We start from the raw sequence: 139,881 nt of genomic DNA on the forward strand, positions 1-139,881 counted from the left end.
CCAGTGAGGGACTGGGGGCGTGGCCTAGTGGTAGAGCCCCTGCCTAGAATCCCCCAGTGAGGGACTGGGGGCGTGGCCTAGTGGTAGAGCCCCTGCCTAGAATCCCCCAGTGAGGGGCTGGGGGTGTGGCTCAGTGGTAGAGCCCCTGCCTAGAATCCCCCAGTGAGGGGCTGGGGTGTGGCTCAGTGGTAGAGCCCCTGCCTAGAATCCCCAGTGAGGGGCTGGGGTGTGGCTCAGTGGTAGAACCCCTGCCTAGAATCCCCCAGTGAGGGGCTGGGGTGTGGCTCAGTGGTAGAGCCCCTGCCCAGAATCCCCCAGTGAGGAGCTGGGGTGTGGCTCAGTGGTAGAGCCCCTGCCTAGAATCCCCCAGTGAGGGACTGGGGGCGTGGCCTAGTGGTAGAGCCCCTGCAGAGCACCCATGAGGCCACAATATGACCAAAAAGGAAAGGCCAGGAAGATAGTTTAGTTAGTAAGGCAGTTCCCTTTGTCCTGAGCTCTAAGTTCCCACAACTTGAGGACTATGGTCCTCTCGTTGTGCCCGATACATGTTTTTGGAGGGGAAGGGACTGACGTGAGGCCAGTAGAAAAATGCGCTGCAAGGAGGGAAAGATGTATGGGTGTGTTTGCCCGGATATGTCTCAGGGTGAGTGCATGGGAGTTTAAGAAGATAGTGGAGACGGATGATGCTTAGGTGGATGTGCAGTAGGAGAATAGGATAGCAGGATGGCCGGGTGTTTGGAAGGATGGGGAGGGGAGGGGACAGACGCTTCAAAAGTCAGATGCAGGCATAGCTCAGCTGGCAAAGTGCTTGGGAGGACCTGAGTTTGGTTCCTAGAACCCATATGAAGAGCAAGGCATGGAATCCCAGCACTGGGGAGGTGGGCACCATGGGATACCTGGGGTTCGCTAGCTGGCCAGCCTAGCCTAATTGGTGAGCTCCAGGTGAATGAGAGACCCTGTCTCAAAAAGGTAGACAGTGTGGAATGACAGCCGGAAGGAGGTCCCTTTGGAGGGATGTTTGTTTAGAGGGCTGAAGAGATGTTGGATGCTCTGAAGAAATGGGTGGCCGATTGGACGGCAGGAATGCCGTGTGGTGGGAGGCAGGTGGGAAAATGCAGACAGCGTCCATTCTTTTTGGGGCGCAGTGGGCAGCGCAGCCTCTTCCTCCTCCCCGCTGGGGGCTGACCATGCTAAACTTTGTCATGGGCTCTGACAGTGCTAGCCAGCGGTGAGCACCAGATGGCTCAAGACAAACGTTAGCCGTCCGCATCCTCATCATTCAGCTGTGGGGCTAGCCCTACGCTGCTACCTCTCTGGCCCAGCCTCATGACCCCCCCACCCCCCCACTCCCTTTCCGCTCCTCAGTCTCCACTCCCACATTTCACCCCTATCACCCACCTTTTGCTTAAGACCCACACTGCATAGGTCTTTAGGGTTCACCCAGGACACGGAGTGTGACGGCCTTCCTGTCACCTCCACCCCACCTTCCCTCCCTCGGACCATCACCTTGATGCTCAGGACAGAGCCCCGGCACACCTGTATTCTGGGCCACAAACTATTCAGAAAACAGGACAAGTGGGGTGTGAAGTGCATAGGCTCAGGGGCGTATGGAGGCCAGGCCAGTGAACTCAAACTGAAGCCTGTCTGGGGTGAGCCACAGTCATCCTGTGAGGGGGGGATCTGAGAGGATCCTGAGAGAGCAGTGGAAGTTACATTGTTTTTGAGACAGGGTCTCACCCATGCAGGCGTGGCTGGTCTCGGACTCACAGACATCCTCCCGAGTGCTGGGATCAGAGGCGTGTGCCACCTTTACAGCCAGTGGCAGGTCTGGGGTTTTGACTCTGCAACTCTTGACGGTTATAAAGTAGAGTGGCATATTTGATTTGCGCCCTGGAGGTTGGAACAGGCGTGTTCCCTGGGGTTCACACATGTGCAGCCTGCTCACTGGAAAGATGGAGAGTCGCTGTGTAGGGGCCTCCAACTTCTCACCCCTGCTGTGGGGGTGCCATGGTTTGTTCAGTTAAACCTATCTGCAGCACTTAGTATAAGGCCTGTGTGCCATCAGAGACCTCTTGGTCTTGACTGATGCCCTGTCAGATGTGGGGGTTGTTGGGCGTGAGGACCAGAGAGCCCTGCCCCGTCCCTGGTCAGGATTTCTGTGTGGGTGGCTTCCTGGGAGGTGATTCTTGTGCCCTTCCATCCAGCTCTGTGCACTCCAGGAACAGTTGCTCTGACCCTCCTCTCCAGGCGCTCCCCCACCCCCATGAAGGGGCAGCTGGGCAGACTGCCTCAATCTAATTGTGTCTCCCTCACCCTCTTCCCACACCTGCCCCATCTAGTGGAAATGGATGATGAGGATGGGAGATGCTTACTAGACGTGATTTGGTGAGTAGCGGGCTCCCCCCCTCCACCCACGCCCGTCTCCCACACCCCTCCCCTCCCTCCACTCCTCAGCCTAGCTCCTTAATGTCTCTTCTCCCTCTCTCTTGCAGTGACCCTCAGGCCCTCAATGACTTCTTGCATGGATCCGAAAAGGTAAGTGCCAGAGGCAGGGAGGGGCATTCCCTGGCATGGCGGCCAGAGGGTCGGAAGGGAAAGCCAGGTTCTTTGAGACAGTAGGCATTCTGTGAGGGGTTATGTATCATCTTCCCGGTTAACCGAATAAGTCAGCCACCAAAAAGAAAAAATGCAAACTATCTCAACACATTTTTAACACAGAAACAATGCTGTATTGAATACACTTGTTTAATTAAAATATCATGCTATATTAAAAAAATAAATGTCCAGGTACAGGCCTTTAATCCCAGCACTTGGGAAGCAGAGGTGGGCAGATCTCTGTGAGTTAGAGGCTAGCCTGGTCTATATAGTGAGCTCCAGGAGAGCCAGGGCTACACAGAGAAACCCTGTCTCTAAATAATAAATAAATAGACAAGTAAATAAATAAAAGTAAATAGAAGTTACTCACTATTCACTAGTAAAAGTTTTCTTTAAAAATATACAGAAAAATTGCCGGGCGGTGGTGGCGCACGCCTTTAATCCCAGCACTCGGGAGGCAGAGGCAGGCGGATCTCTGTGAGTTCGAGGCCAGCCTGGGCTACCAAGTGAGTTCCAGGAAAGGCGCAAAGCTACACAGAGAAACCCTGTCTCGAAAAACCAAAAAAAAAAAAAAAAAAAAAAAAAAAAAAAAAAAAAAAAAAAAAAAAAAAAAATACAGAAAATGACTAGAAAGAAATAGGAAGAGGAGCTGGAGAGATGTCTGTATGGATAAGATAGCATACGTAAGCCTGAGGACCTGAGTTCGAATCCCTGGTACCCATGTTAGAAGCCAGGCATGGCCATGTGCACCTGTAACTCTTTGGGGAGAGGGTAGAGACAGGAGGATCGCTGCGGCTTGCTGATCGCTAGTTTAGTGCCAAATTCAGTGAGAGGCCCTGTCTGAGGGAAACAGGGCAGAGTTGTGAAGAGCAAGACATCCAGCCGTGTGTGTACAACGCACGCACGCACGCACGCACGCACGCACGCACGCACCAATATTAAAGACAGTAAAGAGAAACAAAGCTTGGGATCGGAGGGGTGACTCAGCAGTGAAGAACGCTGGCTGTTAGTCAGGCGGAGGTGGCGCACGCCTTTAATCTCAGCCAGCACTCAGGAGGCAGGGCAGGTGGATCTCCAAGTTCAAGGCTAGCCTGGTCTACAGAGCTAGTTCCAGGACAGTCAGGAAAACACAGAGAATCCCTGTCTCGGCAAAACAAAAAACAAACAAAGAAGGCTAGCTGCTCTTCCAGAAGACCCAGATTCAATTCCAGGCACCCATATGGCAGCTCACAACAATCTACAACTCCAGTTCCAGGAGTTCCAACACACTCCTTTGGCCTCTGAAGGCACCAAGCACGCATGTGGTGCACAGACATACATGAAGGCAAAACACCCATATGCATAAAATGATTTTTTTTTTTTAAAGAGGAAAGAAAGCAAAAGCCTCCTTAAGCTGGTGTAGTCAGAGAGGGTCACTCTAAGGAGATGACGTTAAAGGTGACCACAGTGCTCTGTGGCAGGAATAAAATCAAAAGAGGTGGCAAATTTGAGGAATGGGAACAGACTAAGGCAGAACCACTATGGGATGGCACTGAATGGATTAGACTTGGTTAGGTGGTTTTTAATTTTATTTATTTTGAGGCAGGGTCTCTCTATGTAGTCCTGGCTGCCTAGACTTTAATATGTAGCCCAGGCTGGCCTTGAACTCACAGAGATCCCACTTGCCTATGCCTCCCCATTGTTGGGATTAAAGTCATGCACCACCACACATTTATTTATTCTGAACCTGAAAGCAGTTCTTGGGGAGTCAGATTTGATTTGTGTCCCAGAGACAGGCAGTATCTGGGAAAATGTGGCAGTCTGGGGACCTGTGTGAAAATGTATTTGTTTCCTACAGTGGTATGAGAGATTACCCACACAGAGAGACTTAGTACATATTTGTTAAGCTTTTGCAATTTGCCATGTTGGAAATCTGGGTCAGGAATCAGCTGGGTGGTCCTGGCTCAGCCCCCAGCCCCCCCCCCCCAGGTCACAGCAGTCTGTATGAAACAGGAGCTACAAGTATTTGGGGTTTGTATGGGGTCAGCAGATATACCTACCTGACTCTCCTGTGGCCGCTGCCAGAGGGGCCCTATGTTCTTTTCCCATGGGCGTCTCTCACACACTATTCAGGTGTCCTCGGGATATGGCATCTGGCTTCCCTTGTCACAAGCAACCCATGATAGAGAGCCAGGAGGAAGCCACAATACCTTTTATGACCTAGTCTCCTGAGTCACACAGGCAGGAGCTGCCAAGAGCCGTGAAGCTGAGGATGTGACTCGGTTGGTAGGGTACTTGCCGAGCTTGTAGGAAGCTCCGAGTTCAGTCCCCAGCACCACATAAAATGAGGCCTGGTGGGGTACACCTGTAATCCCAGCCCTGGGGAGCTGACAGGAGATCAGAAGCTCGAGGCCAGTTTTAACTACCGGCAAGCTTGAGGTCAGCTTGGACTGTATGAGAGTCTGCCTTGAGGAGGGGAGGAGAACGGAGCCGCTAACTCCAGCGTACACTGTGATGATGGGAGAAGTAAGTGCTGCCTCTGCAAGGAGAGGCATCCGAGTGCTGAGCCCTCCTCACGAGTACAATGGGATCGGTAGCTTGGACTGCAGTCTATACAGTAGAGGAGGCGGGCAGGCGTGGGGGTGCGTGCCTTAAACCCCAGCACTCACGAGGAGGGCAGATGGATCTCCATCGCCTATGTTAGGCTCAGTTCAGCTGCCAGGATGCCCCAGGACTCAGCAGGTCCTTCCCCCCCCCCCAAAAGGCGGGTACACAACTATCTTAGATACAGTGTCGGGGAGACGGGAGGGGTGTAGTGGAAAAGGTGCCATGAGCAGGTGGTACTGCCACAGCGCCCCCCCCCCCAAAGGATGTGCTACCAGGAGGACTGTGAGTTCCACACAGGGCACAGCTTGGGTGCAAACCAAGAGGCCAAAGTCCCAAGATCAAGGCAGGCGCGTCATGGGGGGAGGGGGTGGAGTCTTAGAGGCCAGGCTGGGGAAGTGTCTCGGGTGGTGAGTGTGTGTCTATCTCCCCCCCCCCCACACACACACACACATACCCCACCCCCGACACACACCCCTCTCCTCCTTTTGTCTCAAACCCAAATTGATTTCTGCCCTGGAGTCTGGGCCTGCCCTGTTCGCATTTGACCTTGGGTTGGGGGGGGGTCTCATTGCAGCTGGACAGCGATGACCTCCTGGATGCCCCTGTGGAGGCCCAAAGTGCCTTCTATGAAGGTTCTGGGGTAAGTGGCTGGCCAGTGATCTTCTCCTACGCTGCTGGAGTAGGAGGGAGTTGCAGAGGCTGGGCATGCCCTGGGTGTGTGTTCAGGAATCAAGCTGCCCACCACCCTGGCCATAGAGAGGGGCAGAGGCTGGCTCTGGTGCTTTTGGTAGATGCCATGTGACTCTGGGGGAGGTGTTCCTCCCCAAAATGAAGATAGGGGAGTGCAGAGAACATCGGGCCCGTACTGTGTGCTTGACTCTGCCAGCCCTTAATTGCTTCTCTGTGTGTGTGTATGCGCATGCGGAGTTCACATGTTTATACATGTGGAGGCCAGAGGCCAGCCTTGGGTACCGTCACTTGTCAGGAGCCATCAAGCTTGTTTTATAAGGTCTCCTACAGCCCTGGAACTTGCCAAGGCTGGGTGGCCAGCCGGTCCTGAAGTCTCCCTGTCTCTGCCTCCCCCCCACCACGGGGATTACTGGTGCCTCTAATATTTTTTTTTAATTATTTTATGATTTTTATGTATGTGACTGTTTTGCCTGCATGATTGTGTGTACATCATATATGCACAGTGCCTGTGGCGTCCAGGAGAGGGTGTCGGATCTCCTGGAACTGGAGTTACAGATGACCGTAAGCCACCGTGTGGGTGGTGGGGATCGAACCCTGGTCCTCTCCAAGAGCAGCCAGTGCTCTTAACTGCTCAGCCATCTCTCCATCCTCACTGGCTCTGTGTGTGTGTGTGTGTGTGTGTGTGTGTGTGTGTGTGTGTGTGTGGATTCCGGGGACTGAACTCAGATGTCAGGTTTACGAGGCAGGCCCTTCCCGGACTGAGCCATCTCCCTGGGTGCCCCTCCCTTTTCTCCTGGGTCACACTGTTGCTCCCACCCTCCTCATTTCCTTCCCTGGTCCCTGTCACTGTCATCCTTTGAGCTTGTTACTTAATGAAGAATTTTCCTTTAGTTTTACATCAACCATACCATCGTTTTCTAAATAACCTTTTATTATAATCATCAAGTTTAGAAAAATGACTTAGATTCATAGATCCAGTTACCTGGTGACCACTCTGTCTTTATTAAGACCTTTATTGAAATTTAGGTATTTTGGTTTTCTGAGACAAGGTCTCATGTGGTCCCGAACAGCGAGGAACTCACTGGGTAGCTGAGGATGGCCTTCAATTTCTAATCCTTCTGCCTCTACCCTCAGGAGTTGGAATTATGGTTGTACACCACCATACTGCGTCTGTGCTGGGAACCAAACCCAGGTTCCTGTTCTCTAGGCAGGCACTCTACCAACTGAGTCACGTGCCCAGCCCCAACCCCGAATCTTTCATGTAGTCAAAATCGGAGGAGTTGACAGGCCTCATGCCTGTGTATTCCTGTGGTACTCGGGACCATAGGCCCAGTGAGCTGTGTTTGCCGCTGGTCACAGTCACAGTGAGCTGTGTTTGCCGCTGGTCATAGGCCCAGTAAGCTGTGTTTGCCGCTGGTCACAGTCACAGTGAGGATGGCACCGGGCTACCCCCACCTCCACCCCCACCCCCCCACCCGTGTTGTGGGCTGTCTTTCCCCCAACCCCGCTGCCTCATATTGAACTTTGGAGCCAGACAAGTTTTGTATGCGTCATATATGACATCACATGCTTACCTTCCTATGGCAACCCTTGGGGAGCAGCTGGGTCATTGTACAGCCTATTTATTACCCAGAACTCCCGGCAAAGTTTGCTCTTAAACAATTAAAGCCGGGCGGTGGTGGCACACCCCTTTAATCCCAGCATTCAGGAGGCAGAGGCAGGTGGATCTCTGTGAGTTTGAGGCCAGCCTGGTCTTACAGAGTGAGTCCCAGGACAGGCTCCAAAGATACACAGAGGAACCCTGTCTTGAAAAACCAAAACAAACAAACAAACAAAAAAAAAACAAAAAACAAAAACAAAAACCAACAACAAAAAACAGAAACCAGGTGGGCCTGGTAGTCCCAGCACTTGGAAGACAGAAGCAAGAGGATGTGGAGTTCAAAGTCATCCATGGGGTCTGGCGAGATGGCTCAGTGGTTAAGAGCACTGGCTGCTCTTGTAGAGGAGTGGGGTTTGTTCCCATATGGTGGCTCACAACTGTCTGTAACTCCAGTGCCAGGGAGTTTGACTTTCTTCTGGCCTCTTTAGACACCAGGCACATATGTGTTGTCCAAACATGTACACACAAAATAAAATAATTAAAAAAAAAAGTCATCCTTAGCTATAGAGCAAGTTCAAGGCCAGCCTAGGCAACATAATGAGTTCTTAACTAGCCTGGGCAAACAAAGGTCATCCTGGGCTATATAGCAAGTTCCAAGATAGCCAGGGCTATACAGAGAGACCCTGTCTCAACCTCCCCCTCCCCCCCAAAAGAAGAAATTTATTAAATGCTCTTAGTTTATAGGGAGTATTGGACCCACAAATAAATATTGTGGGTCTCTGTGACTATAATTTCATTTTTTTTTTACTTATTTTGCATGCATCTCTGTGTGTGTTTGTGTCTGTGTGTGCTCATGTGTGCATGTGCACATGAGTTTACCACAGCATGTGTGTGGAGGTCAGAGGACAACTCTCAGGAGTCAGTTCTCCTGCCCGCCACCTTGTGGGATCCAGGGATTGATCTCAGGCTGTCAAGCCTGCATGCAGTCGTCTGTCTGCAGAGCCGTCTCATCTGCCCAATTGACTATTTAAAAAAAAATGCAGGCAGCTCTCTGTGAGTTCAAGGCTACCCCAGTGGTCTATATAGTGAGTTCCAGGTCAGCCAGGGTTACATAATGAGGCTCTTGTCTTTAAGAGAGAGAGAGAGGAAGGAAGGAAGGAAGGAAGGAAGGAAGGAAGGAAGGAAGGAAGGAAGGAAGGAAGGAAGCATTTATGTATATATATGCTTTATATACATATATATATGTATATAAAGCATTAATGTATATATGCATGCGTGGCACATGTGTGGGTAGGGATATATGGCATGCACGTAGAGGTATAGCACAATTTTAAGGAGTCACTTGCCTCTTTCTACATTGGGAACTGGAGCTGGAACTCAGGTTGTCAGAATTGTTGAGATGAGCGCTTTTACCCACTGAGCAATTTGCTCACGTCCGTCCCCAATATTCTTATTACCTTTTGCTGATAGGTGCAGATGGAGAAACTGGGGTCAGATTAGGCGAGCTGCAGGTTGCACAGTCAAGCCCGCAACCAAGCTAGGGTTTGATCTGCATCCAGCCACTTTCAGACAGAAAATTATTGGATTGTAGTGGCCTTTGACACCAAGTGTGACCCTTTGCTGACCTCAGCTCTTGTCTTCTCTTGACTGCCCTCCAGCTCCATGTGCAGGAAGCTCCCGGCAACCACCTAAACCCAGAGCCCAGCCAGCCTGCCCCTAGCGTGGACCTGGACTTCCTGGAAGATGATATCTTGGGCTCCCCTGCAGCAGGAGGAGGTGGAGGGGGCGGTGGGGGCCCCGAGCAGCCCTGTGACATTCTCCAGCAGAGTCTTCAGGAGGCCAACATCACAGAACAGACCTTGGAGGCTGAGGCTGAGCTGGACCTGGGCCCCTTCCAGCTGCCCACCCTACAGCCCGCCGACAATGGGGCCGGTGCTACTGCGGCTACGGGAGCCGCTACGGTGGCCGCGGGACCCCAGGCCCTCTTCCCCGGCAGCGCAGATCTGCTGGGGCTGCAAGCTCCGCCCACTGTACTGACCCACCAGGCCTTGGTGCCACCTCAGGATGTGGTCAACAAGGCCCTGAGCGTTCAGCCCTTCCTGCAGCCTGTGGGTCTGGGCAACGTGACCCTTCAGCCCATTCCGGGCCTCCAGGGCCTCCCCAATGGCAGCCCTGGGGGTGCCACAGCAGCCACCTTGGGTCTGGCACCTATTCAAGTGGTGGGCCAGCCCGTCATGGCCCTTAACCCGCCCACCTCCCAGCTCTTGGCAAAACAGGTGCCTGTCAGTGGCTACTTGGCCTCAGCAGCCGGGCCCTCAGAGCCAGTGACACTGGCCTCTGCCGGAGTGTCCCCCCAGGGGGCCGGCCTGGTCATCCAGAAAAATCTCCCAGCCGCAGTGACCACCACTCTCAATGGGAACTCAGTGTTTGCCGGGACAGGGGCCGCCACGGCAGCAGCCAGTGGCGCACCCTCGGGACAGCCGCTGGCGGTGGCCTCGGGCCTTGGCACGTCACCACTGGTACAAGCACCCAATGTGATTTTACACAGAACCCCCACGCCCATCCAACCCAAGCCTGCGGGGGTACTGCCCCCCAAACTCTACCAGCTGACACCCAAGCCCTTCACCCCCACGGGGGCAACCCTTACCATCCAGGGTGAGCCAGGTACCCTGCCGCAGCAGCCTAAGGCCCCCCAGAACCTGACTTTCATGGCGGCAGGCAAAGCTGGCCAGAACGTGGTGCTGTCCGGCTTCCCCGCACCGGCCTTGCAGGCGAATGTATTCAAGCAGCCACCAGTCACCACCACGGGGACAGCTCCGCCGCAGCCCCCCGCGGCCCTCAGCAAGCCCATGAGCGTCCACCTCCTCAATCAAGGCAGCAGTATCGTGATCCCAGCCCAGCACATGCTGCCTGGCCAGAACCAGTTCCTGCTGCCAGGCACCCCAGCCGTTCAGCTCCCCCAGTCACTCTCTGCCCTGCCTGCCAACGTGGGTGGCCAGATCCTCACGGCCGCAGCACCCCATGCAGGCGGACAACTCATTGCCAACCCGATCCTCACCAACCAGAACCTGGCAGGCCCACTGAGTCTAGGCCCAGTGCTGGCACCCCACTCGGGAGCGCACAGCGCCGCGCACATCCTTTCCGCAGCCCCCATCCAAGTGGGCCAGCCCGCTCTCTTCCAGATGCCTGTGTCGCTGGCCACCGGCAGCCTGCCCACCCAGAGCCAGCCGGCTCCCACTGGCTCCACCGCCACCACCGTCCTCCAGGGCGTCACCCTGCCCCCCAGTGCGGTGGCCATGCTCAACACCCCCGATGGACTGGTGCAGTCCGCCACCCCAGCTGCTACCACTGGCGAGGCCACGCCCGTTCTGGCAGTTCAGCCTGTCACCCAGGTGCCCTCCGCTGTCACCACGTCACTGCCTGTGGGTCTCCAGCAGCCACAGGCGCAGCCGCCTCCACAGGCCCCTACTCCACAGGCGGCCACCCAGCCTCAGGCCACCCCTCCTCAGGCCAGCCCAGAGAAGATAGTCCTGGGGCAGCCGCCCCCTGCGGCCACAACGGCCATCCTCACTCAGGATTCCCTCCAGATGTTCCTGCCCCAGGTATGGGGGAGCATTGAGAGAGGGAAAGGGTCGAGTGGCAAAGAGCTGAGCCAAGGCAGCTAGTAGGGGCCCTGGGGATGCCCACAAGGTTCGTAGGTTGTCTGACTGACAAGTGGTGGGATTGACAGACTGACAGGGGGCATACTTGGTGAACTGACAGACAAGGGGGCGTATCTCAGCGAGGGAGTAGTATGTAAGACATGGGTGGATGGAATGATGGACAGGTGGGCGGAACACACAGGGCGGTGGACGGAGGTTCTGGGGTCGGCCTGCCCTGCGCCTCATGTCTACAGTCCCCGTGAGATTGAGTGGGGGTGGCGAGCTCAGATGGGAGCCCACGGCCTCTCTGGGGGCTTTCTGACCCTGTGTGGGTGGCCCCTTGCAGGAGAGGAGCCAGCAGCCCCTCCCTACAGAGGGTCCCCACCTCTCGGTGCCTGCCTCGGTCATAGTCAGCGCCCCGCCTCCTGCCCAAGACCCAGCCCTGGCCACACCCGTGACCAAAGGAGCTGGCCTCGGCGGCGCTCAGACCCCCGACAGCCAGGCTTCCCCAGCTCCGGCTCCCCAGGTAGATGCACCCTGGCAGCCCGGCCTCCTCCTCCTCCTCGCGCAGCTCCCTGCTCTGCCCTGCCTGCCTCTGTCCCGCTGCCTTGGAAAACGTGCTCTTTGTTCTTCACTCTTGTGTTCCCTGAATGTCTCCTGGCCACAGTGCACATTTGAGACCAGGGCCAGCCCAGGGAGAGTCCAGCTTTAGATGGGGACACAAGTCACGGAGGGTTGGGGAATGACTTCTTCCAGTATTGGGCAACACAACTCTTTTTTTACATTTCAAAACATACTAAAGTCAGACATGATGGCGCCTTCTTGTAACCAGTACTCAGGAGGGTCAGATGTTCAGGGTCGTTCTTGGCTACATAGGGAGTCTGAGGCCAGCCTGTGCTACATGAGACCCTGTCTCAACAACAACCAGAAGAACCATGCTGAGATCCTCAGCCCCTCCTGAACAGGGCTCTTGAATTTCCTTTCAGTCTGGACATGAGCATGACCACACATGAACACTCTGTCTTCCAGCTTTATAAAATGCATGCTGTGCCTAGGTTCACACTTGTATATCTTGTTTAAACTTGACCTTGGCGGCTGAGTAGGAGACCGTTGTGTAGGTGCGTTATTCTTTAGCCAGTCCTTGGTGGCCTTCTAAAGTCACTCCTGGTTTTTACTTGTTATGAACAAGGACACAGATAATGGCTTTGTGTGGGTAGCATTTTGCAGGATAAATTATTGTTTTATGATCTGAGTTTGAACTGAGAGCTTTGTGTGTGCTGGGCAGGCATTTTCCCACTGATCCACACCCCCAGCCCCTCACTGGGGGATTCTAGGCAGGGGCTCTACCACTGAGCCACACCCCCAGCCCCTCACTGGGGGATTCTAGGCAGGGGCTCTACCACTGAGCCACACCCCCAGCCCCTCACTAGGGGATTCTAGGTAGGGGTTCTACCACTGAGCCACACCCCAGCCCCTCACTGGGGGATTCTAGGCAAGGGCTCTACCACTGAGCCACACCCCCAGCCCCTCACTGGGGGATTCTAGGCAGGGGCTCTACCACTGAGCCACACCCCCAGCTCCTCACTGGGGGGTTCTAAGCAAGCACCTACTACTGAGATACATCACAAGCCCTTTGAACATTTTTATTTTGGGACATAGTCTTGCTAAGTTGTCCAGTTTAAGCCTTTCATGTATTGTCCTGCCTCAGAATCAAGTCCCTGGGCATACAAGTCTTTGACCACACATAACTTAGAATAAGTTCTTTAAACTGAGTTTTCTGGGTCTAAAAGATGTATAGCTTCATATTGTAATAATGTCTCCAAGCTGCCTTCTGTGAACTGTCAGTTGGTAGAACTTTGTCAGCAGTATATATAGGTGGCCAGTGTGCTGTGTACTGATTTTAAAGTTGTGTTTTATATTCATTGTCAATGAAATCAGGCAAGTTTTTATACCTTTAAGAGCTATTTATTCTATGAGATTGTTTATATTCTTTGCTGTTTTCAACTGTTGGTTCCTAGTTAGTGTCTTGTTGATTTGTGGATACTCTTTACATATGAGGAAAGTGAGCCTTTGGTCTCATGTGAATTGTAAGCACATGAGAAGTTAAGGCAGGCTGCCCTTGTACTCTAGAGAAGCAGATCTTGAACTTGTTTTAAAAAAAGAAAAAGAAGGACCAGAGGAGAGGTGGAAATTGGAAAAGACCGTATATTGGCAAGGGCCTGGATGGCAAAGTCAGTGTGGACTTGGTCTTGAACAGCCATGATTTTGCATGCAGACTGCCTGCCATATAACTTGAACGTGTTTCTTCTGTCTGGATTGAAGGTGGGGAAGAGGGCTTAGGTTAAATCAGTGAGCCAGTGTGTCCTCCACACGCAGTAGGAGCTTGCTTGTGTCTGCTGTAGTCAGAACCTGCAGCTGCTGCAGGTGAGTGTATCTGCACGTGGCAATGTGTGCTCTGAGGTCAGAGGCACTGGATTCCCTGCTGCTGGAGTTACAAACTGTTGTGCCCCACCCGATATGCATGCTGGGAACAGAACCTGGATCCTGGTGGAAGAGCAGCAGGTGCTCTTAACCACTGAGCCAGCTCTCCAGCTCCGTCCTTTTATACTTTTTTAGTGCTGGCAGTGAATGTCCCTAGCAGGTGGGGCATGTAGTTGACAAGCTGTGGTCTGAGGGAACTGTGGAGGGTTGGGGAGGGGAGAGCCCTGGCATTTTCCACCACCTCTTCTGGGTCCTGCAGTCTCGGGCAAGATGCTTATTTCTTTGTACCTTAGTTTCTTTACCTCTCGAGTAAGTATAACGACAGCAGCTACTTTACAGACTTAGGACACATATGTAAACGCATGTATGCTGTGTTCTTACACCAGGCCTAACCAACACTGAGACAGCTCTTGGCAGCTGAGTGTGGTGGCTCCTACTTGCAAGCCTGCCTACTACCCCCTGAGAATCAGAGGCAGGGAGACCAGGAGGTTCAAGGTTATCCTGGGCTTCGGAGTAAGCTCCAGGCTAGCCTTCAGGACACAAGACTCATCAGACATGGCTCAAGCCTTGAATCCCAGGACCTAGAAGGCCGAGGCAGGCAGGTTTCTGAGTTCAAGCCATTCTGATCTACATAGTGAGTTCCAGGCTACCCTGGGCTACGTGAGACTCTTGTCTTAAATCAAGAAACAAGATGTCAGGTTGGGCTACAGTCATGTAAAGGCTTGCTGAGGCTGGTGAACCTGCCTCCCAGCTCAGCCTGTGTGGGCGTCCGAAGGGACAGGTCACAGCAAGTCACGGTTGGCTTCCCCACAGCAGATGAGTAGTGAGTACCAGCTGTGGGTGGGAGTTGAAGCCTGCTTCTTGGTCTAGTCTCGGAAGTGACATGATCACTTCTGGGGAATTCCTGGTCACAGGCACTAATCCTGGGGTGATGTGGGTGGGGGTTAAATATAGGGGTGTCTTAGAGACTGGTAGCAATTTTTTAAGATTTATTTTATTTATTATGTAAACAGTGTTCTTTCTGCATGTATGCCTGCAGGCCAGAAGAGGGCGCCAGATCTCACTGTAGATTGTTGTGAGCCACCATGTGGTTCCTGGGAAATGAACTCAGGACTTCTGGAAGAGCAGACAGTGCTCTTAACCTCTGAGCCATTTCTCCAGCCCCTGCAAAATTTGTTAATTATTTTTTAATGTGTACGGATATTTTGCCTGCATCCATGTATGTCCACCACTTGTATGCCTGGTACCCACAGAGGCCAGAAAAGGGTGTCAGATCCCCTGGAAATAGAGACGGTTGGGAACTGTGCTGTGGGTGCTGGGAACCAAATCCCAGCCCTCTGGAAGAGCAGCGAGCGTTCTTAGCCAGTGAACCACCTCACCTGCCACCATCAATCTTTCTTCCTACGTGTTTGCTTTCTCTTAGTACAAACTCTCTTTTTCTTTCTGGATCCTTTGAGGCTAGGCTGTACATGTCGCCCCCTGCTCTATACTCCTGAGATTTTAGTGCAGTATTACAGCTCTGGGGAACGACTTTCTCTCTAACCATCGTGTCAGTCAGATGTAATGTACATCTATCACCGAAGCATCCTGGAGGCTGAGGCAGGAGGATTGCTGGAAACTTGAGGCTAGTCCGAGTTATAAAAATCATAAACAAGCAAAGCAAACCAAACCAAAAAAAACCTGCTTGTTTTGTACCATTGTACAAACTATAGTCTTGTACCCCTGCGTGCTATTGATTAGCAAAGTTAGCAATTCGGTGTGCACACACGGCACCGCTGCTTGATTCAGTTTTGCACTCCAGTTTATGTGTTTTAAATTTCTTCTTACGTTTGTTTTGCATGTATATGTTTATGTGCGAGCGCACATGTGCCAGAGTGCACCTCTGGAGGTCAGAGTGCACCTCAAAGGAGTCTGTTCCCCCTTCCCACTGGGTGGATCTGGGGTTTGATTTTGGGTCTATAGCCTTGTCCACTGAACCAGCTCCCCAGCACTCACAAACCATCCTTGCTCAGCATCACGGTCCCGTTTCACTAGCTCTCCCGCACCCCCATGTGGCCATTCACTGGAAAGGCATTTAGGATAGTGGAAAGAACTGGCTTTTCATAGGCACCAGGACACTAATCTGCTCTCCTTACACTGGGCTATATTATGGTTTGCCTACGTAAATAAGGCCACAGTGGATATCCCTGTGAGCAAGGAGTGGAACTGTCTTTCAAGATTTATGCATTTGAGATGTGTGGTGGTGGTGGTGGTGGTGGTGGTGGTGGTGGTGGTGGTGGTGCACACCTTTAATCCTAGCGCTCGGGAGGCAGAGGCAGGTAGATCTCTGAGTTCGAGGTCAACCCGGTCTACAAAGTGAGTTCCAGGACAGCGAGGACTGTTGCACAAAGAAACCCTGTGCAAAAAAAAAAAAAAAAGAAAAAGAAAAATTACTTTGTATGCATGAATATTTGCCTACATGTATATACCTGGTGCCTGGTGCCCTGCCTGGGGGGTGAGGGGGCATGTCAGCATGTCACAAGATGCTGTTGGACCCCCTGGAACTGGAGTAAAGGGTGGTTGTGAGCCACCATATAAGTGATAGGACCTGAACCTGGGTCTTCTGGAAGAGCACCCAGTGTTCTTAACTGCTAATCCATCTCTCCAGCCCTCTTTTTATTCTTTATTTTGAGATAGTGTCTCTCAGTTGCCTGGGCTGACTGTAAGCTCACTCCCTCGCCCAGGTTGGCCTTACAATTCTCCTTCGTTATCTCTAACCCTCTTCTTGTCTGCATTTTCTTTTTTAAATTTATTTATTTTATTTTTTGATTTTTCGAGACAGGGTTTCTCTGTGTAGCTTTGCGCCTTTCCTGGAACTCACTTGGTAGCCCAGGCTGGCCTCGAACTCACAGAGATCCGCCTGGCTCTGCCTCCCAAGCGCTGGGATTAAAGTCGTGCGCCACCACCTCCCCGGCATTGTCTGCATTTTCATCCCAGTGCTGGGTTAGAACCCAGGGCCTTATGCACTCTAAGCACACGGCTTTCCACCCAGTTACAGTGTGAGTCCCTTGAACTCTTTTTATAAATAGTTCTGTTATTTTTGGTTATGTCTGTGTGGGATTGTGCTCTGGAGTGCACATGCCCAAGAGTATCAGAGATGTCCTGTGCACTGGCGCTGGAGTTACAAGTGGTTGTGAACCGCCCAGTTTGGGTGTTGAGCCAAGCTTGGGTCCGCTAGAAGAGAAGCCATTGCCCTGCCCTCCCCCTCCCCCTTTACTCTTTGAAAAACATTAAGTTGGCTGATGGTGGTGCACACCTCTAATCTCAGCACTTGTGAGGCAGAGGCAGGTGGATCTCTGAGATTGAGGCCAGCCTGGTCTACAAAGCAAGTTCTAGGACAGCCAGGGCTACACAGAGAAACTTTGTCTTGAAAAGCAAAAAAAAAAAAAAAAAAGAAAGAAAGTTAAGTGAAACATTTTATTATTTGTGGAAAGATTGGTTCAAAAATATCCCTAAAGGGAGCTTGGAGAAGTCTGTGACTCCAGTTCTAGGGGATCTGGTGCCCTCTTCTGGCCTCTATGGGCCAGACATACATGCAGGTAAAACACCTATATATATTTTTTAAAAAATCCTTAAAGGACATCAGCACAGCTCTGCCCTGCCTTGCAGGTAGATACTTCTGCCCCACCCCCATCCTGATGCCCCTTCAAATTTTTCTGTGTTGCATGTTCCTGGAGAAGAACAACCAAGTTTAAGGTTTATATGTTTTGTTTAGCTGAGGATGACCTTGAACTCCTGACCCTCCTGCCTTGAGCTCCCAAGTGCTGGGATCACAGCCCTTGAGCTGCTGCGCCAGGCTGATGTAGGGCTGGGACTCGAACCCAGGTCTTCGAGCATAGTAGACAGACATGCTGCCGACTGAGGCACATTCCCGACATAAGGAAGCGTTGAACTCACCAGAGCAAGCTGCTTTCTGCAGGGTTGCTGGAGGAAGGTCCCTTTCACTGTGTGGCAGGCCCAGAGCGGTTACCCTGCCCCGTGTTCGGAGCTGGCAGCGCTGGAGGGATGGTTGCTTGACCTAATTTGTTTCTAGGTGTATTTTACTTCCTAGTTGTCAGAGCAAAGCTTGGGAGAGTTGCTCAGAGTGTCCCAGACTTAGAGGCCAGATGCATAGGGGAGTGACACCATGCAGGGGTCCAAGCAGTAATGCTGAGCTGCGGATCACCTCAGTGTAGAGCTGTGGTTCTCAACGTGTGGGTCGAGACCCCTTTAGGGGTCGATCTTCACTTTCACGGGTCGCCTGAGACCATCAGAAAACACAGATATTTACATCACGATTCATAACAGTAGCAAAATGACAGTTACGAAGTAGCAAGGCAAAGAATGCTCCTCACAACATGAGGAACTGTATTAAAGGGTCGCAGCATTGGAAGGGTTGAGAGCCACAGGGGTGGAGAGAGGAGCCCTCAGGCTCTCTGGTCTTGAGTCCTTGTGTGTGTGCCCATGTGCGTGCAACAGACCAGGTATGGAGGGTAGAGGACAACTTGTGGGAGTCGGTTCTCTCCTCCCACCCTGTGGGTTCTGGGGATCAAAGCCAGGTCATCAGGCTTGGCGGCACGTCTTTATCTGCTGAGCCGTCTTGCCAGTCCAGTGTCCCAGGGGGTAGAGGCTTTGAGCAGGGTGGGGGCCACGTGAGGGCCTACAGCTCTAGCCCCGCCTCTTCTGGGTGGCAGACTCCCTCTGCAGCTGAAGTGAGTGAGAGCAAACCATGCTGTGAGGCCATCCTGGTGGTCAAGTCAGTGCTCTAGGTCAGTGTCAAGGTGCCGGCCAAGTCTTGGGTACACAGCTGGCACTCACTGGTTGCATAGTGCCTGCTGTGGTCATGACTTAAGGATGACAGTGGCCGAGTGTCCTTAGGTGGAAGGACAGCGCCCCGGTGGGGGATGCAGGCTGGATGGTGTGGCCGATGTCTTGGGCACTGTCTAGAGCTGCCACACACATATACCAAGGTGGACATGCAGCTGGGGTCACGGGCACACTGCGCCAGACAACAGAACCCAGGACCCAAGCATAGTGCCCAGGACACACCACCTGCACACCCATTGCCCATGGTTGGCCACTTCCTGTTGCCCTCTCTTGCTCCTGGGTCGTGAAGCCTCCCACCCTGGCCAGCAGCCACCTGTGCCGAGTGGCGCCTGTGTGTTGTCATGCAGGCACCTCCCTGTGCTCTGCTCCTGCTCCTGCCTCCTGCTCAGCAGCTTGCGGTGCTCCCCGCCAGTGTCCCTGCCGCTGCTTCCTCCGCTGCTGCCAACCCGCACGCCCTACCTGCAGAGCTTGCCTTCATCTGCCGGGTGGGGGTGCACAGGGGAGATCAGAGGGTAGAGGAGGGCGGGGGACGCGCGGCGACAGAGGTGTGGGTAGGAGAGGATGCGGTGGTGGCGGTGGGGTCCTGCCTCGGGCGGGACTGGGGTAGGCAGGGAATGGAGCTTTGGGTGGGATGGTTGAGGTCTGGGTGAAGGGTGGCTGTGGATACAGTGTCTTGGGAAGGTGGAAGCCAAGGCCGATCTGAGTCTGTCTCTGTCCCCCTTTTTCTGCACAGATCCCTGCAGCTGCTCCACTTAAAGCCCCGGGCCCCGCCTCCTCCCCATCACTACCTCACCAGGCCCCCCTGGGAGACAGTCCCCACATGCCCTCCCCACACCCTGCCAGGCCCCCTTCCCGCCCGCCCTCAAGACCCCACTCGCGCCCTCCATCCCAGCCCCAGAGCCTGACCTGCCCACCCTTGGAGTCCAACCTGCACCCCTGCCCTCAGCCCCAGGGTCCCCCAACTCTGCCTGGTATCTTTGTGATCCAGAATCAATTGGGTGCTCCACCACCAGCCGGCACCCCAGCCCCACGGCCCCAGGCCCACCCCAGACCCCTCTGCGACCCCCATCCCAGCCCCCTGAGGGCCCACTGCCCCGGCCCCCCACCTCCCTCCTGCCTCGACCCCCTCCTCCACTGTGGCCTCCTCCTCTGAGCCTTCCACCAGGGTGCCAGTCCCCACACCCCCTGACTTCCAGCTCCAGTTCCCACCGGGCCAGGGACCCCATAAGTCCCCCACTCCGCCACCAGCCCTCCACATGGTCCCTGAGCCCACAGCGCCCCCTCCTCCTCCACCACCTCGGACCTTCCAGATGGTAACTGCCCCCTTTCCAGCGCTGCCCCAGCCAAAAGCACTTCTGGAAAGATTCCACCAGGTAACGATCAGTAGGGACACCTAACTTCCCAAACTGGCCCCCTGCCCTGCCCTGCCCCGCCCCGCCCCGCCCTGCCCTGCCCTGCCCTGCCCACTATGTTTCCGGGTGCATCTGGCCACCCCCACTTCGATCCCACGCCCCACCCCTCAGCCACCTGTCCTTCCTCAGGTACCATCTGGGATTATCCTCCAGAATAAGGCTGGGGGCACCCCCGCCACCCCACAGACGTCTACTACCCTGGGGCCCCTCTCCAGTCCTCCTGCCTCTGTGCTAGGCAGCGGACAGGCGCCGCCTGGGACTCCTGCCGCCTCCAGCCATGCTCCAGCCTCCACGCCTATGGCCACCACAGGTAGGGAGAGGAGCCTGCCTCAGCAAAGGGGTCGGCGGGCGTAGCGGAGTCCAGGCTGCTGCCCCACCCTCCTGGCACCGCTGCCGCCGGGCGGAGGAAGGAAGGCAGACGACCCAGGTCTCAGGACCGAGGCATTGGTGGGAGGCCTGTGGGAGGGGAAGGGTGCTCACAGTGGAGGAAGGGCCTTCATGCTGGTGACCCCCTGGGTCCTCTCCCTTCCTTGCTCCACCCTAGGCCTCCCCCCTCTACTTCCTGCCGAAAACAAAGCTTTTGCCAGCAACCTTCCAACCCTGAGTGTGGCCAAAGCTGCTGTGTCCGGGCCCGGGAAGTCCCCAGCACTGCAGGTAAGGAACATCGGGGTAACTAGGGATCGAAGAATGAGCTGGTGAGAGAGAGATGGACATGGGACACTATGCAGGGGCAGCTAAGGTGCGAGAAGAGCTAGCTAGGGGCAGGGGTGTGTGGGCCACCAATACAGTGGTTTAGATGTGGGCTAAGGCCATGGCTCAGTGGTACAGCGCCTGCCTAGAGTCCCCCCAGTGAGGGGCTGGGGTGTGGCTCCGTGGTGGAGCCCCTGCCTAGAATCCCCCAGTGAGGGGCTGGGGTGTGGCTCCGTGGTGGAGCCCCTGCCTAGAATCCCCCAGTGAGGGGCTGGGGGTGTGGCTCAGTGGTAGAGCCCCTGCCTAGAATCCCCCAGTGAGGGGCTGGGGTGTGGCTCAGTGGTAGAGCCCCTGCCTAGAATCCCCCAGTGAGGGGCTGGGAGTGTGGCTCAGTGGTAGAGCCCCTGCCTAGAGTCTCTCAGTTGAGAGGCTGGGGGTGCGGCTTGAGGACGGAGCATTGGCTTGCACAAACCTCTGGCCTTGGTCCCTGTCGTGGTAAAGAAGTTTAGGCAGACCCATTATCTCAAACTAACTTTATGAAAACTAGATTCACTGGAGGGAGAGAGGAGACGAGGAAGGATATTAAGCATGGTGAACTCCAAAGGCCACCAGAGGAGACCTGCCCTGGGCTGGCGCGGAGGGGACACAGGTGGAGACCACCAAGGGCTTGGACCTGCTTGTTAATATAATAGTCTTCTCCCACAGCCTAGGCCACATCTCCCAGATTTGTTTCCTCCCTCCCTCCCCGTCTCCCTGTCTCCCTGCTTTTTTGTCTTCTCTCTCTGTTTTATTTGAGGCAGGGCCCTGACTGGTCTGGAATTCACTATGTAAACCAGGCTGGCCTTGAACTCATAGACACCTACCTCCTTCCCTCTTTGGTTTTTGAAATGGTCTCTATCCAAGACTGGCTGTAAACTCACAGACAACCCACCTGCCTCTTCCTCCTTGGTGGTGGGGGGTGAGGGTGTCTCTGTAGCTGAGGCTGTCCTTGAATGGGGTCCCACCTGTGCCTCCCAGCTGCTGGGTTTACAGATTGTCCAGTTTGCTATCTGTTGCTATGATAATAAGACTGTAACAAGCCGGGCGGTGCTGGTGCACACCTTTAATCCCAGCACTCAGGAGGCAGAGGCAGGTGGATCTCTGTGAGTTCAAGGCCAGCCTGGTCTACAGAGTGAGTTCCAGGACAGCCAGAGCTACACAGAGAAACCCTGTCTCCCAAAACCAAACCAAAACAAAAGATTGTAATCAAAAGCAGCTTAAGGGAGGGAAGGTTTATTTGTCTTACACTTCCAGTCACTGTCCGTCATTGAGCGAAAGTCAACTGAAGGGCAGGAACTGATGCCACTGGAGGAACGTTCCTGACTGGCTCACTCATGGGCGCGGTCATTCACTGGCTCATTTTCTCTCCAGGCTAGCTTTCTCACAGAGCTTAGGACCACCTGTCTAGGAATGCTGCTGCCCACAAAAGGCTGGGTTCTCTTGTATCAGTTAAGATAATCCCCAAAGGGCAGACGTCAGTTGAGGTTGCTTTTCTCAGGTGACTTAGGCTGTGTCAAGCATAATGAGACCTCACCTGACTTTCCTTGCCAGGTTTCTCTTGATGGGCGGGGATGCTGTAGCTGCGGGCCAGCTCCATTTACCATCTCTGTCCTTGGCTAGAGGGGGGACCATAGTCTGAGGAGACAGAGAAGGCTTCCTCCTAGTAGCACCTGTCACTCACCTTTCCTCCTTCCGCAGTATGACAGCAAGTTGTGTAGCCTGAAGAAACAGCCCCAGCTGCAACCCAGCAAAGAAGCCTGGTGAGTGACAGCCACCTGCCCCGACCACTCCACAAGTCCCAGCTCCAACTCTCCCTAGTGGTGGGCATTCCCTCTTGACCTCAGTTTCCCTTCTTCTGAGGGAATGGTGGAAGTGAGGTCAGTGGGGGACATGGGCAGGCTGTTGATGTCAGGGCTGTCAAATGTGGCGGGGAAGAGCCAGGCAGAAAGTGAATGGGTGACTAGAAGCCAGGGGTTTTCAGATGGACCACTGGGTTAAGAGTGCATGTAAGTTTGAGGGTCAGGGGGCTGGAGAGAGATGGCTCAGAGGTTAAGAGCACTGACTGCTCTTCCAGAGGTCCTGAGTTCAATTCCCAGCAACCACATGGTGGCTCACAACCATCTATGGTGAGATCTTGCGCCCTCTTCTGGTGTGAGGGCAGACATGCAGGCAGAACACTATACATAATAAATCTCTTTTTAAAGAAGTTTGAGGGTCAGGGAAGATGGGGAACAATATTTTGAGGGAGTCAGGTGAACTGAATAGGTGGTGAGATGGCTACCTGTTGGGTGAGGGCAGGCAGGCTATTTTGAGAACTTGGAGGAGTACGTGGGTCTGCCCCATGGTGCCCGAGGGCTGGTCTTCCAGACTTGTCTGGTGGGGGACATGATCATGTGATGGGGAAACCCAACCTACTGTAGTAGGAATTCTGTAAAAAAAAAAAAAAAAAAAAAAAAAAAAACCCACAACTTTGAAATAGAGCAGGCACTTAGACCCTCCTAGGCAATCTCGCTCCTACACGTTTTTCTTAGGCCAGAGGAAGTGGAGAGGTCCTGCCCCCTGGTGGCGGGAGACAGAACAGCAAGGACCTTAAAGTTCCCACCTAACTCTCAACCCCTCGCTTTCTCCTTTGGATGCCCTTCGGTCACCTGTTAACTTTGGTCCATGGCCAGGGAAGCCGTGAGACCATCAGAATGCAGGGAGCCAGGTTGGCGCCCGAGCTCTAGCCCGGGGCTGAGGTCCAGGATCAGTTTCTCTGGCCCTCACCCCCAGCTCTGTGTATGTGGTCTAACCCTTACCACCAGCTTCCTGGAGCATCTGCACAAACATCAGGGTTCCGTCCTGCACCCCGATTACAAGACAGCCTTCCCCTCCTTCGAGGACGCCCTCCATCGCCTCCTGCCCTACCACGTCTACCAGGGTGCCCTCCCCTCCCCCAACGACTACCACAAAGGTAAGGCCTCCCCTCGGCTCTCCTCCCGTGTCCCCAAATGCCCTCGGCTCAGCCGCCAGCCCTTAGCGTTCAGACCGCAGAGCATGGAGTAGGGTGAACACGTCGCACTCGGCCACGGGTGCCCTGTGCCGTCTCGTCTACTCATCCCCCAACCCACCTCCCGACCTGTGTGGCTTTTCTTCTTTCAGTGGATGAAGAATTTGAGACTGTCTCCACACAGCTCCTCAAACGCACCCAGGCCATGCTCAATAAATACCGGCTCTTGCTTCTGGAAGAGTCCAGGGTAGGATTCTGAAGCCGTTGGGGTCCCTGCCCTGCTGTGAACAGGACAGGGATGGGCGGGAGGGTGGGAGGGAGGTAGATGGTCTGAGAGGACCAATCACATCCTGCCAGTTTCATCTCTTCCCCAACTTGCTTTGTCACGTGTCCTTTATCTCATCCCACCACAGAGAGTCAGTCCTTCCGCGGAGATGGTTATGATCGACCGAATGTTCATTCAGGAGGAGAAGACCACCCTTGCCTTGGATAAGCAGCTCGCCAAGGAGAAGCCTGGTGAGAGGGGCGGGGAGGGTGGGGCCGGCATCCCGCACCTGCCATGCACCTTGCCAATCAGCCTGACGTGGAGGTGCACATGGAGGCAAAGGCAGGAGGGTCTCTGTGAATTTGAATATAGTCTGAAAACAAATCAAAATCAAAATGTAGGATTGCGTTGGGCGATGTTACCCTTCTTCGCCACCAGGGGGCTCCCCTCCTGCCTCCCTTGTAGTAGCTCTCTGAGAGTTTCCACTCTAGAAGGGAGGAGGAAGGGCTTTTCTTTTTCTTTTCTTTTTTTTTTTTTCCTCTGTAGAAAATAGTAAAAATGATAACATGTCCCAATAAGCCCTTTTAAGCCAAATGATAGCTGAATTATACTTATAAATATTGATTAGATTCTGGGATACAGAAGAGACCTATCCTCATCTGTTCAGAGAGCTATGTTTTATTAAGTTGTGGGAGTGAGATTCCTATTCCATCTTCCTCTTCACTCTTTGATTTACGGCAGACTTTTTTCTAAAGGCTAATCCATAATCTAAAAAGATTTTAGCCTCCTCTCCTGAAAGTACGGCCAGCATATTCTTTCACCAGCTTGATACGGTACAAATTCTTATCCTAATAGTGAAATGTTTCACTAAAGCTTGCCCAGTGATTGGGAAAAACCAGAGGAGGGGCTTTCCTGCCAGCCTAGCGATGCAAGCGCAGGGGAGAAGCCCAGGGGCTGAGGCGCACACGCAGGCGCAGGCGAGGCTCCGGCCACACCCACTCTGCGTCCACTCTGTGCCTGCGCCACCCTAAGAACCAGCTTCCCGCTTGCTTTTTGCACTTTAAGCATCTTACAAACCTTATCCTTTCTTCAAAAAAGCATGGCACCACACCGCAGCCCCTGCTTTTCCAAAGTCCCCCTGAAGCATTCTCTCACATTCAGATACCATTATTCTCTTGAAAAAAATGCACCGTTCTGCTTCCCCTACCCCAGCCCTGGACCTTTTTATGTACTCACAGGAGTCACTAGTGTATAATCTTTCTGAATCCCTTTGAGGTATGTTCTGGAGCTTTCTGCCTTTAGGAAGGCAATGTGATGCCTACATGTGTCTTCTGAGCGTCCCTAGTGGCCCCGGGAAGGACCCTGTGATCACACACGAGACTTTCTGTAACGATTTTGATGGGCAGCATGAGATAAACCAAAGCTATAAGCATCCAGCCAGGGACCATGGGCGTGCCTTATCTCTATAAGAAAACAAGGAGGGCTGGAGAAATGGCTCAGAAGTTAAGAGCACTGGCTGCTCTTCCAGAGGTCCCGAGTTCAGTTCCTGGCAACCGCGTGGTGGCTCACAATCATCCGTAATGAGATCTCGTGCCCTCTTCTGGCAGGCAGGGATACATGCAGACAGAACATTGTATACATAATAAATAAACAAACCTTAAAAACAAAACAAAAACTTTAAAAAAGAAAAGAAAACAAGGAAATAACTTGCAGCATTTGTTTGTTTGTTTTTGAGGTGCTAGTGTTTAAACTCAGGGCTGGGAGCATGCTAGGCTAGGGCTGTACTACTGAGCCACGCCCCCAGCCCCTCACTGGGGGATTCTAGGCAGGGGCTCTACCACTCAATCACACCCCAGCCCCTCACTGGGGGATTCTAGGCAGGGACTCTACCACTGAGTCACACCCCAGCCCTTCACTGGGGGATTCTAGGCAGGGACTCTACCACTGAGTCACACCCCAGCCCCTCACTGGGGGACTCTAGGCAGGGGCTTTACCACTGAGCCACACCCCCAGCCCCTCACTGGGGGATTCTAGGCAGGGGCTCTACCACTGAACCACACCCCAGCCCCTCACTGGGGGATTCTAGGCAGGGGCTCTACCACTGAGCCACACCCCAGCCCCTCACTGGGGGATTCTAGGCAGGGGCTCTACCACTGAGCCACACCCCAGCCCCTCACTGGGGGATTCTAGGCAGGGACTCTACCACTGAGCCACGCCCCCAGCCCCTCACTGGTGGATTCTAGGCAGGGGCTCTACCACTGAGCCACACCCCAATCCTGTTTTGTTTTGTTGTTTTTAGCTCCACTTTTTTAGAGACAGAGTCTCACTAAGTACCTAGGCTGGCCTTTGTACTCCAGATCCTCTTGCCTTAGCCTCCTGAATAGCCAAAATGACAGATATAGGCCACTACACCCTGCCTGGGAGTTTTAGGGAGGGTTTGGGAGTCCTTGATAAAGGGATCCTGCAGAATGGGATGACCCAAGAATCTGCTTGGTCTAGACCAGGACGTCTCAACCTCCCCAATGCTGTGACTCCATAATACACTTCCTCATGTGGGGGTGACCCCCAGCCATACAGTTATTTTCATTGCTACTTCATAACCTAATTTTGCTACTGATATGAGACTCCTAAAGGGGTTGTGACCCACACATTGAGAACCATTGGTTTAGACTCTCCCTGGACCAGGCCATAAGATATTCAATGCCTAAGTACCTCTCTCAGCTTAGCTACTAACCCTGAGGGTTTTCTTTGTTCCAACTCCACAGACGAGTACGTGTCTTCCTCCCGCTCCCTCGGCTTCCCTGTCCCAGTGTCTTCCGAGGGTCACCGGCTCCCCAGCCATGGCCCATCATCCTCATCTTCCACATCCGGAACCTCGGCCCAGCCCCCTCCCCACCTGCCCACCAAGCTAGTGATCCGACACGGCGGGGCTGGCGGCTCCCCTTCAGTGACCTGGGCTCGGGCATCATCTTCCTTGTCATCAACGTCCTCATCCTCATCCTCATCCTCTGCCGCCTCCTCCTTGGACGCAGATGAGGATGGCCCCATGCCCTCCCGCAACCGGCCACCCATCAAGACCTATGAGGCCCGCAGCCGCATCGGCCTCAAGCTCAAGATCAAGCAGGAGGCCGGCCTCAGCAAGGTGGTGCACAACACCGCACTGGACCCGGTGCACCAGCCCTTGCCTGCGCCTGCGCCTGCACCTGCGAAAGGGGCGGAGCCTCCGCCGCGCCCGGCCCCACCCCCACCTCCTCCTGCCACGCAGGCGCAGATGAATGGCACTCTGGACCATCCCCCGCCTGCAGCACGCAAATCCACAGTGCCTGCGCCCTGCCCACGCCTACCATTGCGCAAGACCTACCGTGAGAACGTGGGCGACCAAGGTGCTGCCGAGGGTGCGCAGGGACGGCCGCGGGGTACGAACAGCCCGACCCCACTGCCTGCCAAGGTGGACGAGGCCACCAGCGGGCTGATCCGTGAGCTGGCTGCCGTGGAGGACGAACTGTATCAGCGTGTTCTGAAGGGCGGCCCACCACCCCAAGAAACCCCAGCCTCTGCCACCAGCCAGGGCGCCACCGAACCCAGCTGGGAAGCACCCGCGCTGCCCCCGGCCAAACGACGCAAGTCTGAGTCCCCTGACGTGGACCAGGCCAGCTTCTCTAGTGACAGTCCGCAGGACGATACGCTCACTGAACATTTGCAGAGCGCCATCGACAGCATCCTTAACCTGCAGCAGGCCCCTGGCCGGACACCTTCAGCCCCATACCCCCACACAGGGCCCACACCCGGCACCCCCACATCCCCAGCGCCCCTGCACAGGCCAGACGCCTTTCCGCCCTCCAGTCACAACGGTGGCCTCGGTGCCAGGACGTTGAACAGATAACACTGGGCTGCTCCTGCGGCCCCTGTTGGGTGCCCCCAACCCCACCTCCAGGGGAGCAGCCTGGCAGCCGACTTCCACCTCTAAGGGGACACTAAACCAGTTCCCCTGACAATTCTTGCCTAAGTTATTTGAGTCACAAAGGCCTCCCCACCCTCCTGCTTCCACATTGGCTAGAGAGTTGGGATGGGGCGTGGGCTTTCTAGGGGAAGGGGGGCTGTAATGTACAATGTTCCCCCCCTGGCACAGGACAGGCCAGGGGATAAGAGTGAGTGTTTCCCAGGACTGGGCTACTGGGTTGGCACACTGGTAACATCTGAATACCAGGCCTTGTCTGATTGGCTTTATGGATCACTGTCCAGGGCGCTCAGAGCTGTGAGAGACCTTCAGACATGCTCCGCTCCCTTCGCGTTCCCCACAGAGCCTGGAAAATTAGGAAACAAGGACTCAAGCCAGTGTCCCAAAGTATCTGCGTCCCATCCATAACGTGCACACACCTGAGCCATTCTGTGTGTGTGCATGCACGAGAGAGTAAGAGAGATCCCCACCACCCCCATCCCTCCAGAGGAACAAGACACGGGGTCTTCCTTCCTCCTCCCAAGCGTCTTCCCTGTATTCTTGCCTCCAACCCACCATGCCACGTTTTGAAATCTCGGAGACAAAACTAGTACTGTAAGATAAAGTTTTTTTTTTTTTTTGTACTGTATTTATTGTGTATAACGATTTTTTTAAGGGAGAATTCTGTACATCTAGAACTCTTGTAAATTAAAAACCAATCCTTTTTTTTTTAAACTGTATTCAGGCCCCCTCCGGCCCCTGTTGCTTTTGGGTGTTTTATTTGGGGAATGGTATTGGTGGGTTGGGAACCAAGCCAACAGAGAGGAGTTTAATATGTTGGGTGAGTGTCCACTGGGTCCTAGGCCATGTTCTAAGCCCTGTGGGGTCATGAGGTAGTTCAATAGGTGCAGGACTTTCCAGGACTCGCATTTTATCGCTGGGACTTAACATGAGAAGGAAAGAACTGATTCCCACACGTTCTCTGACCACCACGTACGTACAGGGGCATACACGCCCACACACAAATAAATGTAAGGGTTTGTTTTGTTTTGTTTTTTGTTAATTAGAAGGTAATTTGGAAGTCCCTGCTTCTGAAACCAATACTGTCTGTTCTTACTCTCCCCATGTATGTAGTGTGGGCTTTACTTGAAAATGCTCTGAACCATTGCCCTGGGGAACATGTCGGATTGGGACCCTAGCAGTCTAGGGTCAGTGTTCTCAACCACCCAGGCAGCACCTTGTTTTAGACAGTTTGCCCTTCACAGACATTTATGGGGCTGCAGAGACGGCTCCGTGGTTAAGAGTGCTTACTGGAGAGATGGCTCTGGTTAAGAGCACTGGCTGCTCTTCCAGAGGACCTGGGTTCAATTCCCAGCACCCACATGGCGGCTCACAACTCTGTGTAATTCCAGTTCCAGGAGACCCGACACTCACAACAAAACACCAAAGCACATAAAATAAAAAGAAAAGAGTTTGGTTCCCAGCAGCTGTATATAGGGGCTCGTAACTGCCTGTAACTCCATGTCTAGGGATCTGGTGCCCTCTTCTGGTCTCCTTGGGTTCCTGCACACATTACACATTAAATTCACATGGGCACAGCACACACCTAAAACAAATCTTAAAGACACTTAGGGGTGTGGTGGCACATGCCTGTCATCCCTGCGTTTGGGAGGTGGAAGCTGGAGAATCAGAAGTTCAAAGCTATTCTAATTACTTGGGGAGACCAAGGTCAGCCTGGGCTATGCAAGACCCTGTCTCCAAGCACACATAAATAAGGGTTGGAGAGATGGCTCAGCAGTTAAAAGCACTGGCTGCTCTTCCAGAGGACCTGGGTTTGCTCCCCATCTCCCACTTGGTGGCTTATGGCCATATGTAACTCCAGTCCCAGGGTATCTGACATCTTCTGGCCTCTGGGGGCATTGCATGCACGTGGCACACAAACATACACATAAAATTGAAATGACTTATGAATTTAAATAAATACATAAAAATTGAAAAAACAAAACCTTGGTTATGTATGCAGGAGGCCCTGGGTTCCATCCCTGGCATCTTATAAACTGGGCATGGTGGTACATGCCTGTAATTCCAGAACTCTGGACAAAGGCAAGAGGACCCAAAGTTTAAGGTCACCCTCTGCTACATACTGGACTGTGTGAGACCCAGTCTCAAAAAAAAAAAAAAAAAAAAGCCTGCAGACATTGCAGATACAGTACCGTGGATTGTGGATGAGAGTTCATACTGTGCAAACAAAGACCTGAGTCCTGCACCCCAGAACTCACAAAAAAAAAAGCCAAGTGTTAGCTCAAAGCTCTTATTCCATCTTACTCCAGCTAGGGTAACAAGGGCACAAAGCCCGGGGATTGATAGAGAAGGACACATGCCTTCCTCTGGCTTCTGCCCATGCCACACACACTCGTGCATACAGGCATAAACCACATACAAAAATAAAAATAACCCCTGGGCACTGGACGACAACAGTGAGCCAGTTAGATGGTGCCATTCTTGTGGTCGGTGCCTGGTGGTGTGGTGGGCACCATTTTCAGAAAAGCAGCTGTTTGCTTGCTAGGTATGGGTAGACTCCCCAGCATGTGGGAGGCTGAGGCAGGAGGATCATTAGGGCTAATTTGGGCTGCTTCAGGGGACTGTATTTCATTTTATTTTGCTATTTTTGAGATAGTGTTTCTCTGTGTAGCTAGGGCTGTCCTGGGACTGGAGGCCAGGCTTGCCTTGAACTCACAGAGATTTGCCTGCTTCTGCCTACTGAGTACTGGGATTAAAGGTGTGCGCCACCACCGCCTAGCTAGGAGAACCTATTTTAGAAGGCCAAAATAAAACATGCCGTGTAATGTATAGTACCGCAGTGTGAACCGGTCTGAGAGTGCAAGCGTGCACCACGATGCTGGGTGTGTCCTGTGCTGGAGAATGGAACCCAGGGCTTCATGCATCCTGGATGGGCACTCTGCCAACTAAGCCACATGCACTCAAGTTTTTGTTTGTTTGTTTGTTTTTGACCCAGGGTCTGACTGTGCAGCTTTGGCTGGCCTGGAATTTGCTATGTACATCAGGCTGGCTTCAAATCATAGAGATCTGCCTGCCTCTGCCTCCCGAATAATGGGATTAAAGGCAGGCCCATACACTTAGATTTTTAAAATTACTGTTGTTACAATTATGGTTTTTGTTTTGCTTTTGTTTTGTTTTTCGAGACAGGGTTTCTCTGTGTAGCTTTGCACCTTATCTGGAACTCTCTTGGTAGTCCAGGCTGGCCTCGAACTCACAGAGATCCGCCTGTCTCTGCCTCCCAAGTGCTGGGACTAAAGGCGTGCACCACCACTGCCCGGCTACAATTATGTTTTTAAGACAGGATCCCACCAAATAGTCCAAGTTGGCTTCAAATGTACCATCCTCCTGCCTTGGTCTCACTAGTGTTGGAAAATATAAGAATGCACAGGATAAATGATTGGTATACCTGCTGCAGGTACTGTCTACTTGTTTACTAAGAGACAGACCGGGAGGGAGCCAAACACTGGAGGACCAGGCACAGCTCGAACCAAGGACTACACGTGCGAGCCTGTGCATGTCTTCACAGTGTCCGCCAGGGGGCGGTCGAGGTCCGACACGGGCTGGGACAGGGGCCCCCGGCCCGCCCTGCCCGGCGCTCCTCCCGCGCAGCCCCACCCGGCTCACTCTGCTGCGGACGGGACGGAGCTCAGACAGCTTGCTCTGCGCTCTCCGGGGTCCCTGGTGAGTGCTCCTTAAACCCCAGCTCTCAGCCCCCTTACCCCGCTCTCCCGTAACTGTCTATGTCCTGTCCTTCCCAGTCCCTCCCAGTCCCCACACTCTTCCTCCAGGACCCCCCAACTCCTCCATTCTCCCCGCGTTCCCCCAGCCTCCTCGGATCTCCCCAGCCTTCCCCAGCCCCTTCTAGTCCTTCCGCCTCCCGTAGCACCCCCTACCTCGCCCCCAGCTTCCCTCATTCCAGAAGACTCCCGCTTGGAGGTGGCCTTCTACCCTCCACACCCATTTCTGCCCTCCTCGGGGTTTCTTGCCACCCAAGAGCCCTCTCCCGACTCACCAAGTGCGTAGACCCTTTAGCCACTCCTAACGGTCCTTTCTGAGATGTTGCCTCCCTGCCTGCGACCCTCCCACGATCCGCTCTCCGTGTCTATGTCACGGGTTCCTGCCTCTGTTACTTCTCCAATCCATTTTCTTTCTATCTTCCCTCTCTCTTTATGGCACTATGATTTCATGGGGCGTAATGTTTTGACTTGCAGGGCTTTTTTTTTTTTTTTTAATGCTTAGATTGACCCATTTTTGAGCCAGATGTAAGACGTAGGAAGGAGGCAGAGGCAGGCAGATCTCTGGATCTAAGGCAGTCTGGTCTACATAGTTCCAGGTCAGCCAGAACTACACAGTGAGAATTTTTTTTTTTTTTTAAGAGTGGAGAGCTGGAGAGCTGGCTCATACTCAGAGGTTAAGAGCACTGGCTGCTCTTCCAGATGACCCAGGTTGCATCCCCAGTACCCACATGGCAGCTCACAACCATCTGTTACTCCGGTCTAAGGGATCCAACACTCTCTTCTGGCCTCGAAGGGCACTCCATGCACATGGTACACAGACATACATACCTAGAAAACACTCATACACATAAAATAAATGAATTTTTAAAAAGAAGAAGAAAGAAAAGAGGAAAAACGATCTCATCTTTGGCTAATGGGAGCCACTTTAGGCGGGTGCTGCATCCGTGGTATTCTTTGAGCTGATCCAGACTGGATTGCTCCCTCACAGCTGTTCCTCCAGGGAACACTCCATTCTTTCTGTGGGGAATGACATTTTGAGATTCCGATCTGACCAAAAGCTGGTTCTTTGAGGTTACTCATATAATAAGCATCTACGTATGGAGTGAGGGAATAGACTATTATTGACAGCCAGGAGAGGCATCACCCCAGACGCCACAGTGACTAAAAGGCTCTTGAGGGTATTGAGGGTATACAGAGAGCACAGTCTGGCTTCGGGGGTGCTCGCGGCTGCAGGGCTGGTGAGGATGACCTTTTCCCCTAACTGAGCTCTTGAGACCTAGGATGGGAAATAGGCTCTGAGGACCGACGGCCTGGACTCAAGTCCCAGCTGGAGGGCTTCCCAGCTCAGGGGTCCTGTGCAAACTGTCGCTCTCCTTCTGAGGCTCAGTTTCCTCCTTAGAATGGTGTGGGAAGGGGTGAGGCTGTAGGGGGGGGCTGTAGAGTGCGTCCTTAGCGTGCCAGAAGCCTTGGGTTCTAACCCCAACTCTGGATGAAACTAGGCATGCCAAGTGTGTATCTGCAACCTCGGTGCTAGGGAGTAGAGCCAGGAAGATCAGAGGTTCGAGATCACCCTCAGTGACATAGTTCAAGTCCATCATGGAATACACGAGACAGCCTCAAAAAGAAAAGACTTAAAATGGGGATAATGATAGAGCCACCTGATAGAGTCATCAAAATTAAGTGAGCTAGCACAGGGCTGAGAAGTGTGGCTCGGTGGTAGAGCCCCTGCCTGGAACCCCCCAGTGAGGGGCTGGGGGTGTGGCTCAGTAGTAGAACCCCTGCCTAGAATCCCCCAATGAGGGGCTGGGGTGTGGCTCAGTGGTAGAGCCCCTGCCTAGAATCCCCCAGTGAGGGGCTGGGGTGTGGCTCAGTGGTAGAGCCCCTGGCTAGAATCCCCCAGTGAGGGGCTGGGGTGTGGCTCAGTGGTAGAGCCCCTGCCTAGAATCCCCCAGTGAGGGGCTGGGGTGTGGTTCAGTGGTAGAGCCCCTGCCTAGAATCCCCCAGTGAGGGGCTGGGGTGTGGCTCAGTGGTAGAGCCCCTGGCTAGAATCCCCCAGTGAGGGGCTGGGGTGTGGCTCAGTGGTAGAGCCCCTGCCTAGAGTCCCCCAGTGAGGAGCTCAGGTATGGCTTGGCAGTATTGTGCTTGTCTAGCATGCTCAAGGTCCTGAGTTCCGTTCTAGTACCACACCCCAAATATGAGCTGCATAATGTCTGGCTTACGGCTCCAAGGCTCCTCCTGACCTGGGTGCACCCAGATAGCCTCCACAGCCTCACTTCTCATCCCTCTGGTTTTGTGTGCCCACCAGACAATCTCATCTCCCAGTGCCCAAAAGCCTGTCAAACCCTTGGGTCTTTGCACATGTTATCCTCTGCCTAAGACCTTTGTCCTGCCTGCCCTTCATGAAGAAGCTCAAAAGTCAGCCTTGCCCTGATCTTTGCTGCCCCTGTGATCAGTTTCCCATGCCTGCCCCGATGCCTGGAATTTTGCTAGCATTAACCGTTGGGTACCCAGGTCTTCAGCTGGAGGCTCTGGTTGGGTGGCAATTGGCCTCTGTGGCTCTTTCCTCAGGCTCCTGCAGCATGGAGCAAGCCATTCCAGTGAAAATACGTCCAGCGACGGACGTGTGCAGTGATGATGAATGGATTTGGGAATGAGTTTCTTTGGATGTGGGTCTTTGGAGATAGGGTCTTTCTTACATGTGGCCCAGGCCAGCTTGGAACTTGTGGTTTTCCTGCCTCGGCTTCCCAAGGGCCGGCTTTACAGATGTATTCGACCATATCCAGCGCAGGGATGCGTCCCCCCAACCTCCTCAGTTCCTTCCTTTCCTTTGTTCTCTCTTTGGTTTTCCGGCCCACTTCCCCTTCTTGAATCACCGCTGTTTTCATCTCCAGGCTAGCCTCTCTCCCTCTTCCCATCACTGGGTCCCCCGGCTCCTCCTCCCCTTTCTAGCCACCCCTTCCTCCTCTTCCTGCAGGTAAAGCTCTCCACGCCACAGTCTCCTTGGGTGCCCCGTAGGCATCGAAGTCGCCATGTTCAGCTGGCTGAAGAAGGGCGGGGCTCGGGGCCAGCCACCTGAGGCCATCCGCACCGTGACCTCGTCGCTCAAGGAGTTGTACCGCACAAAACTGTTGCCCCTGGAGGAACACTACCGCTTCGGGGCTTTCCATTCACCAGCCCTCGAAGATGCCGACTTCGACGGCAAACCCATGGTGCTGGTGGCTGGCCAGTACAGCACCGGCAAAACCAGCTTCATCCAGTACCTTCTGGAGCAGGAGGTCCCCGGCTCCCGCGTGGGTCCAGAGCCCACGACCGACTGCTTCGTGGCTGTCATGCATGGCGAGACAGAGGGCACCGTGCCGGGCAATGCTCTCGTTGTGGACCCGGAGAAGCCCTTCCGCAAGCTCAATCCTTTTGGAAATACTTTCCTCAACAGGTGTGGCAGCTGCCAGCCAGGAAGGGGAGAGGGCGGGCATCTTCTATCCCAGAATGCTTCTGTCCATCTCAGACTGTCATCTTTCTGCCTTCCTCTTTCCCTTCCTGTGTCTGCTACCTTTCCTATGGGAGCCTGGGTTCCAATTGTGCCTCGGCCGCTGAATGCTGGGCAGCCTCTCATATACGTCTGGAGAATGAAGGTAACCCAGGGTTGTAGTGGTGACTTGGGTTATTCCCCAGACACAGATCTGGTATTTTATAGATGCGATGATCCCTCTGAACTTCCTTCTTTCCAGGACTTCTGTCCTCTGCCTCTGCCTCTCTCTCTTCGTGGCACCCTCCGTGTCCCTTCTCTTTCTGCCCTTCTTCACATTGAGCCCTGACCTTCTGTCTCCACGCCCCCCAGGTTTATGTGTGCCCAACTCCCCAACCAGGTCCTGGAGAGCATCAGCATCATCGACACACCGGGCATCCTGTCAGGTGCCAAACAGAGAGTGAGCCGCGGTGAGTGAGCCCGAGGAAGCCCGGTGTGAGGGAGGAGGCTGGGCCTGGACCCCTGTGTCTGGGGGAGGAGGCTGGGGCCTGGGCTCTACAGTGGACATGAGGTGGGCTGGACCTGCACCTCTAGGTTTAACGAAGGAGGCTGGGGTCTCCTCTGACAGTCCCGCTACAGGCAAATGGGGCTGCAGGAGGCCGCTGCCCCTTCCATTGGCGCTGGTGGTGGGGCCGGGGAGGCACGGGGGTTAGGGGGGACGGGACGGGACGCATGTGAGCAGGCTGGAGCCACATGTCTGGGCGGGCCGGGAGGATGCAAAAGGAGAGATGAAGAGGGGCAGAGACTGGGCATGGGGGAACAGGAGGTGCTTAGAGAGTCCCAGGAAGAGACAGGGCTGGACAGGGAGGCCCTGGGCCCCGTGCTTGTTCCTCTGAGCTCCCGGCTTGGAGGCTGGGCCACAGATGGAGCTGAGCGGGAGAAGCTGGGTGGGGGCCAAGGCCGGGCCTGGAATTTATAAACAGCTGTGCAGGGGGAGCAGTGGGGGGTAAATTCCAGCAGGGCCGGCCAGTGAGCCTGTCCCCTCCCACCCTGCCCAGCCTTGTAGCCCTGCTCCTACCCCAGTCCCCTCCTCAACATCTCCCCCACCCCAGCATCTGGGCCCACAGCCTCTCCGTCTGTCCCTGCCACCACCCCCATCCCTAGGCCTCGGCCGGGGAATTGGGGCAAAGGAGGCAGCAGTGTGGGGCAGAGGGGACCCGAAGCCAGGCAGGAGGCGGGGCCGGGGCAGGGCTTTGGCTCCCAAAGCGCCAGTGCCCCTGGCCGCTGTCCAGCAGAGCAGCCCCGAGGGAGAAACACAGGAGGCAGCTGCAGAAATGGTCTCAGCGCTCTGCCAGCTGGAGGTGGGGGAGCCGGGGAGGGAGGAATTCCTGGTGTGCCTAGCCCATGGGCTGGGCCTAAATGATGGAGGGAGCCCAGGGCGCCGCCGGGCTTCCGTAGGAGATGAAGAGGGGTGGGGATGGGGATCCCCTTCCTCTGGCCCTGGAGGCATGGGAGGTGGAGCCTGTCTGTCCAGGGGGACTTGGGGTGGGGAGAACTGGGTAAATCCTGGGGAAGTACTAGGTGATGGGTATGGGGGACGTTGTGTGTCCGTCTGTGATGGGATGTGCTGGCCGGTGTGACATGGAGGCCACGACCCTGAAGTATGAATTGACAGAAATGTGTGGGTGGCTGGCTATGTGCACTGTGTACCTCTAATTGTGATTTTATGTGATTCTGAGGGAAGGTGTGGGGCAGAGGGACATGGAGGGATCTTGTAAGGCTGTTTTATTGTGGTGTTGGTGCCTTGCACATAGTAGACAAGCCTGCCATGTCCCCAGACTCTTACTGGGGGATTCTAGGCCAGTGCTCTACCAGTGAGCTACATCCTCAGCTCGTGTGTGTGTGTGTGTGTGTGTGTGTGTGTGTGTGTGTGTGATTCTGTATTTATGTCTGTGTGGGTTATATTGTCCATTTTGAAAGGTGTATAATTACCAGAAAGAGCTTGTGTGGCAGGGCACATCTGTCATCCCAGCACTGGGAGAGCTGAGACAGGAGGATTGTGACCAGTTGGAGGCCAGCCTGGGCATTTGCAGTAATGTCTCTGCCGCCACACACTGTGTGTGTTCAGACAGGCCTCCAAGCTGAAGTGTGTATGGATTCCTGCCTCTGTGATGCATCTTTGTGACCGTATGGTATGCAAATTTGTGCAGGTCCCAGCCTCCAACACACAAGTCTGTGTCTGGGAAGCCTGAGTCTGGCTGCAGGAGGCTCTGATGTATCCGGCTGTTTGGTGGTGGGTGTGTACACGTGAGTGTGCACTGGCAGAGGTGTGGCTGCCTGGAGCCGCTTGCTTGGTGTGACCGTTGCCTAGGGTGTCTCGCTGGCACACCTCCAGTCTGGACTCTGCTGATTTTCTCGTTTCTTTGTTTTATTTGACACAGAAGGGAACAGTTCCTTGAAACTGTAATGGCTTAAGCAAGCCATCTTGTATCTCCGTGCCTCAATTTCCCACCTGCAAATAGGGAGAAAACCATAGGAACTTCTGAGAAGGGTTAAGTTTGCTGCATGGAGTAAATAGGTGCCTGGGTGATGGGTAACCAGGAGTGTTTTTCTTGGGTGAACATCCCGTCTCTCTGCCACGTCTCCATTCCCACACTGACTCAACCTCCCTCCCTCCCTTCCTCTCCCCTCCCTTTCTCCCCCCCCCACCCCCGCCCCAACCCCATGAGACAGACTTTCCAAATCCAGGCCAGAGTGTATGTAGATCCTAGGGAGGGAGGAGAGGCCCAGCTGCCGCCCCAGCAGTGACCTGGCCCTGCCTTCCCCAGAACACTGTTGCTACCCCTTCCCCTCCCATCAGCAAGGAGTAGGCTGCCTCCTGGACCCGTGTTGGGGTGGGGGTAAGGGGCGGACAGGCAGCTACAGCTGCCGAGGCAAGTCCTGCCCTTCTGCCTCCTGCCTGCGTGGCTTCCGTGCCTCGGTTTCCTTAGCTGAAGGATGGCGTCATCTCTTGCCTGCCCACTGGCATTCTGGGATGAGTGAGTCTGTTATACCCCTGAGCTCAAGTCAGGACATCAGTGATGGCCCCTTATCCTGTCAGCTGCTGGCTCTTTATCTGCTCCTCCAGAAAGCCCACCGTGATCTACACTTAGGCCAGGTCAGGCACCCCCTCGGGGTCACCTCAGCCTCCCCTCCCGCTGGGAGCAGGCAGGTAGAGATGAGTCCTGAGTTGTCCTATGTGCCTGGTGGCCCATGGCTAACATTTGTTGAACACTTACTCTGGCATCTTGTGTTTTTCTCTAATAGTTTTCTAGGGGGTCTAGTTGCCGAAGCTACTCTACCCCCTCACGGGCACAATGACACACGCCCATAGATGAGCTTTTCCCATGGATGAGATCAACTGTCATCCTTTAGTGTCATGATTGTCTGTGAGATGGAACCAATCATGATTTTTGTTTTTTTAATATTAAGTTCAGAAAGGTTAAGCTACTTGCCTAATGCCACACAGTATACAGGGGTGGGGCGGGGATTCCTGATTGACAGGTCAGGGGTGGGTCTTACATTCTCAGCTCTCCTAAGCTTTGCTCATCAGTGAATGAATAAGTGAAGGGGTAAAGGTGAGAAGTATTGAATGAATGAGAAAAGGGATGAGTGGATGAGTGAATGGATGGACACAAACTATTGAACGTATAGGGTGGCAAGAACATAGTACTCCTGGAGAGATGGCTCAGTGGTTAAGAGTGCAAATTGTGGGGTGGGGGATTTAGCTCAGTGGTAGAGCGCTTGCCTAGCAAGCACAAGGCCCTGGGTTTGATCCTCAGCTCAAAAAAAAAAAAAAAAAAAAAAAAGAGTGCAAATCGCTCTTCTAGAGGAACCAAGTTCAGTCCCCAGCACCCACACTGGACTGCTCACAACCACTTGTGACTTTAGTTCTAGGGGATCTGACACTTATAGCTTCCAGGAATACCTAAACTCATGTGCACCCCTCCCCATCCCCCCCACATAAACACAAAGAGACACACATAGACACACAAGCATATAGACACACACACAGAGACACACAGACACAAAGACACACACAGACACACAGACGAACACACACACAGACATATACAGACACATAGACATACACACACAGATACACATGAACACATACAGACATACACAGACACACACACAAGAGACATACATAGATACACAGACACAGTGAGACATAGACACACAGACACACACAGAGAGACACACAGACACACAGACACACAGACGAACACACACACAGACATATACAAACATAGACGTACACACACATATACACATGAACACACACAGATATACACAATAACACAGAGAGAGACAGATACACAAACACCCAGAGACATACACACAGAGAGACCTAGACATACAAAGACACACACACAGACACACAGATACACACACGAAAATAGCCTTAGCAGTTTGATCTCTTGTCACTCAATTGATGGCACATCCAACAAGTCCCTGGGAAAAGCCTTGGTCACAGGGGCGTGTCAAGTGCTGGGAGCAGGCTCATGAGTACCAGGGGCCTCTCTGAGATCATTTTAGGATTTTTCTTTCAGACAAGGTCTCACTATGTAGCCCTGGCTGTCCTGAAACTCACTCTGTAGACCAGGCTGGCCTCAAACAGAGATCCACCTGCCTCTGCCTCCCGAGTGCTGGGATTCGGGGTGTACAGCACCATCCCTGGCCACTTTAGGATCTTTGAAAATTGTGTAGGTGCCGGAGAGGTGGCTCTGTGGTTAGGGGCACTTGCTGCTCTTGCAGAGGAACCAAGATTGTTTCTCAGCACTCATGTCAGCGATGGCTCACAACTGTCTGTAATTCCAGCTGCAGGTGGTCTGCGTGACACTCTCTTCCGGCCTCTGCGGGTACCCTTACCCACGTGCGCGCACACATATACACACACATAAATGATAAAAATGAATATTTTAGAATGTAAATAGAAATTGTGCGCGTGATGTGTGCAAGTGTGAATGTGTGCATGAATGCAGGTGCTCAAGGGGGCCAGAAGAGGACATGGGATCCCCTGGAACTGGAGCTACAGGAGGGTGTAAGCTGCCTGCTGTGGGGGCTGGGTACCAACTGAACTGGGGGGTCTTCTGGGTGAGCAGCGTGTTCCCTTAACTGCTGAGCCATCGCTCCAGCCCCCAACTTTACCATTTAAAAGTATTTTTTTTTTAGGATTTATTTATTTATTTATTATGTACACAGTGTTCTGCCTGCTTGTATGCCTGACAGAAGAGGGCACTAGATCTCATTACAGATGGTTGTGAGCCACCGTGTGGGTGCTGGGAATTGAACTCAGGACCTCTGGAAGAGCAGCCAGTGCTCTTAACCTCTGAGCCATCTCTCCAGCCCTTAAAAGTATTCTTTATTACGTTTTATTTCTCGTGTGGGTGTGTGCGTAGGTGGGTACATGCCACAGCATATGAGTGGAAGTCGGAGGAAAACTGCAAGCCTACCTCAGGTCCCACCTTTTCACTCTGAATCATCCTACAAGCCCCGCACTTGAGAATTTTAACTGCCAATGAATACATCCATGTCGAAACAAATCCCTAATATCTGCCAAAGGAATGGATGAAAAAGCCAGTGACGTGGGAACCAGGAGGGGAGAGGGGGAGGTGGTGAAAGGTGGGGGGGGGCATGGTTGGTTGCTTCATCCCAGGAAGCCAGATGGCTTGAGGTTCTGGGTCCTGAAAAGTGGCAGTTATGGGGCCCACGTAGAGGCTCTGAGATATTTGGAATACACAGGAATTACATAGTTAACAATCTGAATATTTGTACCACCCAATATCAGCTCAAAAGAATGGATGCACCAGGCAGTGGTGGCACACGCCTTTAATCCCAGCACTCGGGAGGCAGAGGCAGGCGGATCTCTGTGAGGTCGAGGCCAGCCTGGGGTACAGAGTGAGTTCCAGGACAGGCTCCAAAGCTACTCAGAGAAACCCTGTCTCGAAAAACCAAAAAAAAAAAAAAAAAAAAAAGAATGGATGCTAATGACTGGGGTGTGGGAATATGACTTCTATTCCTGTGCCCCTCTCGTCTGCCTGCTCCAGGCTACGACTTCCCAGCTGTCTTGCGCTGGTTTGCCGAGCGTGTGGACCTCATCATCCTGCTCTTTGACGCCCACAAGCTGGAGATTTCCGATGAGTTCTCAGAGGCCATCGGTGCCTTGCGTGGCCACGAGGACAAGATCCGCGTGGTGCTCAACAAGGCGGACATGGTGGAGACGCAGCAGCTGATGCGTGTCTACGGGGCGCTCATGTGGGCGCTGGGCAAGGTGGTGGGCACACCCGAGGTCCTGCGTGTCTACATCGGCTCCTTCTGGTCCCAGCCGCTCCTTGTGCCGGACAACAGGCGTCTCTTCGAGCTGGAGGAACAGGACCTCTTCCGTGATATCCAAGGTCTACCGCGCCACGCGGCTTTGCGCAAGCTCAACGACCTGGTGAAGAGGGCGCGGCTAGTGCGGGTGAGCAGGGCAGGCCGGGGGCCGGAAGGACTTGGGGAAGTTGAGGGACAATTGAAAGGGAGATCAGGAGATGGGGAAGGAATCAGGAGGCTGAAGGAGGACTGAAGGAGGCTGAAGAGGACTTGGGGGACCGAGGAAAACTTCAGGAGGCTATGAAGGATTGATGGAGTCACAAGAGACCTAAGTTGGGGAGGCCTTGAAGGCGATGGACAGACTTTTCTTCCTTCCCTGTTTGTGCAGCTAGGTAGGCACCACCTAGCTCCCAGATTAGTTGATTCTCCTGATGGGCGGGGCCTGTGCAGCGTGGAATGAAGGAGGGAGTCCTGTGCAGAAGGTCCCCTTTCCACCATTGCTCTACGTTCACATGTTTACCTCGCTGCCTCCATCCTATCTCTGACCTCCTCTCCCTCCTCCATCCCACCGAACAAAAGCTGAGTCCTCTCCGTGGCTGTCTTAGTTATTTTTCTATAGCTGCGAAAAGACACCATAAGCAAGGCAACTTACCAAAGAAACGTTATTAGTGCTCATGGTTCCAGAGGGTTCGAGTCCATGACCACCATGGTGGGGAGCATCGCAGCAGGCAGGCAGGCATGGTGCAGGAGCAATAGCTGAGAGCTTATGTCACACTGAGAGAACAAACTGGGAATGGTGTGGCCTTTTTAAACCTCAAAGCTCACCCCTAATGGCATACCTCCTCCAACAAGGCCACACCTCTTAATCCTTCCCAAAGAGTTCCATAAACTGGGGGCCAAGCATTCAAATATATCGAGCCTATGAGAGCCTTTGTGCTCACTCTTTCGCTCACTCCTTCCCCTGCCTCCTCACCTCCCATTCCCTTTCCATCAGCCACTGCACTTCACTCTGGCCACCTCAGACCTGCCTCAGGGCCTTTGTGCTCACCGTTGGCTCTTCCTGGCAGCCTTCTCTTCCCACTGACTGTCCATAGGGCTCACTCAAATGTCACCTTCTCAGGAGGTGGCCTCCCTTTTACTTTTTATTTAATTAAATTTATTTATTTATTTATTTATTGGTTTTTCGAGACAGGGTTTCTCTGTGTAGCTTTGCGCCTTTCCTGGATCTCGCTCTGTAGACCAGGCTAGCCTCGAACTCACAAAGATCTGCCTGCTTCTGCCTCCCGAGTGCTGGGATTAAAGGCATGCGCCACCACCTCCCAGCTTAGTGCCTCCTTTTTAATGAGCATGCCTACTCCAGATTTACCCCTTACCCTGTTATCGCCTCCTGTGAGCCTGTCAGGGGCTCCCTGTTTACTATCTCCTCAACTCTGTACTCAAGCTCTGCAGAACCTGGCGTCTTAGAGTTCCTTCACTGAGTGTCCCTAGCTCCTGGGTCTGAATTGCTCTGTAAATATTTATGGAATGAATGACTCTCGGCAGAACTTCAGCTTGAACAAAGTGACCTCTGTGCCTAGCCCTCTGCTGGGACATGCTGAGGATGCTCCAAGGTCTGAATGTCCCAAGGCAGTCTTAGGACTCACTCTTTGCTTGGGGAGAAGACAGACCCATCCCACCGCAGTGATAGCCAAACAAGGTCCAGGCTCGGGGGTGGAGTCAGGAAGGGCAGTCAGGAGGGCTTCTGAGAGGAGAAGGCATCAGAGGGAATATGGCGAGACTGAGGACTGTCGGTCCTATGGGCTACATCGAGGCTCCTGTGCTTTGTTTTAAGGGCACCAGGGAGACACGGGAAGGTTTGGAGCAGGATGACAGGGTTGCACTCAAGCTGCTGTCTGGAGACCGGATTCAGGTCTAGGAAGGATCGAGGGGGCTGGAGGACACAGCCTGTTTCAGGCGGGGCCTCAGAGAGGAAGAAGAGGGCAAGGGCTTTGCTTTGAGAGCCAGGGGTGGAATGGAGCATTCATAGGGGAGGCCGCCAGGGTGGAGGTGGGGCAGGAAACTGGGCCGGAGAAGAGGCCAAGAAGGTTCTAGGTGGTAGAGGCATCCAAGGTGTGGTTTAAAGGAGCTGGAGAGGAGTGAATCACCGCCTCCAACCCCACCCCAGGAATCCTCTTTGGAAGGGAGCAGTGGGTACCCAAGGCGTCTGTTGCAGGAGGCCAGGGCTGTCCTTCAGTCATTGTGTCCCCATCAGCCTCTTCCTTTCCCAATGCTTTTTTCTCTTGCTCATACCCTTTTCCTAGTCGCCTCTCTCTTCCCACTTCTCCCTCTCTCTTCCTCAGTACCCCCTGGCTCACCCTCACTCCTCCTTGGGAAGCAGAAGCCAAACCTGGGGCCCCGCGGCACAGGGACCAAGGGGCCGGGCCGGACACCTGGCGCCCTAGCCAGGCGGGAGGTGGCTCCGGAAACCCAGGACAAACCCCGGTGTCCGACCCGCTCCCCGGCCTAGCCCGCGCCTCCCTCTTATCTCTTCCTGCCACCTTCCCATGCTTCCTCTCTGGAAAAGCCATCAGCGATCCCGCCTGCCTCGGCGGGGCCCGCCCCCCGCCGCGGTCCTGGCAGACCGGGCCCCTCCCCTTTGGGCCTCCCTAGAAGACCACTCCCCTGGAGTAGCAAGCAAGCCACGCTTCTCCCATTGCCGGCCCTTGCAGGCAATACTTCCTCCCGTTAGACGGTCCTCTGTGCCACGCCCCTTTTCATTGACCCGCCCCAACAGACACAGCAAGCCACAATTGATTTGCCCAACAGTTCACACACCCCTCCCCGATAGACCATCCTCGAGCCACGCCCCTCCTTATTTGACCTTTTAGGTCGAAAGCCTCTCCATTAACCTATTCTAGGAGGCCACACCTCCTCCTCACTAGCCCATTCTCACTGACTGCGTCCTGACACTCCTTCCCCATTGGCCATCCATTTCAGCCCCTCGCCTCATTGCCTTTCCCGCTAAGCCCCGCTCTTCCATACGGGCTTTCTCAGCTCAACCACGCATCTTCTCCTTTGGGTCTCCAGTAACAAGCTGTGACTTTTCATCCTGACCACACCCCTACTCTGACTGGCCTCTCAAAACTGTAGGCTATGCTTCCCTCTGGTCCTGCAAGTTCATGCTTAGTTCCCAGTGCCTCAGTGCCCAGGATCCGAGTCTTTAGGGTTTGCTCTGACCAAACTTCATTATGGCATCCCACTTCGGGGCACATCCTCGCCCACACACCCTTCACAAATGACCCAGACACACTTGGTCCAGTCACCAGTAACAGCACACATGACTCTCCTTGAATACTCTCCTTCAGTGGCACAAGGCCGTTAAGGACTCTAAGAAAAATGTACTCGATGTTAGCCAAGGGGGCAAGAAGCTGCTCATTAAGGGTTCTCCATAACCCACCCCCATATTTGTCCAAGGCAGGGTGTGGATGATTGCTCTGGCTCTGCCCTTTGGTGGAAGTGCAAGCCACTAGGAGCATTCAGAATGCTGTAACGCTTATGGCTGAGATCTGGGAAGAGTTGATTCTTTTTATTACTGTTGAATTTTTTGTTTGTTTGTTTTATTTTATTGTGTGTGAGCATGATATATGTGTGCATGCATTCCCATGTCACATTCTATATATTGAGGCCAGAGGCCAACTTCGGTCAGTTCTCTCCTTCCACCATGTGGGTCCCAGAGACCCAACTCGGAGTTGGCAGCAAGTGCCCTTTCCCCTGCCCACCCATATCGCCGGGCCTATGTTATCTCCATCTGAACATGCGCATTCGATGATGCCTGTAAACAGCAGGCATGCCTGCAGTCATCACTCTGCCGTCCTCATTTATTTTTCAATAACTTATGAGAATGTGGTTCAAAGGTTCTCAAGTTCAGAGGTTTATCCCACAATGATTTCCTGAGTGACACTGTGCACATTGTCCCGGGACTGGGGAGGACAGAGGAAACAGACGAGGCCTGACCTTGTAGAGCCTGTAGTTTGATGGAGGGAAACAGAACAGTCAGATAAAATAATGATGACTCCAGCTCAACTGTGAAGAACCCAGAAGGGTCTGGAGATAATCCGATGGCAAGTGATAAGGGCACTTGGTTTTCATGGTCAGTGGGGAGATTGGGACAGAGCTCCTGCTGGAGAGCGTGGTCATATGCAAAGGCCCCGGGTGGGGGAAAAGGTTGGTGTGCTGGTCAGTGAAGACCAGTGCTGGTGAGCAGTATATGGAGGGGAAAGACAGGAGAGCATGTGGGTGAAGCTGCAGAGGCCTGTCAGGGAGGGCAGTGGGGCCCTTCAGGATTATTGAGGGGGTGGCTGGAGAGATGCTCAGCAGGTAAGAGCTCTGGTTGCTCTTCTAGAGGATCCAGGTTCGGTTCCCAGCGCCCACATGGCTGCTAACAACCATCTCTAACTCTAGTCCCAGCGGATCTGATGCCCTCTTCTGGCCTCTGTGGACACTGTTCAGACACAAAACATCCATACACATTTAAAAGTCTGAAAATGCTCACAACAAATTGAGGTCTTTCTAACCTCAGCATTCAGGAGGTTGAGGCAGGAGGATGGCTGGCTAGTTTGAGTCCAACTGGATCTACAATAAGGATTCTTAAGAAACCAAAATGTCCAGTTTCTGGCTTCCACTGGGTTGGGCAGAGTTTGGACATCGCTTTCCAGAGCTCGGCACAGCTAAGAGCAACTCATTCTCAGCTAAGCTCAAGTGCCTTGGAGGACATCGGGCTGTGGAGCCGGGTAGGAATGTGACAGAAGACAGGCAAGTCCCAGCTCTGGGCTGGTATTTGGGTGAGGCCGGCTTGCAGGATCTTCAAGCTGGGAGTGGCTGAGATGGTTTAACAGAGAGGGAAGCTTAAGTTGAACCCCACTGGATAAGGCAGTGGGGTTCACCTGCCTATAACACGTTAGAAAAGGAGGTTCCAGCCCGGCATGGTGGCTTACAGCTGCAATCTCAGCATTGAAGAGGCTGAGGCAGGGGGATGGCTGTAAGTTTGGATCCAGCCTGGGGTATATAGTGCAACCTTCTATCAAAACCCAAGAGAAAGTATGTGCATAGTGACTCACACTTGTCATCCCAGCACTCAGGAGGTGGAGGAGGCAGGAGGACCAGGTGTTCAGGGCCAGTCTGTGTTACACAAGACCCTGCCTCAAAGAGAAAGGAATGCAGGTTCCCAGGCCCCGTCCAGCCCCAGTCGCCTCCTGGTGACGGTGCCGCGGGCTCAGATGCGAATGCCCTTCTGCAGGTGCACGCTTACATCATCAGCTACCTGAAGAAAGAGATGCCCTCGGTGTTCGGGAAGGAGAACAAAAAGAAGCAGCTGATCCTCAAGCTGCCTGTCATCTTCGCGAAGATCCAGCTAGAGCACCACATCTCCCCTGGGGACTTCCCGGACTGCCAGAAGATGCAGGTGGGGAGCTGCTCCGGACAGGGTGGCAGGGTGCTGATGAGAGTCTCCTGTGGGTTCTGAGACGGAGCCTGGAAGGCTGGAGGGTTGGGTGACATTTTCATCCGGGGGGAACCTGGCTTTATGAGTTAGGGTAACAGAGAGGGGAGAAAGCCCATAATAATAGTTAACATGAAAGTTACATTCTTTCCCTTTAAGGCCCTAGAATATTCTCAGAATGGAAGGGCAACTTGCTGCTTAGGGAGCCAGGGACCTACTAAATTTCTCCTTTCCATGCTTGCCCATGGCATTAATGGCTGCAGGAACTCCAGTACTGTGTCTGCATTCCAACCAGCAAGAAGAGAGGTGGGGGCCTGAGCAATACCTCAGAGCTTAAGGGCACTTAGCTGCCCTTACAGGGGTCTTGGGTTCCTTTCCTTGCACCCACATGGCAGTTCACAACCATCTATAACTCCAGTTCCAGGGGATCCGGTGCCCTCTCCATGGGCACACATGTGGTACACACACTCACACACATAAAATAAAAATAAACATTTTGTCGCAAGGAGAGAGGAACTAGGCAAGGTCCTGTACATGAGTAATCCTAGCAAGGTAGAGACAGGAGGATCAGGAACTCAAGCTCCAGGAACAGAAAGAGTTCAAGGCCAGCCTGGGCTACATATGACCCTATCTTTAAAAGGGGGAAGGGGCAGATGAGTACAGCTGACTCATAGAAAAAGGACACTCTATTTTACTTTGAAGGAAATGGTCCAAGTTGTGCTGCCCAACATGGTAACCACTGACCATATTTAAACTGAGTTATAGTCAGGTATATTGACTCATGCCTTTTGATCCCAGCACTGGGGTGAGGGGCAAAGGCAGGATGATCAGAAGAAGTTCAAGGCCAGCCTAAGTTACAGAGAGAGTTCTAGGCCAGCCTGAGCTGCCTAGTCAGACCTTGTCTCAAAAAAAGGGGGAGGGACTGGAGGGATGGCTAAGTGGTTAAGAATATGCACTGCTCTTTCAGAGGTCCCAGGTTCAATTCCCAACACCCCACAAGGTGGCTCACAACCATCTGTAACTCCAGTTCCAGGGGATACAATACTCTCTCTGGGCATCTGTGGACGCCTATATGCATGTGGTGCACATGAACTCACACACACACACACACACACACACACACACACACACACACACACCCCAAAATAAAACTTTTTTTTTTTTTTGAATCAAGGTCTCTCTGTGCAGCCTTGGCTGTCCTGGAACTCACTCTGTTGACCAGGCTGGTCTTGAACTCACAAAGGTCCACCTGCCTCTGCCTCCTGAATGCTGAGACTAAAGGTGTGCACCACCACTGCCTGCCTGGCCAAAATAGATCTTAAAAAAAAAAAAAAAAAAAAAAAAAAAAGGGAAGAAGGAGCAAAGTTAGGACAATGGCTCACATCTGTAAACCCAGAAGTCCAGAGGTTGAGCCAGGGGGATTGCTGCGAGTTTAGGCTGGCATAACTACATAGTGAGTCCCAGAGTAGCCTAGACTACATTCAAGACCCTGTCTTGATAGGGAGACAGCAGCAGCCCCTTCCCATGTACAGACCTAGGATCACCAGTGGCTGAATACAGAGGCCTGGAGGTGGGCAGGGCAGGGCTGACCAAGCAAAAGTGGGTACAGGTTTTTCGAGACAGGGTTTCTCTGTGTAGCTTTGGAGCCTGTCCTGGAACTCACTCTGTAGCCCAGGCTGGCCTCGACCTCACAGAGATCCGCCTGCCTCTGCCTCCCAAGTGCTGGGATTAAAGGTGTGTGCCACCACCACCCAGCAACCCCCCCCCCCCAGGCAAGGTTTCTTTGTGTAGCCTTGGCTGTCCTGGTATTAGCTCTGTAGACCATGCTGGCCTCAAACTCACAGAGATCCAAGGCCATCCTTTCTTACGCCATGTGTTGGAGGGTAGCCTGGGTTACACAAGACCCTGGCTCAAAGTGGGAAAAATGTAAAACAGGACTGGGCTCATTAGTGATAGAGTAGCTGCCTAGAATCCCCTGGTGGAGGACTGGGGGTGTGGCTCAGTGGTAGAGCCCCTGCCTAGAATCCCCCAGTGAGGGGCTGGGGTGTGGTTCAGTGGTAGAGCTCCTGCCTAGAATCCCCCAGTGAGGGGCTGGGGTGTGGCTCAGTGGTAGAGCCCCTGCCTAGAATCCCCCAGTGAGGGGCTGGGGTGTGGCTCAGTGGTAGAGCCCCTGCCTAGAATCCCCCAGTGAGGGGCTGGGGGTGTGGCTCAGTGGTAGAGCCCCTGCCTAGAATCCCCCAGTGAGGGGCGGGGGCATAATAGCCTTGTGATGGTGCCCCCTGACTTCTGAGCTTCTCCATTCCTCCCTCCAGGAGCTGTTGATGGCACATGACTTCACCAAGTTCCACTCGCTGAAGCCGAAGCTGCTGGAGGCTCTGGATGAGATGCTGACACACGACATTGCCAAGCTTATGCCGCTGCTTCGGCAGGAGGAGCTGGAGAGTGTTGAGGCTGGCGTGCAGGGCGGTGCATTTGAGGGCACCCACATGGGCCCCTTCGTGGAGCGGGGCCCCGACGAAGCGCTGGAGGATGGCGAGGAGGGCTCAGAAGACGATGGCGAGTGGGTGGTGACCAAGGACAAGTCCAAATACGACGAAATCTTCTACAACTTGGCGCCTGCCGACGGCAAGCTGAGCGGTTCCAAGGCCAAAACCTGGATGGTGGGCACCAAGCTTCCCAACTCCGTGCTGGGGCGGATCTGGAAGCTGAGCGACGTCGACCGTGACGGCATGCTGGATGATGAGGAGTTCGCCCTGGCCAGCCACCTCATCGAGGCCAAGCTCGAGGGTCACGGGCTGCCCACCAACCTGCCCCGCCGCCTGGTGCCGCCTTCCAAGCGACGCCAGAAGGGCTCTGCTGAGTGAGACAGCACGGTCTTCCCTCCCACTTTGCCCTGCTGTGGCTCCCCAGCTCCAGTTGGCTACACGGCTACACGCAGATCCCTGCTCCGGCCCACTTGCCCTGCCTGCCCGCCTTGCCTGGCTGTAAGGACTCGAGGGGGGGCTACTCCCCCACACCAGACATTCAGTCAAAGCACTTATAGAGGACCAGGGGGAGTGACAAACTTTCTCTGTCCCGTCCTTCACATTTCCACTCTCACATACACATGGGCTTGTCGTACAGAAAAACACACAGGCATCCATCCGTCATTCATATATAGCCTTTTTTTTTCTTTCATTTTTTATTTTTATTTTTTGAAACAGTGTCTCAGATAGCCCAAGATACCCTTGAACTTCCTATGTAGCTGAGGATGGCCTGGATATTTCATCTCCCTGGTTTATGCAGTGCTGGGGTGTGAACCCAGGGCCTCCTACATGCTAGGCATGCTGAGCTATGTTCACAGCCCCATCCGGATATTTATTGAGCACTTACTGCATGCTGGGCCCTGGTGGAACTGACTCTCAGGAGTGTGGCATCCATACAGTCACACAAACACTGATACCAGCAAGACCCCTTGTCCCTTTTTATAATAAGGTAAGCAGCTACTTTCACCCAGCCATCTTAGGGCTCCCTACTCCACTGGGGGCTCCGAGGGGGACATCTGAGCTCCTCCTTCCTCATATGGGCCCTTCTTCCTTTCTCTTTCCTCCCCACAAATCCTGAATTCTGACCACACCCTTTTCACAAAGATTCTGCAGCAGATAGAAAAACCCCAACTTCCCGGCTCCAGGATGGTTCCTGCTCTTTGCCCAGTGCTCCTAGTACCCCCAGCTTGTTCACGGGATTGGGGGGCCATAGTAGCCGCCTCTTTTTACCTTCAGGTGATATTAATAAAGTCCCCCACCAAAGACAAAGTCCCCGGGGGGTGACGGGCGCTTTACTGAAGCCCGGGTTTTCACGGATTTTCTGGGGGATTGGGAATTCTTGGTGCTATAGCCTTTCCTCCTCCCTGAAGGGACCCCCACCACGCCTTGTGTCTTCACCACCCCTGGTGATGGGGCCATCATGGAGAAGATGGGGAGGGGGGACAGCTGGAAGGGGTTGGGAACCCAGTGTCCCCCACAGGGCCAATAAAGCCAAGGCTGCTGCTTGTGTCGCTGTCAGGCTATCTTGAGGTAGGAGACCCCTAGGGAAGAGACGCACGGGGAAACATTATGGCTCACAGGGGCGGCGCAGCCTGTGACTCAACACTGCGCTGACTCAGTCTCGGGCTGGGGGCCAGCCCTGCATATTTTCCTAAGAAAAGTTACTCAGGGCCCTCCCCACCCCCGGGACATCCCTCCCTCCCGCCTCCCGCCGCGGGGCCTGGGAACTCAGTCCTGGGTGTGGACCTGTGCCAACTGCCAGTTTGGGTACAGCGCGCGCCCTTAGTCCCCAAAGCGCCCTCCAGCGCTCACTGACACGACGCGGATGCAGTAGAGCAGATCCTGTAGCCCAAACCACCGGGTCTTGGGGAAGGAGGGATTAGTGTCGGAGTGCACAGGACACACGCCCGGCCCACACCCACCACTCTCGGGACACGCTGGCCTGGAGAGCCTCCCGCCCACGCAAAGTCCCGCTCTGCGGCCAGGGACGCCCTCTGGCGTAATCAGGAAGGAAGGTGGTCAGTGACTCAGTCCAGGCCATCACCTCAACACCCTGCGCAAGGATCGAGCTGAGTTCTGCTGTGAGATCCTGGCGCGATGTATTCCCTCCCCGTGCCTTTTCCTTTAAGGGTCCGGTATTGTGGTCCTTTGTAATGCCAGCACAGCGGCAACAGGATTACCGGGTGGGGGAGAGTTGTGTGGTGTGGCTGGGGCTGTAGCTCAATGTTAAGTGCCTGCATAGCCTGCACTCCACGGGGCTCTGGTTTTCACTCTCAGCACGACCGGGGGTACAGGGAGGAAGCAAAAACCTTTGTAGACCTCTTTGGTGGACTACCACTTCCCAGGGGCCCCTGGAGGGTGGAATGGGGGTGGAGGCATCGGCAGTAGCTCACACTCGGATGCTAGGCACCACGCTTTACATGTATTAACTTTCATCTTCAGAACAGCGTTATTACTCCTGTTTTACAGCTAAGAAAACTAAGGCATTGTATACTACCATGCCCAAGAGCAATGATTCCGAGTCTCCCTCCTAAGCCTGTGAATGATGTATGCAACTGACATTACCTGAATATCACATTCTGTGTGTCCAACCTAGACCTTCCTAAACGTCCTCAATTTTCAATATTCTAGGATTGGAACTTTAGATTTTCATTTATGTGTATGTATGTTTTCCCAAAGAGCTGAAGTTTCAGGCAGTTGTGAGCCATCCTATGGGTCCTGGGAATTGAACTGGGGTCTTCTGGAAGAGCAGCCAGTGCTTTCAACAGCTGAATCATCTCTCCAGGCCACATATTCAGCTTCTTCTATAAGTCTGGGTACTCAAATTCAGGTCCTCGTTGATTGCCCAGAAAGCTCTTGTTTTTCGTTTTGAGAGAGTCTCTCTAAGTTACCGAAACTCATTCTACAGTACAGGATGGCCCTCGAACATGTGACCCTCCTACCTTGGCACCTCTTGAGTAGACAGGGTTAGAGTCATGAACAACACTACCCAGCTTTTTTTTTTTTTTTTAAAGTGTGTGTGTATGTAAGCAAATATGCCACAGTATGCCCTGTGAAGGTTGTGAACAACCTGCTTGCAGAAGTTGGCTCTGAGCTTCCATTGTATGGGTTTTGGGGATTAATTTCGGGTCATCAGGCTTGGTAGCAACAGCCTTTACCTACTAAGTCACCTTGGCCGTCCCATGCCCACATCTTCTTGAATAAAAAAGTTAAAGAAAAACCGACCCGGCATCACCTCTATGAGATTACTGTTGGGGAAAGAGAGGTGTCCTTCAGCTGATCAGTTGCCTCTGCTCTAGTGGCTAACCCTTCACTCCTGTCATACAAACAATCCTAATAAATCCAGTGTGTCACAAAACAGCAACAAAGACACAGAAAGAGAGGGCCTTTCGGGAAGTAGCATGGTGCAGTAAGAGTAGCAAAGGCTGGCCGGGCGGTGGTGGCACAGCCTTTAATCCCAGCATTCGGGAGGCAGAGCCAGGCGGATCTCTGTGAGTTCGAGGCCAGCCTGGTCTACAGAGTGAGTTACAGGACCCTGTCTCGAAAACCACACACACACACACACACAAGATTAGCAAAGGTATGTGAGAGGGCAATGGGAAGTGAAAAATGGGCAAGGCACGTGTGAAATGTGTCAAAGAATTAGAAACAAATAGTTTGAGCAAAATTTCAGGACATCGGCAAAGACATATTGCTCAGAGTGTGAAGCAAGAATCTACATAGCCTGCTCTCCACCAGTTGGGAACTGCAGGTCCCAGTTGCAAACCCAGGAGTTTGGTATGGTGGCATTAATCAGGGGAAGGCAGAACGATGAGGAATTCAAGGTCATTTCGTAGTTCACAGCGAGTTCTTGGCTTTCTTGGACTTCACCGGACCTCATCTCAAAAAAAACAAGTTTTTCCTCCCCTGGAGCTGAGGACCGAACTCAGGGCCTTGCGCTCGCTAGGCAAGCGCTTTACCACTGAGCTAAATCCCTAACCCCCCCCCCCAAAAAAAAGTTGTTTGTTTTTTTTTGGGGTTTTTTTTTTGTTTTTTTTTTTTTTTGGTTTTTCGAGACAGGGTTTCTCTGTGTAGCTTTGCGCCTTTCCTGGAGCTCACTTGGTATGGTAGCCCAGGCTGGCCTCGAACTCACAAAGATCCGCCTGGCTACGCCCGGCTTAAAAAAAAGTTTTTAAGAGGAAAAAAAAGATAAGTAGAGGAAGCCTTGATCCTTTACCAAGGCGGCCTTCATCACCTCTTCCTTAGCACTGCACTTTAGCAAGACGGCCGCACCAGGAAGTGCGTCACGACCTGCGTCCAGGGGGTTGCGCAGACTCCAAACCGGATATCAGCGTTTTAAGCGACCGAGCGCTTCCTTTCAGAAGATGGCGGCGGGGAGTAGCGGCGGCGGGGAGAAGCGCGGCTCGAGAAGCCATGCGGGCTCCGGCTTCCTGGGGCTGCGGCCCACCTCGGTGGACCCGGCCCTGAGGCGGCGGCGGCGGGGCCCCAGGAACAAGAAGCGCGGCTGGAGGAGGCTCGCTGAGGAGCCGCTGGGGATAGAGGTGGACCAATTCCTAGAAGACGTACGGCTGCAGGAGCGCACGACCGGGTACGTGGGGCGGGACTTCCGGCAGCTCCGTCTCGCTCCTCGCGGCCCGGTGCAAGACCCGACCGGGGAACTTCCGGCTCGGGGGATCTCGGGGTTGGAGACTTAATAGCACCGTCTTTAACAAATAAGTGTGCAGATGTTCCAACGAAGTTTAGATTTCGCTTAGGTTTCTTTAAAAATTGGAAACAAGACCTCGCTAGGCAGCTCGGGATGGCCTGGCGCTTAGTCTGTAGACATGTAGACACGCCAAGTGTACGTAGGCTGGTCTCGAACTCGGTTTCCTCTGCCTCCCGAGTGCTAGGATTAAAGCCTGTGCCACAGAGTTGGAAGTTCAAGTGAATGAGGATGACGTACGTGCATCCCAACGTGGTACGTTTTGAATCCTACGTGATGTAATGTGAAAGCCTAGAACCCCGTGGTTTGAGGTGTTGGAATGGACCCAGAGAGTTGGGCTCCACCGTAGGAGGGTCTGTCGTCTTCCCAGCATTATTTTGGCTAATGGTCTGCATTTTTATCCTTCAGTGGCCTGTTGGCCGAGGCCCCAAATGAAAAGCTCTTCTTCGTGGACACTGGATCCAAGAAAAAAGGTAAGGAGTGCTTTTGTGGTCTTGGGTGAGGCTTGCGTCACATGAGATCTATATTGATGACATAATTTAAAAAGCAAGCGTTTTAGGGGAATGTGGTGGCACATGCCTGTAGTCCCAGCACTTGGGAGGCGGAGGCAGGAGGATGGCCTCGGTTTAAGAGCAACCTGGTCTACATAGCAAGTTCAGGCTACGGAAAGAAAATCAACAAAAAATTTATTTTACTTTTTCTTATATTTATAATGGGGGCTGGAGAGATGGCTCAGCGGTTAGAGCACTGACTGCTCTTTCAGAGGTCCTGAGTTCAATTCCCAGCAACCACAAGGTGGCTCACAACCATCTGTAATGAGATCTGGTGCCCTCTTCTGGCCTGCAGTCATACATGCTGTATACATAGTAAATCTTTAAAAAAAATATTTATTTATCATGTACACAGTGTTCTGTCCGCATGTATCCCTGCAGGCCAGAAGAGGGCGCCAGATCTCATTACAGATGGTTGGGAGCCACCGTGTGGTTGCTGGGAATTGAACTCAGGGCCTCTGGAAGAGCAGTCAGTGCTTTTAACCGCCGAGCCATCTCTCCAGGCCCCTGTTTATTTTTTTGAGACAGTCTCACCATGTATACCAGACTGGCCTCAAATTCAGAGATCGATCTGCTTGCCTCTGCCTCCTAAGTCCTGGGAATAAAGGTGTGCTTTACCATAAGAGGTTAGAAGGAGCCACCTTAATTATAAAGGATTACCTTGAATGGGTGGAGAGAAAGCTTGAGATTATCTTAAGAAAAGCAACCTCTCTCTTGTTGTATGTTTGTTTTCTCAGTACTAGAGATTGAATCCAGGCCTCACACATGGCTAGGCAAATATCAGAGTTTGAGGACAGCCAGGGCTACACAGTGAAACCCTGTCTCAAAACAAAGAGAACGAGAGGATTGGCATTAGCCAGTAGGTAGGAAACATGTCTTGACAAGCTGGCTTTGCTCCGTTAAAGCTTGGGTTTGGACCTGCTGAGACACGAAGACAAAGGCAAGTTAGAGATTGCTTTGATGAGTAATTGGGGTTTTCACCAATGTGGCAGGAAAACACTCAAAAGTGATTCAGCAGGTACTGAAAACAAGCTGGTACCTGGTCAAGCAGGATAGCCAGTGGCTTTGCAGAGCAAGCTGGGTGGGGGGCGAGTTTCACCAACAGATAGGCACCTTAATATTTACAGTGTGAGTCAGAGGTTCCTGTTAATGAAAACAGAACCTTGACAAGGTCAGGAGAAGCCAGGAAAGCTCCTTGGGGGCACAGGGACTTTTTCAACTAACTTTTACATTAGCGTATAAAGAAATGGATTTTATCATGACATTTTAATGTCACCATCTTTTCACTTACTCCCTTGCCCTCTACCCTCCATGTCTCCTCTAGCTGGTTCCCCTCTGATAGTCCCCCTCCTTTGTTTTCCTTCTAAAAAGTTTGTTAGGTTTATTTATGTATGTGTATGAGTGTTTTGCCTACATGTGTGCCTGGTTCCCCCAGAGATCAAAAGAGCATCAGATCTTCTGGAACTAAAGTTAGAGATGGTTGTGAGCCTCTCTGGGCGTGCTGGGGACACACACATACACACACACACACACACACACACACACACACACACACACACACACACTAAGTGGGTATAACTACTGAACCATCTCTTCAGCTCCCGTCTTTCTTATTAGACATTCAGTTATCTTATCTCTTTCCTGTCTCACAGTCCCCTTTCTAGTTTTGTGGCGCACATGGGAGTTGTTTTGGTTTCGTTTATTTTTTTTGGCACAAGGTCTCAGTATTCAGTATTGTTGGCCTGGAACTTGCTGTGCGGACCAGGCAGGTCTTGAACTCAACAAAATCTGCCTGTCTCTGTTGGAATTAAAGGCCAGTGCATGTAGTTTTAAATCTAGGTTCTAGATAAAAGGGAAAACACGGTGTTTATCTTTCTGAGTCTGGCTCACTTTTGCTTAACCTAGTGATTTCTAGGTTTTGTTTTTGTTTTGAAACAAGGTCTCATTCTGTACCCAGGCTAGCTGAAGGGTCACTGTGTAGCCCAGGCTGGCCTGGAACTCACATCCTCTTGCCTCAGCCTCCCAAGTGCTTGTATTACAGATAGGAGCCAACAGGCCAAGCTACAAAGATTTTTTTGTTTGGTTGGTTTTGCTTTTGCTTTTTCAAGGCAAGGTTTCTCTGTGTAATAGCCCTGGCTGTCCTAGAACTCATTTTGTGACCAGGCCTGGCCTTGAACTCTGCCTCCTGGTGCTGGAATTTAGTTTTGTTTTTACATTTATATTGTGTGTGGGGGCGTGTTGTCAGAGAACATCATGTAGGAGTCAGTTCTCCTACTCTGTGGGTTCCTGGGATTGAACTCAGGTTGCCAGGCTTGGCGGCAGGAGCCTTGGCTGCTGAACCATCTTTCAGTCCAGCACTCAGTTTTTCATGGCATCTTGCTGCTGCTGTTTTTATTACTATTTGCAGTGCTGGGACAGAGCCCAGGGCCTTGTGTGTGCTCCTCAGGCACTCTGCCACTGTTACATCCCATCCCCTGTTAATTTGTGGAATTTGGTTCTCTCTGTTTAGCTCAGGCTGGCCAAAGATTCGATCTTCCTGCCTTAGCCTCCTGAGTTTAGTATTCAGGTGTGCCCCACCATTCTTGGCCTCCTTAGTGTGCTCTGCAGTAGAATTCTTCTTTACCTGCTGGGCTTTGGAAATAGATAGCAGAGTGCTGAGAGATGGTCGCAGCAAGTCCTCCCTGAGTCTCAGTGTCCCTGGATGCTTGCCCTCTTCTCTGTTAGTTCTGAGGCCTTTCCCTGCTGTGTGTCTGAGTGCCTTGAGATGGGTCCGTGGAGACTTAGTTCGATCACAAGGCCTGCCTCCTGCTGGCTTAGGCCGTGAGTGGGTCAGATCTGGGCCTCTGGAATCTTCTATAGGTGAACAAGATGAGTCTGGGAATCTTTTTTGTTTTTTTGTTTTTTTTTTTTTGGTTTTTCGAGACAGGGTTTCTCTGTGTAGCTGTGCGCCTTTCCTGGATTTCACTCTGTAGACCAGGCTGGCCTCGAACTCACAAAGATCCGCCTGGCTCTGCCTCCCGAGTGCTGGGATTAAAGGCGTGCGTCACCACTGCCCGGTGAGTCTGGGAATCTTAAGGTATGTGCTGGATAGCTTGGACCCAGATTCATCCAGCTCCAGTTGACCTGAAGCCAGGGATTGGTTTATGAAGGTGGGGAGGCCTAAGGTAAGGACTTCTCTTTGTTGCAGAACGGAGCAAGAAGAGGACCTGGGTCCATAAGAAGTCACAGCGTCTCCAGAAACCCCTACGGGTTGACCTTGCCCTTGAGAATCATTCTAAGATCCCTGCTCCCAAAGAGTGAGTTCTTCCAGCCCTGGGTCATGAAGTCTCTGCAGAAATGTGGGGTGATGGGAACAGTTGAGGGGGGCAGGCTAGGGTGCAGCTGGATCTCTGGAGAGTGTCTTAGAGGATTCATTCCTGGTACCAAGGCAGCAGGGCAACCTGGACGAGCTAGGGGCTGTTGGGTAGAGAGGCTCCAGTGTGTAGGTGATATAGGCTTAGTGTCTGCCCTAGGAGAGGATAGGCTAGCAGGCCAGGCTGCCCTGAGATGGAGTGTGGGGAGGTGTCGTGTTCTGGATGCTCAGATCCACCTGCAGTAGTGGACATGAGTGTGTGTTGAGCCAGTTCACAAGGAGGCTACTCTGAGATAGGCAGGCGAAAGTCTGCTGAGGCAGGGAGAGCCCACCTGGAAGGAGGTGGCCACTGCTCAGCTGTTGCCTTACCAGATGCCGCTCTCCCCTTACCCAGCATCCTCGCACACCAGGTCCCCAATGCCAAGAAGCTCAGACGAAAGGAGGAGCTATGGGAGAAGCTGGCGAAGCAGGGTGAGGTGCCCAGGGAGGTGCGCAAGGCACAGGCCCGGCTCCTCAGCCCTCCTGCACCAAAGGCCAAACCTGCCCTACAGGACATCATTGAGCGGCCCTTCTATGACCTCTGGAACCCAAACAGTGAGTGATTTTGCTCTCACTTACAGATGGGCGGGACTGCCATGGGGCGTTATCCACACTAAGAATGTGGCGTCCAAGGGCATGTGCCACAGGTGTTGGTGTGACAGTCTTCCACTGTGGGGTCTGAGATCCTCAGTGCCACCCTTCCTGCTTGTGGGAGCTCCCTCTCAGCCTTCAGTCTCCCCCACTTCCCGGATCCCGTCTCGGTGTGGTTGGAGGCCGTGGGGGTTTGAGCATCTTCTCCCCTCGCCTGGATGTCGGTGGTGCGGAGGGGCTGGCAGGGTCCCTGGAGAAAGCCTGCCGCAGTTGCTCTCTCTCCCCTCAGACCCCCTGGACAAGCCGTTGGTTGGTCAGGACACGTTTTTTCTGGAGCAGACCAAGAAGAAAGGCGTGAGGGTAAGGTCGCGCAGGCGAGCAGGGGGGTAGGGAGGGCAGCTCTCGGTGGTCTCCCTGTCTGCCTCAGCCCGCCATCCTAGGCCCATGTCCTAGCTCCCATGGTGACTCACCCTGGGAAGGTGACCTCCCTTCAGTGCCTCCATTGGCTCCTCTAACTGTAGAGTGTGGTGACAGCCTGCTTAGGACAGCGGGGAGGTGCAGGTTAGAGAGGAAATACCTGGAAACTGCTGGCACTGTGAGTTGGAGTTTGATTTGTGGCCACCATCTTGAGCTCTGGGCCTGGCTTCCGGGAGCCAGGTGCTGTGGAGCTGGAGGGAACCTCATCCTTTGTGTCCATGTGTTGTGTGTCTCCAGGGAATGAGAGGTTAGGGGACAGGCTTCAGGGAGGCCAGGAGCTGTTGCTGGAGAAAAGCCTTTGGGGCTAGAGACGTGGAGAAGCAAGCCAGCCATAGGCAGAAAGGGGCAGAGTCCTAAGGCGGTAGCCCCATAATTCATAGGCTCCGGTGTGGGGGAATTTGGGATACTAGGGCACCACTCAGTATAGGACCTATACTGGGGGGGAGACTAGTTGGGGGTGGGCGAGAAAGCTTGATGTAGCCGGGCAGTGGTGGCACACGCCTTTAATCCCAGCACTTGGGACGCAGAGCCAGGCGGATCTCTGTGAGTTCAAGGTCAGCCTGGTCTACATAGCGAGTTCCAGGACAGGCTCCAAAGCTACACAGAGAAACCCTGTCTCAAAAAAAAACCAAAACAAAGAAAGCTTGATGTAGCCGGGCGGTGGTGGCGCACGCCTTTAATCCCAGCACTCGGGAGGCAGAGCCAGGCGGATCTCTGTGAGTTCGAGGCCAGCCTGGGCTACCAAGTGAGTCCCAGGAAAGGCACAAAGCTACACAGAGAAACCCTGTCTCGAAAAACCAAAAAAAAAAAAAAAAAAGAAAGCTTGATGTAGTGAACACTGTTCACCTGAGGTTTTCAGTCGGAAGATCTTGGTTGGCCCTGGATTTTCTGTTCCTCGTATCCTCTGGGGACTTGTGGATCATGTGGACATTAGAATTGTCACCCAGTCCTTGCTGTGACAGACAGCAGAATGCCCACAGCCCAGCCAAGGTGGCAGTGTGCTAGTGCTTGTAGACCATTGGGGTGCTGCCCCTCTCCCTCAGTGGTCTTGTGGCTTGTAGGAGAGCTCTGCAAAACCCTCTCTGGGGAGCTTGCTCACCCAAGGACAGATGTTCCCTGTGCAGAGTGTGAGGTCCTGTAGGTGGCTGACCAGCCTGTAGCCTCCACCATGGCACCTGTGTGGGAGAGCTCCATCTCTGGCTTCTGGTCCTTTATATCTCCACAGTGGAACCCTGAGATAGACTGATGGTGCCTTTGCTCCTGGGAGGGGGGGAGCCTGGTATCTGTGTCCTTACATGGTGGAAGGCTGAGTGTAGACAAGGGTGCAGGGTGAAGCCTTTAATAGTTCTTCAGAGCCGGGCAGTACTCAGGAGGCAGAGCCAGGCAGATCTCTGAGTTTGAGGCCAGCCTGGGCTATAAAGCGAGATCCAGGCACCAAGACACAGAGAAACCCTGTCTTGAAAAACCCAAAAAAAAAAAAAAAAAAAAAAGGAAAGAAAAGAAAAGTACTTCAGTCCTCTTGAGGCCTACTTAATATTCTCACACTGGTCTTGAAGGTTCAGTGTGGGCATTTTAGGGGTACGCTGATGGTTTGTGGCATGGAGCTCACCCCACCTCCCCGGTCTTGTCTTCCTGCAGCGGCCACCACGCCTCCACATCAAGCCCTCCCAGGTGCCTGCAGTAGAGGTGATTCCTGCAGGAGCCTCCTACAACCCAACCTTTGAAGATCACCAGGTAGGTGTGTAGTGGGTGTCTGGCCTAACGAGGTGCAGGTCTCACCTGTTGGAGTCCTGGTTCCCATCAGCCCTCCCCCACAGTCCCCTCAGCTCAGGCCCCACTTCGCTCCCCTCCCTGGAGCTTGCCTATTCAGGGACCAGACCGTCTAACCAGAACCCAGCGTGGTGTGGGGGTGAGGGTGGCGGCGCGGACTCCGCTGGGCGTGTGCAGAGGGTGGAGCCATGGGCTGGGACCACAGCTGAGGCCCCGGCATGGGGTGGGATCAGGAGGGCAGTCTTGACACTAGATTCTCCCTGAAATCTCACCCCTGCCCAGGCCCTGCTTCGAGAGGCCCACGAGGTGGAGCTGCAGCGTGAGAAAGAGGCAGAAAAGCTGGAGCGGCAGCTGGCCCTGCCCACCACAGAGCAAGCTGCCACCCAGGTGAGCCCCATTCACCATTTGTGGCTACCTGTAACCCCACTTGACGCCCCCTCCACCCCCAGTGCTGATCACCATGCTCCCTAGGAGTCTGTGTTTCGGGAGATGTGCGAGGGCCTGCTGGAGGAGTCTGATGGCGAGGATGAGCCAGGCAGCGTTGAGCGGCCGGAGGCTGACCATGGGGCCGAGACCTCACCCGCTGGCCCTGCCGGTGCTGAGAAGAGGATGGAGAAGAAGACAGAGCAGCAGCGGCGACGGGAGAAGGCTGCCCGAAAGCTGGTGAGCACCCTGCCCTGTGGGCCTGCCGAGCTGCCCGTGGGCCTTCTCAATCAGCTCAGGGCCACCTAGAGAAGTGGATGATGAGGCAAACGGCTGTTGGGTGACCTGAAAGCAGCGTCATCAAAGGTGGTGGCGAGGTGTGGCCTTGGAAGGGGACGGCCTAGGCTGACTGAGCTCTTCCTCTGTCCCCAGCGGGTGCAGCAGGCCGCACTGCGCGCAGCCCGGCTTCAGCATCAGGAGCTCTTCAGGCTGCGTGGGATCAAGGCCCAGGTGGCGCGCAGGCTGGCAGAGCTGGCACGCCGGAGGGAGCAGCGGCGCCTGCGGCGACTGGCAGAGGCTGACAAGCCCCGCAGGCTGGGGCGGCTCAAGTGAGGCCCGGGCTGGGTTCCAGGAGGCGGAGTCTCCAGGCTGCATTGTGGTGCTTTCCCCTGAATGGCCTCAACCCTGTCTTCTACAGGTACCAGGACCCTGACATTGATGTGCAGCTCAGCTCCGAGCTGTCGGGCTCACTCAGGACATTGAAGGTACTTTCCTTGAGGGTGGCAGGGTGCTGCGGGGACCCTGTGCCCGGTGATGATAACCATCCTTGCTCCCCGTGCCCTCGGGCTGTGGGCGACACCATGGCTGCCCTGGGCTGCGCCGGTTGGGCCACTGCCTGGGGTCTGAGGGCACAAGGTGGGGTGGGGTGGGGAGGTTCTGGTGTGAGCCTCTGACCCTCAGAAGGCCTTCTGTCACACACACACACACACACACACACACACACACACACACAGCCTGTCTCGTGTCAGTCCTGGTGGGTCTCCTCGAGCTCTGCACATCTGGAGTCTGGCTGGGATAGCACACATTGACTCCGGTACAGTCCTGAGCTCCCTCTGGACCCCAGCACTGTGCAGGGCCTGGCTTCTTCCTCCCAGACCCTGCTGAGTCCTCTGCCCTCTGTTCCACAGCCAGAAGGTAACATACTCCGAGACAGGTTCAAGAGCTTCCAGAAGAGGAATATGATCGAGCCCCGGGAACGCGCCAAGTGAGACCTGCTGCAGGGGGAAGGAGGGGAGGTGGGGACCCCACCCCTTCTGAGGTCGGGGCGCTCACCGGTTTGCTCCTTCTCCAGGTTCAAGCGCAAATACAAAGTGAAGCTGGTGGAGAAGCGGGCCTTCCGGGAGATACAGTGAGTGAGGCCTTCCGGGTGTGGCCGCCCGCGTCCTGTGAGCCCGGCTCCGACCTGCCCACCCCACAGTAGCCTGCCCTCCCTTTGAAAGCTGCCCGGTCGGGGCCCTTCCCAAACGCCGACTGGCCAACCATTGCGGGGTTCTGGAATCGGAGTAGGGGTGGAGAGGGTGCCCAAGGGGAACAAAAGTCCTAAGCCAGAGGGGCATCGGGTGTGAAAGCCTGGGGCGTGCCCCTCTGCTCACCACCTCACCTCTGCCCTCTGTCCTCAGGTTGTAGCTGTGCAGATGTTGGAGCCCCGCCCCTCAATAAAGTGCTGTGACCGCCCCGGGGTCCTGTTACTTTCTTCTTGCAAGCAGTGTCTCCTCTCCTGAAGCGTGTGTCGTGTGTCCGTCCGTCCGTCCCTCCCCCGCCCCCCCCCCCTCTGCCCCAGGATGTCCGTAGCACAGCCCCTCTGGCAGAGCCTGCCACCTGTGCCGAGTGTTGGAGACCACAGCTCTGCTGGTGCTCTACCACTGAGCCACACCCCCTCACATCCACCTCCAGGGACGCTCGTCCTGTGGATAATCACAGGGTTTCCTCTTGGGTTCCTTCAGGTCTTCGCTCCAGCGTCAGGTCTCTCTGCAGTCTCCCTTCACATCCGGTTGTAAATTGTAGCGCCTCCTGGTTCTCTAGTCCCTCTCCGTGTGGCGTTTGTCACCCTTGGCGTTCTGTTGATCTTCTTGCAACTTCCGTTTTTATTATTTTTGTGCTTTTGTTGTTTAGATGGGGTCTCATGTAGCCTCACACTATGTAACTGAGGGGCACTCTGCTTCCTCCCCCAGTTCTGGGATAGCAGGCAAGCACCACCGCGCTTGCCGGTGTACGTGACAGATGCGATTTTAAGCGCCATGACTATAAAGTGTCTCTAAAGCAGCGGGTCAGTCATGTATCCAAATGTCAAACACTTGAGACAGGAATCCGGGAGAGAGGAAAGCTAAGTGACCCGAGCACCATGAGAATTCTTTATCTTCATCCCCTCGTGATTCAGACCTGCCCTTCCAGCAAGTCCAAGGCTAATCCAAGCTCCTTGGGGGATCAGGGAGGGTCCCTCTTCCCTTTGTTTACCAAGTTTACATCCTTAACGGGAGAAAACGGAGCTGGAGAGGTGGCTTAGTACCTGAGAGCTTGCTGCTTTTGCAGAGGACCTGGGTTCAGTCCCCAGTACCCACATCAGGGCCTATAACCACCTGTAAAGTCAGGTTCAGGGGATCCAGGGGCCTCTTCTGGCCTCTTACGTCAATGTGCAGATAGTGCACACACATGCACTCAGGCATATGTACAAATCAACTTTGTAAATTTTTTGGTCTTATTTTTGGTTTGACACATCTCATTGTGTAGACCAGGCTGGCCTCAAACTTGGAGATGTGCCAGCCTCTGCTGGAATCTGGCCCTTAATAAAATTAAGTGTTTTGCCTACGTGCATGTCTGTGCACCTCATGCATGGTGCCCACAGAGGCCAGGAGATGGTAGGGGATCCTCGGGACTGGAATTATAGATGGTTGTGAGCCGTTATGTGGGTCCTGGGAATTGAGCCCAGGTACTCTGGAAGCCTTTAAACCCTGGGTTGTCTCTCCAGCCCTAAATCTTCATTTTAAAAGAATGTAAGGGCTTGAGGATTTAGCTCAGTGGTAGAGTGCTTGCCTAGCAAGCGCAAAGCCCTGAGTTTGGTCCTCCGCTCTGAAGAAAAATAAAAGAATGTAATAGACTTGAGATTTTGGTTTGCTATATTTGTGTAGACAGGCTCTCATGTAGCTCAGGCTGACCCAAAAACTATGTAGCTGAGGGTGCCCTTGAACTCCCGGTCCTTCAGCTTTCATACTCCTTTCTTGAGACAGGTTCTCATTATAGCCTTGGATGGCCTTGAGCTCATGAATGCTGAACAATCGGCCTTGCCTGGCTTGTGCAGTTTTTTTTTATATATAAGAATCTTGCCGGGCGGTGGTGGCGCACGCCTTTAATCCCAGCACTCGGGAGGCAGAGGCAGGCGGATCTCTGTGAGTTCGAGGCCAGCCTGGGCTACCAAGTGAGTTCCAGGAAAGGCACAAAGCTACACAGAGAAACCCTGTCTCGAAAAACCAAAAAAAAAAAAAAAAAAAAAAAAAAAAAAGAATCTTGCCGGGCGGTGGTGGCGCATGCCTTTAATCCCAGCACTCGGGAGGCAGAGGCAGGTGGATCTCTGAATTCGAGGCCAGCCTGGGCTACCAAGTGAGTTCCAGGAAAGGCGCAAAGCTACACAGAGAAACCCTGTCTTGGAAAAACCAAAGGAAAAAAGAATCTTGAGGTTTTTGTACATGTGTACATATTCACCCCCACTCCCAGGAACCCTTGTGTGACCCGTCTCCTGCTCTAGAGTGGAAGGGTTTTGGAGCCAGAGTGAAAATGTCAAGTGTCCCTGACTTCCAAGCTGCAGACGAACAAATCCAGCAGCCCTCTAGGCCAGCCTAGAAAGAGGTCTCTAGGGACCTTCCCCCCCCACACACCCTTCCCCATGCACCCACTCAGAAAGCTGCACTACTCTGCCGCTTGAGGGTGGGTGAAGGGTAAGAGGATCCAGCCAGAACTTCGCAGTGGCCAGTGTCTCTAGAACTTTGATTCTCCTTGAACTGAGAGGACCCTGGAGCTGGAGTTACACATGGTTTTCAAACATCATATGGGTGCTGGAAATTGAACCTGGGTCCTCTGGAAGAGTAGCCAGTGCTCTTAACTGCTGAAACGGTTCTCCACTTAAGTTATTACTATTATTTTTAATGTTGGTGTGTGTTGCTCATAGAAGCCAGAGTGGGCCTTGAGATACCCTGGAGGGAGACACAGTTGTAAGCCACCAGAACTGACTGGTCCTCAAAGATCAGCAAACTGAAGTGCTAAACCATCTCTTTAGTCTTCCCCACCTCTTTTTAAGTTGAGATGAGGGTCTCAAGTAGCCCAGGCTAGCTTTGAATTTCCTAGGTCACAGCAGAGAGCCTTGAACTCCTGATCCTCCTGACTACCTTCTGAGCTGGGATTACAGACATACACTACCAAGCTTGGTTTTATATGGTGCTAAGTACTGAATGTCCCGGCAAGCGTTCTGCCCCAGTTCTGAGACTTTGTCTTAAAAGGAAATAAAAGGTTGGTTTAGTAGAGAAAAACTGGAAACACTGGGAGAAAAATAATGAACTTGCTGGACTCCTGCTGCCCCTGTGACTTGGCAAGGAGTTTGTTGATTGCATGCCAAAGTGGACGATCAGTCCCACCCAGCACCAGAACACAAAAACCCCTGGCCCGTACACACTTCCTCCCATTCTTGAAGTGCCAGGCCTTAAGCTTTCTCCCAGATTCCCTTGTTTCCTCATAGCCCCCAGGAGTGATATCAGCCTGTGAAAAGGACTCGTTTGTCTTTTTTTTTTTTTCCTAACCCCATTGTATCAGCAGTCAGCAAACACGGCTGGAGAGAATCCTAAATCACTTCCCTGGCGGGTCATCATCCAGTGTCAAGGGCACTATCCTACACTGTGCTGGAAGCACTAAAAAGCTTAAGTCACCTGCAGAAAGGAGGTCACAGCCCTGCAACAGGCCCAGGAGTTGAAATTGGAATGTGGGTCGGCAGCCTGGAGTGAACCAGGCTCCCTCCCTTCCTCCTAGGTTGCTCCTGATGGCAGTGCCAGATGGGGCACGGTCTCTTTACTGCTTGTGGAACTCACGCGTTTCCTGCAGTCTCACGGAGGTTCCCAAGTTCGCCTTGAGGGGCCAGGCTGCACACTCAGGGACATGGTGGCCAGGGCCACCCCACCCAACCTGTGCCATCACCCACCACAGTGGCCTTCTCTGGCCCAGCACTTCCTCCAGTGAGTCCTAGGCTCCCTGTCAGTGTGGACATTCTGTGTCGGAGACTCCGAAGCATCACCTAAGATGTTTTTTATGTGCTTCAGCAACTTCCATTCCTACTCCTTCCCCTGCCATCTGTCCCGCCCACACATAAAGCACTGTTTTCCAGTCTACAGAACATTCCTTTCCAGGATGGGAGGGGGAGGATGACAGGAATAGCCTTCCGGATAGGCTTTATGGGGGACGTGGGTGGAATCTGACCAGGGTCTCTCCCCTTCACCTGTTTATTTTATAAAGTGCCTGCTTCTTTTTTTTTTTTTTTTTTTTTTTTTTTTTTTTTTTTTTTTTTTTTATTTAAATGAAGACCTTATCCTGGAGGAACCATTCTAAAGGGCAGAAACAAAACAAGGGGTTGGGGATTTAGCTCAGTGGTAGAGTGCTTGCTAGGCAAGCCCTGCGTTTGGTCCTCAGCTCCAGGAAATTAAAAAAAAAAAAAAAAAAAAAAAAAACAGGTGGTGATGGTGCACGCCTTTAATCCCAGCAGCACTCGGGAGGCAAAGGCAGACAGATCTAGTTCGAGGCCAGGTTGGTCCACAAAGAGTTCCAGAGAAACCACAAAAAGGAAATCTAAAACCACTGAGCATTTCTGCCTAACAAGACCCCATCTACAGCCCAGAAACAGCCTGGGAGGAGTGTAATCTTGTAACAGAACTCAGATTCACCCCAAAGAGCTGCTGCAAACCAAATGACAAACACCCCTGGAAGAAAATGGTCTAAAAATCTGAGCCAGCTGCATAGAAAATACAGCTAGCCAGGAACCACAGGGAGAAATTCTTAATCCCGGCTGCTCCTGGGTTTACAGAGAACTTTCTGCCTCTGCTCCTCGTGACTGCTGGGGTTGACGGGAAACAACTCTTGACTTTGGCAACCAGGCACAAACTAAAAAGGGAAGATTATGGTGGCTACCTTCTGAAGAAGCAGGTGGGGTACTACCCTGCTGGAAAGAGTCAGAATAGCCCATAGGGAGAACAAGATAGCTGACTGGTATAGTGCCTGCTAGAATCCCCCAGCGAGGGGCTGGAGGTGTGGCTCAGTGGTAGAGACCCTGCCTAGAACCCCCCAGTGAGGGGCTGGGGTGTGGCTCAGTGGTAGAGCCCCTGCCTAGAATCCCCCAGTGAGGGGCTGGAGGTGTGGCTCAGTGGTAGAGCCCTGCCTAGAATCCCCCAGTGAGGGGCTGGGGGTGTGGCTCAGTGGTAGAGCCCCTGCCTAGAATCCCCCAGTGAGGGGCTGGGGGTGTGGCTCAGTGGTAGAGCCCCCGGCCTAGAATCTCCCAGTGAGGGGCTGGGGTGTGGCTCAGTGGTTGATCCTGGTGCTGGGGATTGATCCTGGGTCCTTTTTTTTTTTTTTTTTTTTTGGTTTTTGTTGTTTTTTTGTTTTTGTTTTCTGTTGTTTTGTTTTGTTTTGTTTCCCCGGAGACAGGGTTTCTTTGTGTAGCTTTGCACCTTTCCTGGAATTCACTGTGTAGCCCAAGCTGGCCTCGAACTCACAGGCCTCCCGAGTGCTGGGATTAAAGGCGTGCACCACCACCACCACCACCACCACCACCACCACCACCACCACCACCCGGCTGATCCTGGGTCCTCTGAAAGAGCACCAAATCCTCTTAACTTCTCAGCTGTCCTTCCAGCCTTGAATTGTTTCCATTCATGGTTTTAGAGGTTCATGGTGGGGAGGGCGTGGTTGAAGAGAACAGTTCACTCAAGGTGTCCCAGAAGCAGAGAGTAAACAAAGGACGGACAGGACAAGATGTATGCTGAGGGCAAGCCCTGGTGACAGTTTCTCCAGCTGGGCCCACCCCCTGCCTTTGGCCACCCCCCAGCCATCAGTCATATGGTAAACCCCTTGAGACACCAGTGATGCGTGGGGCCAGAGCCCTTGGGATCTCATCCTCTCTGGAACCCTCCACAGACACGCCCAGCAGTGTGCTTCGCTTTTGCTTGTGTTGTTAGCCATGGGCAGGTATAGGTGGGGTCAGAGGACAATTTTTGCAGGAGTTGGTCCTCTTCTTCCACCACGTGAGTTCCAGGGTTTGAACTCAGGCCGTCAGGCTTCGCAGCAAACACCTGAGTCTTCTCACTGGCCCACCATTTAGAGCAACATCATGAAATTTAAAACTATTTTGCTACATGAGACACCAAAGGTCAAGTATCATAGGATCTCACTGTGGGCCATGTTCAAATCGGGCTAATCCAAGAGGTGGAGGCTATGGGTGGGGAGATGCCTCCTCCCACACTTCCTCTGACCCAACAACCACAATCACTGACTCCGCTCTCCTGTTTCTGGAGAGTTCACACTGGAGCACAGGTGGAGTAAGGGTCAGAGTTTATTTTTAGCAGGAGAGAAATCGAAAGTACATAGCCCAGAGCCAGAAAGGACTGAGCAAGGCCTTGCGGCTGGTACCTGGACTCAGCAGTATTAGTCCAAGATTTCCCATGGGACAGTCGGGGTGGTCTCCTTCCTGGTGTAGGCAGAGGCTTTCTTGGACGCTTCCTTACCCACAGTTACGTCTGTTACAGATGCGTTAGAGGCAGGGATGTTATATACAAGTGTTGCTATAGCCCTTGGGAGGCCGAAGAACTCATGGTCTAACCTGGGTCACATAGCAAGACCCTGTTTCTAAATAATCAGTCGGTGAGAGAAAAGAAAGATCATAAAGTGCTAGAAGACATTCTGGTTGAGAAGCTTATTGGGGAAAAGGCAATGGTGTCTTGTGTATGGTCCTCTGGAGGGCTCTTTGGGACCCAGTGGGAGCCTGTCAGACTTGATTTGATGTTCTTCCCAGAATCCTGTCATTTCTCTGATCTGTTTGATCAGCTTGGGTATCTCAGACACCAGCTGATCTTCCATATTCCCGACCTTGCTTTTTTTTTTTTTTTTTTTCCTAAAGATTTATTTATTGGCAGGGCGGTGGTGGCACATGCCTTTAATCCCAGCACTCGGGAGGCAGAGCCAGGCGGATCTCTGTGGGTTCGAGGCCAGCCTGGTCTACAGAGTGAGATCCAGTAAAGGCACAAAACTACACAGAGAAACACTGTCTCGAAAAACAAAAAAGAAAATAAAACAAAAAAGATTTATCTATTTATGCATATGAGTGCTCTATTTGCATGTATGCCTGCATGACAGAAGAGGGCATCAGATCTCATTACAGATGGTTGTGAGCTACCATGTGGTTGCTGGGAATTGAACTCAGGACCACTGGAAGAGCAACCAGGCATGGCTTAGCAGTTAAGAGCACTGGTTGCTCTTCCAGAGGTCCTGAGTTCAATTCCTAGCAACCACATGCTGGCTCACAACCATCTGTAGTGAAATCTAGTTCCCTCTTCTGACATGCAAGCAGAATACTGTATATATAATAAATAAATTTTCAAAAATTAAAAAAACAAAATAAAATAAATAAAATAAAAATGGCCAGGCATGGTATCATGTCTTTAATCCCAGCACTTGAGAGGTAGGCAGATCTCTGTGTGTTCCAGGACAGCCAGAGCTGCATAGTAAGACTATCTCAAACAAACAAACAAACAAAAAAGTTTATTATTGTATTCTCTCCCCCACCCCCTCGTGTGTGTGTGTGTGTGTGTGTGTGTGTGTGTGTGTGTGTGTGTGTGCGCGCGCGCACGGATGGAACTGCAGAGGCCAGAAGAGGGTGCCAGATCTCCCAGAGCTGGAATCACAGCTGGTTGTGAGCCTGCTGACGTGGTTGCTGGGAACAGAAGTTCGGATCTCTGAAAGAGCAGCAAGCATTCTCAACCACGGAGTCACCAATCCAGCCCCTGACCTTGCTGCTTGAATTCTAATAAAAAAGCTGGAGAGATGGCTCAGTGGTTCAGAGCACTGGCTGCTCTTCTAGAGGACCTGGGTTCAATTCCCAGCAACCACATGATGACTCACAACCATTTGTAACTCCAGTCTCCGGGGATCCAGTGCCCTCTTCTGGGATTCACTGGCACTGTATGCACGTGATGCGCATATGTACATGCAGGCACAACATACACATAAAATCAAAAATAAATTCAGAAATTTATTTCGATTAAAAAAGGGAGCCAGGAAAAAAAAAAAAAAAAAAAAAAAAAAAAAAAAAAAAGGGAGCCAGGTATGGTGACACATGCCTTTAATCCCAGCACTCTCCGGAGGCAGAGGCAGAGCTCTGAGTTAGATGCCACCCTAGTCTACAAAGTGAGTTCCAGGATAGCCATGGTGGTTACACAGAGAAACCCTGTCTCAAAAAAACAAAAACAGCCGGGCGGTGGTGGCACACACCTTTAATCCCAGCACTCAGGAGGCAGAGGCAGGCTGATCTCTGTGAGTTCAAGGCCAGCCTGGTCTCCAAAGTGAGTTCCAGGAAAGGCGCAAAGCTGCACAGACAAACCCTGTCTTGAAAAACCAACCAACCAACCAACCAACCAACCAACCAAACAAACAAACAAACAAAAACAAGATTCCCATGCGGCTTCAGCAGGGTGAGGAGGGAATAGGTGGGGGATGACATCAGAGATAAGGGACCAGATCGTGCAGAGAGGTTGGTGGCCCTTCCTGAGGACTGTGCCAGCAGAGAGAGCGCAGGCTGTGGCCAGCGTGACCTGGTGCCCTCTGGTGGCTGTGTGAGGACCAGGTTGTAGGAATGAAGGTTTTATTTTAAGATTGGAAAACTTTTAAAGATTTACTTTTGCAGCTGTAAGTTTCTCTGGTCCCATCCAGCCTCTTGGTCCCTTCTTTCTCTGGTCTGCCCGGTCCCGCAGCTACTTAGAAGATAATCACTCAGAGGCTTAATATTAATTGCAAATTCTATGGTCTATGGCTCAGGCTTCTTACTAGCTAGCTCTTATACCCTAAGTCATAACTATTAATCTCTGTATCACCACGTGTTCCGTGGCTTTACCTGCATCCCACTACATGCTGTTCTTTGGACCGCAGTTCGGCACCTCCCCCCACTCTCCTTTCTCCTCTTACTCTCTTGGATTTCCCGCCTGGCTCCATCCTGCCCTGCCATAGGCCAATGCAGCTTTATTTATTAACCAATCAGAGCAACACATATTCACAGCTTACGGAAAGGCATCCCACAGCAAATTGTGTTATGTTTAGTTATGCATATGTATACTGTGGCTATGTGGCTGTGAGTGCAGGTTTTCTGCCTGGCAGAGGTGTCAGAGACCCCTGGAGTTGGAGTTACAGGCAGTTGTGGGATGCCAGAAGTGGTTCTGGAAACTGAATGCAGGTCCTCTTAACCACTGAGCCATCTCTCCAGCCCTTGTTTTTTATTTCTTCAAGACAGGGTTTCACTATGTAGCCCAGGCTGGTCTGGAACTCACAGAGATCTGCTTGCCTCTCTGCCTCTTGAGTGCTGGGATTAAAGATGTGTGCCACCATGCCCAGTTTATGAGACCCTGTCCCCCCCCCCGCCCAGACAGGGTTTCTCTGTGTAGCTTTGGAGCCTGTCCTGGAACACACTCTGTAGACCAGGCTGGCCTCGAACTCACAGAGATCTGCCTGCCTCTGCCTCCCGAGTGCTGGGATTAAAGGCATGCGCCACCACCGCCTGGCAGACCCTGTCGTTAAAAAATAGAAAAAATGTCTGGGCAGTGGTAGCACTCAGGAGGCAGGGGGATCTCTGTGAGTTCGAGACCAGCCTGGTCTACCCAGGGAGTTCCAGGACAGCCAGGGCTACACAGAGAAACCCTATCTCAAAAAACAAACAAACAAACAAATGAATAAATACATAAACAAATAAATAAAAAATAGAAAAAGAACAGGAACTAAATGTCTTTAATAACACCTATTATATGACTTGTGTATGTGTGTACTCATTGAGTGTGCCTGCATGTGTGTTTGTATGTCTGTGTATGTTTTGTGTGTATAGGTCAGAGGTCAATGTCAGGTGTCTTTCTCAGTTACTCTCTACCATATTGTTGGTTCGGGTTTTTGGGGGTGCTGGGGATTGAACCCAGGACCAGTTGCATGCTGGGCAAGTGCTCTGCCACTGTGGTACTTTGCAGGCCCCACCCCAATCTTTTTGTGGGAGAGGGTCTCCCATTGAATCGAAGAGTTTTAGATTTGCCTAGGCTGGGTGTTCAGCTAGCTAGCTCCAGGGCTGTCTGTTTGTCCTGCCTCTCCAGTGCTGAGCGTATACAGGTGCCACACAGGCCTTAGCATTTGTGTCATCACTGGGGGTCGAACTCAGGACCCTCATGCTCATATGTAGAGCACTTTACCCACGGAGTCAAGAGTCGTCTCCCTAGCACCCATGAATATGATTTTGGGGCTTAGGAAGTTATATTTCTCAAAGGATGTAGTTTACAACTGACCAAGTCAAAGATTAAGCCAAGATTTTAAATTAGTTTTTTTTTTTTTTTTCATGAGCCATTTTTTTTCCTTAAAGAATTTGCTAGCCAGGAGGTGATGGCGCATATCTTTTACTGTTAACCACCCAACTAACCCCTTAGCTGGCAAATAACTCTCCCATAGCCACGCAGCTCCTAAGATGGATACTGACTGGTAAGGGTCAGAGTTTTCCTTCCAGTCCTGGGTGTAACCAGCCCCGCAGCTACCCTGATCTCAGATTTCTGGCCTCCAGGGGTGTGAGAAGAGGCATGTCTGTGATTTAAGCCACTGGGGTTGAAGCACTTTGTAAGGGCAAATAAATAGGTCCAGCTGCGTTGTACACAAGGCAGACTTTTCCAGAAGGAACTGTTTCCCCTCCATGTTGTAGCTGATTCTTGGAGGAAGAGCAGGAATCAGGAGTGAGAGGGTTAAACCAGCAAAGGCCCTGAGACAGGAATGTGGCTGAGGTCCCATGCTAGAATCTCAGTGGTCCCTGTCACTGGGGCATTGGAAGAAAGGGCCAGAGGGGCCCTACAGGCCAAAGTACCATGGGATGGGGCATGCTAAGGTTTGGGATGTTGTCTCAAGGATATTGGGAACCACAGGAGAATTCGAGCTATGAACATTCACACTGGACTATGTTCATCGTTCTCCAAGACCGGATCATTATTCCTTCTCAGACTGTGATCACAGGTCCACGCTCTGTAGACAGAGAGGACGGGACACTGCAATTAGCCTGCCAGAGATGCCCAGTGAGGACAGAGGAAGGTTTCTGGTTATCTTCATTGAGTTCTCCCCAGCACACACGGCAGATTCCGGAGTCGTTCCAGGAGTCTGAGGGCATGAACACACCATCCTTTTAGGGAAGTGTATTTTTCTTACGCCATAAGAAATCCTCCGTTGCTGCCGGGCGGTGGTGGCGCACGCCTTTAATCCCAGCACTTGGGAGGCAGAGGCAGGTGGATCTCTGTGAGTTCGAGGCCAGCCTGGGCTACCAAGTGAGTTCCAGGAAAGGCGCAAAGCTACACAAGAGAAACCCTGTCTCGAAAAACCAAAAAAAAAAAAAAAAAAAAAAAAAAAAAAAAAAAAAAAAAAAAAAAAGAAATCCTCCGTTGCCAACTCACTCCTGTGAGGTCGAGGGGGAAATGAATGATTCTAATTTCATTCTTGCGTGGGAGAACCGAAGCCCACCACCTGCATGAAGGCTAGGTTACAAAGGGAGGTAGGTGAAGGAGACTGACGTTTCCTTCTTTGGACCCGAGTTGGCCATTGGTGGGAGTAACTAGTGACTGCAAGTTAGAGGGTGTCAGGTGTGAGATGAAGATCTCTCCTGATGAGCCATCCTTGGCAGGGGAGGGATTATAGGGGTATGGGGATGTGCACCCATAGGGTGTGGAGGACAAGAAACTAGAGAGCAATACATAATTTCTGTGTGAACAAATATCTCCTGCGAGGGAATATGCCCAGCTTCCATTAGGAGAAACTGAGGCTCAAGAGTCCGAAACCCTTAAATCAGATCGTCCACTTTCACAGTTAATTAATTAATTAATTAATTAATTAATTTTTGTTTGTTTTTTGAGCCAGTCTATGTAGACCTGTCTGTCCTGGAACTCTCTACGTAGCCTAGGCTGGCCTCGAACTTACAGAGATTTCTCGGCTGCTGGGATTAAAGGCAACACCTGGCTTTTTTGTTGTTGTCTCTTTTAGACAACTGGTCGCACAGCCTAGACTAGCAAGGATAACCTTGAACTCATAACCCTTCACTCTCCTCTTCCCAAATTCTGGGATTACAGGCTTGTGCCACCGCCAGCAGCTTATGTGGTCCTGGGGACAGGGCTTCCTGCTAGGAAAGTACTCTACTAACTGAGCTACAGCCCACGCTCCGTTCCATAACTTTCTATGTACCCTTTCTGCGCGGAGGCGCAAAAAGAGAGGTTGCACACTTTTGGGGGTTACGCTGGGGTCCAGCCGCCAGGCTGAAATGAGACAGCTGGGCCCGAAGTGCACGCTAGGACTCCCAGCTTCACTTTTTCAGGCCGAGGGTTCATCTACCCTGAATCAGTCAGGGCTGGAGACCCCACCCCAATTGCCGGTTCCCTCAAGGAGGATGGGGCGCATGCGTCGTGTGCCTCAATTTCCCCGCGCAGCCCCTCCCAGCCACTCTGCAACTGAACTTCAGTCTCAGCGAATTCTCTGCCTCGAGCCACCGCCCTGCGGTCTGAACCATTCTAGCACGGAGAAGGGACAGCCAAGGGCGCGGAGGTGACTCGTCCCAGAGACGCCGTCTATGGAGACAACCCCGGGATATCATGGGAACAGCATGGACTTCCGCGTGGGGGGTCGCGTGCGTGGCCACAGCCCTCGCCGTGTCCTGGCGGCTCGGTCCCCGCGCTACCCTGCTCCCCCCACCCCGCGCGTGCACTTGGTTTGCTCCGCCTCTAGGGAGTAGGGCTGTGCGCACGGCCCCACGCGCAGACCTCGAGGTCCTTGTTGCTCTGTGGTCGGGTCCTCGCTCTGTGCGGGGATGCGATCTGGAGCCATGGCGCTCGCTGTTCGAGTCTTGTATTGGTAAGTCCTGGTGACCACGGTTCCCCCTTTCTCTGTTCCCGGTCCTTTGTGCCAGGGACTCCCCATCTTGTTGGCTGAGTACGGTGACTGCACCCCAGACCCCTCCATAGGGAGGGGCTTCCAAGGGGGTGGGACGGAAATAACAGCTCCGGGCAGATTCCCCGCATCTAACAGCGGGGGCGTCTCACCCTGGGAAAGTGGGAACTGATGCTTGGGTTCTTTTTGGACACTTGACTCAGCGCTGAGGGAGGGGAAGGGTAGCATCGAGTTTCTCTGGGGACCGTGGCCTCCCGCCAGGCCGTTTCCCTTCCCCCGCTCTGAGCAGCGCCAGGTGAGAGAAGGCTGGATGGAGGTTGTCCTGTGGGGTGTGGGGAAGACTTGGATGCATGGTGTGGCGCACATAAGCGCTCTTGGGAACTCCGTGGATGCCCTGTGTCTGCACTGTAGTGCGAGTTGCAGTTGCTCGCCCCTCGCAGTGTGGACTTGAAAAAGGGTGAATTGAGCCGGCGGCGGTGGTGGCGCACACCTCCGGTCACAGCGCTCGGAGGCGGAGGCAGGTGGATCTCTGTGAGTTCCAAGCCAGCCTGGTCCGCTTAACCAGTTCGAGGCAGCCAGGGCTACATAGTGAGATTCCCCGTTTCCAAAAGAGAAAAAAAGGGGTAGTGTGGGCTGGATAGTGGGCGTGAGGATGTAGCTCGGTGCTGCAGTGTTTGCCTGGAATGCACCAGGTCCCGTGTTCTGATCCCAGTATAACACACACGCCCCCACCCCCCACCCCCACAAAAACCCAGAAGACAAACAACTTACTGTGTGGGTGCTGGGGCTGTTAACCCCGCCCCTTTTCTGGCCTTAGTTCCCCTTCTGTAGCGTGAAGGGGGGAGGTGATGGTGGTATTTAACCCATCAGCACTCTAATTGTGCCCCTGCGAGAGGCGGGCATACAAAGGCCAGCCATTTTCTCTTGGTGGCTTTTTCTTCTGCAGCTGATACACAGCCAGCATGCAGTAAGTGATGAATAAAGTGCCTGCTGGATGGATTCCCCATCCCTGAAGCCTCTTGAGGGAGCTCTCCATTTTACAGGGAACGAAACCCTGTCTGGGAATGAAGCCGGGCTCGCTTGAGGTCCCATTACAGATTGAATCTGGGTTCCCTGATCCTCTGCGGCCGAGTGTGTGTGATCCTCCCGACCCCTTGAGGGCTCTGACCAGTCCCAGATTTTCAGGCTGTCTTTCGAAAAGGCTGCTTTGATGGCGTGGCTCCCATGAGGCCGCTGCACCAGATTCCAGGCCTAAAATGGTCTGCAGTAGAGAAAAGGGTGCTGGGGAGAGCTGGGGTTCCCGAGTGACAGCCAGGCGGGAATCTTCAGAGGTAGCTTTTGTCCTAATTCACTTGCCTCGGTTTCCCTCCCCGTTGTCATCCTGTGATCTCTCTGCCACCCTCCCGCTGCCCCCTCGCCCCCTCTCGGCTCTCTTTGCGGTCTCTGCCCCGTTGCCCATCTCTCTGTGGGTGACATACATGTCTTCCCCTCTCGAGGGCCTCTGTCACCTCCTCTGCATTCTCACCTGGGCCCCTCTTTATCTGTCCCCTCGCCCACTTCGTCTCGTCCTGTTGCCCGGCTCACTTGGACACCCGTACCGGCCTGGACCCCATGCTGCCCTGGTGGACCGCAACAACCCTGGCTTCCCCCACCAGTGGAGCTTGAGGCTACAAGCCCAAGGTGAGTGGGGTTTCTCGGGAGTGCCTTGAAGGAGGTCAGGGTGGGTATACCACGGGGAGGATTTGCCCGGCCTGGCTATGCGCCCCCAACAACTCCCTCCCATACCCTGTTTGCAGTATCTCCAGCTCAAGGAGAAGCTAGAACATGAGTTCCCCGGATGCCTGGACATTGTGAGTCTTGGAATGGGGACGGAATCACACTGGTCCCTTTTCTGTCACTTGGGACTGGGGGTGAATGGGGATGGGTTAGGACGATCCTCTGTCCTTTTGACTTATACTCTTGGGACATGGCGGGTAGGGTGTCCCTGAGAGGACATTTCAGCCCCCCCCCCCCCCACGCCTTCTTTCCTCAGTGTGGCGAGGGGACTCCCCAGGTCACCGGGTTCTTTGAAGTGACGGTAGCCGGGAAGTTGGTTCACTCCAAGAAGGTAAGTCAGTGTCCTGCCTCATGGGGTGGGGGGGGGGGCACCACACGGCTTAGGGCCTAGGTTGGTGTCTGGGGCCCAGCTCATCTCTCTCCTCTCTTCTCTTCAGAGAGGTGATGGCTACGTGGATACAGAAAGCAAGTTTCGGAAACTGGTGACCGCCATCAAAGCTGCCCTGGCTCAGTGCCAGTGAACCCTGGAGGCAGGGGTATGGGGGCCTGCTGGGAGGGGTGGGGGTGCCACCCTGGGGTGTTGTATCCTGCCTGCCCTGTGTATGGACTGTCAGAGTGCAGGGTGGGAAATGGCCACATCCCAGGGGCCCCTGGAGCCAGGGGGGCTAGGAAACATTACCTGAGGGGTTGCAGAGCAGAACCGCGGAGGTGATGGGGGAAGGGGCTTTCCTTGAGCGGCCTTCTTGATCCTGGAGTGGAAGATGCTGCAGGAAGTCAGGCTGTGGTTGATGTGGCGTGATTGCCCGCCACGCAGGAGGCCCAGAGTTCCAGCTTCAGCGCTCTAGAAACTGGGTGACGCCACTCCCCCTGAAAATCCCCAGCACGGGGGAAGGCAGGAATGAGCACTTCCAAGGCTGAGGCAGAAGGATTGCCATGAGTTGGGAGCCAGGCTGGGCCTCATGAGACCATGTCTGAACAAAACAAAACAATGGAGCTGGGGAGATGTCCCAGCGGTTAGGGCCACACTGGCTGCTTTTGCAGAGGACCCGGGTTCGGTCCCCGTACTGACAAGGTGATTCATAATCACCTGTAACTCCAGTTCCAGGGAATCTGATGTCCTCTTCTGGTCTCTGAGGGCACTGCACACACAATGTTCTCAGACATACATGCAGACAAACTGCATACACATTAAAAAACAAAACAAAACAAACATAAAGCAGAAGAGTTGGCGTTGTGGGGCAGGCCTGTGATCCCAGCATTTTGGAGGTAGGGCCAGGAGGATCAAGAGTTCAAGGTTATCCTTGGCTACACGGTGAGTTTGCTGTCGTGGAGGGCTATGTGAGACAGTCTTTAAATTCAAAAGGCTGCCAGGGACGTAGAGATGGTTTGGGTTAAGAGCACTTGTTGCGCTTGCCGAGGACCTAGGTTCGAGTCCCAGCACCACATGGCGGCTCACGGTTCCTAACTCCGGTTCCAGGGAACCCAGCGCACTCTTCGGACCTCCATGGGCACCGAGCACTCGGGTCCTGACAGGCAAAACACCAACACATACAATGAGTGAATCTAACAGTAAGAAAATGCTGCTAAGGACCTGGCAGTCTGGCCCTGGTCACCTTTGTTCCTTTGACAGAAGCAGTTTTCTGATGCGCTGGGCCGTGTAGGAGCAGCCCAGGGACTGGTGTCCAATCCAGTGTGTTCTAGAATGCAGTCCTGTTCCCCAGTCACAGCGCGTTCACAGTTGGATTTTATACATTTATACATTTATTTATTTTGGTCTTTCAAGACGACGGGGTTTCTCTGTAATAGCCCTGGCTGTCCTGCAATTTGATTTGTAGACCAGGCTGACCTAGAACTCTCTTTGTAGTGCTGGTAGTGTGAACCACCACTGCCAAGCTGGTTTTTTTGTTTTGTTTGTTTTTTTCTCTCCCTTGTACTGGGAGTTGAGCTCTCTCTGCCTCACACAATGCTAGGCAGGGGCTCTACCACTGAGCCACACCCCAGCCCCTCACTGTGGGATTCTAGGCAGGGGCTCTACCACTGAGCCACACCCCAGCCCCTCACTGTGGGATTCTAGGCAGGGGCTCTACCACTGAGCCACACCCCCAACCCCTCACTGGGGGATTCTAGGCAGGGGCTCTACCACTGAGCCACACCCCCAGCCCCTCACTGGGGGATTCTTGGCAGGTGCTGTACCACTGACCCACACCCCCAGCCCCTCATTGTGGGTTCTCAGCAGGAGCTCCACCACTGAGCTACCTTTATTATTTTTTTATTTGAGACAGTTCTGTCTGGTTGGCTGAGCTGGCTTGAACTTGAACTCACAGTGGAGCCGAGGCTGTTTTGATTTTGTTTTCCTGTCATTTCCTTGTGTGCTCCAAACTCTGCCTCCTCTACTACTGGGCAGCTCTGGCTGGCCCAGCCAGAGCAGAGTCCTAGCTTCTCTCTCCACATCCCATCCTCTCCACCTTGTATTAGTTCCTGTACCTTGGTCTGGAACTGAGTATCACATCCCAAACCCCATGGACTAGATGCCCACTCCCAGCATGCTTTGCACCAGGAATCTGGTCAGTTTCACCTCAGCCGCGCACAGCGGCTCATCTGTGAAAGCAGCACTTGAGAGGCTGGGGTAGGAGGTTGCTGCGACTGCAGGAATGTGCCTCCACGCCTGGCTGTGCTTCTTCCCCTTTTATAGTGCCCCTTCCTCTGCCTCACAAGCTGACCATCCCCTCTCTCTCCACAGTGACCTCCTGGCAGCCGCCTTATGACAGGAAGGACTGAAATGTCTCAGACCTGTGGTCTTTCCTCGATGTTCCTGCGGCCACCAAGTCAGGCCAGAGGGTGCCTCTGTGAGGGGGTGTGCCTCCCCAGAATCCACCTGTGCACGCACCCTGCCCTGCCCTGCCCTTCTGCCCTCTTCCTCACCTCTCCCTGAATTCCTCCACGTCTCCCATCCACCCTCCTGCCTTGGTTTCCCTTCTCCAGCTCAGACTGCAAGAAGATAAGCAGCCAAGTTGCCAACTGTTCCCAGTCGAATAAAAGTTGGATGAGGCAACTGAAGGGAGACACGGTTTATTTTGGTCGCAGTTCTGGTCACAGTCCATCCTGGCAGGGAGGTCGAGGTATAGCAGGAGCTTGAAGAGGCTGGTCACACTGTATCTGCAGTCAGGAGGCAGAGAGATGGGCTGGGGATATGGCTCAGCAGGCAAAGGTGCTTGCTGCCAAGACTGATCCCCGAGTCCCATCCTTGGGAAGGAAAGAACCAACCAATTCCTGCACCTTGTCCTCTGACCTCCATCGCCTGCTTTGGCAAATACTCTGGAGAGAGAGAGAGAGAGAGCGCGCGCGCACGCGCACACACACACACACACACACACACACACACCATAAATATGTAATAAGCAGAGGAATCCTCCAGCTCCCCTTACATAGTCAAAGATTCCGTGTTCAGGGGATGGTTCCACTCAAGGCTGGAGAGCCAGCTCTCAATGGTTAAGAGCACTAGCTTCTCTTTCCAGAGGACCCTGGGTTCAACTCCTAGCACTCACATGGTGACCTACAACCACCTGTAACTCCAGTTCTAGAGGATCTGATGCCCTCTTCTGGCCTCAGGCACCAGGCATGCACATGGTGCACATACACACAGTGCACATACACACAGTGCACATACACACAGGCAAAACACCCATACACGTAGGATGATAAATTTTTTTTCTGAGACAGGCTTTCTCTGTAGTTTTGGAGCCTGTCCTGGATCTCGCTCTATAGACCAGGCTGGGCTTGAATCACAGAGATCCACCTGGTTCTGCCTCCCAAGTGCTGGGATTAAAGGTGTGTGCCACCACCACCTGGCAGGATAAAATAATTTTTTAAAAGATGATAATCTCTCATCTCACAGGTGATTCTCAGTTTTGCCAAGCTGGCTGGCCTTGAACTTTCTATGTTGTCAAGGACCACCTTGAAGTCAAATCCTCCTGCCTCCACCTCCTGAATGCTCAGACTTCAGGCATCTGTCACCATACCCTCACTCAGCATGTCTTCACAATGCTTCATCAGATACCTGCTGCGTTTTGTCTACCATCCGCCTGCTGTGACATGTGCACATTTTTGTTTAAGCACCTATGCTCAGTTTTGGTGTGGACCAAGGCCTTGAATTGCTGGGTCTGTAGTGTGACCCTTTAATTTGCTTCCTTCTGAATTGAGGGACTGGGTTCTTTTGCTTGGAGGGGGGGGGCACTGGAAAAGTTTAATTTTGTGTCCAAAGCATCACAGATTTCAGTTATTTATACACATGTGGACTGGGCAGCCAGCTCAGGCAGTGAAGTTCTCTCTGCGAGCACAAGGACTTGAGTTTGGTCCTTAGCACCCAAGCAGAAAAGCTGGTCGTCATGGTGTGGACATGTACCTCTAACTACGGAGCTGCAGAGGTGGCTGAGCTCTGGGATCTGTGGGCCAACAGGTCCAGCTAAATCAGATTCCAGGTCCTAAGGGTCTCAAAAAACAAGGTGGACGGCTGGCCAGATGGCTCAGTGTGTAAAGGTGATTTCTTTCTTTTTTTGTCTCTTTCATACAAGAAAGCATTTTGCCGGGCCGTGGTGGCACACGCGTTTAATCCCAGCACTCCAGAGGCAGAGGCAGGCGGATCTCTGTGAGTTTGAGGCCAGCCTGGTCTACAAAGCGAGATCCAGGAAAGGCGCAAAGCTACACAGAGAAATCTTGTCTCAAAAAAAAAAAAAAAAAAGAAAGAAAGAAAGCATTTAATTGAAGCTTGCTTATAGTTCCAGAGGTTCAGTCCATTATCATGGCAGCAAGCATGGCAACATGCAGGCAGACATGGTTTTGGAGAAGTTGCTGGGAGTTCGTTCTACATCCAGATCCTCGGCAGCAGGAAGAGTGAGAGCCACTAAGACTGACTTGGGCTTTTGGTTGTACTTTTTTTTTTTCTTTCTTTTTTTTTTTTTTTGGTTTTTTCAAGACAGGGTTTCTCTGTGTAGCTTTGTGCCTTTTCCTGGAACTCACTTGGTAGTCCAGGCTGGCCTCGAACTCACAGAGATCCGCCTGGCTCTGCCTCTCGAGTGCTGGGATTAAGGGCGTGTGCCACCACTGCCCAACTTGGAGGCTGAAGGGCCAAGACCCTGGGTTCAAAGCTGGCGTGGGGTCACAGGCTAAAACTGTTTCAGCATAGTAAAGAGTGTTGGGGAACCTAGCCATCTGGAATACCTCCATCAGTCTAGAAAGTTCTTTTGGGAAGCATTGGTCTAGATCTTAAGTTTAACCATTTCCTTAAAAATTTAAAATTTGAACCGGGCGGTGGTGGCGCACACCTTTAACCCCAACACTCTGGAGGCAGAGGCAGGTGGATCTCTGTGAGTTCGAGGCTTACCTGGACTACAGAGTGACTTCCAGGAAAGGTGCAAAGCTACACAGAGAAATGCTGACTTGAAAAACAAAAACAAAACAACAACAATAATAATAGTAATAATTTAGCTTTTGTGTATAGGTGTGTAACGTGCATGCCTGGTGTCTGCTGAAAGCAGAAGAGATCCCTTGGGACTGGAGTTAGTTCATCAAAACAAAAGAAACAAAAATGCCAGGTGGTGGTGGTGGTGGTGGTGGTGGTGGTGGCACACACCTTTAATTCCAGCACTTGGGAGGCAGAGGCAGGTGGATCTCTGAGTTTGAATCCACCCTTGTCTACAGAGTGAATTCCAGAACAGCCAGAGGGCTACACAGAGAAACCCTCTCTCGAAAAAAAAAAAATAAATAAAACAACAACAACAAAAAAATACGGGAGCCATGTCTTCAGCACCTCTGTCTCAGTTCCTCCCCCCAGGTAAAAAAAGGGCTGGTGAGATGGTTCAGCACGTGCTGCAAAGCCCTGTCTCCGGTGTGCCCTACATCACACACACACACACGCACGCACGCATGCACGCACGCACGCACGCACGCACGCAATTAATAAAAATAGTTTAAAAGGATTACTCTGACCTCTGGGTTCCGCCCTCAGCGCTGCAAACATAAAACAATGCCAACTCTAAGCAAAAAGCAAAGCCCAGGGGACTCTGGCCTTCTGTAGAATTCCTTCTTGTCTCCGAACCGACCTCAGGTTTGTCAGGTCATATACGCACGTTTTACGCGAGCTGCCTGTCCCTATTCTCTTTCTGCAGGAGCCTGACACAGGTCTGCCTACACCAGACCTAATTCCGTTCTCCCCAATCCCTCGCTTCCTGCTGAGACCAGTCTGGAATTAGAGGATTGCTAAATGGGACCAGACAGGGTCAGAGAACCAGCTGTGGGGCGAACTAGGGCGGGAGAGCCACTAGGGGGCAGCAGAGACTCTCCAGAGCCTCAGGGAGACCGTATTGAGCTTCCGCGTCTCTTTCTGGATTAGTATTTTTATGGGACTCGTGAGTGCGAGAGCGAGAAGGTCTCCGATTCTTGTGCCAGCTCTTGGGAACTCCTCCTCTTATTGGGATGCAGTGTCCAACTATGATATGATGGTTTTTGCTTCACCTTATTATATGTATATATTTTGTCATGTTTGGTTTTTCTCTTAGAAGCCTGTTCTTTTCTAGAGACAGAAAAGGAGTAGATTCTGAGGGGAAAGATGGTGTGTAGAACTGGGAGGAGGAGAGGGAAGGGAAACTATAATCAGAATATATTGTACGAGAAAATAATACTATCCCCCCCCCCCACACACACACACCAGACAAAGTTTCACTGTGTAGCCCTGACTATCCTGGAACTTGCTCTGTGGCCACTTCTAAGTTCTTTAACTATGGACAGTTTCATTACATAGGCTTGGCTAGCCTGGAATTCAGAGATCCTACCGCTTCCGTCTTCCAGAGAGCTAGGATTAAAGATGTGGGCCACTACATTCAACTTGCCTGGAAAGTTAAAAAAAAAAAAATTAAGCGTGGCATGGTGGGGAATTCCAACCCTGGGGAGGCAGAGGCAGATGAATCTCTGTAAATTCAAGGTTAGTTGATTTACATAGCTCCCAGACTAGCCAGTAATACATAGTGAGAACCTGTCTCAAAATAAAAAACAAACAAAAAACAAGCCCAGGTGTGGTAGTATACACCTTTAATCTCAGCCCTCCGGAGGCAGAGCAGGTGGGTGTCTCTGAGTTCAAGGCCAGCCTGGTCTACATAGTGAATTCCAGCACAGAAAGGGCTACACAGAGAGACCTTGTTTAAAACAAAAAAAAATTAAAACAAACAAAGCCAAAACAAACAAGGCAGGTGGTAGCCTTTGATCCCAGCACTTGGGAAGCAGAGGCATAACAAGTTTGAGGCCAGCCTGGGCTACATGAGACCCTTTTTTTTTTTAATGTAGGGTCTCACTATGGAGCTTTGGCTGACCTGAAATTCACTGAGACCTGCCTCCTTTATAATAAGATCTGTTTTTATATGTATATATTTTCCGGGGTGTGTGTGTGTGTGTGTGTGTGTGTGTGTGTGTGTGCGTGCGCGCGCGCGCTCGAGCGCATGCAGAGGCCAGAGTAGGATGTTAGTGTGTTCCCCCCCACACACACACCCTCTCTCTCTCTTTTTTTCTTGTTTTTTTGAGACAGGGTTTCTCTGTGTAGCCCTGGCTGTTCTGGAACTCACTCTGTAGACCATGCTGGCCTTGAACTCACAGAGATCCGCCTGCCTCTGCCTCCTGAGTGCTGGGATTAAAGGCGTGTGCCACCACCTCCTGGCTCTCTATTATTCTCACTTGTCTTGAGACAGAGTCACTCGCTGAACCAACCATCTTGGCTTGGGTGGTCGGCCAGTTTTCATCTGCTTTCCTCCCCAGGACTGGGGTTCAGGCACACACAGTCAAGTCCAGCTTCGCAAGTGGGTGCTGTGAATTCAAAGTCAGGTCCTCATCCTTACAGAGCAAGACCTCTTGCCCTTGGAGCCACCTCCCCAGTCCCCAGTCCCCGTCTTTAAAGAGGGTTTTATGCTTTTCATGAAGTATCTGACACGGTGCAGAGCCGTGGTTCTCAACCTTTCTAATACTGTGACCGTTTAATGAGGGTTCCTCATGTTGTGGTGATACCCCCCACCCCCAACCATAAAGTTATTTTGTGCCGGGCGGCGGCGGCGCACGCCTTTAATCTCAGCACTCGGGAGGCAGAGGCAGGCTGATCTCTGTGAGTTCGAAGCTAGCCTGGGCTACCAAGTGACTTCCAGGAAAGGCACAAAGCTACACAGAGAAACCCTGTCTTGAAAAAGCAAAAAAAAATCGTTACTACTTCATATCTTTAACTTTGCTACTGCTGTGTAGAGACTCTGCAGCGCTTTCTTGGAAGCACTCGCCCTCAGAGAGTGGAGGGCAGAGGAGAGCCTGAGCCCACCTCCTGTTCACAGCTACTTAAAGAGCCTGGGAAGACGGGAGGACATGACTCTGGACAGGCTGTCACACCATCTGTTGCTGCTGTCCCTGGGGCCCCTTTCAGTTCTTTGACCTGGCTGAGATTCTGCAGACACTGGCCGGGCTCTAAGAGGATTGGGCTAGGTGATGGGTTAGGCTAGGTCAAGGCCAAGGAAATTATGCTACCTGGCCACCCGGCTAGAGGCTACTGAGAAAGGAAGAAGAGGGGAACCAGCCATCACGATGGCTCAGCGAGGCCGAGTGTGAGTGAGGTTGGTTGCACGCCTGTACTCCCAGCACAGCCGAGGCTGAGGCAGGAAAAGTGCCTCGAATTCACTGATAGCCTGAACGGCTTAGCAGGACACCCCGCGCCCCGTTTTAATGTAACCTGTCATTTAACTGCCCTCTGCAGCTGCACCCCACTAGGCGGGCTGCAGGGGACTCGGGACCAGAGACGTCCCCATGGCGGCAGCGGCAGGGGCGGCGGGGGCAACAGCCTTAGCCAGAAAGTGGAAGGAAAAGCCCCAATTTATCACAACTCGCTCTTGAAGCCAGCCAGGGCTGCAGAGCGGGGAGGCCAGCTCCTCCGTGAGGGTCTGTTTGGCAGTGACCTTGCTTCTGAAGGTACTGTTCACCCACGTTCCTTTAGCCCAAGCCAGTGGACGTTGATGAAGCCCGCCAGTGACGTCAACCGGGTTGTAATCACCCATGCTTGTTCACGCTCTCCAGCTCTCCCTTGTACAGTGCGAGTGGGGGAATCCTTGGCTGAGGATGTACACCTAGCCTTTGAAGACAGACTCCTTCCTTCCACCCACTCCTGGGACCTGGCAGTGCAGTGGCAGACAAATACCCAGAGACCTGTGTATACTGCTTACCTGAGGCCCAGGCCCTGCTTGATCCCCCCCCCCCACCTGGCAAGAGATGCATGTTTGACCCCCTCAAAATGGGTAGTTTCTACCTGTTTGTGGGCTACACAGGGCATATTGAGAGGCAAAAAGGACCTTCTCTCTCTCTTTTAACTTTAATCTTACTTCTTTTTTTCTTTTTTTTTTTTTGGTTTTTAGAGTCAGGGTTTCTCTGTGTAGCTTTGTGCCTTTCCTGGAACTCACTTGGTAGCCCAGGCTGGCCTCAAACTCGCAGAGATCCACCTGGCTCTGCTTCCCGAGTGCTGGGATTAAAGGTGTGCACCACCACCGCCCGGCTAATCTTACTTATTTTATATATATTTAATGACCATGGCTTCCCCTTCCTCCCAACCCCTCTCTCCCAGATCCACTCCTCCCCCTTTCCCTTCAGAAAAGGGCAGCCCTAACAGGGCTGTCAACCAAACATGGCATAACATGTTATTAATACAATTAGGCATATCATATTAAGGCAGCTGGACGAGGCTGGAAGAAGGACTCTTTTTTTCGAGACAGGGTTTCTCTGTGTAGTTCTGGTGCCTTTCCTGGAACTCACTCTGTAGACCATGCTGGCCTCAAACTCACAGAGATCTGCCTTTCTCTGCCTCCTGAGTGCTGGGATTAAAGGTGTGCGCCAAAACCGCCTGGCCAAACAACCCTCTCTTAATTAGGTGGTAGTGTACACCTTTAATCCCAGCACCTGGGAGACAGAGAAGGATCTCCCAGTTCCAGGTCAATCTGATCTACAGAGTGAGTTCCAGGACAGCCAGGGCTACACAGAAAAAACCTGTCCTGGGGAGAGGGAGGGTGTGTTCTAAAAAACAAACATGAATTCAAGGTCTCAAGGTCATCTAGCTGTAAGAGACCCTTTCTTAAAATAAACAAATGGTGTTGGGGGCCTGAGAGATGGTTCAAGCAGTTGAGTGTATACTACTTTTTGCAGAGGACTCAAATTCAGTTCCCAGTACCTTTATTAGGCAACTCACTACAGCCTCTAACTTCAGCTCCAGGGCCCGTGGCACTGCCTTCTGAACACACACACAAATTCTTGAGGCCTCCCCATGCTGAGTGTGGCACAAACTAGTATTAGCACGCACTCAGGAGAAAAGACAGGCAGATTCTCTTGAGTTCTGGGGCAGCCTGGTCTACAAACCATCTATCCCTCCCTCAAAAGCAAAACCCAAGTTTCCTACACCTCAGGTGTCTTCCTTGTCCTCTAAGTGTCCTTGACAATGGCATGTTCTTCGGGACTGTCCCTACCAGGGGACCCTTCATGAACAGCCTTGTCACATGGTACCTGCGCCCCACCCCCAGCCTATCCCGGGTCCCTCCAAATCCCCACTAATGCGCCCTGTTTTGCTGAGGCCATGTGGCTTTAAGAGGATTGAGTATTCCATAAAACAGACAAGGGTGGTAAAGAGAACCAGCCACAGTGGAGACTCTGGGGCTAGGAAGGGAGACAGAGAGGAACCTAGGACACTGACAGTGGTGCAGAGAAACCAGGAACACAAGACTAAACCAGAGCTTGAGCCAATGGTCAAAGGAGAAAACTATCTCATTCTCCTCTGACCTCCACAAACGTGTGGCATGTGCTTCCACAAATACATATGAAACTACCACTAAGTGATGCTGAGCATTACCATTGGCTTCAGACTCTACACCCTGCTACGGAGATAGGGATACTGGAAAAAAGCCACACATCAGGAAATGTTGGCCCTAGGTGGTACACGCCTTTAATCCCAGCACTAGGGAGGCAGAGATGGGTGGGTGTCTGTGATTTTGAGGGCAGCCTGGTCTAGAGTGAGTTCAAGGACAAGCTCCAAAAGCTACGGAAAAATCCTGTCTTGAAGGAAAAAAATATGCAGATTCTACACACCAAATTTTACCAAACTCTAAGGAAAAACAAAATCCTTCGGAAAGTGGATGGAACTGGAAAATATATTTAACACAGTAACCCATATCCTGAGCGATAAATGCCACGTGTCCTGATTAGAGGTATGCACCACCATGATCTTAGTTTGGTTGTATCTTTTTATCTTTAATCACACCCCCAGATTTGGATCTCTTGAGTTCAAGGACACCCACAGCAATAAACCATACGCTGGAAAATAAACTAAAACACCACCCCAAGATACCCACTACCAATCAGCAATCCACTCTAGATTACTAAAACCGTGTCCTGGGCTATAGAATAAAACCCATTAAAAAAGTTATTTTAATTTCTATGAAGCTTTATTATCAATCTAATACAGAGACAAAGCCCAACACCCCTACCAACAAGCAAGCTGAATATCATTTAATAAAAAGAACCACTTTCTTAATACGGAGAGAAAAAAAAAAAGTAAAACAAAGTGTTAAAAAACCCAAAGCCTCCAAATCACAACACTTGGAAACATGGCAACTGGGAGGTAAAAGCTACAAGTCCCAGGGCAGAGACAAAACATCCACAATAAGAAGACTCGCAAAAATGGCTGAAGTAGGGGCCGAGGTATTAAGGCTGTGATCCCCAGCCAAACCATGACACACTCAGAGATCCTCAGAAGAGGTTTTGAGCTCCTCCAAGTCTTCCAAAGTTTCAGAGAGCCCGGGGCTCTCCTGCTCTTCCAAGACTTTCCGAGGTTTAAGGAAGCAGGATTCCGAGGACATATTTTTCTCCGCCCAATACAGCAGGCTGATGCGACATCTAAGCCCTGTTAAGGACAGCTTTTTCCTGGGTGGACTTTCCAGGCTCGGCTGCGCAGGCGCAGGGGCAACTCGCCCCCAGTTGTACTTGCAGCCAGGATCATAATAAAGTCTGCACTGGCACCCTTGGATCTCTGGTTTGGGCTCGCTGTCACGTGACTCCCACACACACTCACTCAGCTCCTCTCTGCATTTCTTGGACAACTCCTTGTGGTCCTCCACCATGACTTCTTCCTGGAGAGACAGAGAGAGTAATGCAGCTATGTCAAGTAGCCCTGGGTCTCTTTTTGTTCTTCCTCTACACCGTGGCCTCAATGAGACACCAGAAAGGAATCGGGAGAACACTAAGGGCAAGGCCAGTTTCCTGGGGACTATGCAGGAGGCCTGCTTGAGGTTTTGTTTTATTTTTTTCAAGGGCAGATTGCAAAGGTCTGGAGCTCTCCGAGGTTATGCCAGAGCTAATTGGGAGCCTCACCCAGGATAATCTTGAATTTCTGGTTCTATCTCCACCTCTCAAGCCTCTGTCTTTGTTTATCCCCTGTGTAGCCCTGGCTGTTCTGGAACTCGGATCTGTAGACCAGGCTGGACTTGCACTCAGAGATCCGAATATCTCTACCTGCCCCGAGCGTTGGGATTACAAGGAGTGAACCACCCACCACTGCCCGCCTTTTTTTTTCTTCTTTTGAGAACAGTAGCCCAGACTAACCTCAAATTATATGATGTAGGCCAGCAAGGATGACCTCTGACCTCCTGGTATAACAGCCTCCTCCTGTAGTGCTGACATGATAGGCATTCAGTCACCAAGGAAGGACATAATACTGTTTTTTTTTTTTTTTTTTTTTTTTTTGAGATAGGGTCTTAATGTATAAGCCCTGGCTGACCTAGAACTGGCTATGTCTCAAAATTACAGAGATCTCAGGCCATGGTGGTGGTGGGCTTGGCTCAGTGGTTCCGGAACTACCTCCGGGAAAAGCCCAGGCTATACAAAGAAACCCTGTCTTGAAATGGCGGCGGGTGGGGTGTGGATGGGGTGGCGGGGGAGAGGGGAGAGATGGCGGCCACCACACTTGGTTTAAGGCCTATTTTGATGATGCATCTATAGGAGATCAGGCATGGTGGGCACCCAGGGACCCCTGCAGCCCCCAGCCCTTCTGGGCATCTGGGGAGTGCCATCCATTAGGTGGGGAGGGGAATCTGACCTCAATGTCTTCTACCTCGGGGTTGACAGCCAAGGCCTTGCTTAGCTCCTTGCTTTGGTCTGGCTCCTCCTTGAAGTGTCTTTCCAGCTCTTGACAAGGCTCTTGGGTAAGCTCGGAGTGTTGATTCCCGCCGGCTGAGAGGAGAGAACAGATCAGAAAAAAGACTTTCTTTCTGCCCTTCACAGGTAAGCCTGCTCAATTGATAGACCTAAAGGAGCTTGCTAGTAAGGTTAGTGACTTGAGTTTGATGCTCATGGTGAAGGACTCCAAGATAGGTCTCATACCACATGAGTGTTATTTAAAGAAAAATAAATAAATAAAATAAATCGGGGTGGTGCCACAAGACCTTGATCCCAGAGAGTGGGGGAGGGTCAGAGTCTGTCTTTCCCCTCTTTCTGCTCACCTTCTGAAGCTCCCATAACTTCAAGGGGAACCCATCCACGCCCGAGTACTGTCGAACACTGACTCTCCATTTCAAACCCCAGGCACTGTCTGCCTATCCAGTTTTCTGCTGCCAACTCCCTGAAACCGCCGGGCCGGGTACCAAGTGGCTGCCCCAGGCTTGCTCGCCAAAGCTCCCCTCCTTCCCGTTAGCTGAGCAGCTGGGACCCGGAGCCTTGCAGAGGTCAAAGTGCCAAGTGCTTCTTTCAGCTCCCCACACGCCCTTTCACCCCTCTTTCCAAAGCTGTGCAGCGGGGCCTCTTCTGGGGGCCCAGACCAGATCTGCAGAGCTTGAGTCCCAGAATCACATACCTGCCAACCCCTCACCGTCCAAACCTTCTTCTGAGGGCCCAGACGTGAACAACTTCGGAGACTCCGCCATCTTAACCGCGGTCACTTTGGCTGCAGATGATCAGTTGGAGCCTTGACTGAGGAGTTCTTCTTAAATGCTACCACTGCTCTGGGCCCACCAATTGGGGACTTCCCACCTGTAGCTCCTCCCACTCTTGGATCCTCTGCTCCACCCCTCTGCACCCTCAGGGCATCCCCTAGCAGGATTCTCTGGTCCTCATGGACCAGCTACTTCTTTTGCTTAATCCAGGGACCTGGGGAAAACACTTGGCCCTGGCCCCACCCTCTCAAGCCTCGAAAGCCCAGGAGAAGGCCTGGTTTCACCCAGGATCATAAGAGGAAATGGGCCTGCAACCAGTCTGTTCCTTCAGGCGTTCATCATCACTCCTTCCTGAAGCTGAGTGCTTCTCCTCCAAGAACAGGGACCAACCCGGAGTCCCATGTCCCTGACGGCACCTTCCCCCTGGTCCTCCACATTACTGGGTCTTGTTAGAGTCACAGGGTTCCCTTTGGGCGTCTGGACTAGAAAGGTCAGAGCCTACCCTGCTTGGTAGGCTCTCTTCCAAGGCTTGTCCCTGAGCTAAAGGCTGATGGGAATCCTGGGCACAGCTGCTGTCTCCTGGGGTTGGGTAAAACCACCTCCTTTTCCTTTATTTACTTAATTTTCCTTGTTTGGTTTTTGTGATAGGAAAAGAAAATCCATGTCATTTATATCTATGTTAAAGATTCTACAAGGAGCTGGGTGTGGTGCCCACACCTTTAATCCCAGATTGGGAGGGCAGGCAGGTGGATCTTTCTGAGTTTGAGAATCCTACAACTGCCAGAGTTATGCAGAGAGACCTTGTCTCAACAAACAAACAAGCAAGATCCTGAGATTGTAGAAAATCTCTTAGGCCATGGTAGTAGCCTTTCACTGCTCACCTGACATCCTATTCTACCTTCGGGCGAATCCTTTCCCTTTTCCAATGTATTAACAGAACACTCACTTCCACCAAACCCAAAGAATGTCATCTGCAGGCTGGGCACGGTGGAGTTCACCTGCATTTCTACCATCCAGGGGCCAGAGGCAGGCAGATCTCTGGGAGGTCAAGGCCAGGGTGGTTCCACGCAGAGAATCACCACCCTGCAGTAATCACTTAGTTGTGGTCACACCAATTTACTTGGTAAATACCTTCTAGTTTTCAACCTCTGTCCTGTGACTAAACAAGCTCTCAGGCCTTCCCATTCTTGGCCTTCCATGGGGGAACTCAAAACCTGTTCCTTTATCACTATATTGAGCTCAGAGCAACTTATCACTCATATTGAGCTCAGAGTAACTGTTTTGACTTGATGTGTATGGATGTTTTGTCTGCATACATATATACAGTGCCCTTGGAAGGCAGAAGAGGGCTTCACAGTCTCTGGAGCTGAAGTTCCAATTCCAAACCACCACATGGGTGCTGGGAATCCAACCCACGTCCTCTGGAAGAGCAGCTTGTGCTCTTAATGGCTGAGCCATTTCCTCAGCCTCTAAACTATCTCTTAAAGACCTTAGGATCAGGGCCAAGTGGTGGAGGCGTACTTTAATCCCAGGACTTGGAGGCAAAGGCAGGGGCCCTGATCTCTGTGAGTTTGAGGCCAGCCTGGTCTGCAGAGAGAGTTCCAGGATAGGCTCCAAAAGCTACACAGAGAAACCCTGTCTTGAAAAATAAAACAAAACAAACAAACACCTCAACCAACATAGGTCCTGAGATGGCTGTGGGGGAAATGTATTTTGTTTGTCAACCAAGCCTGAAGACCCAAGTTCCGTTCCCATTCTTCCTTGTGGAAGAATGGATTCCTAAGTTGCCCTGGCTGCTACACAACCAGCTGACATCCACAGACAAACACAAAGTTTTTTTAAAAAGTAATTTTATTTATCAATTAATTTCATCAATCTGCCATTCCCCGATCTAAAAGCCCCAAACATGTCAAATTGCTAAGAAGCAACTTGAGAAGCAATGTAGGCAAGGAAAAAAAAAATCAAATAACTCCAAAAGCTACATAGAGAAATCCTGTAATCAAATAAAACTAGAAAATACTCATACTCATGTATAAACTTGTCCCTGGGAATTAGAGGCAAGATCAAGGTCATTCTGTTACAAATTAATTGATAGCTACCCTGAGGTACAGGCAACCTTGGGGGGGGTGTTAAAAGAATTAGAACCACAACCCCCAGTCCAGGAGAGGCAGAAATCATTGAGATGGGACCCTGTGGGGTGTGGCCCTACAAGGTCTAATGGAAGCCCCAGTCAGAGACTCAGAATCTCTGCTTGGCTTGACATCATCCATGCTATTTCTTGTCCAGCAGTGCCATGTGTCTTGACATCCAAGTGTTGAGGGATGGAACACGACCCCAACACACCCAGTCTCTGGAAAGCCTCCGGCATTTTGGTGAGTTCTGTGAAACCAGGAGTGGACAAGTGGGTTTGGACCACATGTTGGAGGGGCCCGTGGGTCAACAAACTCGGGATGGCAGAATCAGCAACTGTGCTCACAGCTGGTTGAAGACTCCGAGGAATTGATGGGAATGAGCCTGAACCGCCAGCTCGGTGGCCGGCAGCAGTGGTCTTTGTGGGACTCACAGGAAGAGGTGTTAGGACGGACAGACTGCTGCAGCCCAGCAATGCGAGGGCGCATCTCCTGCTCCAAGGAACGCTGGATGAACCAAGTCTGCAGGGTGGAAGGGCACATGGAAACACAGAGAGTCACCTAATGCTCCCTAGTCCCTGAGGCTTAGATACTGGTGGTGTGTGTGTGTGTGTGTGTGTGTGTGTGTGTGTGTGTGTGTGAGGCACGATGCTTAATCCAGTACCCAAAGGGAGGCCCCTAAGGAAGACTGAGGGTTCTGAAGGGCAGAGCCTACCAACTAGGGATCCAGCCTGCTCCAGTACCTAGGCTAGACCTTAGGGGCTTCTCAACCTTCCTTATGCTTCGACACTTTTAATAGGTTGTGGTGATCAATAACCATAAAACTGTTGTTTCTAGTTCAAAAATTACAATTTTGCTAGTGTTAGGAATGGAAGCCGGGCGGTGGTGGCCCACGCCTTTAATCCCAGCACTCGGAGCCAGAGGCAGGTGGATCTCTGTGAGTTTCTAGGCCAGCCTAGTCTACAAACCAAGTTCCAGGAAAGGCACAAAGCTACACAGAGAAACCCGGTCTCGAAAAACCAAAAAAAACAAAAAAAAATAAGGATCAAAAGGAAACACTTGATGTGCAACCTCTGTGAAAGGGTTCTTGGAGAGACAACCCCTCACCCCCACTCCCACCCCCGACTCCCTGGGCAAGGGTTTTAACCCAGGTGTGGAGAACCACTGGTTGATAGGCTCAAGGTGGGAGGGGACTCTGACCTCAACTTGTTTCTCCTTCAGGTTGAGTCTGGTGGCCAGGACCCTTCGAGCCTCGAGGTCTGGGTATGGCTCCAACTTGAACTGTCTTTCCAGTTCCCATAGCTGTTCCCAACTGAAGTCTCCATCATGGGGGTCCGGGGTGTCGGGGGCTGGGAGAAAGAGGGAGAAGTGTATCAGAGAAACCCTATCCTGGCCGGTGGAGAGTGATGGCTGAGCCCCCTGCTGCCAAGCCCGAATGATGACTTGGCCGTTTTGATCCTGAGGGACCTCATGGTGGATGCAGGGTACCCACTCAGGAAAGTGGTTCTCAGACCTCCACACATCCCCTGGCACTGTCACACACAAAATAAATAACTGTAAAAGCCTTTCTCACAACCCCAAGCTCTTCTTTCCACTTTGGGGGAGCCACTGCATCAATGGGAGGGAGACCTGTGATCCCACCACAAGGTCCCACTTTTCCAGATTCACTGAGTTCACCTTCTGGGCGTCGGGATCTGAACCTTTGAAAAGGGGGTATGGAGAGTCACACCCTTAATCCCAGCATTGGCTGAGCTGAGGCAGGAGAGTGGGGCTTTTGGTCCTGCTGTTCCCTACCAAGAACTGGGATTATAGACTAAAAAAGTTTGTTTGGGTGTAGTGGCACAAGCCTGTAATCCCAGAATTTGAGAGGCAGAGGCAGGTGGATATGAGTTGAAGTTAGACTAATCTACAGGGAAACCCTGTTGGAAACAAGAGTTCAAGATCATTTCCCACATGCCTGACTGACCTCCATGACACCCTGTCTCTAAAGAATTTAAAATTGCCTGGCGGAAGTGGCTTATCCCAGCACTCAGGGTGGGCAGGAAGGGTGTATGGGTGTGGGACAGGGGTCAGAGGCAGGTGGATCTCTGAGTTTGAGGATAGCCTGGTCTACAGAGCCAGTTCAAGGACAGCCAAGGCTACAAAGAAAAACTCTTGTCTCGAAAAACCAACCAACCAACCAACCAACTAACCAACCAACCAAAAGCCCACAGAAGAAAAATCAAAACTCAACGAGCTGATGAGTTTGCAAACACTTCCAGGTTAGTAAGTACAGGAGCCTCAGCCCCGGGCAGTCAGGCAGTATGGAGGAACCCCAGGAGTCTCCAACCAGACTGCTGCCACATGGCCTTTCTTTCCCTTCCTTCAACCCCAACCTCGCAGGAGTCAAGGTCCCATGAGCTCCCATCAGTTCATGATCACATGCAGACCCCCTTACCCCCAACTCTGTTGTGATGGCCTCACTTTCCACAAGGCTGGGTCTGCCCTGGGGCCAGACAGGGTCCGCAAAACCCAAGCCTGAGAATCGCATCCTTGCCCACTCCGTACCATCTAAACAGGCTCCTGAGGGTCTAGACTCAGGCAGGGGGAAGGGAGGCCTTTCCATCTTCTCTGTAGCTCACTCCAGCTGTTCTGAGAACCGAGTTTAAATACCACCTCCACCCTAGGCCTGGGACCCTCCCCCTGCAGCCCCTGGCAGCCTCCACCTCTCTAAATCACTCCACTTACAATGTAGTCCACATTGCCCTGCCGGCTTCACAGCCCCACCCTCCACCCAGGGTCTCCTGGGTAGCAAATGGCCCACTGCCAGCCAGATGCCCAGGTGTTCATTTCTTCTTGAACCTGGATGCCCTTTCTCCATTGCCAAGGACCAGTCTAGTGTCTCAGGCTGCTACCCTCCTTGAGCCTGGATTACCCAGCAACCTCTAGGTTTTTCCCTAGGTGCCTTGCCAGGAGGGCTTGGGTGACCAGGGTGATGGTCCCTTACTTAACTGTTGAAGCTAGGACCTTGCACTTCCTCGGTGCTTGACCACTGAGCCACTGGGAAAGGCCACTCTCAGCCTTTCCTCCCTGCTCCCTGACAGATCTCTGTAGACTATAGACTGTCCTTGAACTCAGAGACTGACCTACTTTGCCCTACCTCTCCCATTAAAGGGGTGTGCCATCATGATCTGCTTCAATCTCTTTTTGAGGGGTGTTTTGTTTTTGTTTGAGTTTTTTGGTTTTGTTTTGTTTTCCTGAGATGGGGTTTTTCTGTGTATCCCCGACTGTCCTGAAACTCACTCTGGACACCAGGATGGCCTCAGATTCAAAAATCCACAGGCCTCTGTCCATTTGATTAAAAGCATGCACCACCACTGCTCTGCCTCAGCCCGTAATTTTTAAAACTAGTTTTGAGTCCAGCAGTGGTGGTGGTGCACACCTTTAATCCTAGCACTTGGGAGGCAGAAGCAGGCAGATCTCTGAGTTGGAGGCCAGCCTGATCTACAGTGTTAGTTCCAGAACAGCCAGAGTTGTTATACAATGAAAATCTTTGGATCGAAGGATATGGGGGATGGCCAGGGTGACTGAATAGTTTTCATGTAAAAGATGAAACACCACAGAAATAAGTGAACACTTAACACATCAACAGTGGACTAACATAATTCAACCAATCCGTCATGTATGTGAGCAGTAGTGCCTAAGACTGGGGAGCCATACTGTGATACCTCAGTAAAACCCCCCACTTTATCCCCTACAGACAAAGAGAAGCTTAAACCAGGATATCTAAGTGTAGATAGGAACTTAGGCCCCTTTTCCCCAGGTGGCTGTATCTGCTACAGGGACTTTGGAAAACACAGTCAGGATATTCGACCAAAAGACTAAAAAGGGAGGTGGGTTAAAATAAATTATATGGTCTGTGCCTTTAAGAACTAGCCTCACAAAGAAAGGGGAGTGCTCCTTCCAACCTCCCTGCTGTGAGTGAGAGATTTGAAAGAGCCTCCCTGGAGGCTTGTAAACTTAGAAAACACCTTACTTTTGCATTCTAAAGTCTCCAGTGGTGGCTTTGGGGACGTGATCTAGGCACAAGACCCTCACTCTATTGTCTCAAAAAGGGGGCCTTAGACAAAGATATCTCAATATAGTTAGACCCAGGCCAGTTTCAAGTCCCCAGAAATGATGGCTCCAGCCCCAGGAACAAAAGAACAGAGTCAGGATGTCTGATGGTAAACAATTAACCAAGAGATGCCCCTCTCCGGAGATAACATGACCAGACCCAGGAGAGGAGTTGTAAAACTCCTGACAGGGCAAACAGATAAACTAGAATAAGATGAAGTCCAGGCCCGGGAAAAACTGGACCAATCAAGGATAGACCCGTACTAACCCCATCTAAGAAATTTTATGGGTTTTGCCTATAAAAACTAACTTCCCAAGAAAGAGTAACTCTTCTCTGCCTCACTTGAGATGGCTTGAGTTGAGTTCCCTGTCATGACTTGTAACAGATAAACCTTGCTTTTGCATTCTGGTATGCTCGTCCTTGGTGGTCTCTCTGGGGGTTACAATCTGGGCACAACAATACCTATGTTAAAGACATATTTGATAAGGAGTTGGACTGTGTATCAGAAAAGAAAACCCAGCTGGGCAGTGGTGGCACAAGCCTTTAATCCTAGCACTTTGTAGGCAGAGCCAGGTGAATCTCTGAGTTTGAGGCCAGCCTGGTCTATAGAGCAAGATCCAGGACAAGCATCAAAACTACACAGAGGCCGGGCGGTGGTGGCGCACGCCTTTAATCCCAGCACTTGGGAGGCAGAGACAAGCGGATCTCTGTGAGTTCAAGGCCAGCCTGGGCTACCAAGTGAGTTCCAGGAAAAGGCGCAAAGCTACACAGAGAAACCCTGTCTCGAAAAACCAAAAAAAAAAAAAACAAAAAAACAAAAAACAAAAAAAAAAAAAAAAAAAAAAAAAAAAAAAAACTACACAGAGAAACCCTGTCTCAAGAAAAAAAAAAAAAAAAAAAAAATAAGACCCCAAAATTTTAAATGAGCTGGAGATATGGCTTATAGGTTAAGAACACTGGCTGATCCTTCCAGGATGGATTCCCAGCACCCACATGGTGGCTCACAAGCTCCTGTAACTTCAAATTGAGGGAATATGGCTTCTTCTGGTCTCTGTGGATGTTAGATTTTTTAAAGGCAACTGTAAAAAGATGGAAAGTAGAAAGAAAGAGAGACTTGGTCTGACCTTAGGCAGGACCATTTTTATTCACTGAGAGGGGATGCTTTTGTCACCTACATGTGTGGGTGGCCAAAATGCCTATAGAAGATTGGATGGGCCCTTTATATAAGGGTGGAAATGACTTCCATAGTCCACTAGGGAGGAGGCTAGGGAGTCTTCCAGCTGGGAGCTGTGGGTAGATGTCTGGTACACATATGATACACAGACATACATGCAGGCAAAGCACTCATACACATTACAAAAAAAAATGTGAATAATGTCTTTAAAACATCAAAAAGGTCCCAGGCAGTGGTTGCACATGCCTTGAATCTCAGCACTCAGGAAGACAGAGGTAGGAGGATCTGTATGAATTCAAGGCCAGCCTGGTCTACTGAGCGAGTTCCAGTACAGCCTGGACTACATAGAGAAACACTGTCTCAAAAAACAAACAAACAAACAAAAAACGGCAATAACAAATTGAAAAGGGCAGGCATCCTCTGTGAGTTCTAGGTCAATTTGTTCTACAAAGTGAGCTCCAGGCCAGTCAGGGAAACATAGTGAGACTTGCTTCAAAAACAAACAAAAAGCGGGGAGGTGGTGGCACACGCCTTTAATCCCAGCACTCTGGAGGCAGAGTCAGGCGGATCTCTGTGAGTTCAAGGCCAGCCTCGTCTACAGAGCGAGCTCCAGGATAGGCACTAAAACTACACAAAGAGAAACCCTGTTTCAAAAAACAAACAAACAAATAAAAACAAACAAAAAGCTGGGTGGTGGTGACACACGCCTTTAATCCCAGTACTCAGGAGGCAGAGGCAGGAGGATCTCCCTGAATTCGAGGTCAGCCTTGTCTATAGGGTGAGTTCCAGGAGAGCCAGGGCTACACAGAGAAACCTTGTTTGGAATTTAAAAAAAAAAAAAAAAAAGTTGAAAGTTTAAAGTCATTCTCTGCTACATATTGAATTTATGGCTAGACCGTGCTACAGGTGACTTTCTATGGGGAGAAAGAAAAGACAAATAAATAAACAAGTAAATAAATGAAAATTGCAACTTTCTGCCTTCATCTTATTTTGGAGGTCAGTTCAGAATGAGGCAGAAATGACTAAGCCGAGGCCCTTAGGATTCCTTCCTTATAGATTAAAAGACCTCTGAGGTCTGATCCCCTGTCTGTCATGTCACCCCCATCTTGGTAACCAGGTTTGAAGCAGAATACTGAGTATCTGGAAGGCTCCAGTGTTGTGGGGAGGTGAGTGGACTCCAGTGAGGCCAAAGGATCCAGCCAGTTGGGGCTGTGTGGTGCGATCATACAACCCACACCTGTGCTTATGGGTGGGGAAGGACCACTTGGGGTTCATGGAGCCAGACCTCCCAGAAAGGCAGCATTGGGTGGCGAGGTGTTGACAGAATAGGAGTCTGATCAGGGTTGGGTGGTCTCGGCTGGACCTCAGTCTCTCTTGGTCCTGTTAAGTTTCAAACAAAGGCTAGTGTGCTTATTTAACATATCAAGCAGCTCCTGGCTGCCAGGTTCTCCCAGCATCCCTCAGTCCCTACCTGTTACAAGGTGTGGCTGGAGTATTCAGCCCCAGACCCTGAACTCTCCAGCCCAGGGGCTGGGCTGCCCTTCCCCCTGAGGCTCCTCCCTACATAAGCCAAACATTTTGGTTACCCGCCCTCTTGCATGCACCTTAGGCCTCCTGGCTACTGCATCTGGTTCTTCTTTCTCACCCCACCCCTAGCTCTCCCCACATGGGCCAGCTCAGTCTGGTCGTGTCCACTCTGGACTGTCCCAGATGTCCTTGCTTCTGACTGTGCTCTCTCCCACACCTGTGATAAACTTTCTCCTCCACCGTGTGTAGGAGCACTTGTGCCCATTTCTTTCCTTTTTATTTCTTTTTTTATTCAGTTCCTTTTTGAGCAGACCGAATGAAGTCTAGCTGGGTAAAAGGCACGCTGACCTGGATAACAAAGGGTTGGACTGGAAGACTGGAGGGAAGGATGGGCAGCTGCTTTCCATTTACCCCAATAGTGGCCTCATTCTCTGTGACTGGGAACATGTTCCCTGCCCCCCTCACCGAGACAGGGTATTTCTGTGTGACAGCTCTGGTTGTCCTGGAACTCGCTCTGTAGACCAGGCTGGCCTCAAACTCACAAATCCTTTGCCTCTGCCTCCCGAGTGCTGGGATTAAAGGAATGTGCCACCATCGCCCTCCTGGGAATATATTTCTAATAACTGTCATCATTTGTGTTTCTAAAAGTTTTTTTATTGTGTCTGTTAGGAGAGGGAAATAGTGTTTGAGGCATTTAAAATGGCTGCTGGCCACCTTCTTTTTTTTCTTTTTAAAGATTCATTTATTTATTTTGTATACAGCATTGTGAGACCAAAATGAGCCATCTTAGAAATAAGACCAAAATGCTTTCACCCTAAAATTAAGGCCTAAGATTTCTCCTTTTGGGAATAGGCCATTAGTTACTGAAACCAGTCAGTTCAGATTCCAGAAACCAGGAAGTGTAAAAGTACAGAGTCACAAGATAGTCATGAGGTAATGCCTGCCAGACTATGGAATGTCTTCTCCCTGGTTTCCAGGGTAACTGACCACAGAAATGCCCCCACCTGAGGGCAGCCAATGAGAAATGGTGGCAGGCAACCACTCCCTTAGAAGTAATTTCTAGAAGTCCCTAGAAGTGAGCCAATCAGAATTATACCCGTACTAGCACCCCTAAATGATGTAACCTTGTGATTTTTCCCTTTAAAAGCTGAGCTTGCAGATAGGTGGGCACTTCCTCCAGCTTCCACAGTGTTGGATGTATTGGACGAAGTCCCTGCCTAGGCTTGTATTGCTTTTGGATATCCAGAATTAAACCTTGCTTTTGCATTCCGGCATGCTGGTCTTTGGTGGTCTCTCTGGGGGTCACGATCTGGGCACAACACATGTTTGACTAAAGGATCTCATTATAGATGGTTCTAAAACAGGGTCTTTCAAGTAGCCCAGGTCTTGCAAGTAGCCCAGGATGTACTTCTGCCTCTGGTGCTGGGGTTATGGTAGTACAATGTGAACAAATCCAACATTGAAGTCATTTTTTCCTCCTCCTCCTTTTTTCCAAATGCTGTTTATTGACAGAGGGAAGAGGTCTTAAATACAGGCTTACAGTGAGAACTGTGGCCACATGTGTGAATGTTTTATGCCTGAGCTTGTGTATGCGTTGGGACTTGTGAGCTGGATTGCCAGCGGAAGGGATGGAGGCCCCTTTGGTGGTTGAACTGGCACAGGCTAGGCGGCCCATGAGCATCATGGGGCCTAGATGCAGCGGGTTTGGGGCCCCAGCTCGCTCAAAAAGCTGTGGAGTAGAGGCTTGGCTGCATGGGAACTAGGCATGGCTTTGTGCTAGAGCAGGCTGTGAGCACTGTGGGGCCCAGATATGGCTGGCAGGTTCTGGCTGGGCTCCTGTGAGGACATGGGGCAGAGCTGGCAGGAGCCAGCAGGAGCCTCAAGGAGCTCAGTGTTGGGGCTGGTGGAGAACTAACTGCCCCTCCTAGGTCACAGCTGAGGAGTGGCCTACAGGTCTGTGGGCCCAGCCAGGGCATGGAGTCACTTTTAGTCTGCCGTTCTTGTGTACTTGAGGGTCTGAGGTTGACAGCAATCTTTTGTCTCCATGGTGCATGCCTTCCCCGTTCTCTTCCATGCTGTTGGGTGGGGCTCCCAAGACCTGCCCTGGGGCTAAAACCTGATCAAGGTCTGGCTCCAAGAATGGAATGTCACCAACAGTTTGTCTGTGGTACAGTGCTGATGCAAATTGAGAGTTATTCTTGTTATGGTATATGCATGCATTTCTGTTCTTGTTTAAAATATTGTAACTTTACAATATATTCTAGAGTACTGAGGGAAATCACAAGAAAGACTTTGGTAAGAGTTTCTGTTTTAAAGGAAAAGAAAAAGTGGAATTTGTCTAATGTCTGAGGGATCAAAGGAATGGACTAAGGGTACATGGAAAGGTTGTAGAAAGTCAGGGGATGTGATGTAACTGTTTGTTATGGTTTCTTATACCTGCAAATACTGAATTTGAAAGTTGATTCTTATTGGTTTTCATCTTAAGAATGGCTAATGATTCTGCAAACTGCTTATGTGTGTATGTGGACAGGTATGTGACTTGAAAATGTAAGTAAGCTTTAACTGTATGTATGTATGTGTGTAACTTGGATCCAACTATGCGTATGTGTGCAAGTAATTATTGTTTAGAAAAAACGAGCTTTAAACAGCAACCTCGTGGCTTCCTCCATCTTGGCTGGTGACCTCATGGGCAGCCATGTGGCAGGCAGCCATCTTTTACTAAAGTTAAAAAGATCTACTCAGGTTAACACCTAAGTACTTATGTCCTTACCAAGTGTTCAACAGCAAGGTACTAGAGAATTTAAATGGATGACAACATATGTTTAATAAATAAGATACTTAGTAAGTATTAAAGCTGCACATCAATGCTTTTATACACAGGAATATATCTTGCTCTGGCAGCTAAACTTTGTAACATAAAGGAATCATAGGAAACAGCTGAGGTTTGCAAATGTATGGCAGGACTAGAGTTCCAAAAAGAGTCTAGGTGCAGTGGTGGACCTTAGCAGTTTTAAAAAATTCCAGTGCCAGGTGATGATCACCGGAAGCACCAGCCATAATAAAATGGAGCAGGCAGGCTATGTTTGTGCTGCCAAAGGTAGGGTCAAAGAAATCATCCAAGCCTCTAAGTAAAAGAACCAAAAGGATTATAAATAAATCCCAGATATTGAACTTTGGGATTGTTTGCACTTTGGAGCTTGGTTTTACTTTATACAGATTGTGATGGTGCCATGTTTTCTCCCCCTTAAAGTAAAAGAAGATACTTTATTGTTGATATTATAGAAGACATTTGAGAGATCTTAATCTTCTAAGAACAGTTTTTATAGTTAAAAACCAATGGCTTAAAAAATGTTTCTCCTTACCCAAGGTACCTTCAGGCTTAAGAATGTTGTCTAGCCTCCTTGTATTTGCTAAGTTTGTTATGTTTTCAGGGTTGAGCTTGAAACAAGTAATTAGAAACAAAGTTTGTCTATTCAGATATATCTGGACAGCCCTCATACTTCAGAGATCTGCAGAATATGGCATTTAAATGTTGATCTAAAAGCTTACTATATCAGACAGGCTTCCAGATCCTAGCAGTGACCCAAGGTCTCCAAAGAAGATTATGTAAGAGGCACCACAATGTCTCTGCCTGAAATATGACAACGCTGACCACAGGGCAAGATGCCCTAATGCAATGCCTGCTGCCAGGACCCAGTCCAGACTGTGGACAAGCAGTAGGACATTGGAATTGATTGCACCCTTTTGCCTGATCAAGGTCAGTCTTCCGTGTCCCTATTCCACAGGAAAAATACTCTGCCTTATGGACCTGATGGCGGAAGAAGGTTGATGCTGTTCTGACTGGTGCCTCCAACACTATGGAGACCTGGGTAGGGTTTGGTCCCTGTAATTTATAGGATTGGAAGCTTCTTGGTCTGCACTCAGATATAGTTTATCCTTCTCAGATCTCTGACAGTACTGATGGCCAGGCTAGCTCTAACTTTGTCAGCATGGCAGCAACAACCAGATCCTTCTGCAAGGCTATAGCTAGCTTGTTAGCTCACTTTTAGGAAAATGTTCTAAGATATAAAAGTTTAAGTAAGTCATAAAGGTTCAGATATGAGTCTAAAATGAGATAAGTTTCAGATTACTCTCCTGTTCTATGGTTCAGAGCTTAACATTTAGGAGCCCTGATGAGCTGGTAGAGCAATGACTACTTACTATTCAGTCACAAGCTCAACATTTTGGATTTGTTTTAGATGTCATCTAAATATGTCTAAATGTAAACCTAAAAGTGCCTCTCATCAGGTCAAAAATCTCTGTCCAATTTATACCTGGCTTTCTGGACAGAAGGAAAATGCACAAGCTTTTAGCCCAAAAGCTGTGGGACTGGCGGGTGGCAGAGATTTGTCCTGACAGTGGGCAAGGCAGAAAAAACACTCTGGCTACAAATGGCGCCCAACGAGAGGGCAAGAGTTTCCACCTAAAACCTGAGAAAAGATTCTAAAACGGAGCTAAAAACAGCTTCCTAATTGTCTCTCTCAAATGAGCAGCAGTGGGGCTAAAGAAAAAAAGGGCTAAAGAAAAAAAGGGCTAAAGAAAAAAAGGGAAGAAAAAAAAAAAAGAGGGACTAAAGAAAAAGGACAAATGAACAGGGATAAAGGCCGGTGTTATAAAAAAAAAAAAAAATAAATATAAAGACAAAGTCCCTTAACCAAGAGGCGCTCCAATAAAGTGTGATCTGAGAAGAATCCTCGCATGGTGGTAAAGAGGATTCAGAACTCAACACACGGAGCGGTGGCGTCAGTAAGTTCTCCAGGAACGGTGACGTCGGTAAACGCCCCACAGTTCCTAATTCTCTCTCTCAAATGAGCGGCAGCCGCCGGTTTGAGTTACTGGTGGGTTCCTAGTGTGTGTGCTTGACCTGCAGTATGGCGGGAATGAGGCCTCTGCAAATGGCACATTAAGCTGCGTGGTGGATTTAGCCTTTGCTAGTTGGGACTCAAAGGTATGAGTCCACTTCTGCTGTTTTACAAGATACCCATTATCTGCTTAGTCTACAATATGGATTTCAGTACAGATTGGTAATACTAATGTATCTAAAACTTTTATGTCATTTTTGTAAGTAGGCCTCAAAGGATCAAAAGAGTCATAAAAATCTAGACCCACTTCACAGAGGTCAAAAGTACCCCAGATAAATATTCCTAAAGATGGTATTTTTCTTCTCTCCTGGTCTTGGGACTACTGCTTTTCCCTTAGGTATGGACCTAAGGGTTCCAAATAAGTTAATAAATTTTAACTTCTGTTCCTAGTTTAACTTTGTCTCAACAGATTTCCACTTGGCTGGCAGTCACCTCCAAGTTTCAGTTGCTGACTCCACTGCTCCAGATGACTGTGAGCTCCAGACTTGCTAAAAGCTGACGTGTACCAGCCCAGCTAACATGGTTCTTCCCTATCCCTATGGGGTCAGGCAGCTATATGCTTCTGATAAATGCTCCCTTGCCCAGTCTTTGACTAGCTTTTTAGCTTTTTGGGGGCCCCTGAAACGGCACCCCAATGCCAGCTTGAAGCAGTTCCAGAAGAGAATACATCACCCATGTTCCCTGTTCAGAAAAGGCTGAAATGCTGGGTCAAAATGAAACTCCCTGGCATAGAGACAAGATGGCTAACTATACATGGCCATTATTAGGGACACTTATGAGCTAACTGTCCAAAACCCATGATTGGATTCCATTAGGCACATGAGAAGGGGGAAATGTGAGACCAAAATGAGCCATCTTAGAAATAAGACCAAAATGCTTTCACCCTAAAATTAAGGCCTAAGATTTCTCCTTTTAGGAATAGGCCATTAGTTACTGAAACCAGTCAGTTCAGATTCCAGAAACCAGGAAGTGTAAAAGTACAGAGTCACAAGATAGTCACGAGGTAATGTCTGCCAGACTATGGAATGTCCTCTCCCTGGCTTCCGGGGTAACTGACCACAGAAATGCCTCCACCTGAGGGCAGCCAATGAGAATGGTGGTGGGTAACCACTCCCTTAGAAGTAATTTCTAGAAGTCCCTAGAAGTGAGCCAATCAGAATTGTACCCGTACTAGCACCCCTAAATGATGTAACCTTGTGATTTTTCCCTTTAAAAGCTGAGCTTGTGGACCGACATACGGACCAATGGAATCGAATTGAAGACCCTGACATTAATCCATGCACATATGAACACCTGGTTTTTGACAAAGGAGCCAAAACTATACAATGGAACAAAGAAAGTATCTTCAACAAATGGTGCTGGCATAACTGGATGTCAATATGTAAAAGATTACAAATAGATCCATATCTGTCACCATGCACAAAACTCAAGTCCAAGTGGATCAAAGACCTAAACATAAATCCAGTTACACTAAACTTAATAGAAAAGAAAATAGGAAGCACTCTTGAACGCATTGGCACTGGAGACCATTTCCTAAATAAAACACCAACAGCACAGACCCTGAGCACAGCCATTAATAAATGGGACCTCTCGAAACTGAGAAGTTTTTGCAGGGCAAAAGACACAGTCAATAAGACAAAAAGACAGCCAACAGATTGGGAAAAGATCTTCACCAACCCCACATCTGACAGAGGATTGATCTCCACAATATATAAAGAACTCAAGAAACTAGACATCAAAGCACTGAACAGTCCAATTAAAAAATGGGCTAAAGAGCTAAACAGAGAATTCACAAAACAAGAACTACAAATGGCTGAAAGACATTTAAAGAAATGCTCAACATCCTTAATCATCAGAGAAATGCAAATCAAAACGACTCTGAGATACCACCTTACACCTGTTAGAATGGCTACGATCAAAAACACCAATGACAACCAATGTTGGAGAGGATGTGGAGCAAAGGGAACACTCCTCCACTGTTGGTGGGAATGTAAACTTGTACAACCACTGTGGAAATCAGTATGGCGGTTTCTCAGAAAATTAGGAATCGAACTACCTCAAGACCCAGCCATCCCACTCTTGGGCATCTACCCAAGGAATGCTGATTTATACCATAAAGATACATGCTCAGCTATGTTCATAGCAGCACTATTTGTAATAGCCAGAACCTGGAAACAACCTAGATGCCCATCAACGGAAGAATGGATGAAAAAAATGTGGTACATATACACAATGGAGTACTACTCAGCAGAGAAAAACAATGAAAGCATGAAATTTGCAGGCAAATGGATGGAACTAGAAAAAATCATCCTGAGTGAGGTAACCCAAACCCAGAAAGACAGTTATGGTATGTACTCACTCATTGGTGGATTCTAGATATAAAATAAAGAACAATCAGACCACAACCCATAGAACCATAGAGGCTATATATATAGCATGGAGGTCCCTAGGACGACTGTGGCATATAATAATTTTCAGTTTTACTCAATTATTGAAAAAAAATAGCCAAATGAATGGAAACACATGAACTATGAACCAAAGGCTGAGGGGCTCCCAGCTGGATCAGGCCCTCTGAATAGGTGAGACAGTTGATTGGCTTGATCAGTTTGGGAGGCATCTAGGCAGTGGGACCAAGTCCTGTGCTCATTGCATGAGTTGGCTGTCTGAAACCTGGAACTTATGCAGGGACACTTGGCTTAGTCTGGGAGGAAGGGACTGGACCTCCCTGGACTGAGTCTACCAAGTTGATCACAGTCCTCGGGGAGGACTTGTCCTGGAGGAGGTGGGAATGGAGGGTGGGCTGGGGTAAGGGGAGGGCGTGGGAGGGGGGAGAATAGGGGAACCCATGGCTGATATGTAGAACTGAATGATATTGTAAAATAAAAAATATATATCACAAAAAAAAAACCTTTAACAACAACAAAAAAAAACCCAAAAACCAACCAACCAATCAACCAAACAAACAAAACAGATACACTGAACCCCTGATAGAAGGCAAAGTAAGATGGGCTGGAGAGATGGCTCAGAAGTTAGGTGCACTGACTGCTCTCCCAGAGGTCCTGAGTTCAATTCCCAGCAACCACATGGTGGATCACAACCATCTATAATGAGATCTTGCGCCCTCTTCTGGCATGCAGTCATACATGCTGTATACATAATAAATAAATCTTAAAAAAAAAAAACCAATCCAATTAAAAAATGGGATACAGATATAAACCTGATTCTCCAAAGAGGAACTGTACATGACTGAGAAACACTTAAAGAAACATTCAACATTCTTAGCCATCAGGGAAAAGCAAATCAAAACTACCTTGAGCCAGGCAGCAGTGGTGGCACACGCCTTTAATCTCAGCACTCCGGAGGCAGAGCCAGGTCGATTTCTGTGAGTTTGAAGCTAGCCTGGTCTACAGAGCGAGATCCAGAGGCACCAAAACTACACAGAGAAACACTGTCTTGAAAAACCAAAACAACAACAAAAACCCAAAACAAAACAAAAAAACAAACAACAAAAGAAAACAAAAAACTACTCTGAGCTTTCATTCTACAGCTAATTCCTTCTGATTTCATCCGTCAGAATGACTAAGATAAAGTAATAATAAAACAAGTGACAACTCATGCTGGTGAGGATGTGGAGCCAAGGGGACACTCATATGTTGCTGATAGGAGTGTGGTAGCTCCTCAGGCAGGTGAGAATCAATCTACCTCAAGATCCAGCTATACCACTCATGGACATATACCCTAAGGACACTCATCCTACTACAGAGACACTTGCTCAACCATAGTCATTGCTGCTTTAGTCATAATAGCCAGAAATTTGAAACAACCTAGATGTTCCTCAACAAAAGAATGAATAAAGGAATGTGGTATGCCGGGCGGTGGTGGCGCACGCCTTTAATCCCAGCACTCGAAAGGCAGAGCCAGGTGTATCTCTGTGAGTTCGAGGCCAGCCTGGACTACCAAGTGAGTCCCAGGAAAGGCGCAAAGCTACACAGAGAAACCCTGTCTCGAAAAACCAAAAAAAAAAAAAAAAAAAAAAAAAAAAAGGAATGTGGTATATTTACACACTGGAGTAATATTCAGCTATTAAAAAGGAAATCATGACATTCACAGGTAAATGGATGGAACTAGAAAAAAAATCATCCTAAGTGGGGTATCCCAGACCCAGAAAGAGAAATATGGCATTTATTTGATTATATGTGGATATTAGCGGTTAAGTCAATGATAACCAAGCTACAATCCATAGACCCACAGAGGTTAGGTACGGAGTAAAGGACTGGCCTGGGGATAGATCCCATCAGGAAAGGGGAATAGAATAGATATTTATGGATGGATGGGGGTGGAAGTCTGGAATGGGAGGATCAAGTGGGGAAGGGGACAGGGAAATAAGGGGAGAGACAGCTAAAACTAAGGGCCATTTGAGGGGTAGTATGGAAACCTAACAGAGTAGAAGCGTCCTAAAATGTATACATATGGGAAGGTGATCTAAATGAAATTGCCAAATGATGTGGGGAGACAGAGTCCCAACTGGCCATTTCTTGTCACCCAATGAAGCTTCCAGTACCAGGACTCGGTTGCATCTAACTGAGTTCTTGGTTAAAGGGAAATCCTCCAAACAACACAGGCTGTTACTGAGACCGTTCGTGGCTGTCCACAAAGTGATGGTAAGGCCCCACTGCTGAAGACATCATCTACAAACTCATTGAACATGGACATGTTGAGCCATGCCTACACTGAACTTTCACTCCTATGTTCTAGCGTCTCTGGTATAGAGGAAGGTCCTCTGTACACGACCAAAACAAAAACAAAAACAAAACAAACCAAACCAACCAACCAACCAACCAACCAACCAACCAACCAAACAAACAAACAAAAAAACACCAATCCAGCCACAAACCGTTTGATCTACAACGGGTGTCCTGCCTGCAAGATACGCCAGGGCAACGGTGTCACAAAGTTTGTTGGGGTAACCAACAAATATTTTGATTTGACTCAAGGCTCTCTCCACTAGATGGAACCCGTACCCGACTCTGCTTGGGTGGCGAAGTGCCTGAGACAAGATAGCCTGGGAACCTAGGGTAAAACCAAATACTGCTGTTAAAAAAAAAAAAAAAAAAAAAAAAAGACAATAGGGGCTGGAGAGATGGCTCAGTGGTTAAGAGCACTGACTGCTCTTCCAGAGGTCCTGAGTTCAATTCCCAGCAACCACATGGTAGTTCACAATCATCTGTACTGAGATCTGGTGCCCTCTTCAGGCCTGCAGCATATATGCAGACAGAACACTATCCATAATAAAGAAATCTTTAAAAAAAAAAAAAAAAAAGACAATAGAATGACTCCTACTGGGCGGCGGTGGTGAATGCCTTTAATCCCAGCACTCCAGAGGCAGAGGCAGGCGAGTATCTGTGAGTTTGAGGCCAGCCTGGGCTACAGAGTGAGATCTAGGACAGGCTCCAAAGCTACACAGAGAAACCCTGTCTCTAAAAACAAAACAAAACAGCAAACAAACAAACCAAAGACTTCTGATGACATTCTGCTACACTGACATATTAGTGCTTTGTTCCTGCAGTAAGTAGATGGGAACAAATACAGAGGCCCACAGCCGGATTTTGCAGAGGGTGAAAGTTCTTGGGACACTCAGCCCCCCCAAATGGGATGTCTCTGTGTAATCCTTCCCATCAGGGCTCAGGGAGCCCTGCAGATGTGGTGGCAGAAAGAGTGTAAGAGCCAGAGGGGCTGGAAGACACCATGAGACAATTAACACGATCAGAGCTCACGTGAACTTAGAGATGCTGAGGCAGCATGCACAGGGCCTGCATGGGCCTGCATGGGCCTGCATGGGCCTGCATGGGCCTGCATGGGCCTGCAGCAGGTCCTCTGCCTATTGGTTACAGCTGCTTGTTTATTTATTTATTTTTAATGCGATTCTTGAGTGTGAGAACAAATTCCATCTGTTTCTTCTACTTTTTCTTGGGCTCTTTTTTTTCTCTTTGTTTTGCCCAATTCTGATGTTTACTTTTGTCTTATTATAGTTTATTTTATTGTTATCCCTTAAAAGCCTGTTTTCTTTCTTTCTTTCTTTCTTTCTTTCTTTCTTTCTTTCTTTCTTTCTTTCTTTCTTTCTTTCTTCTTAATAATTTTATGGTTGGTGGTCACCACAACACTAGGAATTGTATTTTTTTAATCAGGTTTTTAAAAATTTATTTATTTATTTATTTGAGACAGGGTTTCTCTGTGGTTTTGGTGCCTGTTCTGGAATTCCCTCTGTATCCCAGTCTGGCCTTGAACTCATAGAGATCTGCCTACCTCTGCCTCCCCAGTGCTGGAATTGAAGGCGTGCAGCGCTGCCACCACCACCCGGCTTATTCATTTAATATTTTTTTCAAAGCTTCATTGACTAGCTTTGTTTTTCCTGTTCAATTTCCCACGGGTAGAAGACATGCCCCTTTGCCTTTTGTCACCGATGATGCTTACGTCTGTTTTCCTCTATCTGGGTCAAGCCAACTTCTGTCCTCTTAGAGCTTCCAAATTCTGACCATTCACTGAGCCACGTCACATAGTCTGTCTGTCCTACCTTTGATCATTTCATCATGTAGTTTTTATGTGTGTTGGTATTCCACCTACGTGTACGTCTGTGTGAGGGAGTCGGGTCCACTGGAACTTGAGTTACAGACAATTGTGAGCTGCCACGAGGGTGGTGGGAATTGAACCCTGGTGTTCTTAACTGCTGAGCCATCTCTCCAGGCCCACCTGCTTGTTTTCTAATGAGAGACAGAAAGGGAGTGGATCCAGATGGGAGGGGAGGTGTTGTGGAACTGGGAGGGATAGAGTGAGGAGAAACTGTAATTAGGATATATTACGAGAGAAAAAAAAAACAATTTTCAATTTTTCTTAATTTAACTTTTATTTTATGTGCATTGGTGTCAGGCCACCTTGGAACTGGAGTTACAGACAGTTGTGAGCCGCCATGTGGGTGCTGGGAATTGAACTCAGGTCCTCTGAAAGAGCAGTCAGCGCACTTAACTGCTGAGCCATCTCTCCAGCTCCGAAACCTATTTTCAATCAAAGCGGGGGTGGGGGGGGTAATTCCTTGCCCGATATGGTGGGCACATACCTTAATCCCAGTACTGGAGAGGCAGAGGCAGGTAGATCTCTGTAAACTCAAGGCTAGCCTGATCTACACAGGCACATTTAGGTGAGCCAGGGCTACCTAAGCCAGACTTGTCTCAACAAACCACACACAAACAGAAAGGGGGCGTGGCTTAGAGGCTTGATTCCCAGGACAATGAAACAGCAACAAAAAACCCCTACCTAACCAACCAGGCCAAAAGAATGTGTTTCCAGAAATCTCCGAGGTCCTGGGGCTGTCTGTGGAGGTTTGCCCCTGGGTGGGGCAAGGCCAAGAACGTCTAGGCAGGAGTTCTCTCTGCAGCCACCTGCTCCTCCGCTGGCTTCCCGGTCTCACCACGGGAGCCTCCAGGGCCACCAGGGAGGGCTTCCTCACCTGCTCCAGCCTGCCCCAGTCTTCCTCTCTAAACCTCCAGCAGTGTCCCATTGACTTACCAGGGCCAGTGAGGTGGCTCAGCAGGTAAAGGTGCTTGCCACCAAGCTTGGCCACCTGCGTTCCATCCCCAGAGCCCCCATGGTGGAAGAACAGAATTGACTTCGGTGGGTTGTCTTTTGACTTCCATGTGAGCACCACAGTTTCCTCAAATAAACGAACAAATAGTGTAGTTAACGGAAACACAGGCGACATGTCATGAGTTCATAATTCTGTATGAGGAGACAGCCCCTATAGAGAGGGGACACATTTCAATAAATTGGGTAGAGGCATCCAGCGCTGAGATGACCCTGGAGGTGAAGCCAAGTTAGGGAATCTCTCTCTCTCTCTCTCTCTCTCTCTCTCTCTCTCTCTCTCTCTCTCTCTCTCTGATTTTTCTAAACAGGGTTTTACTGTGTATCTCTGGCTGTCCTGAAACTCACTCTGTATTCTAGGCTGGCCTCGAACCCGCAGAGATCTGTCTGCCTCTATGCTGAGATTAAATGCATGCCCCACCACTGCTTTAAACACTTTTTATTTTCAACAATGTAGAGCTTGAAACCTAGGGTCTTGTTTAGGCCAGGCCTTTTAGTCCCGGTCTTCTTTTCATTTTCCCCAAAACAACAAAAAAAGCAAGCAAGCAAGCAACCAAAAAACCGAATGAAACCAGCAAACGCACTCATCACACATGCTTTCCATACAGACTTTTCCTCCCCTTGTCTGCACGGCCAGCCTTCCTCCTGGGTTGAGCCCCAGCAAGGGTGGGGCCCGCTGACAGGGTTCTGAGCGTCATACACCTCCTCCTCTGTGTCACTCTGCTAATGAGATCTGCTCTGATTCCCCTTCTGGCCCAGAAGCCCTAATCTCCCCTAGCAGGGGTCTGGGGGAGGAGGGGGGAGGGCCCCTCGTGACAAGCAGTGACCCAGCGGCAGGCGGGGATTACGGAAAAAGATGAGTGCGTGGCCGGGTGTTCAGAGAAGTAGAACAGATTTGAGTGGGGACGGGGGGCTCAGGGAGATATTACTACCTAGAGGGACACAGAAAAATCAAGGGAGGGGTCTATTAAGGGGAGAGAGATGGCAGGATGTGTGTGCGTGCGTGTGTGTTGGGGGGTGGGGGTGCGGTAGGGGGGACAGCAGCGCCAATGGAACCTTCAGCATAAGAGGCAAACAGAGGCTCTGAGACCGGCCTGCAGACTCAGGCTTGGGAGGACGCACAGGGGGACAGCAAAATGAGGGAGGAACCCAGAGAGAGAGAGAGAGAGAGAGAGAGAGAGAGAGAGAGAGAGAGAGAGAGAGAGAGAGAGAGAGAGAGAGAGGCAGAGAAAAAAGGAGAGAGACACAGTGGGAGACGAAAAGGGAGAGAGAGGGTGCAAACTTGCCCTACAAAGGGAACTGGAGACGGAGAGTCAGAGACACAAAGAGGCACAGTGAGGGGCTGGAGAGATGGCTCAGCAGTTAAGAGCACTGGGGCCTTCCCAGAGGACCCGGGTTCTATTCCCAATATCTAATGGTGGTTTACAACCTTCTGTCATTCCAGTTCCAGGTGATCTGATGCCCTCTTCTGGCCTCTTTAGGGACGGTGCACTAACAGGGTGTGCAGACACGATACACCGTAGGTGTGCAATAAAAATAAATAAACAAGTCTAAACAAAACAGACAGAGAGAGGCAGAGTCAGAGATATACAGAGACAGTGAGAGACAAAAAGACCGAGAGAAACAGAGACAGGGAGAAAAAGACAGAGAGACACAGAGACAGCCAGAGACATAGCGATGAGAGACTTAGAGTCTGACAGAGAGACAGACAGATGTAGAGACACAGACAAAGACATGGAGGGACCCAGAGAGGGACCTAGAAGTAGTGATTTAGATATAGAGACAGAGACAGACAGATTAAGACAGAGATTGGAGACAATAGAGAAGACAGTTATGGAGAGAGAGAGAGAGAGAGAGAGAGAGAGAGAGAGAGAGAGAGAGAGAGAGAGAGAATGGAGGGAAATCAGTCTGATAAGGAGAATTGCAGAGCCTGAGGTCCAAAAGGAGAAGAAACTGAGTCACAGGAGACCCAAAACAAAGAGAAGGAAGAGGAAGGAACTTTCCGTCTAATGAGACCAAGACGGGAGAGAGAAGGGGGGGGGGCAGGAAAAAGGAGAACCACGAGGAACAACGCATTTGAACCAGTGTGTCATCCCAGCTATCCCAGCCGAGACAGGGGACTTACAAGTTCAAAGCTAGCCTGGGCTACAGAGAATTATCCTGAATTCCCTGTGCCTCTCATTTCTCAGTCTCCCAGGAGCACTGTACGCTCATCTGCTCATCTCTGTGTTTTTGAAGACATCTTTTTTTTTTTTTTTTTTTTTTTTTTGAGACAAATCAAAATGTCTTTTCTGTGTAACAGTCCTGGCTGTCCTGGAACTCACTTTGTAGACCAGGCTGACCTCAAACTCACTGCGATCCACCTGCCTCCACCTTAAAGGCATGTACTGCCGCCGCCACCACCACCACCACCACCACCCAGCTTGGAGACATTTCTTTCCAGAGAGTAGCTGAAGCTGGAGGGACACTAGTCAGACCTAAGGAAAGACTTCCCTGAGGAGTGGCGGCTCCTGGTTGCAGGCAGGAATTGGGCCCTTCCCTCCCTCCCTTCCTCATCAACCCTAATTGCCAGGATGTCACTGTGGGGGTGGTGGCGGGTGGGATTAAGCAGACGGTGCCCTTCCCCCAGCCAATGTCACCTCCTGTTGCCCAGTCAGTCCCCCATCTTGGCTGGGATTACCCTTCGAGATCCAGGCCACAGTAGATGACATCACTCTCCGTTTAGGCTTAAAGTCGCCCCATACGAGGGGAACTCTTTCCCAGTCTCTGTTGTCTGATGACACCCTCCAGGACCTGGGCCACCAGGAGAGTCCCCATTTCTTCTTTCCAAAGGTGAGTCTTTGCTGGAGAGGCTGAGCGGACCAAGGAAGAGAGAGGGGGAAGGGAGAGAGAGAGAGAGAGACAGACAGACAGACAGACAGAGACACACAGAGAGAGATAGAGACAGAGAGAGAGATAGAGACAGAGAGAGACAGAGAGAGACAGAGAGACAGAGAGAGACAGAGACAGAGAGAGAGACACAGAGAGAGACAGAGAGACACAGAGAGAGAGATAGAGACAGAGAGACAGAGACACAGAGAGACACAGAGAGAGAGACACAGAGAGAGACAGAGAGAGAGACAGAGACACAGAGAGAGAGAGAGAGAAGAAAGAAGGGCATTTTAGTCTCAGTTATGTTTTCGGAGCATGGTGTAGTTTGACTGAAGATGGATCTGTGATGTTTTCTGAACAATTAACGCAGGGTAGAGATTCCAACAGTCACGTGGGGGGAGCAGGATAGTCAGGACCACAGTAGAAGGGAGTGAGGTTATAGTTGGGGACAATAATCCTGGAGTGGCTTTAGGGCGAATGGATTTCATACTCTGAGGACGTTCAGAGATAGAATGTCCCATCTTAGCACACATCCCTAATGTGTGATGTGTGTGTGTGTGTGTGTGTATGTGTGCAAAGTGTGTGTGCAATGTATGCGAGAGAGTGACCGTGGAACCCAGAGACGGACACGTTGGGTGTCTTCCTTAACACTCTCCACTTGCTGCTTTTTTCATGGTACTCTCTGTGTAGCCCAGGCTGGCCTCGATCTTAAGGAATCCTCCTGCCCCTGCCACCCAAGTGCTGGGAGTAAAGATGTTCACCACCACACCCAGCCCACTCTAGGTCTCTCAGTGAATGAGGACTTCCCTGTTGAGCCGAGGCTAGTCCGCCAGGGAGCCCTCTGGGTATGCTTGTCTCTGGCCCCCAACACTGGGGTCACATGTACAGATCTCTGGGTGCCGGAGAGCTGAATTCAGATCCTAATGTAAGCACAGGACACACTGTACCCAGTGAACTGTCTCCCCCCTCCCCCTCCCCCTCCACCTGTATTTTATTTTGAGAGTGGAGGGTGGCTTTGAACTTGTTGTCTAACTGAGGCTGGTCTCGAATTCCTGATCTTTGTGCACTACTACACCCATTTGTATTTTCTTTAAGTCTTTAGAATTTTTCTCTGTTTTTTTTTGGCTTATCATATATATTTTTTTATTTATTTTATAATACTATTCAGTTCTACATAATAGCCACAGATTCCCTTGTTCTCTTCCTTCCTGCCCCCCTCCCCTTCCCCCCAGCCACTTCTCTGTTTTTAAAGCACTTACACATATATTCTCTCTCTCTCTCTCTCTCTCTCTCTCTCTCTCTCTCTCTCTCTCTCTCTCTCTCTCTGTACTTGTGTCTCCTGACTCCCCTGCGGACAATTTGCAGGAGTTAGTTCTCTCCCTCCACCATGTAGGTTCCAGGGATCAAATTCAGTTTTCTTTTTTCTTTTCTTTTTTTCATATAAAACTATTTATTCATAAATATTTTCCAAAGTAAAAATAGGCTTACCAAAAAATGCAGTTTTCATTTTTCAAGAAAAGGTTTCTTTGTGTAGCCCTGGCTGTCCTGGAACTCACTTTGTAGACCAGGCTGGCTTTGAGCTCAGAGATCCACCTGCCTCTGCCTCCTGGGATTAAGGGCATGCACCACCACTGCCTGGCTCAAACTCAGGTTTTTAGGCTTGGGGGCAAGCACCTTCGTGGTGAGCCGTCTTGTGGCCCAGAATTTCCTTTCCATCTGTGCATCTATCAGTGCACAGATCATCTATCCCTGGAGAACCCTAGTTTCTTCCCACTGCTTGGCACTGGGTTGTGATTTTACTGTTGACTAGATGGATGCCTGTCCTATTAGGTTGCCTATTGGTGAAAACATGGGTGGGGCTGTAACTCAGTCAAAAGGTAAGCATTAGCATGTTCCTTGAGGTTTTTTGCTCACATGTGGCTGTTAATTTCTGTTCAATGCCAGCTCAGTACAGTAAACTGAAATTCTTTCTTTGAAGTGGAGAGCATGGCTAATTTTTCTTGAGAACTCAAGTTATAGATGTCTATATTTTTATATTTATTTATATTTATTTTTGAAAGAAAAGACCAATATTAGCAATGTGTTTTGCCTTGATGGCTGCAGCAGCTTTTCTAGGGGCTGTGGTCATTCCAAGAAATTATAGAGACATGTAGCAGGGCATAGTAGTGGATGTCTTTAATCTTAGTGCTCAAGAGTTAGAGGCAGGCAGATCTCTGTCAATTTGAGGCCAGCTTGGTCTAAAAAGTGAGTTCTAGGTTAGCCAGGGATACATAGACTATGTCTTACAGAGACCCTATCTTAAAAAAATAAAAAGTAGGGGGCTGGATGGTTCAGTGGTGAAGAATACTGGCTACTCTTCCAGAGGACTGGGGTTCAATTCCCAGCATCCACATGATGGCTCACAACTGTCTGTAATTCAAGTTCCAGGGCACCCAGCACCCACTTCTGGCTTCTGCTCACACAGGCATATGGTGCATAGACTTGCAGACAGGAAATACACCCATATGACATTAAACAAAAAGAGAGCAACAAAGAATTCCCAGAAACAGTAAAATTCAGCTAATAGTGCAATATTTGGCAACTTTTCATTTTTCTATTTATTTATTTATTGGTTTGGTTTTCTGAGACAGGGGTTTGTATCTGTGTAGCCCTGGCTGTCCTGGAACTCGCTCTGTAGCCCAGGCTGGCCTCAAACTCACAGAGATCCACCTGCCTCTGCCTCCTGAGTTCTGAGATTAAAGGTGTGAGCTACCACACCTGGCTATTTTTATTTATTTATTTTAAAAAGTCTTTTGTGGCCCAGGCTGGCCTTGGATATGCTATATAGCTGAGGATGACCTTGAACTTTGGATCCTTCTACCTCGAGAGTGCTGGGATTCTTCTGGAGTGTGTGTGTGTGTGTGTGTGTGTGTGTGTGTGTGTGTGTGTGTGATGTATGCACATAAGTATATATTTGAATGTGTCTTCATGTGTGGAGGCCAGAGGGTGACATCAATATTTTCCACCTTTGAGCTCTGTCTTGTTACCTTGAGACAAGGTTTCTTTTTTTCTTTTTCTTTTTCTTTCTTTCTTTCTTTCTTTCTTTCTTTCTTTCTTTCTTTCTTTCTTTCTTTCTTTCTTTCTTTCTTTCTTTCTTTCTTTCTTTCTTTCTTTCTTTAGTTTTTCAAGACAGGGTTTCTCTGTGTAGCTTTGCACCTTTCCTGGATCTCGCTCTGTAGACCAGGCTGGCCTCGAACTCACAAAGATCCGCCTGGCTCTGCCTCCCGAGTGCTGGGATTAAAGGCGTGCAACACTGCTGCCGCCGCCGCCGCTGGCGCCGCCGGTGTTTTTTTTTGGACAAGGTTTCTTACTGTGCTGGAAGTTGGACATTTTGACCAGCTGTCTGTGTAGCCAGCTCCTGGGGTTCACCTGTCTCTGTCTCCGCTGTCGTCTCCGCCCTTTCTGATGCTATAGTTACAGGCACATGCAGCCGTGGCTGCTGGCTTTTGACACGGTTCCTGTGAATGTGAACTCAGCCCCTCGTGCTTTGCCCTAAGCACTTTTATCGACTTAGCCATTTCTTCAGCACCCCCTCACCTTTGAGACAGGCTCTCATGTATCCCAGGGTGGCCTCCAACATGATAAGTAGCCTAGAGTGTCCTTCACTCTCCAGCCTCCATCTTCTGAGCTCTGGAATTACAGGTGTGCGCCACTGTGTCCAGAGTATTCGCTGCTGGGGGTCGAACCCAAGGCTTTGTACATCGGAGGCAAGCTCTGTGCCGGCTGACCCACACCCCCGGCCTCCTGCTGTTGTTTCTGAGACAGGGTCTGAAATGAATCCCAGGTTGGCCACAAGTTTGAGTCAATCCTCCTGCCTCAGCTTCTTGGATGCTGGGACAACAGATGTGGGTAAGCCTCCACATCTAGATAGAGAGAGAGGAGGGTCCAGCAGTGTGTTAGCAGGGTGGTTCCGGCTAGAGGTCCGAGGTCAGGTCTCTCCTACAAAGCAGTTCTCAACCTGTGGAGCGTGACCCCCTTGGGGGGGGGGTATGGAAAGACCCTTTCACAGGGGTCACATATCTGCTGTCTTGCATATCAGATATTTACATTATGATTCAAAGAGTAGCAAAACTACAGTTCGTTATGGTTGGGGGTCACCACAACGTGAGGAACTGTGTCAGAGGGCCGAAGCATTAGGAAGGTGGAGAACACTGCTCTACCATGTGGGTACTGGGAGACCAACTCGGGCTGTCTGGCTCGCCAACAGGTGCCTTTACTCACCAAGCCATCTCACTGGCCTCACTTATTTATTTATCAATAAAAGGGGAAATATTTATTTTTTTAATTCTTTTTTTTTATTAAGGAACTTTTTTATTCATTTTACTTACCAACCACAGATTCCTCCTCTCTCCCCTCCTCCTGCCTCTCCAGCCTTCCCCACACCTGGTATGTTCTGTAGGGGCAGGTCCAAGCCCCTCCCCCTGCATCAAGGCTGTTCCAGGTGTCCCACCAAAGGTAGTGGGCTCCAAAAAGTCAGCTCACGCACCCGGAATGGATCCTGATCCTACAGCCAGGGGGCCCCTTAAGCAGATCAGGCTACACAACTTTCCCGCTTATGCAGAGGGCCTCATCCAGTCCCACACAGGCTCCACAGCTGTTGGTCTAAAGTTCATGAGTTCCCACTAGCTTGGTTTGGTTGTCTCTGTAGGTTTCCCCATCATGATCTAGATACTGGCTCTATTTTGTGTCCTTCTCTGTCACTGTCCACATTATTGAGACGGGGTCTCTCACTGAGCCTGGATCTGGGCTGGTAGTCAGCAAGCCCTGGTGATCCTCTTGTGTCTGCCTCTCACAGCCTTAGTGTTAGAGGAGTTTGTGAGCCCCTCCCCTCTTCTCTGTAGCTGTGGCTGTCCTGGAACCCCCTTGGTAGATGGAGCTGTCCTTGAACTCGGAGATTCACCAACCTCTGCTTCCTGAGTGCTGGGATTTTTTTAAAAGATTTATTTATTTTATGTATATGAGTGCTCTGTTTTCATGCACACCCAAAGAAGGAATCAGATCCCATCACAGATGGTTGTGAGCCACCCTGTGGGTGGCTAGGAATCGAACTCAGGACCTCTGGAAGAACAGCCAGTGCTCTTAACCGCTGAGCCATCTCTCCAGCCCAAGTGCTGGGATTTAAGTCACATATTACTACATCCAGAAAGCTGAGCTTTTTTTTTTTTTTTTTTTTGGTTTTTCGAGACAGGGTTTCTCTGTGTAGCTTTGCGCCTTTCCTGGAGCTCACTTGGTAGCCCAGGCTGGCCTCGAACTCACAGAGATCCGCCTGGCTCTGCCTCCCAAGTGCTAGGATTAAAGGCGTGCGCCACCACCGCCCGGCGAAAGCTGAGCTTTTAAACTCGGGTGCTGGATCTGAACTTAGGTCCTCACGATTGTGTGGTGTGACAAGTGTTCTTAACCACTGAACCACCTTTTCAGCCCACGTACTAGCATACATTATTATTATTATTAAGATGAAAAAATGGGGGCTGGAGAGATGGCTCAGAGGTTAAGAGCACTGACTGCTCTTCCAGAGGTCCTGAGTTCAATTCCCAGCATCCATATGGTGCCATCTGTAATGAGATCTGGTACCCTCTCCTGTATACATAATAAGTAAATAAATCTTTAAAAAAAAGATGAAAAAATGTTATTTGTGTATATGAGCAGTTGAGTGAGGGTGTCCACAGAGGCCAGAGGAAGGCATTGGCTCCCTTGGAGCTAGAGTACAGGCAGTTGTGAGCGCTCTGATATAAGTGCTTGGAACTGAATTTGGGTTCTCTGGAAGAGCAATAAGAGCTCTTAACCTGAGGCACCTTCCAGAATCTGCATTCCCTCCCTCCCGCCCCTGCCCTGCTTTTTTAGAATATATTTTCTTTTCTTTCTTTCTTTTTCTTTTTCTGGTTTTTCAAGATCCACCAGCCTCTGCCTCCCAAGTGCTGGGATTAAAGTCGTGCACCGCCGCCACCACCACCTGGCTAGAATATATTTTCATTTCTAAAAAATTATGTGTATGTGTGTGTGCTTTGTGGGTATGTGCATATGAATGCAGGTGCCTTTGGAGGCCAGGGGCATAGAATACTCTGGAGCTGAAGTTACAGGTGGAACACACAATGCTGGGGCCGGAGCTGAACCTGGGTCCTTTGGAAGAACAATGAATGCTCTTAACTGTTTAGCCATCTTTCCAGCCCCTTTCCTTTCCCTTCCCTTCTCTTCTCTTCCCTTCTCTTCCATCCCCTCTCCTACTTTCCTTCCCCTCCTCTCCTCCTCCTTCTTAGAGATGGGGTTCTCTCTACATAGCCCTGACTGTCCCAGAATTCACTATGTAGATCAGTCTGACCTCAAACTCACAGAGATCCGCCTCTTGAGTGCTAGGATTAAAGGTGTGTGGCTCCAGCGTTTTCTCAATCTCTCTCTTTTTCTTCCATTTTTGAATTCATTTTTCCCTTTATTTTTTTATTTAAATTTTTTTTTTCATTTTACATACCAACCCCAGCTCCTCCTCTCTCTTCTTCTCCTGCCCCTCCTTCTGTGTGTGCTTTAGTGTACCATGTGCAGCATGCACACACAATGCCCACGGAGGTCAGAGGAGGGAGTTAGATGTGATTTACCATGTAGGGGCTGGGAATGGAACCCAGTCCTCTGCCAGAGCAGCCAGTGCTCTTAACTGCAGAGCCATCTCTCCAGTCTCTATGTATTATGTGTTTAAAATTAGTGCCATGTTTAAAGACAAACAGTGGCATAATGTGCATGTTGACAGTCCTGGCTTTTATCCTTGGAATATACACATTATATATAGTAAATATGTCCATAAACTTTATATTAAATAATAAATACATACATAACAAACATTTTATGTAACCCATCATTATCTATAATTTGGACATACAGGAGAATATGTAACATGTACACTTAGTATCAAAGTGTGACTTTGACAGTTACCCCAGCATGCTGAGGCAGGAGCATTGCTATGAGTTTGAGGCCAGTCTGGTTTCTTGTCTCACTGAGGGTGGATCCAGGAGATATCTTATTTAGCAAACTGCTGGCTGTGCAAGTATGAGGACCTGAATTTAGTCTCCAGAAGCCAGGTTAAAAAAAAAAATGGTCATGGGCCAGGAGGTGGTGGTGCACACCTTTAATCCCAGCACTTGGGAGGCAGAGGAAGGTGAATCTCTGTGAGTTCAAGGCTAGTCTGGTCTACAGAGGGAGATCCAGGATAGCCAGGACTACACAGAGAAACCCTGCCTCAAGGGGGGGGAAAAAAAGGCATGGTGTCCTGTTTATAATCCCAATACTGGTGAGACAGAGACAGACAGATCCCTGAGGCTTGCTGGCCAGCCACTGTAGCCTATGTGGTGACTTCCAAACCATGAGAAACCTGATCTCAAAAATCAAGGTGGGAACTGGGGTTATTGTGTGATATTTTGTTTGTGTTTCTGACAATAAAACTTACCTAGAGATCAGAGGGTGGAGCTAGCCATGAGTTAACCATAGAGGCCAGACAGTGGTGGAACATACCTTTAATTCCAGCCCTTGGGAGGCTCACACCTTTAATCTCAGCACTCGGGAGGCAGAGACAGGAGTATAAGGCGGGTGGAGACAGGACCTCGGACTGTATCCGTCTGAGGATTGGAGAGGTTAGAAGCCACCATGGCTGCTTTGCTTCTTTGATCTTTCAGCTTTCACCCTGATATCTGACTCCTGGTTTTTATTGATAAGACTAATTAGGATCACACTTCAGGGGATGTAGCTCATTAGTTAGAGTGCATGTCTAGCATGCGTGAAGACCTGGGTTCAGTGCTCAGCACCAGATAATCCAGGTGTGGTGATGATGACCTGTGATTTTAGCACTTTGGAGGTGGAGATAAAAAGATCAGGAGTTCAAGGTCATTCTCAGCTGCCTAGTAAATTTGAGGCCAATCTGAGCTATATAAGACCTTCTTTCAAAAATAAAATAAAATAAAATAAAATAAAATGAAAATATGAGGTGGCCTGATGAACAATCTTGGGGTTGAATTTTGGCCTCCCCTCCACCTCTATACACACACACACACTCACCCCACACTTGGAGTGTTGGCTAATGTGTATGGTCCCAGCACTTGTGAGGTAGAAACAGGATGGTTAGAAATACCAAAAGTTTTGATTAGTTTAGTGTTAGCATGGGCTACATGAGACCCTGTTGCATAAAACAAAACAAAACAAAACAAAACAAAAAACTATTTTCTTTTGAGTTGGGTATTGTGGCCTGGTCTACAAATTGAGTTCCAGAGCTGGGTGATGGTGGCACATGCCTTTAATCCCAGCACTCAGGAGGCAGAGGCAGGTGGATCTGAGTTTGAGGCCAGCCTGGTCTACCGAGTGAGTTCCACGCCAGCTAAAGCTATATTGTGAGGCCCTGAAACACATTATGTAGACCAGGCTAGCCTTGAACTCACAGAGATCTACCTGCCTCTGTCTCTCCATTGTGAGTGTTTAATGAATTAAATGAATGTGCCACATCACTTGGATTCTAAAAACAAAAGCTAGCTAGCTAGAGATAGACAGACAGATAATAGATAGATGATAGATAGATAGATAGATAGATAGATAGATAGATAGATAGATAGATAGATAGAGATAGGTTAATGGACAAAACTGGTTCCCAAAGAAGAGCCCCAGAAGCAGGAGGTGAGTATTAGCTTGTCAGTGCCCAGGTGGTGTACAGGGTGGACTGTTGGAGAACCTCTTCTCTTACAGGTGCCCTCATCTGGGCCCCAGTCACTGAAGATCATGATGGCGTATATGAACCCGGGGCCTCACTATTCGGTCAATGCCTTGGCTCTGAGTGGCCCCAGTGTGGACCTGATGCATCAGGCTGTCCCATACTCAAGTAAGTGTGTTCCTCCTTCCTATCCCCATCTTGTCTTTTAGGAAGATCTGAGGTTCCTTGCCCTCAGGAGAAAAGCATTTGTGGGTTGGAGGAGGCAGTAGCACCATGTACCAGCTCTATGTTCATCTGCAAAGGAATTTGCCATCCAAGGGACTTCTTTTTTTCTTCTCTCTCAAGACAGGGTTTCTCTGTGTAGCTTTGGAGCCTGATCTGGAACTGACTCTGTAGACCAGGCTGGCCTCGAACTCACAGAGATCCACCTGTCTTTGCCTCCCAAGTGCTGGGATTAAAGGTGTGCACCACCACTGCCCGGCATCCAAGGGACTTTTACATGTCCCCCAGGGATTCAGGAGAGTATATAGTCATGGCATTGGAAGGGCAGTGGTCTGGAAACAGAATCAGTAGGGATTTCCATCTGTCTGTAAAGCTTTATTTCTAAAAGAAGTTAGCACTCCAATGTCCATGGTACCACCTCTTCTTTCTCGCTGTCTCTTTTTATTTTTCTCTTTTTGGATTAGAGGTTGTTGGGCTGGAATCCAAAGCCTTGAGGAGCCATGCACCACCCTCACAGGGAGGTGGGGGTGGGGTGGGGTGGGGTGGGATTCTAGGCAGAAGCTTCTACCACTGAGCCACACCCCAGCCCCTCACTGGGGGATTCTAGGCAGGGGCTCTACCACTGAGCCACACCCCAGCCCCTCACTGGGGGATTCTAGGCAGGGGCTCTACCACTGAGCCACACCCCAGCCCCTCACTGGGGGATTCTAGGCAGGGGCTCTACCACTGAGCCACACCCCAGCCCCTCACTGGGGGATTCTAGGCAGGGGCTCTACCACTGAGCCACACCCCCAGTCTCCTGGTTCAGTCTCTAGAGGGCTGGGATTGTAGTCCTGAACCATCATGCTCTATTCTCATACTTATTATTTAACAGTTTTCTTCTTTTTATTTTCTCTCTCTCTTTCTGTCTTCCTTCCTTCCTTCTTTTCTTTTCTTTTCTTTTCTTTTTTTTTTTTTTGAGACAGGTTTTTATTATGTAGCCATGGCTGGCCTGAAACTCACTATGTAGATCAGGCTTCTTTATAAATTCAGAATGACTTTTGGGAGTTGTTTTTTTCCCTTCTACTATGTGGGGGACTGAACTCAGGTCGTCAGGCTTGTCCACAATTGCCTTTATGTTCTGCGCCATCTTGCCAGCCCACTTTCTTTTTTTCTTTTACATTAAGTTGAACCATAGAGACATCACTCTTATGGGCCGAAGTGCTTGGTCGTTAGCAACATCATGCTTCAAATGAATGTGTCTTTGTGCATAAAGAGGTCCAGTAGGGGAGTCTGATGCAGGGGCTCCTGCCTGTAATCCCAGCTATTTGGGAGATAGAGGTAGGAGGATCAAGGATTTCAGGGCCAGCCTGGGCTGCATAGTGAAACCCTGCTATAATGAAAGAGAAGGGGAGAAGAAATAGGAAGGCGGGGTGTGGGGGGTGTGGGTGGGTGGGGAGGGGAGGGTGGGGTGAGGTAGGGTGAGGTGGGTGGGGGAGAAAAATGAGAATAAAACACAAAACCAGGGGCAAATCCTTGCAGGGCTAAAAGCAGGTCCCTCCAGTGGACACGTGACCGGAAGGCATCTCCAGTTCCTCTGGGAACTGAGCCCATGCTACAAGGCCGGGGAATAAATACAGCCCCTTGCTTAGGCGGACGAATGTACAGAAAGGACTTCTGGGCAGTCGTCCCACTGGACCTCAGGGCCTCCAGCCGGCAGACCTAGCTAACCCGAGGGTTCTTTCATCGTCCGTATGCAGGCGCCCCCAGGAAGCAGCGGCGGGAGCGAACCACATTCACGAGGAGCCAGCTGGAGGAGCTGGAGGCCCTGTTCTCCAAAACCCAGTACCCGGATGTGTATGCACGCGAGGAGGTGGCTCTCAAGATCAACCTGCCTGAGTCCAGGGTCCAGGTAGGATGTTCTGCTCCTTGGACCCCTCCTGACCCTTACTGTGATCTTCTGTGTGTCGTTATCGGATCCAGAGTGGAGGAAAGACAGGCCACGGGGAAATAGCCATAATTATGAAGCAGTAGCCTAAACGCCCCTCACTTCCCTTATGTCACTTAATAACTCTTAACTCCTCCTCCTCCTCCTCCTCCTCCTCCTCCTCCTCCTCCTCCTCCTCCTCCTCCTCCTCCTCCTCCTCCTCCTCCTCCTCCTCCTCCTCCTCTGTTCAAGATAAGGTTTCTCTGTGTAGTCCTGGCCATCCTGGAACTCACTCTGTAGACCAGGCTGGCCTCGAACTCAGAGATCCGCCTGGCTCTGCCTCCTGGGTGCTGAGATTAAGGCGTGCGCCACCACCGCCCGGCCAACTTCCCTGTTATTTGATGCCTTCTCACCACACTGTCCTCCAAGTGTTCTACTTCCCTTTGCACTGTTTCCCGTATTTTCAGAAATGAGGATTGATTTTCAGGGTCTCACACTTGCACAGTTGATCCACCATTGAAATATATCACCAGCCCCCTTTTTATTTATTTTTGATCTTAAAACTAGTTATTTTTGTTTTCCAAGACAGGGCTTCTCTGTGTAACAGCCCTGGCTGTCCTGGATCTCACTCTGTAGACCAGGCTGGCCTGTAACTCAGAGATCCTCCTGCCCCTGTCTCCTGAGTACTGGGATTAAAGGCATGCCCTACCACCTCCTGGCTAAAACTATTTTTGAGACAAGGTCTTACTATGTAGAGCAGGCTGGCTTTGAACTCACCATCGATCCACCTGCCTCTGATTCCCAAGTGCTGAGATTAAAGGTGTTGTGCCACTGTACCAGGCTAGAGATTTATTTTTAATTCTACTCGCGTGCGTGCGTGCATGTGTGTGTGTGCGTGCGTGCGTGCGTGCGTGCGTGTGTGTGTGTGTGTGTGTGTGTGTGTGTGCATGCGTGCATGTATGTATGTATGTGCATGTGTGTATGTGCACATGTGTGCAGCACCTGGGGAGGCCAGAAGAGGGCATCAAATCCCCTAGAGCTGGAGTTATAGGGAGTTACAGGGCCCTGAGGCCACTAGCCCAGCTTGCTGGGCTTCAGGCAGAGGAGACTCCGAGGCTGGACTCCAAATGGATACAGTGGCCACTGCCGTGGCCTGCAATGTGGGTGCTGGGAACTAAACCCAGGTCCTCTGCAAGAGCAATCTGGGCTCTTAACTACCGAGCCATTTCTCTACCCTGTTTTGTTATCTTATTATTTTTTAGTTATTCTTTGATTTGGAAGAAGGACGTGGAAATGATGTAATTATAATTTCAAAAAATTAAGTAAGTAATAAAAATATATTTGGTAACTTCATGCATGGATACAATGTATTGAGATCATATCCACCCTCTCTTCCCCCTCCAGCACTCCCCCTCCCTTTCCTGCTCAACTTCATGTCTTTTTTTTCTCCTCCTCCTCCTCTCCATCCTCCTCCTCTTTATAACCCACTGGATTGGTTTGTGCTGCCCATATACACATGGGTGTAGGGCTGTCCATTGCAGCATTGGCATTGTGAGACAGTCTCACAAGTTACCCAGGCTGACCTTGAACTCACTCTACCGCCCCGCAGACCTTTAGCTTCAGATCTTCTTGTGTCAGCCTCCTGAAGAGCAGGATTACAACAGGCCTGTCTTGTTAAGCTTAGCTCCATGGGACTTGTCCGGTCGCCATGCTTATTTACCAACCGGTGGATCAATCAAGTCACCATAGAAACCAAGGACAGCCACACGGATCATAGCACTTTTAATTCCAACCTGAAACCCCAGTGCTGCTGCTTCCCTCTTTAGCAGCATCTTCCTCACACTGCCAGCTCTAGACTACTGTGCTAAGCATGCTGGTGGCCCATCCCTGCAGTCTCAGCATGGAGGGGGCAGAGGCAGGAGGAGTGCCCATCTGGGCTACATAGCGAGCCTCCGCTGAAATGTGTGGTTTACTCATTTACTGTAACATTAATATTCCTCACAGTGGAAGAATATTAACCCCTCTGATGACTCCTTTAAGCAGTAGGGCAGGTGACTGAGAGGATTAGTGGGTGAGAGAAGTGTGTGTGTGTGTGTGTGTGTGTGTGTGTGTGTGTGTTTGTTTGTTCTGCAGTGTGGGAGATTGAACCCAGAGCCTTGTGTGTGCCAGGCAAATGCTCTACCACAGAGCTACATCCCTAGCCCTGGTATTACTGTATCTATGTGTAAAACTACATGCATGTATATACTATGGGATGGGCTGATGAGTATATGCAAACATGATATAGTGCATGTATGATATGTGAGTATAACACATGTACATATTCATGAGCAAGAACATGTTAATACAATGTGTGCATATGTGAATGATATATAGGTGGGGATAATACATGACTGCGTACATCTTCCTGTGATCAGGTAGGTGGCTGAGTACATGTAGGTGTGTATGTGGGTATGTGTATGACTGCATGCATATAATGTGAGGATAATGCATGATTGCATGCATGCATGTGTGATCAATCAAGTGGGTAGATGATGCCTGCAGACTGATACATGTGCATGTGTATGGTTGCCTGCATGCACGAGACATGTGTGATCAGTGCATGTAGGTTGCTGTGTGCATGTGTACTTGCTGATTGGATGGGTACACAGATCATGGCAGAGCTGCCTCACTGTTGGATGCAGAGTGACGAAGTGTGACTGTTTCCACCAGCCTTGCCTTTCTTCCCTTGGCACCTGAGGACTCTGGGGTCTTTTCACATTTTATTCACTGTCGTCCTCCCTCTCTCTCTAGGTCTGGTTCAAGAACCGCAGAGCGAAATGCAGACAGCAGCGACAGCAGCAGAAGCAGCAGCAGCAGCCGCCCCCGGGGGGACAGGCCAAGGCTCGTCCTGCTAAGAGGAAGGCGGGCACATCCCCACGGCCCTCCACAGATGTTTGTACAGACCCTTTGGGCATCTCAGATTCCTACAGCCCTTCTCTGCCTGGCCCTTCAGGCTCACCTACCACGGCAGTGGCCACTGTGTCCATTTGGAGTCCAGCCTCGGAGTCTCCTCTGCCTGAGGCCCAGAGAGCTGGGCTAGTGGCCTCAGGGCCCTCTCTCACCTCAGCCCCCTATGCCATGACCTATGCTCCTGCTTCGGCTTTCTGTTCTTCCCCCTCGGCTTATGCATCTCCAAGTTCCTATTTCAGTGGGCTGGATCCCTACCTTTCTCCCATGGTGCCCCAGCTGGGGGGTCCGGCTCTCAGCCCCCTCTCAGGCCCCTCTGTGGGGCCATCCCTGGCTCAATCCCCCACCTCGTTGTCAGGCCAGAGCTACAGCACTTACAGCCCTGTGGACAGCCTGGAATTCAAAGACCCCACAGGCACCTGGAAATTCACCTACAACCCCATGGACCCTCTGGACTACAAAGATCAGAGTGCCTGGAAGTTTCAGATCTTGTAGAAGAGGTTTCCCATTCCCACTTCCAGCTGAAGCACCCTCTCTGGGCTCCATCTTCTTCCACCAGCTTAGATTCCAGGAGAGTAGCCCCTAGCAAGGGACAGGAAGTAGCAACCCTCCAAAGGCTGTGGACAATTCAGCCTCCAGTTCAGTCCAACCTCAGCTCCATCGGAGAGCCTAGCCCCTATACAGCCAACCCCCGCCCCCCCATCAATGAATGAGGCTCTTTCCTCTCCTGAGATAGCCCAGCAGCAATCAGTAGATGTCACGATTGTGATGCTTGTGTCTGCTGCTTTTCCGAAGACTTCAGTAAAGGTGCTGAGAATGTGCTCCAGAGGAAATCTGTCTTGCAATTCACCTGGAGAATGTTTGAGTCAGACAGAACTCACGGTGCCCTAAACCAGGTGTTTGTAATCCTTGAATGGAAGAAACTGAGGCAGGGAGATTGCTGGGAATTTGAGGCCAGCCTGGGCTACAGAGTGAAACCTCTAAATTCACTTGGAAATTTTATACAGTTCAAGTGAACCAATGCCAGGTTCACATGGTAGGTTTAGGGATTGTTCATTCGATTTACTTGTGTAGTGTATATATGATTTATGTGTCTGTCTGTATGTTACAGGCATGTGCCACCAAACTGAGCTGGGAAGCTGTGTCTTTGTACAAAAACAAAATGCAAAAGAAGCTTGATGTGAATATTGGGGAAGACTTGAAAGGTGAATAGAATGTTGCAGAACCCAGTCCCCAGGTCAGAATGAGAAGGCACCAGTTCTGGGGTCTTCCAGATGTCTGTGGAAGCTGAATCACATCAAGAGGCTGGAGGTCCAGTTCGTGGACCCATCTGGGTGGAGGTCTTTTAGACACCCATGGAGTATGTCCAGTATTCTATTTCATAAGTCAGGAGTGGTGGCACATGCTTGTGGTCTCAACATAGGGAGATGGAGACAGGGGGATTAAGAGTTCAAAGTCATCCTAGGCTACATTGCAAGTTTGAGGCCAGCCTGGGCTACATAACACTCTCCTTTCCACCTGCAAATCCTACTTTCCAAGCCACAAGACTGACAAGGCAAGGGACCATAGAATGATGAGGCCAGTAGTCCCCCTCAACTGAAGTTAGCATCTGTTCTCTTCCTTCCCTCTTTCTGGCCTCTTAGGTCTCCCTTCCCTGGTTACCCAGAGCGAAACTGATTAAAAATGTTGCATCCCACTTACATCTGGGTGACTTTTTTCTTTTTGTTTCTGTGTGATTTTTTTTTTTGGGGGAGGGGCCAACTTGGTTAGGTAGAAGGAAATTAAGATTTGCTCTGCCCTTTCTGCCCATAGTGCACTCTCGGGTATTTTCTGTTGTGGCAAAACTTTTTTCTGTATCTTCTGAAAGTCAACTAAGAAGGGATACAGGATCAGGGTGGGTAGGCCAGGCCCGGGATCCTGGCAAGTGGGAGCTGAGGAGGAGGATCTCAAGTTTAAGACCTACCTAGGAAACTTAATGAGTTTCCTATCACAGATAAGTTTTAAAGGAGGCTGACAGTGTGGTTCAGTGGTAGAGCCCCTGCCTAGAATCCCCCAGTGAGGGGCTGGGGGTGTGGCTCAGTGATACAGTGCTTGTCTGTGTTGCAGACCCTAGGTTCAATTCCTAGTACAGCAAAAAGAAAATAAGCCAGTCCTGACTGTTGGAATCATCACAGCAATGCACCAGATAGACATTATTATTATAGGTGAGGAAACTGTAAGGGATGGGGAGTCAAGACATTTACCACATTCCACATCTGGGGGAGGGAAGAACGAGGCTTTGTTGGTCCCTTCTTGGGAGAGGGAGTCCCTTCAGTTAAAAGAATTGTGTATGGGTATTTTGCTTGCACGTATGTCTGTGTACCATGTGCAGGCAGTGCTCTTGGAGACCAGAAGAGCATATCCAATCCCCTGGGACTGGAGTTACAGAGGTTTATAGGTGGCCGTGTGGATACCGGGATTCAAACCTGTGTCCTCTGGAAGAGCAGCCAGTTCTCTTAACCGTTGGAATATCTCTCCACCCACCACCATTTTTTAAGGCAGGGTCTTGCTACATAGGCCTGGCTGGCCTCAAACTCAGAAATCCGACTCGCACCTGCTGAGATCACAGGTGCTGGGTCTCCTGTGTGTCTGTCTGTCTGTCCTTCCCTTTGTCCATGTCTGCTCTCGCCCCCATAGCGGCCCCTCCCTCTTATTGTTTCCCCCTTCCACCTCATGGAGCCTGTTTCCCCCCCAACCCCCCTCCCGTGTCCCCGGACAGGACTAATTTAGTAAATGCTCCAATCCTCTTAGAACAACAGCCCAGCCTCAGCAGAAAGGCAGGGGATTTAGGGAGGATTAGGCTCAGCCTCAGGACCCGTGGGGGAGGGGACTCTCTGGGGACAACCATTTTTTTTTTAAACTATATGACATCTGTTCCTCACATCAGTCCCACGTGAATGCAGCTGTATTTGTGTGCACAATGATACAACCATGGGCTTACTGCTTCTCTCTCTCCCTCCCTCTCCCTCTCCCTCTCCGTCTCCGTCTCCCTCTTCCTCTCCCTCTCCCTGTGTGTGTGTGTGTGTGTGTGTGTGTGTGTGTGTGTGTGTGTGTGTGTATTTGTTCACATGCATGTCCCTGAACTCGCAGAGGTCAGAGGAAGATGTGGAGTATCTTCCTCTTTCATTCTGCCTTTTTTTTTCTTGTTCTTTTAGATGTATTTATTTAATGTGTCTGAGTGTTTTGCCTGTATGCAAGCATTGCACCATGTGTGCCTGATGCCCTCGGAGGCTAGACCACCCCCAGAGAAAATTTCACTCTTTATTTATTTGTTTGTTTGTGTGGGTGCACGTCGGTGTGCACACAGCGAGTGTGGAGGTCAGAACACAACCAGAGGTTAGGGAGTTGGTTCTTTCCTCCACCACCAGGGAACAGTCACTCCTGATAGCAAGCATCTTGACCCACAAAGCCATCTCATCAGCCTGCAAAGACTCATGTCTCAAAAAGTCCCCAGACGGTCTAGACCAGAGGGGCCATGAGTGACCTGGAAAACATGACTAGAACTAACTTTACAGAAGTCACAGGTCACCCACCACCCAGGCTATTCTGTCCTGAATGCACTCTGTCTTGTCAGATTTTTGGAAGCTTATATTTTTTTGGTTGTGAGCCTAGCCTTTAACGGCTGAGCCATCTCTCCAGCCCGGATTTTTGGAAGCTAAGTGTCGTGGGTCGGAGGCTCCAAAACAACTCAAGGAGACGCACGAAGTCACACAAAGCAAGATTTTATGACTGGGCAGCATGACAGAAAGGGACTGGTCAGGGACAACAGTACAGACTGCGCCCCCGAATGTCAGTGGAAGCAAGTTGTTTAAGCACGAAACCCACAAACATCGGTGCCAAGTTACAGTTACAATTTTTCACCGATCAGGATTTAAAGATTAGAGGTTCTCCTTATGCGTCCCATCACTGTCAACTGGAGCAAAATGGGAGCGTTTAGGTCCAAGCAATCAGATTCACTTACTCTTTCTGTTGTTAGGAATAGCCACAATGTTTCAGAGAACTAAAGGCGAATAGCAGACTATTTCTACTGTTTAAGAATGAGGTGGGTCAGCTATTGGAAAGGTTCCCAGCACCCACACTTGGGAATGTCAACTTTGTTTCACCTTACAGGCAAAATGGAGTCTGAGGTCAAAATGGCAGTACTTAAGACAAGCTGCTTTTGCCCGTTCCCAACATAAGTAGTTAGTAAATAATATTTGGGAAGGAGAACTCATAGGTCTGTCTGACCAACTTGGAATTTAGAGAGGACACGGATGAGATTCCCATTTCCTGAGAGCATCTTGGTCAGAGCAAGGCCACTTTAATCTTTAGAAAGGATTTATTCATTTTGCCTGGTGTGGCGGGCACACCTTTAATCCCAGCACTCAGAGGAAGGTAGAGCTCTATGCATTCAAGTCCAGATGAATGGTCTACTTATGAAGTTCCAAGACAGTCAGAACTGTACAGTGAGACTCTGTACAAAATTAAGACATGGGCTGGGCTGTGGTGGAGCACACCCTTTATCCTAGCACTCGGGAAGCAGAGACAGGCGGATCTTTGTGAATTCCAGGCCAGCCTGGTCTACAGAGCTAATTACAGGACATCCAGGGTGACATAGTGAGACCCTGTCTCAAAAAAAAAAAAACCCAACCAACCAACCAACCAACCAACCAAAATAAGACATGCAAAAATCATTCTGTTTCCTTGCATTTGTTTCTTTTTTCTTTTTTTGCAGATTGAACCCAGGTTGTTCCACAAACCTGGGCAAATGCTCTGCCACCAAGCTACATGCCAGGGGAGCCTCCGCCTCCTTAACCTTGTGTTAGATTTTGTGTTGAATTTTCCTCCTCTATGGCATCAATGAACTTTTCTTTTCTTTCTTTCTTTCTTTTTTTTTTTTTTTCGAGACAGGGTTTCTCTGTGTAGCTTTGCGCCTTTCCTGGAGCTCACTTGGTAGCCCAGGCTGGCCTCGAACTCAGAGATCCGCCTGGCTCTGCCTCCCGAGTGCTGGGATTAAAGTCGTGCACCACCAACGCCCGGCTAAATGAACTTTTCTTAGGAAATGGTCTAGAGAATGTCGTTCTTCCCCACCACAGGTTTCTAGTCACATTCAAGGAGTTGGAGCTTTTGTTCTCCTGCATTTCTGTCAAGCTGGACCCCTGAGCAGCAAACTGGGGGTTCTGGATACGGACTGAAAGTAGTACAGGGTCTCACAAGGAGACCCCAGTGGCTGTCACCCTAACATGGCTTAGCCCAGGAACAATCTGGGAACAGAAAGCAGGCCACCAAAAGCCTTGAGCCCCCTATGTAGGAGCTAGGGAAAACCGTGGGTAGGGACCATGGGGGCTCCCGTGACCTTGGGGAGCAGAGTGAAGTGCTGGATGGCTCAGGGAAGAAGGAGTGCCTGGAAAAGCTGACAGTCAGGGAGGTCGAAAGTTAAGCAGGCCCTTGGCTTTCAAGAAGGGGTACCTGGCAATAGGAGGGAATGAGGAGTACCCATAGGCAGCAGCCTAACCTTAAAGCCCATTTCCTGAGATGGTCACCAACCAGTGGAGATCAAGTTTCTTCTGGTCTGGAGCCCCAAGAGGGCAACACTAAGGATCTATTAGTTTTCCAGTTCCCAGGCAAACCAGCGCTGAAATACATCTGCTAAATAAAGATGTACTCAACAGGGCCAGGCTTCCATAGGATGGGGCTGCAGACTGAGTGGGACCACAGGGTTGGGGTTCTGCTGGATGTGAAGGCATCTTAGTTAGGGTAATTGTTGCTGTGATGAAACACCATGACCAAAGCAATCTGGGGAAGAAAGGGTTTATTTGGTTTATGTTTCTATATCACCATCAAAGGAAGTCAGAACAGGAACTCAAGCAGGGCAGGAATCTGGAGGCAGGAGCTGATGCAGAGGCCATGGAGGGGTGCTGCTTACTGGCTTGCTCAGCCTGCTTTCTTATAGAATCTAGGACCACCAGCCCAGGGATGGCACCACACAAAAATGGCTGAGCCCCTTCAACATTAATCTCTAATTAAGAAAATGCTCTACGGGCTTGCCTGCAGTTGGGGGGGGGCACATTTTAGGGTTGGGCAGAAGCCGGGTGCAGGGGAATCTCCCCAGTAGTCTATGGGGAGGACCCCAGCTTACATTCCTTGCAATAGCCATGTCATGTGACCAGATTGGTGTCTGGCCCAGTTGTCATCAGAAAGGCTTTATCCAGCAACTGATAGAGACAGACGCAGAGACCCATGGCCAAACATTAGACAGAGTTTGGGAATCCTGAGAAAGAGGATGAGAAAGGAGGGTAGGAGCCAGAGGGGTCAAGACCACAGGAAGACTCTCACAATCAACTAACCTGGGCTCACAGGGGCTCACAGGGTCTGAACTGACAACCAGGGAGTCTTCATGGGACTGATCTAGGCACTCTGCATATGTTACAGTTGTGTAGCTTGGTCCTTTTGTAGGACTCTTCACAGTGGGAACAGGGGCTGTCTCTGACTCTTTTACTGGCTTCTGGGACCCTACTTCTTATACTGGGTGGCCTAGCCCAGCTGAAATACATGGGGAGGTGCTTAGTCTTACTGTAACTTGATATGCCATGTCTTATGGATACTCATAAGAGACCTGCCCTTTCCTGGATGGAGACAGAAGAGGAAGGGATTAGGAGGTGGGAGGGGGAGGGGGGAGAGGCACTGGGAGGAGAGGATGGGGCAGGGGAGGCTGTGGCCAGGATGTAAAATAAATAGATTAAAAAAAAAGAAGAAGAAAATTAAGTCATCCTCTCAGATGGCTTTAGCTTGTGTCAAATTGAACTAAAACTATCCAGAACAATTAACCCCTTGTCAACTTGACACACAAACACATCACCATTAAACCCACAACCTTGGGGAGATCTTCCTCCCCAAGATCTCACATTAAAAACAAAGTACTTTATATATATATATATATATATATATATATATATATATATATATATATATATATATGTATATTCATTCATTCATTCTATCCATCTATTTATTTATTTATTTTGGTTTTTTCGAGACAGGGTTTCTCTGTGTAGCTTTGGTGCCTGTCCTGGAGCTCACTCTGTAGACCAGGCTGTCCTCGAACTCAGAGATCCGCCTGCCTTTACCTCCTGAGTGCTGGGATTAAAGACGCAGGCCACCGTTACAAGGCCCATAAAGTAGTTTAAAAGTCTCTCAGTCTTTACAAATTCAAAGACATTAAAAATTTAGTTCAAGAACTGCTCTGGTGGCACGCGCCTTTAATCCCAGCACTCAGGAGGCAGAGGTGGGTGATCTCTTCAAGAGTTCAAGGCCAGCCTGGTCCACAGAGTGAGTTCTAGAACAGCCAGGGCTACACAGAGAAACCCTGATGGGTGGTGGTGGAAGAACTATCTTAGTTAAAGGTGATGACACATCCCTTTAACCCCAGCACTCAGGAGATAGAGGTAAGCGGATCTCTGTGAGTTCAAGGCCACCCTGGTCTACAAAGTTCTAAGGCAGCTGGAGCTGTTACACAGAGAAATCTTGTCTCGAAGAAAAAAAAAAAAACAAACAAAAACCCAAAACAATACAAAACAATACAACAACAAACCAGTCCCTTTAAAATACCCAGTCTCTTTAAAAAACCCCAAATCTCTCTCTTTTTAAAACTTTTTATTGATTCTTTGTAAATTTCATATCATGCACTCCAATTCCTTTCATCTCCCTGTCCCTCCATATCTGACCTCTGCCTTTGCCACCTACCCTGAAAAAAACAAACAAAACAAAACAAAAAACCCAAAATTTAAAATGATAAAAAATAAAAATGAAAATTAAAACAAAACTGTAGTGGGAAGTTTTCCTGTGTCCTGCTTGGCCTGCGGTCAGGACAAATCTCTCACCCACAGTCCTGCAGCCTTTTATAAAATAATCACACAGAGGCTTAATATTATTTATAACTGCTCAGCCTTTAGCTCAGGCTTATTACTGATTAGCTCTTACACTTAAATTAACCCATAATTCTTATCTATGTTTAGCCACATGGCTTGGTACCTTTCCTCAGTTCTGCCTTATCACCTTGTTTCCTCTGTGTCTGGCTGGGAACTCCTGACCCTGTTCTTCCTCTTCCCAGAATTCTCCTCATTTGCTTGCTTGCCTATACTTCCTGCCTGGCTACTGGCCAATCAGAGTTTTATTAAACCAGCGTACAAGGGCATTATTCCACAGAGACCTCTACCTGCCTGGGTCGGCCTGTGTGTGTGTGTGTGTGTGTGTCCTCCACCTAACACAAACAATATTAGGTCCAGCCTATATTGTTTGCTCCCAGAGTCCTTGGAAGAGTCTAACAACCAACTGAGGAGTCTGAGGGATACAAATGAATCTAAGCAAACTGAGTTCTTTAGTCCGTTCGCTTTATTCTTCTAAGTCAATTCTATCTACACAGTTTCTTTTCTGTTCTCATACTTAGCTCCTCTCAGTCCTTCCTGCTCTCAGTCTCTCCTTCTGTTCTTTCATCATTCTACTTAGTTCTTTCCGTCTCCATCCTCATCTTTGTTCTTCTCAATCAATTCTCCTGGTGCTCTCAGAGAACCAGTCTATATACAGTAATTCTTTGGCAAAGCAATGCAAGGCTTGAAGTTTTCAGGGTTGCAGAGAGAGATGATAAAGATTCACACATAAAGGAATAATTGTCAGCTTCCAGTTGCAAACCAAAAGGGGAGTGACTTAAAGGGGAGTTCTCTGGTAGTGTCAATTAAAGGCTAAGATCAATTAGGGAATTCATGTGCTCAAACTATAATGTAGAAACGGCTAGGTAGGATGTTAGGGGTCAATAAGTCACAAGAAAGTAAATTGTGTTTGTTGCTGCCGGCCTCCCCCCCCCTCCCCGCAGCTGCTTTCTGGTAGGGAGGGGACATGCTAGGTGGCTAAGCAGCCTATGTCAGAGCATGTAGCATTTGGTTAGTAAAAGTATTTTTGCTCAGAATAATTGCTGAGGAGAATAGCACCTGGCTGAGGAGGAATTAAAACTTAATTTGCACAAGAAAGAAGCTTGGCACCTATCGCCTGCTTGACCTTGTAGGAAATCTCCTTGGGTCAGTGGGAAATAACTGCCTTAACTCAGTAACTAGCAAATGGCTAAAACATCATCTCAGGAACGTGAGCAGTAAATCTCTCTCTCTCTCTCTCTCTCTCTCTCTCTCTCTCTCTCTCTCTCTCTCTCTCTCTCTCTTTTTTACCCCCGAGACAGGGCTTCTCTGTGTAGCTTTGTGCCTTTTCTGAATCTCGCTCTGTAGACCAGGCTGGCCTTGAACTCACAGAGATCCACCTGGCTCTGCCTCTTGAGTGCTGGGATTAAAGGCGTGTGCCACCACCACCTGGCGAGCAGTAAATCTCTTAAATTAGGGTCTTGTGTAAATAACCCGGGGTGAAGGTTAGGAGTTGAGGATTTAATTGCTAGTGGTTATTTTCTCTATCTGTGGATGAGATGAGCTAATGTTTATCTGCTTTTGTCCTAGGATAAGAAGGTATCTTTGCTGAAATACTTTTGTCTGGAGAACGGCCTTGGCCAGATTTATGTTAACGAAAAATAAACACAGCTAGGGACAGTTATCCAGTTACCCCAAATGTATAGGGAAAGTTGTGCCCAAGATTGAGATGTAATCCTGAGATTACATGTACTTGTAACATGGAGATGCACAGTAAATGGGGAGAATCATGGCTGTTATTGCACAAGAAGTTTACAACAAGAGACAGCCAGTTCATTCAAAAGGCAGTAATTCCATAACACCTTGTGTGATGGTTTCCTCTAACAGAACCCTTAGTTCTGATAGGTTGACCTTCTGAATTCTAGTTGTCACCGCTGTATACTGCCATGGACTTTTGCTACCAGTGGCTCTCAATATCCACCCATCAGAGCCCAGGGGTACCAGGTGGGCCTCTGGGTGTCCTCTACCTGCCTGAGCCCAGCAGCATCGGGTGGGCAGTCTTCTACCTGCCTGGGGCCAGCAGTGCTGGGTGGGTCCATGGATGTCTTCCTCTCGCCTGGGTTGGCCTGTGGGTGTCTGTCACCTGGCCATGTCTAGCAGCACCAGGCGGGCCTGGAGGTGTCCTCTACTTGCCTGGGCCCAGTGGCCCCAGGTGGGCCTCTAAAGTCTCTTAATAGCTTGAAATTTCTCAACTTTGGGCTCCTGTAAAATTAAGTTTAATACTTTCTTACTTCAAGAGGAAAAAAACCAGGACACAGTCACACTAAGATCAAAGCAACAACCAAACTCCCAACATTGTAAGTAACGCAACGTTTAAGTCTCATCCCTAACTCTGTAAGCAGACCACTTGCTGCAGTCTCCCTTTCCACATTGACCCCATTCCCAATAGGTCTCAAAGATCTTCTCCTCCACTCTTAACTTACAGCAACTCATCCCATTATCCCAGCCTCCAACACCAGCAGGCACCTCTTGCTAACCCCGTAGGCCACTCCTGCC

At 50.7% G+C, this 139,881-nt stretch overlaps 6 protein-coding genes and 1 non-coding gene across 7 annotated transcripts; 6 read left to right on the forward strand and 1 right to left on the reverse strand.

Moving 5' to 3' along the window:
- The first annotated feature begins 334 nt into the window (after window positions 1-334).
- Window positions 335-28,510, forward strand: Bicra (BRD4 interacting chromatin remodeling complex associated protein). The gene is given in 15 exon segments (XM_028854910.2): window positions 335-2,385; window positions 2,493-2,535; window positions 5,756-5,821; window positions 9,130-11,073; window positions 11,459-11,638; window positions 19,172-19,451; window positions 19,454-19,528; window positions 19,531-19,811; window positions 19,980-20,160; window positions 20,395-20,504; window positions 22,278-22,339; window positions 23,384-23,532; window positions 23,721-23,815; window positions 23,982-24,084; window positions 26,599-28,510. Coding segments are annotated over 15 exon segments (4,809 nt in total). The 5' UTR covers window positions 335-2,263; the 3' UTR covers window positions 27,717-28,510.
- Window positions 28,511-31,409: 2,899 nt separating this feature from the next.
- Window positions 31,410-50,043, forward strand: Ehd2 (EH domain containing 2). Its single transcript, XM_028854920.2, has 6 exons — window positions 31,410-31,511; window positions 34,542-35,000; window positions 35,406-35,503; window positions 41,126-41,538; window positions 46,666-46,830; window positions 49,179-50,043. The coding sequence occupies exons 2-6, from the start codon at window positions 34,597-34,599 to the stop codon at window positions 49,728-49,730; spliced, it is 1,632 nt and encodes a 543-aa protein (XP_028710753.1). The 5' UTR covers window positions 31,410-31,511; window positions 34,542-34,596; the 3' UTR covers window positions 49,731-50,043.
- Window positions 50,044-53,710: 3,667 nt separating this feature from the next.
- Nop53 (NOP53 ribosome biogenesis factor) lies at window positions 53,711-63,058 on the forward strand. The gene is made up of 13 exons (XM_028854936.2): window positions 53,711-53,979; window positions 54,502-54,566; window positions 57,832-57,940; window positions 58,391-58,590; window positions 58,916-58,986; window positions 60,742-60,837; window positions 61,156-61,260; window positions 61,345-61,536; window positions 61,729-61,904; window positions 61,994-62,060; window positions 62,484-62,560; window positions 62,648-62,704; window positions 62,976-63,058. Exons 1-13 carry the CDS (start codon window positions 53,756-53,758, stop codon window positions 62,980-62,982), a joined length of 1,446 nt encoding a protein of 481 aa, XP_028710769.1. The 5' UTR covers window positions 53,711-53,755; the 3' UTR covers window positions 62,983-63,058.
- LOC114681454 lies at window positions 62,101-62,207 on the forward strand. Its single transcript, XR_003732903.1, has one exon. It is a non-coding gene; the product is annotated as a small nucleolar RNA SNORD23 (small nucleolar RNA).
- Window positions 63,059-75,374: 12,316 nt separating the features above from the next.
- Window positions 75,375-80,361, forward strand: Selenow (selenoprotein W). Its single transcript, XM_028854941.2, has 6 exons — window positions 75,375-75,492; window positions 77,184-77,208; window positions 77,325-77,378; window positions 77,561-77,635; window positions 77,742-77,840; window positions 80,045-80,361. The coding sequence occupies exons 1-5, from the start codon at window positions 75,449-75,451 to the stop codon at window positions 77,823-77,825; spliced, it is 282 nt and encodes a 93-aa protein (XP_028710774.1). The 5' UTR covers window positions 75,375-75,448; the 3' UTR covers window positions 77,826-77,840; window positions 80,045-80,361.
- Window positions 80,362-93,739: 13,378 nt separating this feature from the next.
- On the reverse strand, window positions 93,740-95,939 carry LOC114681409 (homeobox protein SEBOX-like). The gene is made up of 3 exons (XM_028854901.1): window positions 95,873-95,939; window positions 94,610-94,758; window positions 93,740-93,931 (listed from the first exon to the last, which is right to left on the reverse strand). Exons 1-3 carry the CDS (start codon window positions 95,937-95,939, stop codon window positions 93,740-93,742), a joined length of 408 nt encoding a protein of 135 aa, XP_028710734.1.
- Window positions 95,940-124,372: 28,433 nt separating this feature from the next.
- Crx (cone-rod homeobox) lies at window positions 124,373-130,838 on the forward strand. Its single transcript, XM_028854903.2, has 3 exons — window positions 124,373-124,494; window positions 126,288-126,439; window positions 129,248-130,838. The coding sequence occupies exons 1-3, from the start codon at window positions 124,395-124,397 to the stop codon at window positions 129,896-129,898; spliced, it is 903 nt and encodes a 300-aa protein (XP_028710736.2). The 5' UTR covers window positions 124,373-124,394; the 3' UTR covers window positions 129,899-130,838.
- The last annotated feature ends 9,043 nt before the right edge of the window (window positions 130,839-139,881 follow it).

This window comes from Peromyscus leucopus, chromosome 1, assembly GCF_004664715.2.
Source record: "Peromyscus leucopus breed LL Stock chromosome 1, UCI_PerLeu_2.1, whole genome shotgun sequence".
In the NCBI taxonomy this organism is placed as follows: Eukaryota; Metazoa; Chordata; class Mammalia; order Rodentia; family Cricetidae; genus Peromyscus; species Peromyscus leucopus.

Bases quoted from the DNA above. Each gene is read 5' to 3' on its own strand.
- Ehd2 (XM_028854920.2), top strand. From the start codon at position 34,597: ATGTTCAGCTGGCTGAAGAAGGGCGGGGCTCGGGGCCAGCCACCTGAG. The intron at 35,001-35,405 runs GTGTGGCAGCTG...CACGCCCCCCAG, and splicing joins GGAAATACTTTCCTCAACAG to GTTTATGTGTGCCCAACTCC. The intron at 35,504-41,125 runs GTGAGTGAGCCC...TGCCTGCTCCAG, and splicing joins CAAACAGAGAGTGAGCCGCG to GCTACGACTTCCCAGCTGTC.
- Nop53 (XM_028854936.2), top strand. From the start codon at position 53,756: ATGGCGGCGGGGAGTAGCGGCGGCGGGGAGAAGCGCGGCTCGAGAAGC. The intron at 53,980-54,501 runs GTACGTGGGGCG...TTTATCCTTCAG, and splicing joins CTGCAGGAGCGCACGACCGG to TGGCCTGTTGGCCGAGGCCC. The intron at 58,591-58,915 runs GTGAGTGATTTT...CTCTCCCCTCAG, and splicing joins TGACCTCTGGAACCCAAACA to ACCCCCTGGACAAGCCGTTG.
- LOC114681409 (XM_028854901.1), bottom strand. From the start codon at position 95,939: ATGCGATTCTCAGGCTTGGGTTTTGCGGACCCTGTCTGGCCCCAGGGC. The intron at 94,759-95,872 runs GTGAGGCCATCA...TCTTTCTCCCAG, and splicing joins CAGACCCAGCCTTGTGGAAA to CCCCCGACACCCCGGACCCC. The intron at 93,932-94,609 runs GTCAGAGTCCCC...TCCACCCTGCAG, and splicing joins TGAAGGAGAAACAAGTTGAG to ACTTGGTTCATCCAGCGTTC.
- Crx (XM_028854903.2), top strand. From the start codon at position 124,395: ATGATGGCGTATATGAACCCGGGGCCTCACTATTCGGTCAATGCCTTG. The intron at 124,495-126,287 runs GTAAGTGTGTTC...GTCCGTATGCAG, and splicing joins TCAGGCTGTCCCATACTCAA to GCGCCCCCAGGAAGCAGCGG. The intron at 126,440-129,247 runs GTAGGATGTTCT...CTCTCTCTCTAG, and splicing joins TGCCTGAGTCCAGGGTCCAG to GTCTGGTTCAAGAACCGCAG.